The sequence below is a fragment of the Erithacus rubecula genome, assembly GCF_903797595.1.
Source record: "Erithacus rubecula genome assembly, chromosome: 5".
Taxonomy (NCBI): Eukaryota; Metazoa; Chordata; class Aves; order Passeriformes; family Muscicapidae; genus Erithacus; species Erithacus rubecula.
Window position 1 is genome coordinate 40,906,863 of NC_136687.1, and position 121,896 is coordinate 41,028,758.

The following is a 121,896-nucleotide window of genomic DNA, read 5'->3' on the forward strand; positions in this document are numbered from 1 at the left end:
CAATTGTTAAAAAAAAAAAAAAAAAAAAAAAAGGTAAGACATCTCAGAAAGGACCAGTCTAAAAAAGCAATTTGTGAGTTTTAAGGGAATGTTAAACAAATAATGGGGATTACATAGGTAATGAACACAGGCAGAATTGTATGAGCACAAGCAGCTTCTTTGTTTTTCTATCTTCATTACTGGTAAGTGTCCTAAGCCATCTGTAGATTGAAATCCAGTTTTTGGTAACTGATCTTCCTGTACTGTGATATCAGTAACTTACATGACCAGTACTTTATTTCTTGACAAATGTTCCTCAGATTCTGAAGCATAAAGCAGTGATGTGACAGGACTGCTCAACTCCAAAGCATGAAACCTTGATACAATTAACAGAAATTGTTTCAGTACAAGGTATAGAACTATCCTGATCTATGACAGCCTAACTACTAGGGGATTACCACCGTGACATAAAATTGCAATGCAGAGATTGTGAAACAGGCTTGCTAACTATACATAGCTAGGAAAAATGATGAAGTGTTTGTCATGCCATCATATACACAGATCAAATGAAGTTTAAGATAGTGCAGCCCATTCAGGGTTTTAGCCATGCCACTAACTCTCTACCTTTACAAACACAAGCTTCTAACCCTGAGTGCTCACAATATCTGAGAGCACATAGTGTAATCATACACAATACTACTTTATCATTATGTTTTCTTTAATTCTCTGCTAGACCAGTTTGCTGTATGATTTAATCATTTTATGTTCATGTTAGCATCTCAGATTTTGAAGTTGGGCTTTTTTGCTAGAATGTTTGCCTTATGATTTTAACAGACATTTAGAATAAAGAGCACAACACTGAAGTGACTAAGGTTACTCATGCCATCCAGGTATGTTTTCCATTGAAAAGATTAGTATTGAATCAGTGGTGGAACACCTGAATTCTAAGTGCACATATTGGAAAAGTTTCTGTCTGCCTGGGGAAGCCTGGGGGGTTCTAAAAACATGTACTCAGTGTTGCTTTGGCATTATCCCTCAGAGTTAAGTAAAGTATCCCTCAAAGTTAAGTAAAGTATGAGTACTACAGAGAATCAACCACTGCAAAGAAAATGCCTATAGCCTACAGTTCTTACAGTTCTATTACTTCTATAACTCAGTTTTTGCAAATGAAGCTTCATTCCCAGCCATTAGTTTACGGGAGTCAGTCACACAAACAAGATGACACAAGTGATACAGGAAATATTACATTTTTAAATATGTTTAATCTAATTTAGGGAGGATCCCATACAACTACAACCATACAACACTTTAATAAGATTTTGTGATGGTTTTTGTATTGCATTTAAAACTAAACAAACTATTTGCACCAGAAACATTCTGGGGCCTCAGTTTCCAGTGTGTAGCTGCACAACAGCATTAAAGGCTCCTTCTCCAGTAGAAGAGGAACTGAAGCAGAGCCTCTTTCAGTAAAAATAGCATCACCAGAAGCTGAAGTTCACTTTGCACTGAGTTTTCACAGTTCTGCTTCATGCTCTGTTTAGCAGGGAGAGTGTCTTCTCATACCTACCGTCTATCTGTGTATGAAGTTACTTTATAATACTGAAAACTGTAGAGGTAGAGGGCTTATTGCATTTTTTCCATGTTATATAATTTAAGAGCCACCAAAACTACTTCCAAATTTGTATGTTAAGTAGCAACTGCCCTAATGTTTTATATCCAGATACTTTTGTACAGTCTTCTAACACACTGTTGATCTCTTTGCATGAGCTTACTTTCTTTAAAAGCATGTCATAAAGCAATGCTAAAGTTAAAAATTTCTACCTGTAAAGTAACTGCCAAAATCTGATCCCTATATTTCAAAGACTAGCAAATAGGACAAAGAGTAAAAAACAAAGCTGGATGATTAGTGAGATAAATGAAAAATAACTAGCATACATTCTGTATCAGATAAGAAAGCCTGATTCAGGAACAGAAAATGTAATGATGGTCATATTTAGGATTTAAACAGCTTGGTTAATGCATACAGGATATTTTCCATCTGAGATTAAAACAAACAAAAAAATCTACTGCTCCTCTAAGTACAGGCAGGTCTAGACTTCTGTATGGCTGTTCTTGCAGGTGGCAATTTTTTTTTTTTGCATCCATGTGCATATAGTTTTAGTTTGATTTGGTGTGAAACATTGAAATGAGTCAAAATTTGAAAAACAACCACATACTCATTAGAAACAGCCCTCTACTTCTGCTTGCTTACAGAATTTTTTTACTTGCCACACAGGCTTTACCTGCTTGGTTTATGCCTGTGTGGTTCACATACAGGTTACACAGCAGAGTGTCTAACACTGGAAGACACCAAACACTTTCCTCTGCCCATAGTAACATTTGCATCTTCAGGAGAAAAACAGAAGGCAAATCAGATGAAGAAGTAGAACATGCTATTTTTAGTGGGAGGAGTAAACCTAGGGCTCCTTTTATCTGATATAAAACTGCTTTCTTTTCTACCTTATGTTCCATGAGCTGAAACACAGCAAGTAGCCAGCCCTCCATTGCATACAATGGCTTGGTACACAGCATCAGCTGGCAAAACTTTTTGTGTGAGTATGAGGTCATGGTGGGTCTTTGCACATACGCATGTCCCTACTCTGGATAGTCATACCATTCTCAGACATAGTAAGAACAAGGAGAGAATTCCACAGTCCTGTTAGTAGAAATAAAGCAAAGGATTGCAATGATTGACTCCCACTCTTTCCTTTAAAGTGCTTTGTAAATATGTGAAAAAAGCTTGGTTTCTTTTTGAAAGAAAAAGGAAATGAAGGTCAAAGGAAGCATAAAATCAGCCCTAAATGGAAAGGGCACTCATTAGCTTTCTCAAAAAGAACAAAAAATATAAAGCAGCAGCTACTTACTAGATGCAAGAGACACAGCAACAGCCTGTACCTTCCAAAAGAGCCTTATCCAGGCTTATCAAGAATGTAAAACATCCCTTGAAAAAAAAAAAAAAAAAAAAAAAAAAAGGCATGCTGGGGAAGGCTCCTATTTCAAAGAGGCCAGAGGAAAAAAAAAAAGTTGCAGCAAAGCAACCAAGGTGCAGCTGTAGATAATTTTGAGCAAGAGGGAAGAGATTGTACTTTACCTGGTGGCCACATATAAAGTAGTACAAAGAAATGGGTAGGAAAAGTGAAAAAGAGAAGAAGAAGAAGAGGAAGAAGAGGAAAAAAGAGAGAAGAAAAGGAAAGAAGAGAAAAGAAGAAGAGGAGGAGAAAAGAAAGAAGAAGAGGTAAAAAGGTAAAAAGAAAGAATAAAAAGAGGAAAGAAGAAAAAAGAAAGAGGAAGAAGAGGAAAGAAGAAAGAAAAAGAGGAAAGAAGAAGAGAAGAACGAGGAATTTTACTTGGATTTGTTTTTTGTTATTTTTCTACTTAAGTCTTGGTCTGAAATAAAATGTAGGCCATTCTGATACCTGTATTTTTTCCCTCCAGATGGTAGCTAACAGTTTGGGGTTAATTTCCATATGAAAAGGAAGCAAATTAGATAAAATTAATGTTTCCCAGCTTCTTCTGTGATTTTTGGTATTTCGGATTTTGAAAAACAAACATGGTGCCTGTGTTCTACTAATTCACCTTGTAAAAACCTGATTTCCAGTGGGTTTGCATATGTGTTCAAATAACACTCTTGTTTCTCCATTTTACTTAACAGTTTTGCACTTAGTCAGGTGCTGGCAACTGCTTGCCAATTGTTTTATATACTCAGGGATGTGGAGTGGCAACCAAGAATGTTAGTCAGAGAATTACCATCCTTTAAAAAAATATTCTACCCTGTCCAAGCCTAGCCTATCCATTTTTCTCAACATTATGGCAGAAATCTAATATAGCTAATGGAGAAGGAAGGAAAAAGTTTGTTAGTATTCTGACTCAGTCAGAATTTCCTTTGGGAAAATACAATCAGGCACTCAACTGATTCTTATAATGCAATTTGCTTACCATTGGAAGCTATCCATTGATGAAAATTAAATGAATATGATATATAGAAAAAAAGCTGTTCTCCCCTGGCATAATACTTATCTTAAACATCTCAGACAGAGAGGTAGATCAAACATAAAAGCCTTGCATCTGGTACCATAGGTGGCTGCCCATTTTACTGATAATATCATGTGGCAGTCATGGAATAAGAACTTACTTGGGAATATAGCTGAAAAATGAAACAGCATAGTCATGACAACATTGATTCCTATACCTAAGTAATGAGGCAAATTTTGAAAAAATAAGGTTGGTAAATTTACTTAGCATAGAAATTCCTTTCAATTTTCAATGTGCTGTCAAATATAATCATATTAACTAAACCTTAAAAACCCCAAACAGCCTGATTCATTATTTATTCAATGCATATGTTTTTGGGTATTTGAATATGCCTACATCAAAAGAAACCATATTTTTAGGGAGCCAGTTAGCTTGTCTTGCCAAGTTAAGAAGTTCTGGTAAGGTCAACTTCTTACAAGAAATCTAAAAATTACACAGTTACTTTCTTTATATATACAGTTTTTTCCTTATGCTATAAGACAGAAAGGATAGTAGGATAATGTTGAATTTCCTGGTGATAGTCCTTCTTCGGAGCATCGTGAAGGAAGCAGAGGAGGATGGAGGTTTTTCAGTTGGTACTTGTATGACCTATTTAATCTGCATAATTAGGAAATGGAAAGTTGTCTATGACGCTGATGCTGACTTCACTTCTAGGTCTTTTTGAGCTCCTTTAAAGTATTGTAATGAGAAAAACATTTTACCTTTGGGCAGCAGTCTAATTTGTCAGGAAATTCCTCTTGCTATGATGAGTGGATGAGGAAAATTTGGAATAATATGATCCAGATGTTAAAGCTCCTATTTAACAGCAATGCAGATGTATTATTTCATGGAATGGTCCAGATGGTGACCTTCCAGTATTAATAATAAATCAATACTGGGTTTGAATCTGTGTGACTCTATTCTATCTTTGTTCTCATTCACATGATGAAATACTCATGCATTTCATGTAGAAGCTAATAGCATCCAAAATAACAATTTGGAAGACATAAAAATCAGTAAGAAAAATTAAAACAATTACTCCAAGTAATATATATACCAATTGAAATATAACAACACCATCACCCAAAATAAGGTTATGCTACCATTTTTTAATTGATTAGCATTTGATTTTGCAGCTAACATGATAACAAAATTCTATTACAATTTTTTATTACACAGTAGGAAATTTACTGAATAAGTATACTCCTGCAGTTTTGGCTTTGTCACTTAAATTCAAACTTTACTGTACTAGAAAACAAAACAAGCAACCCACAGTGTAGAAGATGTTACACTCCCTAAAGCATACCCCTGGGACACTATCCCATAAAACAAAGAAATTCCTTCAAACGAAACCCCCCCTCCCTTATCGAAAACCCCGTTATCTCTTAGGATTTCTATGGGCTCTTAAAGTCACAAGTTAATTGGTTCTTTTTTCACTTAGAGTTTTAAGATAATTGGTTAGTTTGTAAGTTGTAGTTTTTATTGGTTAGAAACTCAATCCTCTGGAAACCTATATAAAGTGTTTTGTTACCTGATATAATTAGACCGTTGCTAGCATCTCCCTTCAAGGACAATAAAGTTATCCTTGGAACTTTTGCAGCATGATCTCAAGCCTTTGTTCTTCGCTAGTGAGTATCTGGGGGCTCTGCATCCGGGGTTCAGAAGTACCTGGACTCAGGGCTGCAGACCCCGGGGTTGGAAAACACCCAACCCAAAAAACAGCTACACCACAGTACATAAGAACAGCAGAGAGAGTTCCCATTGGAAGTAGCCAGTCCAGCAGGCAGGCAGGCAACAGAAAACCAGAAAACCTCCACTGGCCTCTGGTGAGGGCTGGGAAACCTCAGAATCAGCAGTCAGGGATCAGTAGAGGCCACTGACACATGGCATGTCAGATGGGCAGCAGGGTATGGAGAGAGCTCTGTCACTTTTATGACAGCAGACTGAGCTCACCTACAGTCAGGGCTGCAGGGTTGAGAAAGACCTAACACTGATGTGATCTAATGATGTTCTGTTGTCATCTTCTACAGGCATTTCTAAAATCTGTGGCAAAACTGTTTTAAGTTTCACATGGAATAACAGACATTCCTTCAGAATTCTACTTTTTGGATTAAGGAAAGAGATTCATCTTCCTTAGAAGTATCCTTTTACTCTAGGTGAATTGTGCTTTTTGTTTGCTTTTAAAGAATCCTCTGCACCAAACCAAACATACATTTTAAAACAGTCTCTCCTCAAAGTTTTCTGGGATTTTATTTTTACTAACATTTCTGTAACTGTATACGAGTTAACTCTACAAACACACACTAAAGTCAGTCTTGCTTTATCTTTGCCATCATCAGGCTTCCATAATCCCAAATCCATGCTTTATTAACACGACTACAGAGAGAACTTATATTAAGGGCTTTTAGCTCTTCTGTGGGTATCAAACATGTGCCTTGGAAAAGAAATAGAATATTTCATCACTGTGGGCAGCTCAAGCTAATATAGGTATTGAGTTTGATGAAATTTAATTTAGGAAAAAGCATTTAAAACTTTAAGCCACAGCACTTCGTGCTCAAGAAAGAGGTTTTAAGAAAATCCTTTATTAGTGTGGTTTTGTACCCAAGCACCCCCCAGCAGTAGTGCAGCCCAATGTGCCTCTGAAAATTCCTAAGAACAGCTTTAAGGTTTGAAGGGCAAAGTTCCTCCACTGATTTCAGAAAACTTGCTCCCAAGTCTTTAACCTTGTGGTCACAATGCCTAATTTGAGCTCTAAAACAAACTTTAATGTTTCTTCCAGTAAAAACAATTCTATCAATAGACAATTTAGATTCTAAGCATATGATGTGAGGGGTCTGAGGAGTTGTATCTCATTGTTATTACCAATTGCTACATTTGATTTACTGATTATTTACAGAGTGCAAGGCAGGCTAACATTCTAGAGTCAAAGGCACTCCTGAGTCAGATGCTGTACAAATAACATTTTATGTTCAAGTTTTACAGTTGGACATTCTGTTAATCAAATCCGACCACGTGCAAAGAAAACATGGAATGTCATTAATTTGAAATTACTGTCTCAATTTTGCCAACAGTGCCACTGCTACTTATATGGGTGCTTTCTCTTTATTTCACCATTTTGCTGGTGAAAAAACATGTCTATGTCCATGTGAGGAATGTTCAGAGTTACTACCATTACATAACTTTCAGAGCAACCTCTCTTGTGAAGAGCATCACAGGATGTCCCAGTTTTGTTGTTTTTTAAGTAAGTGGTTTAGATAAATTTCATAATGTACAGTGATATATCTTACTTACCTCTGTTATTTTCTACATCTTCTAATCATGTTCTGTCCTTTGTTTCCCTCCTTCACATTCTGAACTGTTAGTCTTAATTACGTTATGCAATCTGTTCACAATTACCATTTTTTGTGAAGACTGAAGTAAAATAAACTGGGTTTGATAAGCGTTGCTTCCTGTATTTTTTTTCCATAATATGCATTTTTATTCACCTTTAAGTAAAAGCGAAATACAGAAGAGTAAAACTTGTTGAATATATATAGAATAGTTCAATAGAGGCTACACATGCAGCATTCTGTGCCATTCTGCAGAATACACATAATCTTGAGCAGTCTTTCTTTTTTTTCTATCCATATGTTAGTGTACAAATTGTTCCTTATGATCTATAAATGCAATTGGGATTGAGGGTTAATGTTTAACGTGTTTGGATTTAATTAATTCTTTAGGTAGGTAACTTCAGGTAAAATTTGGATTGGAAACAATTAGGATTTTCTATTTGATAGATTTTTCTATCATGTGGTGAAATTGGTCTAGGCTGCTGCCCTCACCAGCCACTTCTGCATATGAAACCCCTTTTGCATTGTGGAGCTGTAGGTCCTCCTGCTTTTGGGGGCTTTTTAATTGCATAGCTGATCTGAAGTTTGACATTCTACAGTTTGTGTTGTGGTGTGAAGAGAGAAGGGGAAAACCTTTCAACATTGTACAGCCACTGTGTCCACTCATTTAATCCCCTAATTTATGAGTAACCCTCAATTCTCCATTTATGCACCTGAAGGTGATGAGACATAAAAAGGCTTGACATAATGGATAAAAATAAATAAGCACATTCATATCAAAACTACATTATGATTCTTTCTGATGATCGTGATTTCCTACTCCTACTCCTACCACACTTGAATGTTGCTTGGAGATCTCTACTTTGACCACTGACAAAGATTTTAACTCCAGTGAGTTACTGCTTCCTTCAAACTGTGGGCTAATTTTCATTTTGTTTTGCAGCAGCAAACACCTTAGCACTTAAAGGATGAATATGCTTGACAGCCAGCAATGTTGAGAGCAAGTAATGAATTTCTTTTGTAGCTACTCAGTTTTGCTACAAGGTAGGCCAAGCTGATACATTTTCTTATAGAAAGGGGCTTTAGTTAGAGTCTTATTATAAAGAACAATTAGAATAATTTAATTGTTTTGCAGAAGCAACAAGATCAGCCAAATCGCAATAATGTGTAGCATGCCAGTCAAAGAAATGTTAAATTCCCGTAGGTAAAAGAGCCCACCGAATATAAATTCCTCAGAGTGAAATTTTTGCTAAAACTCAAGTGATTCTCCCAAATGTCCCAACCCAATAGAGTCTGCAAAAATATTACTGTCTCCTGTCAACTCTCAGGGACTGTGTTATATGTAACAGGTCTTGGGAGACTGAAACTTGGCTACAAGATATCATTAAATTGGAGCTTCTCAACATTAAAAAGGACTTGCCATTTCTGCCACTGCAGGACACAAAAAAAGTCTTTAAATAAGAGCTGACAAATTTTGTACCTGCGTCTTAAAATACACTGGTGGGGAAATTTAGCTAAGGTTAAAGAAGGTACTTGAACAGAATAAAGCTGAACAGTATTGGCAACACAAGACTGCTAAGTTTCTGCCAAGAATTTTCCATCAGAGCTACATACTTTTAGATTAATCAAGTATACAATGTAAGAGCAATAGTTCTGAGACTTAAAGGAAGAACTGATTAAAGGAACAGGGGCTGCAATATCTGCAACCCTTCAAGAAGTATTGAACCTATATCAGATGCATTATGAAATTGATTTACTTGTTCTTGAGGACTCCCTGGAGTTTCTGGTCAGATAGCAGCTCAGACTCCAGCACAGTAGCGGAATGCAGAAATCCTGGACAAACATAAAGAAAATCCAAATTCTACCCAGGTAAAATTTCTAGGTGCATTAAGAAGTTCTGGCGTTTTGGTGAAGAATAGACTGACATGAGTAATCTTTCATGGTCTTAGGACAGAGAAGTCTGATGACTGTGGATTTTGCCACATTGCTTTTTTATGTATTCTACTATGGGAGTGATGGGACGAGACTTTGTGGAGATTTGTCCTGCCTACATGGCTTCCACTACTGCTTTATCTGCCAGGGTACATCACCTCCTATATACCTACAATACCACTGGCAAGGACTCAAAAGCAAGTTCTTGAATCTCATTTGCCCCTGGGTTCAGGAGAATAAGGTCTACTGGATACTGCTGCAGTAAACTATCTTCTCATTTCCTTGAGAAGAGCTCTTCTTGTGCCACAGAAAAATGATTTAACTCCCTCCTCAATCTTGTGTTTAGGAAAATACTCTTAATGCAGTAGCCACTGACATATGCCAGGCCTTTGGGGATTTGGGGTTTTTAACAGGCAAATCCCTATGTGCAAGAAACTGCACCATTTTCTTAACGGCCATAGGAAGGCAAGTTCCTTCCAAAATCTGTGAAAGACACTTCTTGTTCTTTCCTTTTTATAGCTCCCATCTTCCCCTTTCAAGAAAGAGAATTATGCTGACATAATCACCTTATGTCCAGTTACTTAACATCAAGCAGATGGTCGCTAAAGTTCTTGCATCAGCAATAAGATTTCAATTACTCTATGGTAACTGCACATCCTGGCACTAGTAAACCTAGACAACAGTAGCCATTTTCATACTACCCTTATCATTGATGGCAGCTGAAATGTGTTTATGCATCTTTGACACTAAGTAAATATTTGTTGTTCTTTGACTTATTCATTTCCTGTAATTTTGATCTTGAAAGTTTTACAATATCAGTGACATACAAACAAGAAATTTGTCCAATGACATTTGTGCAGCCCATGGACAGAAAACCTTTGTGGATATATCAAAAAGAAGGGATCATTGAAAATACCTAACCACTGTCCTATAATCATGGATATCCTTTCCATGTAATTATGTAACTATTGTTTTGTCCTCTTTTATGCTGTATTAAAAAATAATGACGACAATAAAATCCAAGAGAAAAAAACAAGAAACAAAAAAACAACATTGTGCAACAAATTATTTTCCAGTTCTGTAACACAAGTTGAGGCCATGCAGATTTCTGGCCAACAAACGATACAAGGGTGACCATAATCCTATAGATACAGGCTTAAATCCACCTTCCAGGTACTTGGTGCACAGTCTTTGTGGGTGTGCCTGGCAGGATTAGAGCAGGCGTGCTCACCCACCAGCCAGGTCTGCTAATTAAGGCTCCACTCCTGTGTATTGCAGAGCATTTCCTACAGCTGTGCCTGGAGCTGTTTGCCAGGTAGTTTTACGGCAGATGTGGAACCCTTCTCAACCAATGTCCTGTACCTTAGAGCTTGACAGAAAAGCCAGAGACCCAGGGATACCAAGCAACTCCACACCTCGCATTCCAGAAACTCAAAACAAAAACTATTGAATATGTGCTAGAACAACATTACTAATCACCCACTTCTGCACTTCATAAAAGTACTCTGGCTTCTTGCAAGCTGGAAAATATGAATAGCAGTCTGAACATTGGATTCAGCTTTACAATAACTTCAAATAGTCCAAGTATTATAAGGAATTTGAAACTACTTATAAAACCAGGCAGTGTCCACATTCAGTCATTTAAATTTTCTGCTGATGGTTTGACCAGGTTTTCAGATGTAAACATGGAATGTTTCTTGCATTCGAAAGATTGTTCAAAAATACACCTAATACTGGGTTTTATGGATCCTGTATCCACAGCTGGTAGATTGTTGGCAAGAACCAAACTTGCCCAGATGAGAAAGATGATTTGAAAGGGTTGTTAAGCAACACATACCCTCTCTGTAACAAGTGTGCTTTTCATTTGGATTTTCTAAACCATAACCTGATTACTTACTAAATCTTGTTTTTATCTGCAGTGAAGGGATCAGATGGCCACATTAAATGAATGGAAAACCTCTTATTATTAAGGAAAAATTATATTTAGGGAAGATGATTGTTCTGTTTGCCTTTACCTTCTCTGAGATGCCAAGCAAGCTAGGAAAAGTACATATATATTTTTTCCTTCTCATTAACAACTGAGAGAGATGGGGACTACTGACTGGTGATCAGAATCTAAATTTACTGTGAGCTTATATAAGCTCACAGTGAATTCATGTATATAAGCATATGCTTATATACCATTATAGGAAAGCTAGTATTTTTTTACTACATTGATTGTGTCAAACATCACAAAGACAAGCTTACACATTTTGCAAAATTTCTACTTGATTCAATCTTCTCCCCTGTCGCCAGTCTTGATCCAATTTTCTTGTTCTGTTTGTTCTTGCCAAGCCATCTTGATTATCAAACTGCTTATGCTAATTAAATCCACAGTACTCTCTGTCTTTGTTCCCACACTTCTTGATTTCAAGACATCCAGAATTAATTTTTATAATGAGAGGAACACTTTAAAGAATATAAATTACTATTTTATAAAGATCAGGCAGTGGATTTTGTTCTCTGACAAAATTTAAAAAAAATAGTAATGCACTTTCAGAACAAGTGGTGTTTTCCCTTTCAGTAGTTAGTAAACAAGATTTTTCCTTTACCAAGTAAAAAAATAGTTGAAGATCTGCTGATGTGTCTGTAGAAAACTACTTGAGTGAAAGCAAAGTTTAGCTTACCTTCTTGGAGCCTATTTCAACCATAGGATACTTAATTTTAACCTTACCTCTATTAAAAAAATAAAGTAAATTATGGCCATAAAGGAAGTAAATAATGAGCACTAATATATATATATATTTCAAAAATTTAACCAAATACCGTTTCTTTTATTCTGACTAAGAAAAATACCAAGATTTACCTATTGTTGCATTTTCTTTCCTGTTTCCTTATTAACAGATTGTGTGGGAACACCCAAATATTTTATGGACAACTCCTAGACTGCCTCTGCTGCCTGGTGGTTTAGCAGTCAGTTGTTACAGGCATCATCCAAGGCACTACTTGTTCACTGGTTCTAGAATAGGACACAGATTATTGGTGAGAATTCAAAGTGTTGGACATTTACGTGACTACAATAACATGCATATTCTGTATTTAATTTTAAAATACTAGAGAAAATAGCAATTAGTGGAATTCTGGTATGCTAGAAACAATTTTGCCTCTTTTTACAAACCTGTGAAAACATATTTTATTTTCTTAAAGTAAACATTAAAATAAATTGATGGTTTTAATGGGAAGCTAGTGCTAGAAACAAAATATATTGCCTAGAATGAAGAAACAGATTGCAGAAGTAGCTTCTGAATTCAAATTAAACATGACCACTATTTTAAAAATCCCTACATTGTCATTAGAAATCAGAGATACACTTACTTAACTTATGCTTTAATATATATAAGAATAAAGTAGATATTGTATGAAGCCATCTATGGGTAAAAATAAGGTTATATGCTAAAAATAGGAAATTATGTGCTTAAAAACCAAAGTAAATAAAAGAAAACGGATCTTGAATACACAGAAAGAAGGTGGCTTTTTTAGTGTAGATGAAGCAACAAAGATAACAATTCTTAATATGTGTTATCCTTGCATTCATAAATGCAAAAATGCACGTAAATAAGCTGTTAATTTTCATTGGACTGTCACAGTTTCCTGCTTGTAGGTGTAATGGAAGCTGGTGTGTCCTCAGCCTTCTCAATGGCTACCAAAGAACAGGGATACTTAGCTCTCACTGACACTTTGGTTGTGCAGAGGACTTGCTGAAACCAGTAGCACAAACTGTGAGAGGAAACTTCCAATGCAATCAACTCAGTCACACTGAGGTGTTTGAGCAGTTTTTTGTATCACATTAGATGCCCAAGATCAACACAGCAACAAAAACACTGACTTGGACATGGTCTCATCACAGTTATAGCCAAACGTTGTAGGTGTTTCCATTTGAAAGCTTTTAAGACCTGCTTGTCATAAATTACTCACCAAAATCGGATAGGTCAATCAGTAAGGCAATTTATTAGTTTGTTGATAAGGAACAGGCAAGCAGCACTGGGGATGTGGGGAGTCTGCTCCACCAACATGTCCATCTTACTCTGGGTCACTGCCCCTTTTATAGGCAGTTTCTTGCTGGGCTGTGACATGCCCCTGTACTGGGATACAAGTCCGAGGAAGCCCAAATATTTTGGCTAGCACTCAATCAGCAATGGCTACAAGCCCCCACCAGGTCTGGACAAGGCTCGAACATGTTTTCAGGTTACACTCCTAGCAAGCATATAACAGCAGGGGCAAGCCTGATCATGTCCAAACAAGCTTGCATTTTCCTTATACATAAAAGTGGACACAATTCATGAGTGTAATGACAAAATAATAAAAATAAATAAACAAAAAAATCAACAATTTACAACAAAGTGATTTAAACAAATATAATGAAATCATTCGACTTTTCCTGTGTCTCATGTCCATGCTTTACTTTGGTTTCAGTATTTTTGTTTATATTGATCCCTCGGTGCATTTTCATAATGACATGAATCACTATATAGCATCTCACATGCTTCTGTATGCGCCTGTGTTATAGATAAGAAAGAGCCAAATTAAGTATAATCAAAATAAGAGATAATTTATTTCATGACCAGGATACGGTCCAGGAAAGCCACAATCGCAAAGGACAAGGCCGAGCCCGGGACTGGCACCGGGTGAGCACGCTCTGATCTGAACTCTACCACTTTGGATCCCCCAATGTTCACAAAACCGCCTTGGTCAGTCCGGTTTTTATATAGTTTTTCCTAGCCCGGGGTAGAGGTCTTTGTTCCTTTTCGTTCTGACTATTCATGTGGTTTTCTTTCTCTGGCTGGGCTGGACAAAACTATATTCTGGGAGACGATGAATTCTGATGAGGGCAGGTCTGGGTTTACGGAAAGCCGGTATTGAGATGTATCTTTCCCGATCGTCGGTACCTGTGGGGTGCTCATTGCTTGGGTGTTCCCTGGACAGTTTCCAGACAGTCATCTCTGTTGAGGCTATTTACTTGTTAATGTGGGCTGTCCTGCTTTTGTTGGCTGTTAGAATACTGTGATAAAGTAATCTGTAATTTGTTCCATTTTTCCACCAATCAGGACCCTTGTCCCAGTGTTGGTGGTTAGGTTCTTTTTCTTTCGTTCCTTCTTACCTGTAGAATTTTTCCCGTGAGTTGCTGGGAAACACTGACTGCTGGTACTTACGGGTACTTGACAAAGGGTTGGCTGAACCCGGGACCTTATTAACACTTGCCTCCCTAAAAGAGGGACCCGTCACCATCTGCTGGGGCTCCCGGTAATCCTGAGCCCCCTCTCCCGGCCCGGCTCGGCTCGGCCATCGCTGCCCCAGCCCCGCCGCTCCTTCGGCGCCGCTCTGGGTTTCTCTGCGCTGCAGCCCCGCACTGCCCTGCCCTGCTGGGACACCCAGCACTTCCAGCTATTGCCACAAAGTTTCTGACACACCTCAGACACCAGCCCGGGATCTTTGGCTCATTTCTGCAGTTCCAGCTTAGTGCTCCTCAGAGTCCTGCAGGGGCACTGGGATCAGCTGCCCTAGGGCTTTGTGAGGCAAAGCCTCTCCTCCCTCCTTTCTTGGCCAAAAAAGCTGTCATGGGATTCATGGTTCTGTTTGACATTAATGCCATAGCCGTTGTTTTTGTTTGCCTTGTTATACATACTAGTAAAGAATTGTTGTTCCTATCCTCATATCTTTGCCTGAGAGCTCCTTAATTTCAAAATGAAGATAATTTGAAAGGAGGGAGTTTGCATTCTCCAATCCAAGGGAGGATCCTGCCTTCCCTAGCAGACACTTGGCTTTCAAACAAAGACACCCAGCAACCTTCTCAGGAAAACATGACCCAACCTGACAGCAAACACGATGTCCTATGTGGGATGTTCTCCACCCACTCTGGTTTTGAGGGCTATATTTACAGAGAGCGCAAAAGGTAGGAAACACTCTTTTCAGGCCTGTGTTTACGTTGCTGGAAAAAAGAGGCATGTGGCATTGGATTCAACGACTATATATATATGTGTTTCCCACACTGTAGCTGAAAGCAGCTTAAACTCCTGTTACGCAAGCCAGAAGAGTATTTGAACTCTCCTCTGAAGCATCTATTGCCACAATGAAAAGACAGAAATCATCCTCCATAGATGTGTTTCATAAAAAGAAATTATAGAACCTAAAAGCTACAACAGACAGAGCTTCAGAGAGAAAGCACATTTGTACATTAAGTCTTGCAGCCACGATTTTCAGGAGATCTGGGCGTTTAACTTTCTGACAATGAAATACAGAGAATCAGTCCTTAAATTCACTGAAAAGGAGAGCTAGTACAAAATTATTTTCTGCATAAACTGACTTTTATAGTACTCGATGAGAAATGGCTTATACAAAGAATGCAGAAAAACCCTTGGCTAGGCAAGTTCTCTCCTGAAACTTTTGCAAACATGAAGACATATAAACTACATAGTTGTATATCTAAATAACTTTTCATCATTAAATAATAAAATGAAACAGCTTTTGCTCATCCTGATGATTAACATGTGTAGATAACTATTGTTGTTTAGCCTCAGAAAGCAGCTCAGCACCACACATCCACTCTCTCACTGCCCCGTAGAGGAACATGGGGAGAAAATCTGAAGGATAAAAGTGAGAAAACTTGGGAGTTCAGATTAAGACAGTTGAACAGATAAAGTAAAAGATATAATCACAAGAAAAGCAGAAGAAGGAATTAATTCACTGCTTCCCACCAACAGGAAAGTGTTTAGCCATTGCCATGAAAGCCAGACTTCATGACGCAGAAATTTTACTTGGGAAAGCAAATATGGTAAAATCTTCCTTTGCTCTTTCTTTCCCTTTAGCGCACTTTTAGTGCTGATTATGTTTTCATGGTTCATGACATTATGTGTGAGACATCTTTTCGGCTAGCTGCAATCAGCTGTCCTAGCTGTGTCCCCTCCCATATTATGATGCAACTCCTGCCTGCTCGCTGGAAGGACATGATGAACAGAAAATACCTTGATGCTGTGCTAGCACTGTTGACCAATAACAAAAAAGCCCCTGTGTTATAGAGACTGTTTTGGGCACAAATAAAAACCACAGTGCCAAAGAAGAATCTATGAAGAAAATTACTCTATTGCAGCCCAGAGCCGTACAACTATTCAGAGCAATAGCACAAAAAGCAATTATCTCATACCAAGTGTTAAAATTTGTAGTAGCCCAGCTCTTTGTTATTGAGATGCAGGTAAGTGATGGGAAAAATAGGCAAGTGAAAAAAATACAGAGTAGTTTCGCTACATATTTATTCCTTAATTTCCCTGTCTAGGATCTTAGCACTATTTTCAAGTTTTCCCAAAACATCTGCTGCTGCTCTTCTCCAGCAGGCCACTCCAGGTAGGTCTTTGTGTTCATGATCTTGCGCAGCTTGCAGAACCTCTTGGGAATGGCATTGCTCTGGATGGGCTCCAGGAGGACCAGAATTGCTGCATCGTTGTTCTCATCAAAGAGGCGGAAATGGGAGAAGTCCAGCTCATATTTGCACCACTCGCTCCGCACAAAGTGCTCGGACAGCACGAAGAGCGTTTTGTGGCTCTTCTCAATGGAATCAATGATGTTGTCCACAATCCACTTCCCAGGCACAAAGTCCCGCTTGTGCAGGCAGAGTCGGAAGGGAGGGCAGGCCTGCTCCAGCTCCCGCACCATAGTGTTCTCCACCCAGTCAGAGTCGTTCTCACTGTAGGAGACAAAAGCGTCGTAGCAGACATCCTTTGGTGGGGCTCGCTTGGGCTTCCGCTTGGCTTGCAGCCATGCCCACGTCATCCGCAGGTACCAGACCATGTGGTACTTGTAGCCGGCGGCCACCAGCAGCAGGATGAGCAGGAACACCAGGACACAGATCAACGACACCACCAGGGACCTGTGGCACTCCGTCACAGAGAGGTGCACAGTGCCAACCTGAGCCCCTCTCACTGCCAGTGGAGAGTCACACACGTACTTGTCCGGCCAGCCCACCAGCACCTGGGCTAGCCCGGCCTCATGATGGATGAAGGAGAGGAACTCACAGGAGCAGATGAAGTTGTTTTCACTAGCATCCAGAAGCTCCATTCTCCTGAAGGACTCAAACGCCTCCTTGGAGAAACTGTTCAGCTTGTTTCTTCGGACAGACAAGGCCACTAAGTTTGGAATGGGTGCGGCACCTGGCAGCGTCTTCAGCTGGTTTCTTGTGAGGTACAGCTCTTTCAGAAGTGGCAGTTGCAGTCCAAACTCCTTCAGGTTGTTTGCACTAACATCCAAAACCTCCAGCATTTGAGGAATGCAGGTGGTTACTTCAGGAATTTGAGTGCTGGACAGGTTTAAATATTTCAGATTTTTTGGCCATTCACACACATCGGGAATCTCACCAAAATTATTTTGGCTAATGTCTAAAACAAATAGGTTTCCTAGATGAGACAAACTTCTACTTGTCATTCCTAAGTCAGTCAGTGAATTCTGACTTAAGTTTAGAGTTTGTAGTGATGGCCAAGCACCCTGGCAGGCTGAATGTTCTAAACTCAGGTCTCCGAGCAAATTTGCTGTAAGGTCAAGATATTCTAATGACTGAAGATTTTGGGAAATTCTGCATGGTACCAAAAAAACCTTGGTGTTTTGAACTGTGACTCTCGTAAAAAGAGATAGTAGACCTTCCACAGCCTGAAGGTCTGTAAACAAGTAAAATTCTTCTATAGATAATTTCTTTATTGTGAAAACTCTAAGCGTCTTTGATTGCTTTGCTTGAATTTGCATTTTCCATTGTCCAGTTCCCAAGAGTCTACAGTCTACCAGCTCTAGCTCCACTAATTTTGGCATGTCTTCTAAGATGCTGACAATCTCAGGCACGGTAGCATCTGTTAGTAAGGTCTTTCTAAAAGAAATTTTCTTTGCAAAAGATGAAGACATGACTCTCAATACTTGCATTTCTGCAGTGGTACTGAATGCTATTCTTCTCACTTCCAGCCAAGAGACAGAGTGCAGAAGATCCCTAACAATTTTTGAGAATACATTAATATTTCTTATGTTTATGATCATGTGATTTATCTCCTTAATTGATTTCAAGCTTCCCTGCTCATACTGACTGAGATTACTGCCATCAATCCACAACTTGTGCAGGTGCTCAACGCCCTCAAAGTTCCCTTGCCTTATCACAGAGAACCACGGGTTGCCCAGGTGGAGAGAGCTCAGGTTCCTCAGGCTAGAAAAGGGGGAACTCTGCCCCAGGTCTCTGTAGGAATTGCCTTGAAGATGGAGGTGCTGGAGTGAAAAAAGGTGCCCAAACCACAGAGGGGACAAGTGAGCCAAGCTGTTATTTGATAAGTCCAAGAGTTCCAGTTTTGCCAGGGACTGAAATGAGTCCTCATCTATGGAGCTGATTTTGTTGGACTGCAGCAGCAGAACTCTCAGGTTCACAGCCTGCTGCAGGTCCTGGGATTGGATGTGCTTTATCCTGTTGTGGGCCAGGTTTAACACTGTGATCTTGGCCGTGAGCCCAGGGGGAATGAAATCAAAGCCCATGGAGGAACAGTTGCAAAGCTGACTGGCATAGCATGAAGGACAAGCCTGCTTCAGTGCTTGCTGTTCAGAGAGGTTTGCAGCTAAGATCATGTAGATGGCCAACATTTGCCAGGCGTGTGTAGTTCTTGATTTGTGTTTTGTTTGGATGCTCATTTTGCTATAGGAAACAGGAAGAAGAGAAGATTGGATGAAATTTTAATTTTGAACAGCAGCTCAAAATTCTTGAAGACCTGTACCAATTTATCATTAATGGCAGATTAATTTTTTTTAGAAGTGTTATCCTGTGATCTCAGTCTTCTCCTACTTGAGCTTCTCAGCCCTGCAACCACAGTGTGTTGCTCATCCCTGGTGTACAGCCATATCATTTGTCAAGAGCCATAAAGGACCATTCTTTGCATCACATTTTTTTGTATGCACATTAACTTTGGCTCTCACCTCTTTCATCTATCACATTATGCCTTCTTTCAGCAAAGCTACAGCTAGATATTTTGGCCTCAAGTAGGGGAAGATGGTTAGATCATATATAATGTGAATGAGGGGATCGAGTGCACACTCAGTTTGCAGACAACACCAAGTTGGGTGGGAGTGTTGATCTGATGCAGGGTAAGGAGGCTCTACAGAGGGATCTGGATTGGATAGATCCATGACCTGAGGCCAGTTATATGATACTCAACAAAATGAAGCACCATGTACTGCACTTGGGTACAACAATCCCATGTAGCACTAAATGCTGGGGTCAGAGTGGCTGGAAACCTTCCCAGCAGAAAAGCATCTGGAGGTGCTGGTCAACAGCTAAATATGATCCAGCATATGCTCAGGTGGCCAAGAAGGCCAATGGCATCCTGGCCTGTATCAGGAATAATGTGACCAGCAGAACTAGAGCAGTGATTGTCCCCATGTACTCAGCATTGGTGAAGTCACACCTCAAGTTCTGTGTTCAGTTTTGGGCCTTTCACTTCAAGAAGGACATTGAGGTGCTGGAGCATGTGCAGAGCAGAGCAACGGAGCTGGGGAAGGCTCTAGAATGCAAGTCTTACAAGAACCAGCTGAGGAAGCTCAAGTTGTTTAGCCTGGAGAAAAAGGAGGTTCAGAGGGGTCTATCACTCTCTACAATTGCCAGGATTCAGGCTGTAGTTAGGTGGGGGTCAGTCTCTTTTCCCAGGTAACAAGTGATAGGAATGAGAAGATGGCCTCAAGTTGCATCAAGGGAAGTTTAGATTGGATATTAGGAAAAAAACTTTCACAGAAAGGGTGGTCAAGCACTGACAGAGACTGCCCAGGGATGTGGTAGAGTCACCATGCCTGGAGGTTTCTAAAAGACATGCAGACATGGTGCTTAGGGACATAGTTTAGAGTTAAGCTTGGCAGTATCTGGTTAATGGTTTGACTCAATTGTCTTAAGGGTCTTTTTAAACCAAAGTGATTCTGTGATTACAAATGTTCACAGCCCTTGTAATGTTAGCCTGCCCATTCTGTACAGCTACATGGCAGGCAGAAGCCCAAAGGGAGCCTGCTCCCCCTTCCAGCCCTTTCACAAACTTTCCCAGAAGAGATCTGGGGGGGCCCTGCATAGAGTCTCACCAGCCTCAAGGCTTCTAAAAGCAGAGCTCCTGCCACACCCTTTTGCACACTGTGTAAGCAATTCACATTCTTTACTGGAAAGGCAGAACAAGCTGATATGCAATGAAGTCTATCAGATTTCTCTATAAAACAACACCAGTAATAGATGAGAATTGGATGTTACTGTCACCCTATAAACAGTAGATGTAATTAGAACAACATCAATTTTAATGTAAAGAAGGGCTGTGTTTCCTGCCACAAGTGCCAAGGATCACTTCATCAAGTTTGAACTGTAAACGGTTCCAGTACTGCAGATGAACAGCACCCATAAACCCTGAATAAGCAGAGATTAAGTGCTTACCTTGTGTACTGCATGCCGTGTTTCAGTCCTTGTGTGCTGCTCATGGCATCTGAATGGCACCTCATACATGCAAAAACAACAAAAGGAAATTTTTGGCAGGTCTGTTGAGGTTGCACTCTCAAAGTGAGAAAATATTTCAACCTCAATATATTGTTCTCTTCAAGCAAAACTTCCTGGTTTACCAGTGTCCTTTAATTACACAGCCAGTGAATCATACTGGTTTGTACCTCTCCTCTCCAGTGGTGGCTCCCCTGAGAAAAACCATGGCTTCTGAAGAGTCCAGGATTGTCCGGCACGTATGGCTCACTCTTCAAACTCACATTTCAATCAATTCTGCCATTGCTGCTGACTGGGGACACAAAAATGAGAACAGACTGTGGTTGAACTTTCTTCTTTGAAAGAAAAAAATTAGTGTCAGTCTCTTCTTTTTCTCAGTCAACTTCCATTGCCAGAAAGGCTGATGCAACCATTTTGTGCAAGTCTTTCTTTCATAATCACTTCCTCCACTATTAAGTGCAGAAATAGCTCCCAGGCAGAACTGCATTCACCTCCCTGTATCTCTACTTTTGATACTTTTTGTCTGGTAGGCACTGTTCACCATGCTGAGAAATAGAACGTCTCAGCACAACCAAGTTATGTAAGTTCTGTAAAATATTATCAATATATTGAGTGATACATTTATTACATTAAGTGTTGGAATCAGATTGTTTAGTCAAGGACAGTACTATAGAAACACTTGGCGTCCTTTGATTTCCTAGGACACTACAGTCCTATGTTGTCAACAGGAAATTAATAAGAGCAGGAATGATATTCTGCCTGAAGCACAAGACACAGTCCTGAAGCAAAGTATCTCCCTGTAAACATCAAAGGCAATTTTGAGAAGGGAGGTTTGATAGTGTTCATTTTAACCTGACTGAAGTAATACATGTTTGGTCAAAGAGCCAAGTATGCTGTTTGCATAAAGGGGCAGGGAGTAGTCCTACCTGCCCTGAAAGGGAAGTCTGTTAAATTCAAATATTAACATTCCTATTGTCAGAAATTGTCCCATTTTGCTGTCCTCTTGCATCAAGAACTGCCTGCCTGAGAGCAGACTAATTCCTGCCACATCAGAGGGCCCACAGCAGCATCGGTGTGATCAAGGGTGGCAAAGCCCACAGAGAGCCCAAATGCAGTCCCACTGCATTGACATTAGCATTAGGTTAAGAGAAAAAGAAATTGAAAAACTGAGATACCCTTGTATTTTCTGTCTACTACAGAGGATAGCTGCTAAGCACAACATGGTAAAAAGAGGCAAAGTAGGTGTGGGGCAGAGAGAAGGGAAATATTCTTTAATGAAAGGAGTCATCAACTTCCCCAAAGCCACCTCTACCCTCTAGCACCTCAGCTGAAATGGTTCTTGTTCTTCAATAGGCAAGATTTTAGTTTTCAAAATATTAACTCTGGGTTCAATGAGACTTGTTACTTTATATTTTTGTCTTCAAAGTTGCATCTCCCTGATGTAAAAACTTTTAGTTAATTTGCAAAGAGTTTTGGAGAAGACCATGTACATAATTCAGTATGAAATAGGCTCACTCTTCTATCTGTTACAGCTTCATCACCATGCATTTGTGGAGAACTGAGGTAGGCACCAGATGTTTTTTCAGAAGAAACCACTTTGTCCTAACGTCCAGGCTCATCAAGCTCTCATCATGGATGGATCTACACTGAGCCAGGTTTCTGGTTTCTCTCAGAAAGAGAAGATTGGTGTGACCATGACACAGTTCACAAAACAAACAGTACATTTCAGCAAGCTGCTTAAAATGCCAAGAAATGGGGGTGATTGTCAGGGTTTATCACATTATCCAGACACAGGAAGGTTTGAGGATGTACAAAAATGCTCTCCACAAGCTGCTCCATACACAGACAAGGTACCAGCCGCCTGCCTCCCAGAGCATTAGCTTTCAAACTGAGCTACAGCACAGATCAAAACAACTTCTTTTGAAGTCAGAGACTCTAAAGTAGGAGAAAGCTGCTCTCTTTTAAGATGAGAATAATATTCAATAGCTTTTTCTCCAGAGTAACTGCATGTTTAGCATTGAACAAAGGTGCACCTTGTTGGTGCTTTCTCTCCTCTTCCAAATTTAAACTATGATTAATCTTCCTCTTTTATGCTGTTTAAAACAAGTTATGTGCCTTCAACTACACTACATTTTCTTAAGAGAAACACAAGGATCTTTAGCAAGCTTGTGCTTTTGCAACTGCAGACGTTGCAAGCAGAGACACCACATGAGCCTTTATCAGCAGGTAGATGGGGATAAGATAGAGACGTGGTCATTATTTTTGAAGAGGTCTTGCTTTAAATGTTCCTCTTATCCAGCAGCAGCACGAGCAGTACCCAAACTGGGCATGATGCACTCTTTAAGCACTTCCCATTCCCAGTCCCATACAGAAGGATCCTACAGCCATCCCCACACCCCTCCTCCTCTACGTCAGTGTTACTGAGAGCTGATGGTTGCTTTTCTGCTGAGAAAGGACAAGTGAGCAGTGCAGATAGGACCTAACTTGGGCAACTCTCTGCCCTAGATCCCTACCTCAGAGAAAAAGAAGAAGCAGTAGAAAAGGGAGGGAGACATGAATACATTGACCCAGCCTGTGATACAAGCAGAAAGCATACTTTCCAAATCTTTGTAAACTGCACAAAACTGCTTCCTCATACTTACCATTGGTAACCAGGATGTGCCAGCATGTCAGCTTGGCTGCAGCAAGTGTCAGGAAGGCTGAACCCGGGATGCTCTTACCCTAAATGCCCCCAGAAAAGGATGGCAAGGAAAAATCAAAAGTCAAATCTGTCCTTGCAACCTTTGGAACAGGAGGTATAATACTCTTGTAATTGAAAGCAGAATGGCTTGGCATCCTTTCATGGTCCTGGAAACAGATTCTTTGCTTGCACTGCTGGTGCCTGTGCTTTAATGTGTCTTGCAGGGCTTCTGGTATTCATCTTCAAGATACAAAAAAAAGTACATGATAACAAAAAGTAAACAATTTTAACTTTGTTGTGTCCATATCAGGCTGAACCTGCCAGTTTTTCAATCCCTTGGTTAGATCTTCAGACTGGAAGTTTAAATGCAAAGGACCCGATAACCTTTTGTTTTCCTTCTGGGCAATCCTCAACCTGCAGTTGTGGCAGAGCATGATAATGATTTATAACTGGTTAGTCATTCAGCAGCCAGCCTACAGCACTCCCTCTGCCAAGGAAGCAGAGTTGTGTATTTATTTTTGTCATATCCTTTCTGAAAACATTCAGTCAGAAAAACACAACACTGATTTGCTACCTTAACTGAGGAGCATCCTGCAGGAAAGTTCACAGGCAAAGACACCAAAGCTTATCTTAATGACATAGAAAGTTTCATTTTTCTAAAATAGTTGTAAGAGCATGACTTAAAAAGAGAAACCATGTAATTTCTGCCAAAGTATTGAGTTCTTCACTCCCAAGGAAATTGCATCAACAGGAAACAGCCTACATGCAAGGCAAAGCTGGACAACAGAGTTCCTTTCTTACTTTGCCTTTTAGGTACAGTGAAAAAACTTGTATCTTACAAGAATACTAGGATACACAGTAAATATGTATTTTCCAGTAGTACACAGTTTTGACACCCTATTTTGAAGACCACTGAGACAAACACACAAAATCCTGTTACCACCACACAGATTTGTTACTCCAAAATGAGAACTCTGAGACAAATCACATGGTACTGGGAGCTCAGGGTTCAGCCCAAATGTACTTGGGCAGATAGGCTCCCAGCTTCCTTCTGCTGGATCCATCCCTTAAAAACAGACATAATCTGGAAATCTTATTTTCTTTTAAAATATTTTCTACAATTTTCGTACTGATGATTGGTACAACATTATTAATGTACAAAGCTGATTCTTAAGTTTTTCTAGAGTTCTTCAGGAAATACTTCTGTGTAGCTTTCTCAAGTACCACTCACACAGTATTTTGAACTACTTTTTTTCTTTGCTCTATGTCTATTTCACTCTTTTGTGTTGTTCAGTTTGCTTTGCTGAATCCTAGATTGTACGATAGAGGTCATCTAATATGGGCTGCCCAGAATGGCATTTGGATACCTAAGCCATATTTCCATTTTTTTTTAAAAAAAGAGATGCTATTCCTATTTCCAAACAAAGATTTTGTAGGATTTTAAAGAGAGCCACAAACACTTATGGCTATGGGCTCCCATGACAGACTGCACTACCAGGGAGAAGGGGTGGGAAGAGAGAGGAATGGGATCTCTTATGCTTGCCATTTTGACAGCTTCTGCTTCATTTCATCTCATCAGGAGAGAAAATACCCTGTCGCAGCCCACAGGGTGCAAGTCATCACTGGCAGGCTGTTTTGAGGAAGTTAGGGTTTCACATCCCGGCACCAGAATTTTCCATAAAGAAGAAAAAATCTTCACTCAGCTCCAAGTAAAAGCTCCTTCAAGAGACACTGTGCAAAGGGACATGAATGTTGCTGCACTCCAGTATGGGAAGGTCCAGCAAACCTTGTCTTGCCTCATTCAGAGGAATGCATGGACATACTTTGTGCTTAAGCAAATCTATTGCTAATAGGCTGAAAAAAGTGTTTTCTTCTTCTTGTTTTGTTTTGGGTTTTTGTTTCATGGGTTTTTTTTTTTTTAATTGGAAGGAAAACATTCCTGGGAATAGGACCAAGTCATTGCAGAACCAGCTAGAGTTCGTTTCCTGTACAGAGGTAGAAAGCACTTTGCTGGGATGCAGAGACATGTATTTAACTGTTTGTTATACAATAGAAAAACAATTGTGCTTAACAGTTGCACAAGAATCTGAGCAGAAGATGAAGCAGATCATTATTATGTATCATAAAAATATAAAGATTTTTGTATTTTTTCAAAAAAATACAATGTATTTCGGACAGGTAGTTCAGGTATGACAGTGCATTTCAGAAAGAGAAAATGAGGCAATTCCAAATCCTTTTTTCTCAGCTATTCAAGACCTCAGAAGTTCTGTCTTCAGTGTAGCTACTTTTATAGATTTATAGCCTATCAATATGCCACATTTTTTAAAAATACAAAAACATCTAAGGTACTATTTCCTAGGATTTTTTCACTCAATGGAAAAACAACGTTTTTTGTGAGTGTCTTGCAGAGATTGTTTCCATTGCCTTCTTTTGCAATTGTATAATTAAAAAAAAACTTTTTAGAAGCTTGACTTCAACCGAGTTGTAAACATGCATGAAAACATAATTTTTACTGAAAATTAAAAGCGTGATAATAAAAAAATGTCAGTAAGTATTTTAAATGTGTGTGTGGTTTCTTAAAGGGCCACCAAACTGATGCCTGGAAAGGTTGACCTGGAACAGAGACTAGACAGAGTAAAAGGAATAAAATAGGTATTTATTGAAAGGATACACTTAGGGCAGTGAAAGAGCCTGGCTGGGGCTGCACCTAAGTCAAATCCAAGATGGAACCTGGTCACAAGTTTTCACTTACAAAACTTTTATAAGTTTTGGTTCATCATTGGAGTCAATTGTTCAACCACAGCCTCAACCCCCTGGCTTTCCCCTTTCCCTTGGCTGTTGTTCATGCTTTTTGGGTACCAGTTGCCCTTGATTCTCTGGCTAGAAAGGGATTGTTTTGTCTAACTACCCTGTGAAGAGAACTTACTAACACCTAATAAGTTTCAGAGTTACACACCAAGCAGCAGAGATTCTGGAAAATATAAAAGCTAAAACCCAAGACATCAAAACCATCTTCAAATAATAAATTATTTCCAATATTGGACCATTCTCTGACTTTCTGAATTTGAACATGATTGAAAACAGACAGCCCAAGCTGATTTTCAAACACATACTCAGCTATTTTAATAATTCCCTCTAAATTTTCCTCAGATTGCATTTCTTGCTCTTCTTGAGGTAGGTTTTCATGACTGTAACAGTTCCAGCTTAGTAATGACAGAGTCAGAAAAGATCATGTAACTTGTCCCTGTGCTGCCAGATGCATTTTGGTCTTTATCACAGTAGGTACAGAAAGAAACACACAATACCAGACGATCAACCTCAAAACCAAGGCATTTTCTACTGCTGTGAAATACCTATATTTACAAACTTTGAGCTGAATGCCTCTAACATCTAAAGGAAGTTACATGGACATGCCAGGAAGAGCAGGGCAGTGCCTTGGCAATGCAAAAGAGGGTTGTAGCCATGCCAAAAAGACTTGTGTATATCTCAGTAAGTACAGAAAGCATGGTAACTCACGCTTTCAAGTAATTTGCTCTGCATTTCACAGCTTTTGGACAGAAGACTTGTCAAAGGAAGAGGAATCAAAGAAAATAAAAAACTAGGTAAAAAACCAGCAAACAACAACCAAATCCCATCTCCATAGCTGAAACTACATGACTCCATAGCTAGATCTCCACAGCTCCAAACTACAGGGCCAGAGTAAGCTGGTTGAGAGATATCCATAAGGTAATATAATTTGTTTATCTTACATCTGCTCTACCATGGGAAAGAACATCAAATTAGATGCACTCTCCTACCTTGTATCAATTCCAGTGATAGTCCTTCAATGCTTAACTCACTGTGGAGTTCACAAGATGTTTTTCCTTTGGGTCTTATTATTCAATGTCTACCCAAGAGACTGGCCACCTGGTTTGTTTTCAGCTTATAACTTACACTAGCATAAATATTCTTTTTTATTTATAGAAATTATGTTACATTTACACTTCTTTCTTATGCTATTTTTTGAAGTAATTTAAAATTAATCTCCTGAATGTTCCATGATTAATAGTGTTAACAAATTTCTCTAAAATCTGTTCTTTGGAGTACTTTATTTCTCTGGGGTTCATTCCTTGAACTCTGTGTTCCAAGCTCACATCTGGAACCGAAAGGCCAGGCATAACATACTGACATGTCCAACCCTCTGCTGACAAGCATCTTTCTTGGTGATCTCTCTGGTGTCTCCATGCTTGTCTCTGACTGTGTCCTGTCTGATATTTGTAAAGCCTACCAGCTGAACAGATTTTTTCAAGTCACTGACAAAAATGCAATGAGTAATGGCAGTAGGGATGCATCAAGTACAGGTTGTCTGGACACTTCTACCCTACTGTTCAGTTGTCTAAACTTTTCTGTAAAACAAGTATTTCTCACACTTCTCATGATGAAGTAGAGCCTGTGAATGAGTTTGGCTTGTTCCTTGTTTCTGCAGGTGGAGAAATCCTACCTCCAGGCTGGGCAGCCCTTTTCTTTTCAGGGGGAACTCAGCAAGGAGCTGGCAAGCAGGTTTGCTGGACAAGAAACCCATGAGCTCATAACTTCTCACTGAGTAATAGGACAACACTGATACCAGTAACTCCGTCAGGGTAAATCAGGTCTGCAACTGGATTAAGGGAGAAGGGAATGTTTCCATCTGCTTTGGCTCCTCATGACGAAACAGCCTGCCATCTGTGAAGAAATGGCTTTGTGCTCCCTTCTGCTTTTTACTCCTTGCAGGAAGGCTCTAAAAATATAAAAGCCCCATCCCCCAGGAATGCCACCAATCATAAAATAATCTCTCTCCAATTGCTCTCCCTAACTCTGCTGGCATGATGACTGCACACTCAGCCAGAGTTAACAAGCAGGCATGTTAATCCTCCCTCCTGCTAGAAAGTCTTTCCAGATCTGCCTCAGCTTTCTGTCAGTCGCTGTGCATGGAGGCAGGTTTGTTCCAGGACGATTCCTTGCAAGCATAGTTGCAGGAGATTGCCAAATGTGCACCTAATCTGAAATGACTGAAGCCCTTGGAGGCATGGGACTAGCTGTGCCGTGTGGCTGGCTCTTTCATTTGCAATTTTTCATTTGTGTGGTTTACTTTGGCTGCTTGTCTTTGGTAAACATAGTACAACACTGAAACCAGGAAATAGCCAAAATAAAAAAAGAAATGGACGATGATTAATAGATGTTGCTTTGTCTTACCAAGGAGCTGCCTGAGCCAGGTTCTTGCCATCCAAAGAGGAGTAAAACCTCCCTGGGAACCTATCAGGAGTGAAGGACACCTCTAACAGGGAAGGAAGGGATCGGGAAGCTGCTGGTCTCTTGTAACCATGCTAGGACTGGCTCAGCAAGCCTTTGGAAATCACAGGCAGAACAAGAGTCTGACCCAGCTGCCCTGGAGGCTGGGGAAGTGGGAAGCCCACCATGGTGCCTGGTTTGGTCTACAAAGCTTGTACTTCCCACTCCAGAGTTCAGCCAGGGGTTTTCCTTCCCCTCCAACCTTTGCATTTCTCTAGGACTTCTGCTGTGCAAGAAAACAACTTTGCAGATAAAGCCATACCTTTAGCAGTGCAGGTACTCTGCAATTAGATTAATCTCCAATGCATTTTAAAGCGAAAATCAGATAATGAATGTACTGAGGCACTGCAGGGCCTCCTGTCTGGGAGCAGGTTTTGCTTGCTCCCTCTCTTTCAGGGTAGAGAGTCAGAAGAGCAACAAGATCTTCTAATTCCCAGTTCCCACCAGTGGGGAAGCAGCTGAGAGCTGGGTCCCTATAATTGCATACATCCAATCTACCCTATACATTTGCATGCAGCAGGACAAGACTGCTCCTGCACACAGAGGGACTGGCTTTGCCTGTCTCTGGGAAGCCATAACCTTCTGTTCAAGAGGCCTGTGGCAGGAGGAAATCACTGAGACAAGCTGTCACCACTGCTCCTTTTTCTGCAATAAGCAAGACAATAAGGAAATTCAGAGAAGATACACCATGAATGCTCCAATTTCAGAGCAGCAAGAGGGAATTTTATTTCATGGGCTCCCTAAACCTCTGGAAATGTTGCCATAGCTGAAACACAGAACAAAAGGAGGTGCTTCTTCTGGACAAGCTTTGTGAAGAAGCCAGGTGATTAGGAACTGGATTAAGCCTTGCAGAAAATGTGGGCAAAGAAGATATGAATGAGCGCTTTGCCATAGGATACTGTCAGAGATGGATGATACTGTCAGAGCACAAGCTCTGCTGAGACATCCTGAGCATGCTCAGAAGCAGACACAGAAATCCAACGGGAATTATGGCATCCAAACTCCAGGGTGTCCAGATACCAGTGTAAGTTGAGTACGGGGCATCCAAGAACTAAATGCTAAACACTGATGTGTCTAGAGAGGCCCAAATTTTGCCCAAGTCTCTCTCTTGAGAGACACTGTGGTAGGACTGTTTTCTAATTCTAAAAGCTCTGCACAAATGTCACTAACTGTGACTTGCTGATATCTACTCTACCTACCACAAGAGAGCTGACATTCTTCCCTTCTCTCTTTGTTTCAGGAGTTAAAGTCTAATGGTAAGATGAAATTCAAGGGAAAAAATCCTTTCTACAGGCTTTTTGCATAATTTTTCAGGTGACACTGACATTTAGCTTCATTCAGAGCTTCTAGAAACTCAACTCCAGGCTGTTTTGATGTGGAATGCAGGGGAAGGGTACCATTACCAGATCCAGCGGTTTCTCAAGTGTGCTTATATTTCCATCTCCACTGCCAAAAACATGCTTTTCAATCATGCTAAGTAAAAGGTTAGGCTTTGTAAAAACATGCATTTATGTAACACACAAACCAGGGCAACAAAAGAGAAGTCCATGTCCAGGGAAGGCAAGTTTCAGTAAAGAAAAAGGGGCAAAAGTCCCAGCACACATAGCAGCCTTTCCCTTCCCTGGCATGGGGTTTGGCTCTCAGAGCACAGCAGCAAGGCACCTGAGAGAGACAGACTGTAAAGCAGCATGCAGTGTGTGTAGAAAGCAGAAGCAGCTGTTGTGCAGATAAACTATTCAAAGTCAGCATCTTGCACAAGGGCGAGAATTAGCTCAAGTGCAACTGTATGGGCTCCAAAAGGTTTATTCCAGCTTGTGACAAAGGGCCTACTCTGCCATCAAAATAAATTGTAAAACTGAAAAACAGTTTTCAGAATAAATTGTACTGCTGAACCCAATTTTTGGAGTTTGCAGCGGCTGGCACACTGCATTTCCACCTGCTGCTAGGCAGTGCTGCAGTTCCAGTGGATTCAGTCATCTTAGATATCATGCATACAACCTGTCTGAGAGACTGTGCTGCAGCCTGCTTGTGCAAATCTATGTTGGGCATGCTATGGTCTGTCTTCTCCCTGTATTTTTCTAGGAATTATTACAGATACTCATAAGTAAGCAGACTGATCTAGACAGCGGTAGATGCTGACAGACACTTAAGGGGGCCTGGGAGGCTCTAGAGGATTTCTACTTCTTCCTCTCAGGAAATGCTTCCTTACCAGGCTCTCTCAAACCCCAGACTTGCAGACTTCTCCTAATACCTGCAGCATGTTTGAGGCAACACTGGGTCCACAGTAGTAGTAATAAAAAACCTCAACCAGAGCAGTCATTAGGCATTATTCACTGCAGAAGTACAGGGGGGAATTTGAAATTGGCAAGTCAGTCCCATTACATTTGGTCTGTCATCTATTAGAATACATGGCTGTGTATACCTGGCAAGTGTTATTTGAGTTGTTATTTTGATCTTTGCTAAGTTAAAACTAATATTTTGTAGGCATTTGAGAACATTAGTTACTGGACTAGTCAAAAAACACTTAACCACTTGGAATTTATACCATTTGTTTCCTATTTTTGTTTATAGAAATCAATACTAACTTTTTTGACTACTTCTCTAACAAACTCTCTATATGAAATATGACTGATGCTCTGGCCAAGACAACTGAACTTCTGCTTGACAGGTGATATCTCTCCTTAATGCTATTGTGAATTGAGTGCAATCACAAGTTGCACATTGCTGTAGGGTATCACACTGGGTCATGAAGTTCAGCGACTACTGGAGAAACTCATAATCATGCCTGTGAACTTCACTGGGAAGGCAGATAGGAAAAGTTTGTGTCACTGTGAGCTCAGTGGGCAGTCCAGCTCTGGGCATTTCCATCAGGCCTTTTTGTCTGGGTTTCTGCTTACCATCAGGAGCATCCCACCCTGCAAGCCACAGATGGCTCAGGCCAGACAATGCTAAGATGTGATGTTCCAGACTGCAAGCAAAAGCAAAAGCAAACCCTGCAAGCAGGAGGAGGGAGACCAGCTGCACTTACTGTGATTTGTGAGTGGTAAAAGTGACAGCAAAGTCTCAGGAGAAAATTGCTCAGCCAAATCTGTGCTCACCAGAGGGCCAGTGTGGGAAAATTAGACAAGCCTTGATTAAGCAAAAGATACCTATGGTCTGATTTCAAGCAGCCATGGAAAGTGCAGTGCATGCCAAGGATATACAGATGGGAAAAACTGAAATTTGGTGTGCTAAGTCATTTGGCAAATGCACAAAACATACACAGTGCTGACAGGGAGAGCCTGAAACCAAACAGTGAATGCCCCATGTCCTTAGCCAACACAAGGGACTGGAAGATGCCTAATTGAAGGCTAATAATCGGAGGAGGAAGACAATCTGGGATTAAGCAGAGGCTTTTACCAACAGAACTAGGGCTGGCATCTCCTCTGGTTAACAGCTGCTTGCTTGCCTGCAGAGGGACTGATCAACCTGCAGGCAGCTCTGGAAAGAGCTGATCAATATGAAACTGCCAGTGAGCTCCAGAAGCCATTCACACCACAGACTGTGGGTTGTATGGCTGAGAAGTGTGGGGGCAGTCGAGGAGGAGCAAGGGCTTCCCACTCTGGTTTGGAAACAGGGCAGCAATGAGGTAATTTTCCATTCCCTCACAAGTGCCATGCACCCTGTCCAGGACATACATGTGCCATTGTGAGATGGGCTGGAGGCAGAATGAGCCAGCCTGCCTACAAGTAGCTGGAGGAACACTGCTGGTATGCTGCATTTCTCATACAAATGCAGCTGAGGGAGCAATAAGCTCCACTGTCTCACTGATCTGAGGAGAGTGATGGGAATGGTACAGCATTAACTGACATTTCTGCAAGCTTACCATATCATCTTCAATATCTGGTTTGCATTGTTCAGTATTTCCTATACCACACTGCAAATCACTTTTCATCTAACAAGGCTGTGTTCAGCAAAGGAAGTGAAACATTTTTCTCACTAAATCAGAACCAGCCATGGTAGCAGGTTCTTGTAAGGAACTGATGGACAAGTACACTGCTGCAGCACCCCTGCATTGCATGAGAAGGAGGTAATTTCCAATTTTGAAACAGCCCTGCACTGTTATTGAATATTATTTCTAATACTGAAGTAGCACCTACTAATGTCCAGCCCAGGGAAGGCAGCCCACCTTCTACATTGCTCTCGCTGAGAGCTGGAGGGTCCAAGCATAGGCTCTCCACACATCTGTGCTAACAAAGATGTGTGAAAGCATTAGCTTCCCTTCAAATGATGATGACTGATATCCAGTCAAAATTAAAACCAAATGGCTCCTAGCAAATGGAGCATTTTTCCAGAGTTGTTAAAGAAGAGGTCTAGCACAGCCTGTCAGTCCATAGCTACAGCAGTCATAACCCAGAGTATGGCAGGGACAGTCATGGGTATCATCTGTTGCCTTCTCTAACTCCCTGCACTCTTGTGATTTTGTGATCAGCTCTTGCTGATTTTATTGAAGAGGATGGAGCCTCTTTGGTCACTCATGAGGGTGACCCTGTCTTTTCAAGAGATGTGTACACTTGCACTCAGTTGCAAGCCAATCCTGGCTGTTGGCAATTTAGCTGACAGTGACTAAATCACCATCTCATGCTAAATGAGAAGCTAGTCCACAACAGCCAGAGAAGTTTATCTGGCAGGAGTTTGCACACTGGGCAGCTCCTTCATTCCAAGTCAGCATGGTCCCTGTGTATGCAGGTTGCTAGGAGCCTCCAAGCAATAAAATCTGCAGAGAGGTGCAGGGGGTCATGTGGAATCACCCAGACCTCCATCACCTCTAAACAAGGCTGCTAAACAGCCCAGGGAGTAACTCCCCCGTAGAACCAGGGGAAAAATCCTTCAGAGCAACCCCAGGGGTAGAAGAGGTTTGAGGGATTACGCTGCTGTTGCCGGTGAGGAACGCAGTAGGAAATGAAATCTAGCAGAGCAGAAAAACTGAGCTGCACAGTGTGTGGCCCACAGCTACAAAGGAGGTGTTTTTTTCAAGCTGGCATAGACAGATGGATTTTGTAGGGAAACCCACTCTAGAGATGGAGGAACAGCAATATTCAGCTTGCAGCAGGCTGGAGGTGCCTATGTTGACACATTAGTAATGAGCTGCAGAGGTGGATGCAAGCCTCTAGGATCTCAGTAGCAATACCACCTTGTAGGACTGGGACAACAAATCCTTTCACTTGCTTACAAAGGGGCAGAGCAGAGCTCACCCACTGTCTTCCACTCCTTCATATCCCTCAGCTTGCAGAGACAGGAAGCATCGCTGGAACTTGCCCAGCAAAGTGTCTTCCAGTGCAGGACAAGGCAACTGCCCCAAGCAACACCAGGGACCCCCTTCTCCCAACCTCTGACAGAAGGGCAGGGTGAGTGTCGCATTGCCATGGGGACAGAGCAGGGCCAGACAGCACAGCAGTCATGAGAAGACAGTGAACCTTCACTCCACCCAAGCGTGTTGCAGAAGAGGATGTGATAAGCCCTGCCCTGAACCTTTTTCTCTATAGAAGTGGTCAGAGACACTAAACAGGACGGGGCAGTCAAAGGCAGAAGTAAAACACGCCCATGGTGACAGGAAGTGCCACTTTGCACTTTTTCCAGTAATTGCTGAAAGCAAAACAAGTATGTGAAAAGGGCATAAGCATATGGACATGACTCAGTGACTCAGAAAAATAAACAATGGGTGTTTCACAAGGATGAAAGGAAAGAAAACAAATGCCATAAAGCAAGACCTACCACTGCAAATACCAGCCAGGAGCTCACCTGGTACTGCGAAGTCCATGACTTCCCAGGAATCACCGAGGCTTCTCCAGAGGCAGAAAGAAGTAAAGTGCTGGAGTTGCAGGAGTGGTGGAATTGCAGGGCTGCTTCCTCCCCTTCCGCTCTCTTCAGAAGATTAAGTTAATTCTCCAATGAATACATCTGCCCCCTGGGCAATCAGATCTCTCACCTGCCCTCAGAGCTTTCAGGCTTTCTGCCAGCATTGTTGCTTGCTGATCATTGCTTCTTAGAGCAGCTGGAACAGTCCCAGATCTAGCTGCAGGAGAGATCTGCCAATGACCGCCATGCTTGTGACAAACACAGGTGAGCAAGCAATGACAGTGCTCCCCATCTGAGACTGCCTTGGGGACAGCACAGTCCTCACAGCTCTGAACCCTGCAGGTGTACTTGCAGCTTGGCCTAGCCCATCTGCTGCTCCCATGGAGTTCAAACAGGCTTCCCAGGCCAGACTGGTGGCACCCAGGCTGCTGGGCTCTCCAAATCCCTCCCTGCAGCAGCAAGCTCAACACTGTACCAGCCCCACCTACCAACAAACAGGGTCCCAGCACAGCACTGCTGCTCTCCTACAGGGAAGTTGTGTTGGATGCTCCCCTTCACACAGCTCTACAGTATAATGTTATGAGGGGCTTGCTGCAGCACAGCTAGGCTAGGGTAGGCAAACACCCTGCCATAGATTCTGGCTTTGTCCAAGTGCTGTGTCTCAGTACCAACAAACCTCCAGGGAATGTGCTAGGAATATTCTCTGGCTCTATAATGGAAATTGTGGCCCAACCAGGCAGGCTTGGCCAATTATACCCTGTGAAAACCAAAGACAGTGATAATGTGGTATCCCTAGTTCGCAATACACATATAAGAAATCACAAACCTGCTGGGAGCAGAAAGCAGTTCTCTTCTTTGGAAAACAAGTCAATGCTTGGAGACTAGTGCTTACACAGTGACAGAAGCTAATGCTGAATGCTTGGAACTGCACCCACAGGGCTGCCCCCTCCTCCGGTCCCACTCTGTCATTAGCCCTACTAGTGAATTGTGCAAGCTACCGCTCTTTTATGCTCATATTTTTGGTCTTCCCTTTCAAATTTTAAGCATTTCTTTGGTTAACCAAGAACAACTTCTGTTGAAGTCTCTTAAAATGGTACCAGTTTCAGAGAGATCAATGAAGCTCCCAATGCTGCTGCAGGCACAAGGCAAGAAGTTAGAAATTACTTTGCTCATAACAATGAGGTATCTTTAGAGCAGCCTCTCCAGCTCACTCCAGCAGAACTGTAATCACTTTGGTACAAAGCAATTATTTATTTCCTCTTTCCCTTCACTGTAGGAGGCATGATTTTTGACTGAGCCCAAACCCACTTGAATTCAAGTGGATTGCTAATTAAGCTACAGATGTCTCCTGATGTAACCTTAATGAGCTTGTTACATTATTTCATTATTGTTATGAAAACTTATATGAAAAACTTTGCCTAATACTATACAACCCCTGGGAAAATAACTTCTTGATCTGTTCTGGTTTGATTAAAGGGAATGATTGTTTCCTCTCTTAGCAGTATTTCTCAAGGTCTTTGTAGCTCATTCCCCTTGTCTTTTGTTGGCACTTTTAACAGGTCTGACCGAATTCTTCACACAGGTCTTCTTTTCCAAACATTGCTATCTGGTTTTGCTCTCTCTGAATTCTCCAGTGCCTTTGCTTGGTTTATTGCATACTTTTCTCTCTCTTTTCCAGTGACTGACTGTTTAGAACATACACTTTACTTACAACAGGGACTCAGTCCCTATCAGAACTCCGCAGGGTTTTGAGGTTGTTATTACAGTTTGTTGCATATATAAGAAATTCATGTCCTTACACTGAAATTTGAGGAAAAGCCTCCCTTCAGTGAACAGAAAATAAGGATCTCCTTGCTTACAAATGAAATTAACAGAACAAACTGAGTAGATTGACAACTAAGCCTAGCTTTCCATGCCCTCTCCTCTCTCCTGTGCCTTTTTATCAAAAATCCATGCATGCTATATTATCCAGGGAATAAAGAACTTCATTCCATTTCAAAACAAAGGATCACTTTTTTTTATAATCTGTATTTATTGTATTTATACTCCCATTCTATTCCTCCTGAAGTCTCCTACCATAGGCAAGAGGTGCACAGAAAGCATGTCAGCAGTTATGACTACTTCTCATGGCTTAGTACCATTTTCAGGAGCAGCAAAGTTCATAGGAATATGTGAACTTTGCTTCAGAATCACAAGCACTTACGATGAAACTCGAGTCAAACAGATTCCTGCCCAGCCTCAACACATCATGGAAAGTAGCCATAGACTCCAGGTGCCCATTCCTGGTCAAGCAATTAAAACACCACAGTTCAGAGAAGCATTCAGGGGCGATCCCATTTTTCTGACATTGAAACCAAAGGAACGCTTTGGAGCATCTTCTGCATGAGCAATTAGAGAAGGTAAATTCAGCAGCTTTTGAGTTTCCCAACCAGTCCCTGATCACCTTCTGTGCTAACCCAAACATATGTGGAACCATAGCTGGCAGGGTAACTTTCAACAAAGCTTATTTTGCAGGAACTGCTGATCTACTGAAACAAAACTTTTGCGAAAATGCGCTGTTCCTAAAATATTTCAAGCCCTGGGATGGCATTTCTGGATGAAATCAGCAAGATAAAGGAGCTGGCCTGATAGCTCAGCAATGGGCCAGAATTTAGGTCTGAGAGCTCAAATTACCAAGTAGCCTTGCATGCAGGCTGTGAACTAGCTTGCCTTTTCTGCTCTGCCTTTAAATAAAAACAAATAAAGTCTTGATTTCTTAATGTCGAACAGAGCTCTTGTCTTCCCTTCACTCTGTGAGCAAAGGGCAAGAGGAAATTAAACAGCAAAAAGTAAGGAATTTGCTCAAGTTCACAGAATCCTCAAAATAGTGTCTGGTCCCTGGTGATCTCCAGTCTGACCTCTCATGAGGAGAAGGACTGCTACCTCCACTACAGCAGGTCACGTGTGACTTCATTCAGCCATGCCGTCAACATGAAGTAGAGATCTGTTCACTGTTGAGGTACCTGTTCTCCTGCAGCATCACCCTCCAAGGGATTCATTCTTCCTCATGTTCAACCTCCCATGTGGCAATCCATGACCACTGCCACTTTTGCCATAATATCTGTGGCCACCACCACACAGAATTTGGTTCTGCCATCTCTATGGCTTTTCTTGAAGCACAAATATTGTACAAGACTGCTACAAGATCTGCCTTCACTCTCTTCAGGCCTGACAAGTGCTCTTGCGCCAGAGACATCTCCGAACATAAGGGATGCCTCCCCCTTCTTTTGATGTCCAGACATACTGCCATGAAGAAGAAAAGGCTCTACCAGGAAGGGTAAGCAGAGACACCTTGCATGATGGACTGAGTCCTGGCATGGGTGGCAGCATTTCCTCAGCTACCTTTCCCACTACAGAGTTTTAGACTCCTAACAGGAGCCAGCACAATATCATTCTGTTTTGGAGAGTGGTGTGAACTCTGCTCTTAACATTTCTTTCAGTTCAAGCTTTGGCATTTTAAACAAGTGTAATTAAATGCACTAAAAATGCTACTGCAACATAAAGGCTAAAAATAAAAACACAGAATTCCAGGAGTCACTCAGGAAGAAAAGTTACTGGAAGAACTGCCCAATCACCCACACTGCACAAGCATAAGATTGTCCTAGTGACAACTTGCATTTTGAAGCCAGATAAGCAAGTGTCAATTCCGCTTTTTTCCTACTGCCAGAAGTCTGCACTCATGAACAACTATACTAGAAGTAGCACCATTTGGAAACTCCTATCTGCATCCACAAGCAGGTGTCCAGTGACCATTTGGTACAGATGCAATTACTTATGGGTGCAAGTTTGTACCTACAACTTCTAAACCAGTCCTAGTTTATACCACAGAATGTAAACTTCAGAAGAAACATGTAGTACAAGTTCATGGATGCTCCTAAGAACTGTCTTTACTCATGATAAAAAATTTGAATTTTAAATGTATAGCCTTCACCTGACAATACCAGCATCCTGAATATGCTGTGCTTTTTAAAACGCACCGAATGCTCAGACTTCAGTAGGAAAAAAATTTATTTTCAATATAAAAGTGCCAAAATATTCACCAACGTTGCAATCTATTCAGCAACCAGCTTACTCTAGTAATCAAAATTGCAAGCATCTTTATTCACATTTTTAAAACAAATTCCTTTCACACATTTCCACAATAACCCGAGTCCCTCGAAAGTGGGAAATTTGCATTTCGATTGGCTGCTGTAGTCCATATGTCCAAGTTCATGTAGGCACGGAAAGGGTTAAACCTCGGATAGTATTCCTGCTTACACATAACTGCCTGGCTCTCCACATGGGTTGAATGTTGAGTTGCAGCACTGACGGGGCAGCAGCTTTCATAAACATCACTCTGAGGTGCCCAGATGGAACCAAAAAGTCCAGACATTGGAGACAAGCTTCGGGTGCTTGAGAGGTAGGGCTGCAGAGCAAGATAAACCCAGCATGGGAAACTGCAACATGGACCATTTGCCAAAGAAAATCTGGAAATGCTAAGTACTAAATGGGAAGGAGGAAGCAGCATTTATGAAGAAATCCACAAGTAGAAAATTACACAGTTTACAAAGAAATATGTCTGCCAAAAATATTACAGGAGCATTAATTCATGTGTGTGTGTGTGTGTGTGTGTGTTTAAAGGCCTTTCACTGAATGAAGCCACATAAACTCCTCCCTGCACAGCACAGATAATATTCTAACAACAGTACACTACTCAGTTCTGGTTGGACTGTTGAGGAAAATAGAGGATAAACAGAAGACACACAAAGATCACCATGCATACTTTGAGAGTTAAAATTACAAGAGAAGGACACCTAGAAATGACAAGAAAAGGGCTGAAGTATGTGTCAGTCCAGAAAGACTGTGCATGCTGGAATCAGAAAGGGATATTCAGTGTGAAATATAAGACTATAAATGGGAACTAGGGAATTTAGTTAGAAAATTTTGAAAGCTTATAAAGAACCTCCTGGAGGGCAAGATGTGTTAGTCTACAAGGAATTCTCTCAGCAAAGGTCATGGAAGTCTTGGGACTTATAAAACTGAATGAAACATTGAAATCTATTGTGGAGAAAAGCTCGCCAGGGAAATGAACTGAATTATCTAATGCATTTTCCAATCTCTACCTTCTGTGTTTCCTGGCATTCCTGAATAAAATATAAAATAAAGCCATGTTTATTTTAGGAAAAAGTCTACCAGTTTTGCCACTTTTTAACACAGAAGAATTTTCATTTTTACAGATGAAAATATTTCTTGCTTTATTTGTTTAGTTTTATTCAAAATATACCTACAGTAAATGGAAAAAAATCAAAATTCTAAAGTAGAGGATTTTGAAATATGAGCATAAGAGAAGATGGTTACAATCAAAGACCACCTTGAACTGAAGTTACTACACTGCACTATGGGATGACATAAACACGGCTAGTCTGAAGTATAACAGGTAAAAGTCAGGATTCTGAAATCTGCATAAATCCAGCTTAAATCATTTGGATTTCCTACCCAAAAAAACCTCTGTCAAAGTCACTGACAGCAGCTGACCATTCAGCTCTTCAATTTTCAAATCTCTCTGGGTTTTGCTGTTAGCACTTTTTGGGGTTTATCCTCAACTGGACACATTGATTTTGATAGAAATAAGCCCAAAATGTTTTCCCATATATAAGATGATTTAAGTCAATTTTCAGTCAAAAGGATCATCTTAAAACTTTGCAGACAAAGTCAGTAACATTCTTGACAAACAGCTGGGAAAAACCTGGGCTACTAATGCCAGCATTAAACACATACATCAGGCTACTTAGATTCATGAAGAACATGCAAGCAGCAGGTAGGGAAAAGACAGGAAAACACTAGGAAGGCTTTCAAGGAGCACGCAAAGGCAGTGCCTCACAATGACAATACTCACTGTGGAGCTGACATAACTGGCAGGTTCCCAGGCAGGTGGCATGTTGGGAGGAGCATTCCAGGTGGAGGGACAGTTCTGGTCAATGAAGGCTGTATTTTGCACTGCTGCAGTACCTGGGAAGCCACTGGGGTAGTTCATGTTTTCTGCAATTTATAAAATCAGGAAGACAAACTAAGCCTTTTGCAACATAAAACACTACAATAACATTTCAGTGGAGGCATGCTGAATCTTCTTGAGAGTGAGCCAGGCTGAGATTGACCTAATCCTTCAGTGACTTCATGCAGTGTCAGGATAGCACAGCAGCGAAGTGTATCCGTTTCTGTCAGCAGGACTACCACTCTGTATTAGAGACCCTCCAACAAACTGTTATCAGGACAGAATAAAAACTTGGCAATATTCCTCTACTGGAGAGCAGAGTCTTTATTAGACAGAATGTGCATGGTAGAACCTCCCCAGGCCTCACCGCCAACATGTCTCAGCTCTAAGCACCCAAGGGATCAGCCTGGGATCTGCAGTCTGACCTTCCATTATTACTTAGGTAGGTAACGCTAAAGAATTCTAGAATGCTGCCAGTGTGCTTCCTAAGCAAAGAAACTCCAGCCCGGAAAGATTGGTCACAAGAGGCCTTGTATTTCACACACTGGAAGGCAGAAGCCTGCCAGAGGGGAAACAAAGAAGATTGTGCAAAAAAGATATGTGTAATACTGTAGGAACAAGCATTTCTCTCTATTCCCTCTGAAAGTCCTGCATACTGCATACTACTTTTTCAGGCTTAATAGCTCTTTACAAAGGCCAATCTTCTCATCCACCACATGCAGTCATTGTTTATTACTACAGAGCACTCAGCTGGAAAACATAAAGTCCACTTAAGCAATGAACACCCATGTGTGCATAGACCAGTGCAGCCTTTTGTTCCATAAAAGGTGAGAAGAAAATAACCATACTCTGTGATAATTAAGCTTTATTTCATCTTACCTTCTGGGAAAGCACCATATTCATTCATCTCTAGAGGACAATACATGTTGGAAAACTGGCTGTCACAAGCTGTGTTCCAGTCAATGAAGCTGTCTCAAGAAAAAGAAAAATATGCAGTCAAGAACCATTTGCAGAACTTCTGAAATTATCTAGAAATACTTACTTGATGTAAAGCTGTTAGATGCAAAATGCCTGTAACTGATCATGAGGCTTTTCACATTTCACTTGTCAATTTTACCAGTATCTACTCTGTGCCACTATATAATCACAGCAATTTCTCTCACAGAGCTCTTTTTCCTCTGAGAAAATTAATTTGTAATGACACTACCAGAGTCCTGCAATGCCTAACACCGTTCAACTTTCCTCCCCATAACAAGAAAATAACTGCATTTCTTCCCCACAATCATGGATAATGTGCTTTGAGGTGGCAAAAGACATAATACATTTGAATGCTTGAGAATAGCAATTAAAATGGAGATTTCTATTTTCCCAACCAAATGTGCTAAAGTCCTGTGAAACAGTGCATTTTCTAAGCTACATGTAGATTTCTAGGGGTTACACTTCCTTAATTGAAATAACTTCAGAATTTCAAGATGATTTTTTCAAAATTAATTCCTGAAGACATGTCAGTAGTAAAACAGGCCCTGCTATGCAGCAAGTTACAAGCAGTCCAACTCAGGATCCAGTCTGCACAACGTAGGCACATAAAAGGATTTTATATGAAGCTACCCTACTTCAATTTTACTATTCAGACAGGCAGCTATCTTAGCTTATCAGTACTAAATATCAATAAATAATTGTATGGATGTGCATGCATTTTTGCATGTGAAGTCCAAATCAAGATAGGTGTATCAAAGCAGCCACAGAACGGGTAAGGCTGGAAGGGACCACAGTGGGTCATCTGGTCCAATCTCCCTGCTCAAGCAGGACCACCCCAGAGCACATGGCACAAGACTGAGTCCAGACAGTTCTTGAATATCTTCAGTGAGGGAGACTCCACAACCTCTCTGGACCATCTGTTCTGGTGTTCAGTCACCTGCACAGTAAAGAAGTTCTTCTTCATATTCAGAACTTCCTGTGCATCAGTTTCTGCCCACTGCCTCTAGGCACCACTGAGCAGAGCCTGGCTCCATCCCCTTGACAACCTCCCTGCAGATACTGACAGACATTGATGAGTCTTCTCAAGGCTGAACAGGCCCAGTTCCCTCAGCCTTTCCTTGTAAGAGATGCTCCAGACTGTTAAACAACTTTGTAGTTCTGCTGGACATGCTCCAGGAGCTTCCTATCTCTGCTGCAGTGACTGAACTGGACCCCCAGGTCCTTCTCCTGTTATTTTGGATGACAGGATATAACTTCAAGAACTGGCCATATTTCACTGCTATGTGCTGGCAGAGTATTTCTGCTCAGTACTTTGTGCACATCTTTCATTACTAAAATTTGCTGCGTGAGCAGTGTAAAATACAAGAATTAATAAAGTTCATTACTACAGGAACATAAACCCAAATATACACAGAACTTGAAACATACCAACTTGTATCCCTAAACCACCTTCATACTGGAATATATGTCTTTGTAACAATGTCTGTTCTTGTTATTTAACACAAGTACAGACTGCATAACACACCCTGTGGCATACACAAGCTATGCATTTAGCAAGAGGGCAACAGATTTCAAAGCCAGGCCCTCTGCCTGCAAAAGAAGTGAAAGGAATGAATAGCTTTCCAAGAAGTATTTAATTAAACTTGAAAAAAGTTCTAGAATATCAATACATGAACAGGGACAGCAGTGAATTTGTCTTAGCAAAATAAATCATGATGTACTCATGGAAGAGCAGTAACAGCGAGAACTAAGACTAAAATGGCAGAAAGAGTTTTATTTTAACTATCATCTGCCTTTACAAATATTCTGAGTAAAGTACAGTCCTCTGCATTATAGAAGCCCAAACAAAGCATTGTCTGTGCTTTTTACACAAAGCATAACTTGCCTGTTGTGGACAGAGGGGGTTTCTTGGATCATGCATGCTATATTATTCTCAAGGTTGTAGTTCAAACTGTTTGTCATGCAAACTGGCTGGGCAGGCCACAAGTCTCCAGTTGGGTAAAGAGCTAAAAAAAAGAAAGAGGAATGAAATGCAGAATAACAGGAAGGAGACTTTGCAGATTCTGTCATATTAAGATTTTATTCTCAGATCCCAAATAAGGAGTATCTGATAGAGGAAAAAATCCAAAGTTACTCAGCAATTTTTTTTTGTGATGAAGGCCTGTCTTTAAATGTATCTCAAAATTTCTATTTATATAAGACTTGAACTGAGAAACTGGAATTCAACGAAAAAAAAGGCAAGAAATTCCTGCTGAGGGTCCTTAAGTGTTCAGCTGCCAATGCCAAGGTGGCACACTTCCACACGGCAGGACAGACAGCATGGATGCAATCACCACTGGCCTCCTTGTTCCCACACCTCAGTCAGTAATCATCTCTGAAGTCCAACTATACAAATACAGCAGGAACAGGGTCAGGTTTCTAACAGACTGGAGCCATTCCCAACCAGACAATTTGAGAACTCATTAAATGCTGGATTTAGTCCCTAGGGCAGATATTCATTGTTCTGCTCTTCATGGATTGTGTCCTGACATTCCACAGATACTTGGTTCCTATCAACTATATGAGAAATGGCAGCTGGAGAAAAGAAAAAGTCCAAATTATCAATGTCCAAGAGACAATGGTTGCAAAGTTGGCTCTATTTCATTATTTCACATGATACATATTAATACCATGGAAGAAGGTTAATCAGCATTTGTATCCTACCAGCAGAAGGGCAGGGGATGTGTTCTGACCAGCTTTCAAACTCCACCTCACCATGCAGCATGATGGCTTTTGTGAATCCCACTCAAAAACCTAATATTACTTCCCTCTGAGATACAAACAACGAAAACTCAAGAATTTTAACAGCACTACTTGTTGGGTTCCTGGAGTATTTTTTTCTCTTATGTTATATTTACATATATATCAATAGGACAGGACTGCTGGAGCAGCTGTCTCGAAGTTTTATACCGTCACAATCATCAGCCTCATTTTACAGAACCAAGCAAGGGAGATGAAAACAGCTTCAGCTGCTTACAATAGCAGAGGAAGTTCTCTTTGTTACAAAGTCTTTTAACAACTTTCTAGTCAAGAGCATAATATTAAAAGCTGACAAGCATTTTCTTAGGCCAATTAATAAAGCTGCAAGTACATCTTGCTTTGGACAAAGCTTGCTTGTAATAGCTTAAAACAATGGATAAAGCTTCATTATTAAGCTTACATATTTGTACTATCTTACTTAATATATTTTCCCAAGGTCTATTTCTACACAGCTGATGGCCCTATTATTTCTTGTCCTTGCATCTTCAGCATTCTTGCCTTTCTCCATCCTGAGATTGCTTTCACACAGCTTTCTGAGAGTCTAGTACCTCTTCTATTTCCCACAGCTACACAACCTCACTTATTATTGCTTTCAAAGAGAGCAAGTTCCAACCGCAGAAATTTAGAGAGAAAAACAGTCATGTTTGATTTGATGTCAAGCTTCACTTGAAAACAGCAAGCAGTGCTCTTGATGTCCAGCTGCATTGCTTCTGGACATTAATTTGTGCAAAGCAAGAAGAAGAAAACAAGAAAGTATACCTAGAACATGAGTTTAAAGCTAAATGTTACTTTCACACAGAGAAGATGCAGCAAAAGTCATCAAGGTTGCAAGCAAAAACTGTCAAGGTTTTAAGCCTTCATTTGCTATCTTTGCACCTAACTTGCTTAGAAGCACGTCAAGTTCTAGTAAAGATGTGTCTATCAAGTTGGTGCATGCGTTATTAGCAACATCACTAAAACTGCTTGACAAAGTGTGAAAAAATCAGTTTCAGTTATTAATACTGACCTTTATTTTTATCAGGATCTGCAGCTATGTCAGTGTAATTGGGACATAAGGTTTCAGGATATTGGGGGATGCTGTTCACGTCTCTGCTGAATGAAAAGAAAATTTAATTTCTTAAGTCTCATAATTCAAACTACTTCAAAGGAAATATATAGAGATGTAAAAAATATTCTAATGATTGCTATTGCTTTCCCATTGTCTTGACTTTTCCTATTTCTGAATTCCCACTGTGCAATTTTTAAAGTTTTTTAACCAATTAAAAGCCATCTACTTATCACACATGCAAAATGAATAAAATTAATACCCCTTAATTACCCCATTTTTATTATCCAAGTATCAACCTACTGCTAATTAATTCAACGGCTCATCTCTAAAACTGGAAAACAAGCTATAGTTCATGAATATCAGTAGGACCTCTTACAATGTTTAAACAACTTTCAGGTGAGTTTACTTTTATGTCCATGAAGACACATAGACACACAAGAATATGAATCTGATACTCATCAAAACCCATTAAAGAAACTAGTCAAAATTTATAAAAGGAAACATTTTCAAGCACCAGAATCCCAAAGGAAAGGATTGGATTATTTCTCCTAGTGAAACAGAGAGTGGTGAATGAGAAGTGAAATGAGGATTCACAGTAATCAAAATTGATGCTATAGATGCTATCTCTACTATAGTGAAGAGGGAGAAAAGAATGTGGGGGAGGGAGGAATTAATTTTCATGCTCCATATGCTAGGAGAACATTATTCCTATTAAAAGAATAACATCAACCTGAAGGTCTTATTCCCACCTTTAAAAAAAGAAAAAACACAGTACAACTCTAATACAACTAAGCAGTAACGGAAATGTAGTAAGTTGCTAGGATGTGGAAGAAGTGAAAAGTGGAAAACCAATCTCCCTTTCTTTTTTCCATTTGGAAGCTTTTGTTGTACTTCTGCAGCACAATCAATTTTGCTTATATCATTTTATGTACTGAAGAAGATTCTTCTTCCAACTAGTAAGTACAATCAGATGATCATAAAAAATGCAAGATAACAGGTAGGTATTATTTATCAAACTCAGACAAGACTTCAAGTTGGTGTTTTTTGTAATGACTTACAGCTGTAGATTCAAATTTTACCTGGTATTGCAGATGTTATGAGACAGATTTAGAGTGATAGGAGTTTCAGATGGAAAATCATTTTGTGAAATATTCTCTCCTAAAGGAAAGAATGACTGTGAAAATCAAAGATCCTTAAAAAAAAGAAGTATGCACAGAATATACATACAAACAAATAGAATCATCAATGGTGTTAAGTTTCCTCTCCCACTGGATTATCACTAACTGCAATTTCAAGGCATGCTACCTAGGCCCATAGACATAATATGTATTTTATGATTTAGAAGTGATTACCACAGTCTTAATGGAGAGGTTCCCTGTTACTATCAAATTAAGTCTGAATTTAGAATTACTTATTTTGTGTTTTTTAAGAGGCATTATAATTTGAACAAACAGGAAAGCCATATACACGATTTGTTATCTATTAGATCACAGGTTCAGACAGATCACACACTATCATTTAGCAATGTAAAGTTTTATACATGCAAAATACACATGAAAGTTTCTGCATATTTTTAAATAATTCAAGTAATCTTTTTGCAGATACCCGAAGTTGGATTTGCTGGTGTCACTTCAGCACTTTCAAATTTACTTCTCGTGCCACATCACTCTAGATAATTACAGAAGTGACTTTCAACTACTTTAGTGATATTCAGGTATTCAAGAACTGCAGTAATGATCCACAGCTCCCTTTTCTCATACTAGTCAAGTGGCTCAGGTGTTCTGGCTACTTATGCCTCATATACACCTATCCAAACCCAGAATCCCAAGATCTGAACTGCTTTTACACATTCCTTATTTGTGCCTTACTTAAATAGTTTTAGTGTTTAAGAACAAATAACGTGATGAAACAAATTCAAAGGCAGAAATTGCTTTGGCTAGTGACTCCAATTTTCCCATGCTTCCATGGCAACTAACTGTGCATATTGCACATTGAGAAGCCTGACAGTCATCTTCATTTCCATGAAACAAGCGATACTTCATGTCAAATACAAAGTTCTTTACATGTCTCCTTGTGTGTCTAAGAGGTGCTCTACAAAACACAAGTTATGTGCCCCATACCTTGGTAGGCCTTTCCATTCAACAGGAAGGCTAAAACTCTGCCCTAGTGAAGAGGTGCTGTTTGCAAAACTTACTGGATGGAAGAAAATGCCTGGTAGTTATCATTGGCTTTTTATCTCCATCCGAACTGCTGGTACTGCTCCAGCTACCCCAGCTCCCGCGACTTGCACGAACACTTCCAGACGAACTTCCACAATCTGAGCTTGAATCAGAACAAAACTTCTCCAAACACTTCTTTCTGGACCGCTGATAAAAGTTTTCTAAAGATGTTGGGAAAAACAAAAAATCAACACAACATTTAAGAAAGTTTTGTCAGGGAAAAGTAATCTGAATCACGAATTTACATGGATTCTCTGAATTTACTGATGAGAGAGAGAACAATATTTACTGATAGCTACAGTAACTAAAACAGCCCCTAACACAAGGACCTTCCAACCCACATGATATCCCAGTAAAATGAATGCAAGTGAAGATACAGTGTTGCTATAGGTAATAGGTTTAAAGAGGAAATGCACACTGTTGCTTGAAATACACACTTAATACTCCAAACTCCTGGCTGCAGGCCAAGATGGAACATGCATACCAAGAGCAAGGAGAAAATGTTGCAAGTAATTAATTAATAAGTAATAGATTCTCTTTTCTTATTATCTCATCAGAGATGCAAAGGACAATTCTATAGAAATTGATATCCTTCTTCAGATCTCCTCTTCCCTGAAGTCAGGGAGAAGAAATAATTAAAATCCTGATGGAAAGGCAGGAAGCAGGTACCCAAGCTGGTGGTGTTTTTTAAAAGTGATACTGCTGCTTAAGTTAATTCTGGCTTTCTTCTGAACACAAAAGCAGACTATGTCTGTCTTTCCTTCACCAAGAACTGATGGATCATTGCTTCAGACTGATTTATTTTCTGGTTTGTACCACCAACCAACCCCATGGAGAAGCATGCAGAGCCCTTCAGAAGTGAGCAGCTATTCTTTCAGGTACTACATCATATCAGTCCTGTCATCTTTGCGTCAGGGTTCAAAAGCAAGAAAAGTACAGGTCTCTCAAGTAAGGAATGCTCTACTGCCACAAAATCCAAATTGTGTTTCTTTCCCCATTTTAAGACAATCAAGACTGCATACCTGTTTCACCCTGCATGGACAAGCTCCCAGCTTTTTGGTCTGCTTTACAATTTTCCCCGTTACTCTGAGGACACCAGGCTCTCATTCCAATATTTGCTCTTAGATCCGGCCTTTCAAATTCACTGCACACGTGCTTCAACTCACTCTGCTCAGGGACCCTAATAAAACCACACCCCCAAAAACATGTTTACATTTTACATTTCATCTGCATTTTTCCTTTTCAGGCATTAAACACTTCAACTCATACAGCTGTCAAAGCAAATTGCAGGGGAAGCAAAAGGTTTGAGAACTTTATTCCTCAACTTTGCAGAAACCTAAAAAACCTTCCCCAAAATGCAATATCCTACCACACAGACTATTACTTCTTAGGGGAAGAAGCAAAATGACGTGCATATTTAACTCCATTCTCATTGCACTTGGCAGAAGGCAATCAGACCTGACAGTGATAAGCACAGTCTAGCAGTGTACAAAGATCTAAATACAAAGAAAAATGAGTCCTGTGTTCATTTCACTGGCATAACTATAACTAGGGCAAAATCACATCCAAAGCAATCTCAAATTTTTCTAGTAAAAGTGAAATGCACCGTCTGCATCCAATATCATAACCAGAGAGTATTAAGAAAAAATTATTAGAAGTCAGCTGTCAAATTTCTGTAGAAATGGAATGGTTCCATCTTAACTCAGAAACTAGCAACTGCTGAATTGGTTCAAGGAACAGACACTGAACTTAAGTTCTTCACTGCTTGTTTTTTATCCTTTCTATCTACAAAGGTGTGCATCCAGCAAAGATTTACAAGTGTACTGACTTCCCACAAAATGAATAGAAATTTGTGTACAATGAGTTATAACAACCCTTTCAGATTTACAATCTCCTTTTAAAATCCACTGACCTCAACAGAAGCACTCGCAATAAAAATTAAGTCTGTGAAGTCTTTGTAGGATTGTGACCTTAATTCAAAGGGCTGGGGGAGGGGAAAGAGTAGGATTTTCTCCTCAGAAGTGTTTCTATTCTAGTAGCAGTTTGTAACTAGTATTTTTTAATAATCCAAACAATTAAATTTAAAACATATCAAAAATATTTTAAAGTAATTTACAAGTGACTTTAAAATGCATTAAAATAATTCTCAGGGAGGGGAAGAAGTAACTTTCCACAGCGCTCTAGTGCTGCTCTAGTTTTTTAAATCATTACAGCAAAAATGCAAGCCGCTGTCTCATTTCTCCACATTTCTCTTCCAAAATTAGTAGAGCACAACATTCCCCCAGTTACTCAATATAGCAGATGACTCTCCTGAAGATGGAATAATTTCAGCAATTTTATTTTTCTTTTTTCATTGAAGAGAATACACCACTGGAACTTATCCACACAACACACAAGGGGACAGAAGCCAACCATCTGAACTTCAGAGACAGCACATTCCAGACTCTAACAGAGAGTTACCACTGCTATGCATAATGGGCTTCATCTATATACATGAAGATTTACAAATTGAATATTTTTAAATTTTTTGTTTTGTTGGTGATACTTAGTACTGCACATTCCTAAAAATAAATGCTTGGGCCAGAATTAAAGTGTGTTGATTTAAATAGATAGAGCAATCCTGCCTTATGCACTACGAAAAACCTGCAGAAATATTACACATACTCTGGGTTTCTTCATTATTTGGTGAGGTAATACATACCTTGTAGATATATTTACATTCTTCTTCTTATTTTTCCTAGATGTTCTATTTCTATTCCAATTCATATTTGGTACATTTCCTTCCTTTTTCTCCTGAGGTTTCTTCTTCCTATATGCATCTTCTTGCTAAAGGCAAAAATACAAGCTGAGACATACATTATAAAATGAACTTAACTTAGTCAATGAACTCCATTGGATTTTTCTAATTAAATTTCTCAGGACAAAATGACCCAACTCAAATGCATAGTTACTTCACGATTTAGTGGCTTTCCACAGCACATTCTCTTTCCAGCACCATCAATTAAACCAGCCTTTCCAAGACTGTCCACAATGACAGCAGGAGATGATGAGAGAGAAATTTTTGAATTCCCAAACTTAGCATTTTCCCTGTCACAGCATCTAGCTCTTGACTTCCAGGGAAATTAAAAAATGGAAGGAGAAAAAGTAAAGCAGTCAATTAAATTCCCAATGTGCTAAAAACAAAAAACATCTGCCAGATTTATGATCAGCTGGTGTGCAAGTTCAGCAGCAATAAATCCTCCCTGTCCTCAGCAGCTGGGAGGGGTAGGAGAAGGCATTCATTTGAATTACAGCTGAGGAAATCATGAAATAAGTAACGAACAAATACTAGTCATTTCAAAAAATGCAAGAAAAAAGCTCAGCACCATCAGCCACATATGGAAAGAAGTTTGTAACAGTTCCCAAAGCACAGACCATGTCTTTTTTGACATATTCCGCAAGCAATGTCAGCAATTCTTCTTTACACCGTTTTGTCATGGGATTTCCATCCAGTAGACAGAATACAAACATAATCCTGATTCTCAAGTTTACTAATTGCCTGATTACGTTCTTTTAGTGTTTTATGCTGCCTGCAACAAAGGTACAGTCTGATGTTTTTATCATACTCAGAAACCAGGGGTGAAGAATGATCGTTCTCAGCAACTTCACATTCTGCTAAAGGGTTTCTGCCTGCTATACTCTCAAATGCAAGTTTCGGATGCAAACGCCTGGGTTTGGAGATGAAGGCCATATGCCCACCACCCCTCCAGAGAATGTCCCCACATCATTAGTGTGGCTGATAGCTGGCATTAGATTACAGTATACTTGTGTCTGCTCTGACAGTAGCAATCTCAGGCTGTTTTGATTTTTACCCACACTGTCCACCATTCCAAAAAGTAGCATTAATACACAACAGATGTGGGACAGCACATCTGCATACCTCCTCATTCACTCATACTGTACAGATCTGTGACTCTACATAGTAGTCCCTACATATACATACATACCTACATGTGCATATATATATATACATAAACTATAAAAAGATAATTTTAAAATTGAAAAGCACAAAGATCACAATACAAACCTCAGAAGAAGTAATCTCCTCTTTTGCACAGCATGGAGTCTCTTCCTTAGGTCTCATATTAATCTTTTTCTCTGTTGAAGGCTTTAGGTTTATCTGCTTTTTTAAAGTCTCACAGTTTTCCGTTTCATTCCTGAGAGGCACTTGCTGGCTATTCCCTACAATTAAACAATAACAGCAGTTCATATAGGAAGAGGCTCCCAGTCTTAATCACATACTTTTCTTTCAAAACAGCCTTGTGTTGCTTTCCAAAACACTAGGAGACTTACATCTAGGCTCATGATACTGAAAATTTAAAAATCAAAAACTAACGCTGTGTAAAAATTCTCACGGAAGTTGCAAAAAGTAGCTTTGTGTTGGTTCATGGTCATGAACACACCATTCCCAGTGCATGCATAGATTACCCAAGTCCTGTTCATCTCATCTGAATTTGAGCTATTTGGGACTCAGCCATGGGTCTGTAAGGTAGAGTCTGAAGCTAGAGAACTCAGGTCTGAAAAACAGAGAAAAAACCCTGCAAGCTGACTGGGGAGAAAAAACAGCCTCTACTTGGTGCTTGACACCTCTGAACTGTTCTCTCCATTCATTGTGAAGACAAAGTGAAGTCATCCATTTTTAAGCATGGGTTCCACATTAAAAATTCTTTTACTTGAGAGGCTTTGAGGAAGAATAATTTTGATCTAAGAGTCCAAAAGATGAAAGCTTCAAGAGGAAGCCTACTTCAACAACTAGCTGAGTTGCTCAGCTGAGTCACATTCCTCTGCCTGGGCCAGGACAAGACATGACAGAATTAATCTTGCCCCTCATTAGTGATTCAAGCAAGTGATTCACCATATTGTCAGTGGACATGAAAATAGCAAACTGGGATCCTTCTGAATATCTGACAAGGGCAATTTGTGTCCTATAAGCAGATCTATGACATCAATTATTTTAACAGTTAGAATGCTACAGCAACAAGCTTGAAATCTGTAAACCAAGCAAATTTGCTTCAAATGTAAGCTGCTTCCTCAGGAAAGTAAACAGACAAATCACAGTGAATACATAAGAAATACCACAATCCTTTGTCCCACACAAAAAACAAAATCCCGATCACAGTGAACTCATCAGAACGTTTCACTTAGTAATTTAGACTGATAGAATTTGAGAAAAAATTACCGCTAATTTTCCTAGAAATTTCTTGCAGTTCTGGCTGTTGTTGGAGTGAATTTCTGGACAAGTGATTTTCAGGTAGCTTCTTGGACATCTTCACAGAACAGAACTCCTGTTCTTTGAGCTCAGCTAGGTTTTCTGAAGCTTTAAAGTTAGTTTCCTTAGGAAACATACATGTTTGAAGATCTTCCTTCAGATCACATTCTGAAGAAGTATTTTTAATGAGAACTTTATTTTTCAGTGTACTTTCTTCTTTACCCAGAAAGTCTTCTGGAAGAGTTAAATTATTGTTAACATTTATGCCATTTGCATATTTCAGAGTTACCCAGTTCTCACTGACATCATCAGTGCAAATGTCCTCTTTTGATGCAGAGATCTGGTTCTCTGCAATCTGATTCTGCTTCTCATCAGCAGCTGCAGTGGCATTGCCCGCTGCTGTGTTTGGCTTCTGCTTACTGTAGTAAACCAAACATTTGTGTTTCTTCTGAGAGTGGCTGTAGGTCGCAGGACTTCTCTTTGCCGCACTCTGACTTCGGCTGGAAGAAGTGCCTACAGACAGGAAGCCCTTCCCTTTACCTTTATCTGAGGAACTACAGGAATCTGTAAATGTCTTGCAGCTTCCCCTGGAGAAAAAAAAAAAAAAAAAGGGATTTTTTTCTTTACAAAGCCATCGTGAATTGTTTTATTAGATATTGTTGTAAGAAAAGAAAGAGGGGCATATTGACAAGCCACGAAATAGCTTTAAGTCTTCAATTTACCATACCAGCTTAAGCACATTCTGATTTCAGTGAGAACTGAGCAAGACTCAAAGTATTTGCTCAGCCTACTAACACACTTACATGCTTCAGTGAGTAAGTGCCTAACTGACCACTCAAGAAGGTCAGATTGAGAACCATCAGCGTATTTTCCATTCTTTCCATGGCTGCCATACATCGTGCATCCTTTATTTTCATCAAACAATTTTTATCTTATGTATTACTGGCAATATTTAAGATTAATAAACCCCTGAGTTCCTCCATTCCTCCTGGACTGAGATGGAAGTTTTCTAAAAGAGCCTGCTTGGAACAGTCTCCTTTAAACCAGCCCACAGCAATATCAGAATACAGACAGAAAGCATAATTCCACAACAAACAGGGTAGAAAAAAAGAAAAAAAAGTATTTTTACTTGTAAGAATCAGAGCTGATTACATCAACGGAGTTGCTGTTCTGCTGTGGTGAAGCACTAGGATTTGGCCTCTGTCTTGATTTCACAAACTCTGCTAGAATATACTGGGCTTGCTGGAAGGCTATAAGAATCACTCCAAGCAGGGACAAACTGCCAAAGAAAACAATAGATACCAGTCACTACAACTTTCAGGAATATTGAGTGAGTTAAAAAGCTTCTAACAAGATACACTTTTTGTTAGTAAATTCTAAGCAAAAAGACAGACACAAAACTAAAATACAGCTTTAAAAGTGATAGTTGCAATAGTATTTTTCTTCTTTTTTCCTTATAGCCCTTACTAGTTTTTAGCTCTACAAAATAACTCAATCATGAACTTTACAAAGAAAAAAAACAGAACGAAGAAAAAGTTCATTCTAAAAGAGATAATCCTCGATTTGAAGACAATTTAGAAGTAACTGTGTTGCAATGAGTCTTACATCATATTATGATATGATACTTACCAGACTGCTGCTGTTCATTCATGACAGTAATTGTCATTATTTTGGTATTTATTAAATACTGTCTCTTTCCTTTCCTAGAGAAAACGATGGCATAAAATGGGCTACAAATGCCATCACACGTCTGAACTAAAAATGTAGATGCAAAATAACCTTTCTTTCCATAGTGTATTAATTGCATCAAACATATATGGATCAAAGCAAAAATCTTTCTAATTCATCAAACTACCTTCTCAATCACATGGTATAAATTTTGTTAGAGGGAAAGTAGAAGGCAAAATTCTTGGTTTTTCAGATACCTGTAGTCTTCTTCTGTTGCATCTAGAACCAGGTAAAGTGGTCACTGCTGTTTCATTTGTGCTCTGACTGTTTTCAATGTCCAAACCATGCAAGCAGCAGCACAGTGTGCACGGGAATCTCAGTGATCAGCACATGTGTGCTATTACCATGACAGTTACATACACTGCATCTTATAGGAACTCTGGGGCGCTGTGAGGAAAGCCTTACCTTACAAAGAGGACAGTGAGCCTCCAGAAAGACTCTTCCCAGCTGGGTCCTGGCACCACATCTGCACACAGCGGTAACAGATGGTGAGGGAGAGTCACGTTGAGTGTGAAGTGGAACTCCAAATCAGCAGCAGTCACCAGTGTGAGCTCACGAATTACCCATGAAGATGTAAAATCAGGAGTGAATCTGTCAAGAAAAACATAGGTGGTGTCACTTTTTCATTGTTGGGCTGAATTTTATTTTCTGAAGTCACACTGATACCAAAAATACAAATACTATGACGACAACAACAACAATATTAAGTATGAAAACTAATTTAATAATATTTACCAGTAATTTAATAGTGTTCTTAAAATTACTAAACTATAACCTCATTATTAATATGAATTATTAATTTATTCATCTAATATTAATATTTTAGTTATATGAAATAATACGATTTATTAATATTTTTTTAAACCACAGTTACATAAAGTGACCACTATCTGCTTAAAGTGTGCAGGTGGCATAGTTAGATCATCTTAAATTAGCCAAATATGTGGGTTTATTGTGACTTTTCATAATAATCTTATTACTCTGACGTTTTCCTTTTATCAAGGAAATGAACATGATCATCGAAGGTTAATCAACAAAAGCACAGCTGTCCAGCATACAGCCAGCAAGATTTCAGAAAGTGCCAGGTACTAGGGGACAAAGCTGGAAAGATACAGAAAGCAGAAGAAACACCTGCTTTGTCTCCTCTTCCATTTCCCAGACCCATCTCACTATTCTACTTGATTGCTAGAAGATATAACTTGCCTTTCCAATCAGTAGAGGTGAAAATTGTTGCATAAGAAACCACAGTTACTTTAATACAGTAACATTACTTTTGCTTAAGTCACAGTATCTTTCACTCAAGGATAGTGTAAAAAGAACCAGTTTTAGACTATGTGCAATGTTGGAAAAATAAGACTAGATTGGAACAAGCTTAGAGAATAACAAGCAAATAAAAAATTGTGGTAAGCCTTCTGTTTTAATTTATTACTTCATTATGCACTGATAAAAGCATGTATGCTGCTTTTGAAAATACTGGGTAATATAAAGAACCAATTTTATATTATCTGTTTGTTAGTGTCATCCTGAGGCAAATGCTTACAAAATTTCTATTCAAAATTTTGTGTGTAGTATACTATTGGAGTGTCTGTTTCTGAAAATAATTATTTCAAATTTCCACTTCATTTATTTTGTCAACAATTTGTCAGTGCTTACACAATGCTGATTTCTCGTGATGAGTTCTGAGCCAGGAAAAATTCATGACAGTCTAACACTTCAAATCCATATCCTTGGCAACTGTAACCATTGATTTTCATTGATGAAATTGTTATAGGAAGAGGTCCAATATTCTCTACTTTGAAGTTCTTCGTAATGGATAGAATTTGCTTGCTGTCCTTAAGTTCTTAAAGGAAAAAAAAGAGAGCAATTATTCTACAGTGCATAAAATTATCTTCTTACATTCATAAATAAATTGCTATTTTGACTTACAATTAAATTAAAAAAAAAAAAAAACAAAAGTGGCCAAGATTTAATACAGACTGTTCTGCAGTAGTGTACTTCTGAAACTTTTAACGATTTTCAGTTAGTTTTGACAAAACAGAAATTACACTTCTCATGGCCAAGCTCTTCAGCTTCTACTATTCTGTTTATGTAACATTAATGTTCTGTACCAGTACCAGTGCAGAGCAAAGCAGCTGAACAACAAGAGACCTATGTCTCCTTACTCACGTCGTCTGCAGTCCATTAGTGTAGCTTCTGGCACCTTAAATCGAAGGGATCCTCCTGCACCAGGGAGTCTTCCCCCTACTTTAAGCAATTCTTTGGCTCCGAAGCCTTCTACATTGACCACATCCAGGATGGTTAAGTTGTTTCTGCCATAAAATATAAATCAAGCAATCAGACACTAAAGCACAAATTAAGCTTGCAAAATCATGGCTTTGCTGCCAAACCAAGACAACAGTGTTTCAGAAACACAATTAGTGGTGAAACCTGGACAGGTTTCCCTTAAACAGAAACAGGGTAACTCCAGAACCAGCCACTAGTGAATTTCACACTGTGAAGGAAGAAGTTTAGCGACTAGTTCCACCAGGTAACAACAGTGCCACCTATTAAAAATGGTTGCTGCTTCCATAAACTCCCTTTTCCTACACAGGTAACTAATGTTTGGCTGAATAAAAGACTCACTGGATCCTTAACTTCTATCATGATGAAGTCAGGTTGAAAATAGCAAAGCCACGCCATGTGTTTCTCTCTTAACTCAATACTGACTCAGTAAACTCACATACATTTTATAACACTCTGACCATGTATCAAGAAAATTAATGACTGAGACATAGACACAAACACACTTTAAGCAATTTTTGTTAAACCAGAGGTATTCTGACTTTCAAATTTTGACCATTTGCCTATGTTCCAGGACTTCGCAAATTCATTTTTACATTGAGCTGCTTGATTCTCACTTACAACTAAAACTTGGCTTACCTGATTAAAATAAGGGAAGCAACTCTTTTGTAGTCAAGAGGTGTAAAAACGACACCAATTTTTCTGGTTTCCAGTGGCTGTAAACTTAACCAAAGCATCTCAGAACTGCATTTCTTGCTCATGATGTCCTCTTGATGTGCATTCTGTTAAACAAAAAATGCACATCTTCTTAATCACAGAAAATATGCGTTTAAAGATGTCAATAAAAAATGCACTGTATTACTACTTAGCACCACTTGGAATATTTTTGGCAAGGTGCAGAATCTGCTAACTTGTTATACCAAAGTCTTTCCTTCTGACAACATAAAACACCAGATAAAATTGCTTATTTGAACAAAAGTTCATAGTATTGCATTTATTATGTGGAATGTATTACTTCATTATTTAAAACAGCTTTTATTTGCTCAGATGGGAAATAGTTTCTTCCATATTCAAGGAATCCTGAATCACTTCACAACAAGAACTGACAATATACTCATTGCACAGGGAAATGCAGCAATCATTATACCCTCAGCATATGACTTACAACTTGATTGAAGTAAGAAAGGGACTGCTGAAAAATATGCTGATCATTTGAGTCATTGCAAAGAAGCCAAAGAGAATTCTCTACTACATTAATTGAAAAGCAGAATTACCAAAAGTTCACTTAGTCTGGAAATAATGCAAATTTTTTTTAATACTGTTGTTTATTCTTTCTGTGTTTGAAAAATGAAAACAGCCAAATAACTTGCTCTTCCAGACTTGGGGGTCCCCTCTTAGAAAGGGGTGATCAGATACCTATAGCAGTCAAAAACCTCATAAACATTCCAAAACAAGCTCTCACTTGGTTGTTTCCGAGTGTTGTACTAACAGCTTTTCTCATCTTTTTCAGTACATAATGTTTTTATTCTTAGTCTATTTTATGAAAAATAATACAGAAATACTATCAGAACTTGTACAGAACTTGCCTTTAATAGTCAGTATTTATTAAAAGCAAGCCATGAATGGCATTTGCAAACTTCCCCACGTCATTCCCTACAAAGATGAACCTAACAATTCACTACACATAAACTGACTAGAGAAATTACGACAAATGCAAAACTTTACATGTTAACAACTACTATTATTAGCAATTTTTGTTAAGAACAAATATTAACAACTATTGATTTGGTTAACAAGGCAAGATCTCTCTCATATGTGCTGAAAATCTAACCAACCATTCATATTCCCCACAGCTCTTCAGATCTAATGAAAAACATGTATTGCACACACTGATATAAAGATCTACATCTATTTTTCCATTTGGCCAAGAGTATGGTGTGTGGGACTGTAGAAGCTCACTCCTACCCCTATACTACCTTCCCTATTTTCAAAGTGCCTGCAGGCTAGGATTTATGAACTGCTGTCTCCTCTCTTTTACAACTCTTACAACTGTTGCCAGAAAGGAAAGGTCAGCTTTGATTAGCATAGCAAACATACTCTTTTCTTTTTAAAAGGTACAAATATTTCATTAAGATCTAAAAGTATATGTGCAGAAACACGTATCTACACAGGACATGTAGATTTAAGATGAAGCTGCATCGTGCTCAAACAGCAAGGAAAATACATTAACTCTGGGCATTTCCACAAACAAGAAGTCTTAAGAAGAAATTCTGTGGCTATTCTGGACAGTACTCTGGACACCAGAATATGCCATCATCGGTGTGCCACAGAAAACTGTTACCACATTCATGCAAAAATTAGGCAATGGGAACCAGAGAGAATCATGACATTCCAAACCTGAATCCAGAAGTTGCAATGGCATGAAGCTGAGATGTAGAAATCCTGGCTTGTCCTCCCTTGAACTACCCAACACTACTTCCCTCTACTGAGAAGATAACCCAGCTCCTGACATAACCAACTCCACAGCCTGACACTTTATGGTCAACCTGGAGCCAAGGGTGAAGTCACAACACATTCACACACTTGCAGGCAGGCATGCATGCACTTCCTCCCTACAGCTGTATTCAAAACTGACCCAAAGCCTAAAAATAATTAACTGCAAAGATACAAACCTGATGAAGAATCAAGAAAACACTGAAACTGCTTTAAAATGTACTTGGGAGGAACCCAGAAGTAGCACAGCTAGAAAAACCTTTCTCTAGTGTGTCAGACCACTTCCACCAAAATTAGCCATCTTACCCTGTGAGAACATTCATCCATTAGCCTGAATTCGGTGGTTGTGAAATTGATCGCTTGCACATTTATGCCAAACCTAAATAAACCAAAACAAAAAGTTAAGCACTCAAAACCCAGCCTTGTCAGAACTGCACTGTCTTATTTTTATGTGCAGGTGAATCTATTCTTAAATAAAGATTACTTTTACATATTTGGCAATGTGAAATATGGTGGAAATGTTTGTCTGCATTTCAACAGAATACACTGCAAATCAGTGTTATGTGGATTCCACACATATGGAAAACAGACAAATGGCTGGGCATTTTAGGTCTGTCAGTGTAGACTATTGTAAAATATCACAGTCAAGAAACAGAATTCCTAAGCTACGTAAACACAAATTCCCCAAAGTCACATAAATACAAATTCCCCAAAGCTCTTTCTGCTTGCATAACTGTTAATAAATAATCATTATTAAATCGCCAAATTTATTCAAATATCCGTCTTTCTGCTCATGACTTGTTTGGGATAAATTCCTGTTTTCCATCACATAATTTGCAAATCAAATTCACTTAAAGTAATTGATTTTTTTGGCTCAAATATGAATTATAAGCATTTGACATTAGATATTAAAAACTGACATAAGAAAAACAATATGTAAAACGTAGACTAAAGAGGACAAACGGACCTCCAGCCACTGAACTGAAAATTCACTTGTCACAACTGTCTATGACATTAGCTTAAAAAGAACCAGTTAATGGATGTGATTTCTGGTGAACTTAGATCTGCAGAAATCAAAGCGTGCAAATACAGAGAAAATGTAATTACAAACCACTAGAAAGAGTCTATGTGGAAATCATATTTAGTATGCAAACAGATGCAGTTATTAATGTGCATATATATACACAGACATATATATGCATATGCATGTACCTATGTAAAGAAATGAGGTTAAGGAGCAATTACACAGAGATCAGGATCCCAAATAAGCAAATTACACCTAAGAACCTAAGGACTAATCCCACTGTCTCTAACCACATAGTCCTACTAACTGCAATATTTTTTCAAAGGTATGTGTAGTAAGCATAAGTTATTTTGGTGAACTTCAGCTCATTCACCAGGTCTCTCTGTTCATCTAACTCTTCCCTAGACTTCTCATTAGATCATCTCAATTCTAAAACTGAAAGTCTAAAACAACACAGAAACATTCCTAAACATTTATGTTGAGGTTGTTCCCTATGGACCTGCATTTTTCTTCCTGGTTCCTGTTTCCTCTTCTTTCTTATTACTTAAGAAAAGGCTAAGAAGAAAACTTTTCCTGGTGGGACGGTCCATATACCTTCTTTTCACTGACCCGTCTACAGACTCCACAGATACCAACTAGCACTGTGAGGAGATGCACAACCCCAACTCTGTAAGCTGTTCACCTCACTTGGTCAGCTTGCACTAAGCCTAAAGTCCTAGAAGATGACCAACTATAATTTATATCTGGCAGACACAAACTTGCTTAAAACATATTCAATTTGTGTTTTATCAACAATGAGGTACATTACAAAGGCATGCACCATACACGGAGCTGCCCTGAACATGGCTGTATCTTCCAAAATGGGTCAGAATATAATCCCCACCAAAATTACACTTTGAAAAACTAAATGAAACCCAGTAAGTACAATCACAAGGCATAGCAAATCAGATCTTTTAAAAGGGAAAAGAGTATCCTGAGGTAGTTATTACCATTTGTTCAGCAGACTCAGTGAAGCTTGAGGATCAGGGTAGTAAGAAAGAGGCAGAAGCTGCAACGTAACTGGGAAGGATGAAGGGTTTCTTAGTACGAAATATTTTACCTAAATAGTTTGGAGGGGAAAAGAAAGAGTTAAAAACTACATATTTAAGAACTGATTGGTAAAATATTCAGCACTAGCAATACAATCTATATTTTCAAGGGACTTCAATCCAGCTTCTGTCTCAATGCAGTATAATCATACATGCATGACTGCATGTAACAGCAGGACATATCACCACAATGTCATAATTTTCAAAATCAGCTAAGAGTGCATTTTTAACCATGTGTACAAAAACACTGCCCCTGCTCCCCAGATAACCTTTTCATTTGGATTTTGATTTATGCAAGCAGATGTAAGCGAAGTTCTTGCACAGAAGAAAGTGAAGTTAGTGAGGTGCTACCTTTTCTTAGAGAAGTCTGAATGCAAGCAGGTTATAAAAATTTCTGTAATGACTAGCAATTAAATTGGGCAAATGGAATATTAAGGTAATTCACAATATGTGCATATGAAAACAATTTCCATATGACTGGTTCTGGCCTAGGCTATGTTAGTAGAAACCTAGTGACAAACAAGAAAGAAATAATTGTCAGTGTGCCTGGAAGATACATTGTTCTGCAAGTGCTGTATCTCTCATAAATGTTTTACACACTTCTGTTACAAAATGCAGTGGCATGAGGAAGGCCATCCTGTATGGCTTTAATGACACACCCTATCCCTAGTCCCATGTTCAATTATTTTACCACAAGCATGTAACTTACATAATGAATACAAGCAAAGTTTTAAGAACTACAGAAAAAAACTCGGTAAAAACCTACACTGCTTTACTCCTCTCCTTGAACTAAAGTATTACAACTAAGAAGCTAGAAAACTTACTGAAGAGCCAAAGTGATACAAATTTAGGGTCTTAACTGAGATCAAAACACCAGCTCATCAAGTAGTATGAAAATGATAAGCATCAAATATTAACCACAGACTTTATTTAAACAAGATAAACATATATCAACTCAGAAAAAATTATAGTAACAACTGTCCTCACCATACTACTTTTAACAGCTGTGGCACTGAAGTTGAGTGCAAGGCCAGGCTCTGTAGTCAACCGCGGCAAGAAAAAGGCAAAGGATTCCTCTTCAGAATGCTTCTGCTGAGTAAAGCGAGCCAGTCCTAAAATACGTCTCCTGCTTTATCCACAAAGGCAGAAAACTGAAGTTAGTTTCTTTTTTTCCTTTCAAACAACAACAACAACAACAACAACATGATTTGCCAGGATCTATAATTGCATCAACTTATCTTTCCTTGAAAATGGTCTCTACAAAATAAAATCCACAAAGCTGTAGCCTAGAAGCAGAAAATCAGCATAATTTCTGTGTATATAGGCCAGCGACTAAAAACCTTGAAAGCCATCCAAAGACCCTGAGAAGACTGCTAGGCAACCTGTTGATGAAGAACTCATGCAACTCCACAGATGAGCTGGTAAAACCTGCTTGGACTGCTGGACATGCCACGTAGCCCTGGTGAGATAACTATAGTCAGAATATTATTTACATTCCAGGCTGAAAAGCTTACTTGTGGCTGGCAGTGCCTTGAAATGAAAGCTGGGGTGTCTGGGGTGTTCTGAAGTTCCTCCACATGCTTCAAGAGAACTAACTTAAGTGCAGAAAAATGGTCCAAAATTGTCCTAATTAAAAATACTTCAGAATACAAATATTCTTTCTTACAACACTGCACTGGCTTGAATTAAGAACTTCAACAGATTCTGTACAGACCTGCATGCTTCCCCACGTCTTATTTTTTGCCACCTTTCATAAAGGTCCCTTGCAAGCTCGGAATCCACATCCCAGGCAGAATGGTCCAGAGAGAGACTCTTCTGCCAAAGCAGATTTGCTAAAATGATAACAGATTTTTCAGATTTTACAGAGATAATATTTGCTCCTTTCATCAATCTACTTCTGAACACGAGCAATCATTATCTGAAAAACATACAGACCTAAAACAAAAAAGGCAACCCACTTTTCCCCTTCAAAATGAGAATATGTGAGGGTATATATATTATTTTCCATATCAGATTTGCACAATGAAATACATCTGCAAAATCAAAGTAACTGTACATGCAAACAAGAGGATGAGTATTGCATAGGTTGTGTATATAAGCAAGCCCTTTTTACTGCTGATATTTCCAGTGGGTGCCATTGAAGAGTAACCATGTTATCAGTAGTCAACACAGTACTCTCTACTGATGGCAGCAAAGTATCAAGGTAATATACTACATAGTGGTACAAAAATATAGTAGCATAGCACAACAAAGAACAAAACAGTTCCCATAGTTTTGTAACAGTCTTTTAATTTTAGCTTCTTTTTTAGATTCTGATAATTTTCTCAAATTCTTCTTAAGATGAATTGCAAAGCTTTACACCAGTCTGAAGATTAATGCACTTTTGAAAGTTACACTCATATTGCTTCAAGCATTTTAACACAGTAGAAAGTAGTTAGAAAAGCAAACTTCTTTCGAAAGAAAACAAAAATTACTTATTTTTAAAGTGTAAGTACTTCATTTTACAATCCTTAATGTTTAAAGAAATTAATTGAGATCGGTGAGTATTGGAACAATCCAATCACAATTTCTTTAGGTCAGTATTTTCAGGGTCATGCATTAACCATTTCTGTTTAACAAATTCTATTATCATACAGCAGAAGGCAGAATACCTGTAAGTACAGATCTCGTGTGTATTATTAGAATGAAAATAAAGTAAGCAACATGGATTCAGTTGTATCAGCCATATTCCTTCATTGAGATTTAAAAAAACACAAAAAATAAAAAAGCAAACATTTGCTTCTAAGATATGTGCCTTGGCATGTAAATATCTCAGTAATTGTTCAAGTCACATGTTTCTGTATGACACCTCAATTCTCCTTTTCTCATCTGACTGACTACTACTGACTTCCTTGTATCCTCACACAAAAATACATGTTAGGAAACGTTGTCTTGAAAACATCTTCAGGAGAGCACTCAAACATTTAAAGCCTGTGATACAGGTCATTTCCTGAAACTCCTTACTGCACAGAGAGTAAAAACTACTATTCTGAATTAGCTTTTAATAGGTTCAACATTCTTTAGGCAGTTATCATGCCATCTAATACCTATTCCTGTATTTTGGTAAATGCCAGCCAGGTACTTAAAACAGCTCTCAGCATTACAGTATCTGGAGATAGATTCCTCAGTTCCAGAAAAATGAGACCTCTTCTTTCTGTTTCATATGATATAGTGATAAGGATGCTGTTTTATAAGCCTGATAAACCATCTTTTGCTGAGATCTATGGCATTATTGCTGTGGAAAAGAGAGAAAGAAAAGGCCTTCAAATTTATCTCTGGATACAGGCAAATATTGACCAACTTTTTTTTGTTGTTTTTCATCACAGAATTCCCAGGATCTGGGCCCAGGTTATGCACATTTTCTAATAACTTTGAGTTAGTGGACAATTTTACCATTCTATCTCAACATCTCTCAAGAAAATGTGTATGAAGAAAGAAAAGGGCAATATACCACCAATGGGAACTTACAGGAGTCTTAAATATTAAAATTTTTAAAAAAGGTTTCAAGACAAAACAATAGCTTAGCAAGTGCTATCAATTAGATGTCTGAAAAACTGCACTATGTAGTCAGAACCCTCAGCCATTTACATACTCCCAGAAAAGTAGATGTTTTTTAAAAAAATGTAAAACTAAGTACTTGCATGAACAATCTCATTATTCTCATTACAAGTCCTGCTATATAAAATGAATTATCTACAATTAAACTACTGTCAGATGCCAAAAGAAGCCTTAGATGAGCCTACCTGAATCAGACTTTCCCAAGTAGCACTGAATATCACAGTGGGCAGCTGCTTCAAAATTAAGATCTCCCTGCTGGAAAAACAAAACAAAAATATGGCAAAACAAGAGAATGAAATTCAATTTCTCAGTGCATAATTTTGTAGAGTCAAATAAGAGAATTAAGGCCTTGACAATTATGTGCCAATAGAACTATAATTCCATCACTGTTCAATTCTGGGGACTTAACTTTTCAAGCTACAGAATGGATTAAGAGTGGTCTGGTACTGAGCTTTTCTTTCAGGACTAAGAATAAATTTCTGTCCCGACAGAGACACTGCTGTAGTTGGGTTTGCAATGCCTAACAATAATTCAATACATACAATTGAACACAATACCTTGGATACAGTCGAATATATCTGCAGAGGTATTTCAAACATCACTCCCACATTTGTGGACAAACAAATACTAGAGAGCACATTTGTAACAGTGTCTTTCACATTGAGTTTCAAAGAAAATACATTCCAGCAGCCTGGAGGTAGAGTCAGAGGTTCAGCGAAGTTCAGAATCTGAAAAGAATCAAATGACAGCTGAATTAAAATTGGTACAGCATTTTTTGATGCAGGTGGTATCTTGAAAAATGCAAACTTTCCTGTCCTTTGCGGTTTTGCTGTTACTACATGGTCATATGTACTCATACCTGATCCATACACTGCACTTATACAAAACTCAATATCAAAACACAAAAAGAGCCATTTAGATGCCCACATCACGTGCTTATTCATAAACTAGATCTGCCTCAGTTGAACCAAGCAGTTGTGCCAGTAAATGATCACCTTTTCATCTCATCTATGCACTAAAGGTTTCCACTAAGAAGAAATGCTAAATCCTAGAGAGCACAAACACACACATTCAACAGTTCTGACAACAGAGCAGTGGTCTGTAATTTGATGCATATGTAGCTGCAACTGAAATGAAAGAACAGTTGTCAATAAAACAATATAAAAGACACCTGAACAGAGAATAATGCCTCTTGAGACAGTAACCTAATAGTTCCAGATGTATATAAACCTTTATTTTCAACTGATTCCAACCAGCTCTAAGAACACCAAGTTCTTCAAAGAGCTTATTTTGTATGTCAAAGGTCCATATATTTAAATCAACGACAAAACATTGTATAACAAAGAAATAAAGCTTACCTTTACTATGTTCTTTGTTTCTCTGGCTATGAAGACCTCATTCAATTCAATGCTGAAGTAAAAATTGTTTGTAAACCACACAGACCAATACCCTGAAGTATTATGATGTGGTTCTATATGAAACAATGTTGCAGAAGGATCTACATCAAAATACCTGTAAGATACAGAAAATATATAAATACAGAAAAAATATAAATACACTTACTACTGTCCTTGAGTACACAATGCGTGGTCTATACAAGAGTAGATACCATAGCATTCTTGTATGATGAGACTCATTCTAAGTTTTCCCAGAGAAGAACAAAATCATTTATTTGGGAATAATTACACATGAGAGTAAAAATTCACAAGAACCATGTAAAAGAGACAGGGCAAATTCCCTACCCTCTTGTTATGTTATAGTACAGCATTGCCTATTACTTTGTGATACAGCAGGGTGGATGAAATTGGCAAAAGATGACTGAAGTAAGAAAAGACTTCACATTTTTCCTAAGACTATCCAGCTTCTGTGTTGCATCAACAAGAGTGATGGAAATTTTATCATAGACCAAGGAACAATTATATGATATGAGCTGCTAAGATGCATCTTTTAATGGCTCCTAAAACTCTTCTTGGGATAAATACAGAATTATTGCTTTAAATGTGACAAGTCCATTTTGGCAAATGACACAGCAACAATAGGAAGAAGCTTCTTCACTGACCTTGGAATTACAGAGTGACAAAAGAAGTTAACTTCATCTTTTAAGAGTAAGGTACAGTATTTTCATTATAGTATCAGTGAACATTAACAAACGAATAAAAATTCACTGTCAACCTACCCTTCCATCACAGGACAAAAAAGACAGGCTTTGAGTGTTGTAGTGCCTTTCAAAAGATTTTTCTTATTGTTGTCAGCATAAAGACTTTCACTGCCACAGGATTCAGCTGGGAAAGAACAGACACACAAAATACATCAGCCAGAAGTATATCCAAAATGATTTTCATGTGAAGATTTGCAAGAACACTAAAAAGGGGTATCTTTGCTAGTGCAATCCTCATACGGGTGAGTAAAGCATCTAACTGTTTGAGTCCTAAGACTCAATCTTTTCAAAGATTTCCAACCTTGCCTTAGGAAGCATTCACAAATGCTAAACACCTTCAAAAAATACAGAGCAACCCAACCAATTTTAACCACATGTCATTGGCACAGCATTTTTACACTGCCTCCTTTTATCAAATGAAAAACTGCTCTGAAAAAGAGAATCACCTAACATATCAGTCCCTTCTTTCTTCTTATCCATCCATGCTTTCACTAAGAAAAACAGGTCTCAATGTAATTATGAAAGCAGCCTGTTTTCATTAATGCTTAAAGTCTGTATGCTGCAGTCTAGTGGTCAGAATAGGAAATGGGCTGGACTCAGGAATGCTTAAATGTCAGTCTCTGCTCTTCTAAAAACATGGCTGGTTTCAGGCAAACCTCTTCAATGGTCTTGCCAAGAAATGTCATAGAAAATGACCACCCAAGCACAACAGCCTTTTAGAAAACATTCAAAACAGAAAAAACCCACAAACTATAAAAGGATGTTGAAAAAGTATATTCAATAATTATGCTTACTGTAAAATCATCTAACATTTTAGCAACTGTTTTTCCCCCTTTTTCAAACATGTATAGCTTAGAGCCTTCAACCAGCATAAGAGGAACCATATATGCACAAAAGGGTGGAACTATTAGCAAAAATAGTTCATCCTCCTTCTCAATAAAGTCTAGACAAGTTGATTTTAAGATTTTTCAGGGTCTCTGCTGAAAAAACCTACCCTTTTATCAGCAGTCTAATCCTATTTAATCATATTATTTCTAAATGTGTTTAACCTGTACCTTTACAAGAAATAGAAGCAACTTTTGTGAAGTTAGTAGATGATGAGGATAGCAGTACTGGCTCAAACTCCACAGTTGATGTGTCTTTTTGTGGCAACTGCTGTATTTCCTGCATGAAGACAAGACAAATTATTTTTATAGCAGTACTATCATTATTAGTTTGCATCTCTTGCCAAATTTGCATGCCACCATCTGTCATTTTCTCATATTTTCTAAATCAACACATGAATTTTTATTTAAATTAACAGCTCTTATGTCTTAAAAAAAAATTCCATTACTGAACTACAACATGTCATCTCAAATTTCTATTAGACATTTGGACACACTTTAAAAACTTAGAAGTGTGACATTTGTCACCAGCAAAATCAATCTGCTATTAGAGAAAACTAATTCCCTAATCAAATTCACCACTCTAAAATACGACTTCCTGAAGCCCACAATTACCTGTATATGCACAAGGCTGTTTCCAGAATTCATGATATACACATCTGCTGATGAATGACCTGTTCAAAAGAATAAACACCAGAGTAAGTTCACCAAAGACAGAAACACTTGTTTTGTCATACACTCACAGGACAAGCAATCCCAATTTAAATTTTAAAATCTTTGTGTGGCAGATACTCTTGTAAAAAGGAGGAACTTTTAGCATCTTGAGTTGTGAAACATTTGAGAAAGGAGTAAAAATCCACTCAACAAGATTTTAGCCACAAACATGCAGGCAAGCTTCAATAGGGAATCCTCATCATTCCCTAAATCTTAGATCAAACACAACTCCCCCCACATAGGGGCAGGGAGACAGGAGTTAACAGCTAAAGCAAAAAAGAACAGCTGATGATGAAGTTACTTTCTAAGGTCCAGTCTACCAATAGCATGAGAGAGTCCAGTAAAAATCAGGAATGGTCCTATCACCTGGCAGGTAGCAAACGACTGCCTAAAGCAACAGCAGACATGGGTAACACAGCTTTCACCTGCTGGTAAGATGGTACAGCTATGTTGGGGAACCACCCTTGGTCCCTGGCAAAGCTATGTTCCCATCCACAGGATGGTAGGAAAATGTAGAGGATCAAAAGAAGGGCAGCAGGACAGCAGAAGAGACGATCATACTACAGTCCTTTCACAAGGAAAGATAATTTGAGTTTTTGCCCTTAAATCATGTTCTCCCACCCGACCAGCCACAATTTCTAATAATGTATGTGCTTTGCTCAGCTACTTGAAAGCAAGACTGCAAGTGCCAGCCTGCAAAAAGAGGGTTCAAGATGTTGATTATGAACTCCACATACCCCACAGCTATTTACAGCACATACTCCTCTTCAGCCTTTCCAGCTGGTTAGTTTCCCTGTGCAGACACTGCCAACTTGCTGTCCCACTCCAGGTGCTAACTTCCCACCAACAGCAAATTCAAAAGGCTTATAGAACCAACCTCTAGCACAGGCAGGACTTATATAATTGCACTATATTTAACAGAGAACAGCCCTAAAAGATACTTCTAGTACTTCAACCATCAAAAGTGTTAACAGTGAGCACCCTTGACAGAACAGATGGGAACAATTTTCTACCAGCATCAGAATAAATGTACATTCACAACTCAGCATAAAAAAGCCCTGGCATCTCACTGGCAGGGAAATTACGTTTACAGTGGGTATTTCAGTTTCAGGTCTGTGAAATACCACAACACAAAACAGGCACAAGGGAAACAGTACATATTGTAGATTTTGTGTGTGCATATTATATCTATTGTATTGTGAAATGCAATTCTCAAAAGATAAAAAGAGCATGTTCCTTTTCAACAAGTATGTTAAAAAATATTATTTTAATCTGGATTCTTAAGCAGTTTCTTGTTCAAACAGAAAGGAAAATTGGCAGAAACGTCTAAAAAAACTGTTTTAATAGACCATAAGACTCTATAAATAATTTTAAATCCCCTGGATTTGGAGGATTTGCAGCATAAAGAAACTGCAAGGAATTGATTGTTTTGCCTGTGAAACTCTAGCTTACAAGCGTGCACGTCTGTATTACCTTATTACCTGACTTTTCATAATGGCCACTACCCCAAGTACTGTATAAACCACTCTGCCTTCACAATCCTATTATGGTCAATTTAATTAATGGGAAACCAGAAATGCAGTTGGGGAATTCAAAGGACTATGTCATCTTTCCATAGTATTTAAGAGGATGCATAAGCATGGGGGACTAAAGAATGAAAGAGATGTCGTTTACAACTTAACAATTGTTACTTTTATGAAGAAAACTCTTTATGATAACTCTGCCTGACACAAATTCTCTGCAAGTTGTGTTTAACTGAACTTACTTTGTTTCCCTAACTTGTGAATTTAAGATGTCACTGAATTGAATTCAATTCAGTTTAGGATGTCAAATTACAAATTATGCATAAAACCAAACTGAATTACACTTAACAGGTAGATTTAGGACTTACCTGAGGTCTTTGTTCTTTCCATTGCTACATAAACTATAAAAAGATTCTCCAGTAAGTATTGTCTGTGCTCCACAAAATCCTGCTGGGCATTTTCCACTCTTACTGTCAAGCTTATTTCTAGCAGCATTGGGTCATCGGACACAAAACAGCAACTCTGGAGCAAGACAAAGGGATATGGTGTGTATGTGTGATGGGGGACAGAACAGAAGAAATTCATTACACTAAAGAACTTGGAGACATTAATCAAAGGTATTATCTGAGAGACGAGGTTTCCAGCACCAAAGTGCTGGAAAAAAAGAAGTAATTAGGACCTTTGCTAAAATCTCAGCAGAAACCAAACATGGTGCAGGTACAGAGAGCAGAGCAAAAGCAAAAACAAAAACAACAAAAAAAGACACTGAAGCTTGAGAGAATGCAAATTTACAAACTGTCTTAGTCAGTCTCACCTCACAGACTGTAAAACAGTTTCCTTTGTTAAATCCTCTGCCTTCAATAAAATGTGCCATAAACAGACTGATGCATGTGTCTTAATGGTAGGAATGTTCACTGGTCTGTTTATAACCAATTTTTCCAAATCCTGTGTTTTTGTCTCCATTTTTCACTGAAGTAATTTTAAAAAAACAAACAAACATGCACAATCCTTAATAGAAAACACTACTGTCTGGCTAGAATATTTCAGAAAAATACAAACAGAATCTTATTTCCATCTGAAAGTAGTGGCTGCTGTTAACACAGCTAAGTCATAGCAACTACAAAGACACAAACACCATTTTGCTAAAAAAAAATTGAAGCCAACAAAGCAAAACAGATCTATACAACCAACAGCAAATAACATAAATGAGATCTGCATTAAACCACAAAGGTCACCAAATTCAGGCTCCAATGCCCTAATTTGCTCAGGATGAAGGATGAGAAGACTGGCACATGAAGTGCTTTCAGAAGCACAGTGAAACACTTCCAGCTAATCTTAAGTGGCACAAGCAAGTACAGCAGGAGTGGGGAAGTGCCTGAGGATGGAATGCCATCTCATAGCTCACACAACATCAAAAAGATCCTTAACACTTGAAATGTTGTGTGGTCTTAAAATAAGAATTTGTTAGCCCTTATTCATGTAATTTAAGAGAGGAGGCTGCCATGGAGACTGGAGCACAGGCAAGGCATGCCCTTGGGAAGATCAGACCAAAGGGCAGACAGCTGCACTCCTTGCAGCCTCCAACGCTCAGGTGGATCTCAGGCACCTCAATGCACTGTGCACTGCAAGAACCAAACAGGGAAGTGAAGCAGCACAGGAATGCTGCCATGTGCAACGTGTTCTTGTACAGGAATACAGCTATGGAGCCTGGGCCTCATAAATCCTGGGGAAAGACGTGCTGCCACCATAGCACAGGTCTGCATCTGACCCAGCACCACACCCACGGCTGATCAGTGAGTGTGATCACTGAGTGATCAGAGCAGCATCCACTCGCTGTGTGAGGACACTCGAGAACAATGGGAAGAGGACTCAGAAGGCACCACCCAGGACAAGGGGATAACCTGAAGGCTCAGTGCTTTTGGAGGGACATCTCTCAGCTAACACACTTGCCTCTCTTCAGCTCTGTCCAGAACCATGGCCACCCTCATGCCCCTGAGAAACAGCCCAAGCAACCCAGGCTTCAGTGTCTCAGCTCACTGATCACTTCTCACTACAAACCAGACACTTGTGAAAAGTATCTGGAGAGAAGAAATTGAGAAATCTAATAATTTTTGTGCCCCACATCAGTAGTACACCTACATATCAGAATGCTTAGCCTGTTGGAACGGTTTTGGTTTTTTTTGGGAGGGTTATGGGTTGGTATCTATTTTCATCTCCTTCTCTCATAAAGATTTTAGTGTGCTATGTCTGACATTTAATATATGTCAGAGCACACAGTTTTATAAAAGCACAATTCCCCTTTAAACTGAGACACTGAAAACTGCATTTTTGCTAAAACTTCAAGAGCTGTGGAAAATGTCCCTCTGAGCTTGGCTTAAAATAAGAAGACTTACACAGATATAAAATAATAATAAAACTTACCTTAACTAGCTGATATGTGTCATTAGGTAAACAGCATTCAAGGTGAACTTGTAATACACTGGCATTCATAGTTTCTGCCTGTAAGAAAGAAAAGCAAAGAAAACAGCAAACATGTTGCTCCAAATGTTGCATAAATCCAATTTACATACCCTAATTTATAAAGATAACAGGACTGCTTCCTCATATACATAACACAGTAATGTAAGGAATTTTTAAAACTAGTACTATTACTCTGTACAGTAGTCCAGTAATCAATCTCCAAATTTCAGGACTCCACCAATATCTACCTACTTATCAAACTATTATTATGTATGATTATTAAATATTTATACAGCATCAGCATGAGAACTCTTACAAATTTTCTTATGCCAGAAAAACTATATTCAACAAAGTATTCGTGTGCAATTAAAAAAATAAAGCTTATTTCCTTGTTTTCTGTGTATTTTGTTTGCTGATTGGATATTGAAATACAGTATCTAGGCCAAGAACATAATGCTTCTTGGACATGATCTGATAAATACTTGTTTTGCCTTTTTATGGGAAGGGAAGGGAAGGGAAGAAGGGAAGGAAGGGAAGGGAAGGGAAGGGAAGGGAAGGGAAGGGAAGGGAAGGGAAGGGAAGGGAAGGAAGGGAAGGGAAGGGAAGGGAAGGGAAGGGAAGGGAAGGGAAGGGAAGGGAAGGGAAGGGAAGGGAAGGGAAGGGAAGGGAAGGGAAGGGAAGGGAAGGGAAGGGAAGGGAAGGGAAGGGAAGGGAAGGGAAGGGAAGGGAAGGGAAGGGAAGGGAAGGGGAAAGAGGAAAAAGATGACATTGACTGTGCCAGCTTGTAAAGCACTCATAAATCTGACAAGCCAAGTATTGTTCCTGACAGCTATGTGGAAATCTGCACTGCCAAATTACTGGCACAAACTGCACAGCCAATATATCTCAATTCTGAATTAAATTTTAAAAACAAAAGTAAGCAAACAAACAAACATAAACAAACCAACATAAAAGCCAGAATCAGAATGGCAGACCTATCACTTTGTCAGCGGTTTTCTTACAGCCAAATTTTATGCTAATTTTGAGGCTGATCTGGAACCCCCACTCTTGCAATACTGAAACACCTGTAGGATATCTGCAGGTTCAGGTTTTTGAAGGTATTGATGAAACTGACTTTAAACAATTTCAATAATTTGAAGCCGAAAAGCAAAACTGAAGAAACTTTTTAAGGTATCTACCACCCTATTTCATACCTTTTTAGGACAATAAAAAGGGGCTAGGCAGGAGCATGTGAGAAGAAAGATTTAGCGCATGTGCTAAATGGTATTAGTACATATGTGTTTCATGGGGTCCAGTTTTATAAAAGCACTGCCAAAAGGAAGCCAATATTTGCATTCCCAATTCAACAGGATTTCATACCAAAATGACTGAGGCTTCACACAAGAGGGCGATGTAGCCTCTGCAAAGGTGGCTGGTTAGTGGCACTCAAACACTGACCCCCAACACAGCTTTCCAGGGGACTCAAACCTCTGCAAGCCATTCTTTTTTACAGATGTTTTTCTCATATCAAATTTGAGAGCAGAAACAAAACCAACCCCACATGGCTGCTACTGGAGTTTTAACAAGCCAGTAATATTACAACTTCAGAGGTCATTTTTTGATCAGATAAAACTTGATGATTAGAATTTCTCTTCTCAGTGCTCCTTGAAAGAACACCGCTGCCTTCATGGTCCTAAATAAGGATTTCTTAGCCCTTACTCAATGCCATTGTCATTTAAAGTAATTTAAGACTCCACACTCCTATTAAAAAAATTCAGCTACATCATAATTTTCCAGCCTTTGTTTTTCTTGACCTGGCACAGATCCAATATGGGAACTGCTGTCACCTTAAAACTGAAGCTTACCCCTTACAGAGGGGTAAAAAATGCTACTGGAGTGTATTTGCTGTTGATCTGTTTTCAAGGGGAAATTTGTGTTTCTTTGTGAAACCATCTTCAGAACAGGAAATGGGTTTGCATTTCTCTAAGGCAGACAATAATGCATAACTGTCATGCCCTATGTCTTACAGCACCGGCAGGATGGCTCTGAGTTAACCCAAAAGAGAAGATCATGAATCTGAGAAGAAAACACTGTCAGAGGCAGAGTTTCCAACCAGTAAAATCCAGGACCATCTCCCAGCAGTGCAAGTACTCCGTTTATACTGTAAATATCATTGCTAATGAATGAGAGCAGACAGCTGAGTTATGCAGCCAATGTTTGTACCAGAGACAAATTGAAAAGGAGAGGCACACCAGGGAAATCTCAGAAAGAGCTCTGCAAAGCACTGCCACTTAATTACCTGGTGTCTCTATTTTGTATTAGGTACTCAGGCATACATACTTGAACGTACACACACACACTCAGCACCCACAAATACTATATGAACTGAAAAAAGTCAACTGATAGAAATCACAAAAATTAAATTCTTGACAGCTTTGGTAAGTTTAAATTTTAGAGAAATAGAGGTGTCTTTCAATAAAACCCTAAAAACCTGAACCATCATCCCGTTTCCAAGGAGTCCCACTCCTGACAAAGAAATAGGATTCTTGCTGGGGACAGTAGAGTAGGCAATTATTTAGAAAACAATTCATCCATCAATGAGGTCTTAATCACACGTGGCTCTCTAAAAGATTTTCAGATATATTATTGCAACACCACCAGGACTGTAGAAATCAAATCACTTCCTGGAGTTGGGCTATTAAAAAATAACTGTATTTAAAAAGAACAACACTCAACAAGCCCTCTTTTCTTCCTGTAGGCTGATTCTTCAAAGTTTCTGTCCTGGACGTCCCTTGCCCTAAGGTGTTATTTCCACTCTGAATAGTGTTAGTAAGCTGCCCCTGTAATAATGATTCTGCAGAGTTTCATCAGTTTTTTGAAGGCAGTTATCAGGATAGTACACCAAGAAAGCACTATTGTCTTCATTCCTTCCCTTCTTCTCTATACCCAACCTGTTTGCTTCCCTGAACCTTTTCCCACCAGTAGAAAACATAGCTTAAGGAGTGTTACATTCTGGCCAGTACTTGTAGTATTTCCTAAGTCACTGATTCATAAACTTGAACTCCTCTGGGAAGTCAGCAAAGCAATATCTGTGTCTCCTGCAATAAGACTCTCCACTCTGCATGCCACTTCTCCATCACTTCTCCACTGACATTTCCACCATCCTGAACAGAGTGAGGCAGTGATGCAGCTGCCCTCTTAGTGCTGTCCAAATACTAAACAATGCCAAAAACCAGGCAACTGTAGCAAAGACTACACCCAGAAGCTGCGTAAACAAAGATGGGCGACACCACCTGTTACATCTTAGTGGTAACTAGCCACTGCTGAGTGGCCATGCAGACATAACACAAATTCACTGTGTGAGACACAGCTCTCCTTTCCTCCCAATGAGTGAGCCGTGAGCCCAGAAATCCTGGGATCCAGGACCACAGGCAGAACTTGCCAATCTCAACCCTTCAAAAGGTGAAATGGGTAACAAAGATCGAGACATTCAACAGTAAGAAAGGCAAGTTTGCCTTTCTCTTTTCCAATTAAGCACAAAAGTTTCTGCTTAAAAACATGGAGGAATGAAGGAGAAAAAAGAAAGGCCTTTGTGCTTTGCCCATTAAAAGATAAAAACAAGAAGCAAAATCCACAGGAGTTAATTTTCCTCAAAAAATTCAAACACACACCTGTTGCACATTGTACTTCCAATGGAAACTACTGCAAGCTTCCATCTATAATCCCCGGGTATGTGCTGTATTTCCAACACAAATAGTCTACAGTGTCACAATTTCACCCATACCCCTATTTACAATTCTGGCCTTGACCTTCAAAATAAATTTTTGCAAACTGAAGAAGCTACAAAAGGGGTGGTCAATTTGGTGAAGAAATAGACAGCCAGATACTACAGAGCATGGACTTTTCAGCTTGGCAAAGTGAAAATTCCGATGCCACTTACAAGTGCTTCTGGAGTATAAGCATCAGAAGCAGGAAGAGTTATATAAATTAAATGCAAGTTTCAATACATAAAATTGCCACAAAGCAATTTAAATTGGAAGTCATGTGTGAGTTTTCAACTATGAAAGAAGTAAGAGTAAGTATTTGGGGTAACAAGGCCTCCAGCAATTCTGAAAAGTCACTTTACCTAGCACATGATGGGACTAAATAAAGTCAAAGCCGTTTTGGCCTTGTTGACCAATTATGTCAGTATTACTGAACAATTTAAACACAACACCTTTAAAACAGGAGGCAAAAAATAGACACACATCATGCAGCTCTCTGTCTGAGGTTTCCAAGCAGTTTCAATGGACTTCAGAGGTAAGTAAGGACACCTTTTGTGTTTCTAACTAAACGCTGTCACCCAAGGTTAGAACTCAATCATCCCAAGGTGAAAAGGGATGTGCAAACAAGGCTTATGCTATCCTGAATTTATTAAAACAGGTATTTTGTGTCAGTTAAAAATAAACAGGGGAAAAGAAATGTGCACAGCTAAGTGAGTATGATTGGTTTGTTTTAAATGTTTTTTTCACTACAAGACTCCATTCTATATGTAATAGTTATGTATCCTTCAGTTTGCCCATGTGTAGTCACTCAAACCTCATAAACTTATTTTCCTTCTACATCTTCTGAGCTTAAAATAGAAACTGGACAAAATAGAATAGTACATTTTTTTTAAATGAGATCTGGATCACAACATAAGGAAGATTAATTGAAGAAAGCACTTCTAGAGAGGACAGCTAGCTGGAGAGAAACATTTTTCTGAGAGGAACCCAACCTCAAATCAAAAACTCCTCTCCAGTATTTAAATCTTGTCTATCATCTTCAACAGCTGAGGAGCCCATCCCACTGCTGCAGCATCTTTGCTCAAATTGATAACATGCTGTGAAGAGCGTTTCCTCAATTACAGCACAGCACAGCAAAATTACACCCAGAGCTTGGAAAATTAAGTCAACACTCACTCCCACCTCATGTCCTACAAGATTAGTGCCAGGTGGTACCATGCTGCACTGCTAAACACAACCTCAGACTTGTACTCCATACAAGTAAAGCATAGGATAACAGTTGTCACTCTACAGTGAGGAAAATGTCAAATGTTCTCCGAAGTTTCTCCACTCAGGAATTCAGACTGAGCTGTAAAAAAGCATGTATGCAACTTTCAGGTACTACCCTGACAACTCATTCAGCTAGACGTGAAGATGCAGAAATAAACAGCATCAAAAAAACTCTGCTCAGTTCTACCTCTAGCACCCCAAACTACAAAACCTGAAGATTTTTGCTTCCTTTCCAAGAGTCAGTCTTTCTATGTCTACAAGCAAGTGAAACCATGACTACAGTGAAGAAACTAGTATGGAGGAAAAAGAAAGGGAGAGAAGGAAATTGTGCATTAATGTTGGACAAAGGTAAGATTGACCAAACATATGCATAGCAGACTGAAAAATACAATCCATTTGTATTGCTGATAATTTTTCTCAGGTAGAACAGAAGGCATCAGAAGTGCAATTAACATAGCTTACTTTTAGATCAAGTATTACATTTTGTTACGTGCTAAGGTATTTCAAGTATGTTTTTGGGAAAACAACGTCTGTGTATAATACAACAGGAAATCTGAAAGTTCAAATTTTCAAATTAGTTATTTACTTGAGAGGTTCTATATGGACTGGAAGACTGTGAAATTATCTGCAACTGCAACTAAATGACAGAAATCATTAAACTTCTTTCAACTCAAATATTTACGCCTTAAAAATTCAGCTTGCTGTGTTCTCCAGTGCTCTTTGTGAGGTAAGCAAAGCTGGTATCTTCAGAACTGACAGGTGCAGGAGGGAGTGCTGAAACCTGACTCGCAATTCCCATTCTCATCCATGCAGCATGCCATGCTTTTTAACTTGGCTAACTGGTGGTGCAGCTTTGCTGTTAACTTGCACGGGGAACTGGCCAGAAGTACAAAACAGAACAAACCAATACAGCTTCCTGCTCTTCTCAGTTTTATGGTATAAAGTTTTTGGTTTTTTTTTTTTTTGTTTAGGCCAGACCAATTCTCCAGTTCAGTCAGAGCAGAGCCTCACAAATGGTTTTGCCAGCACAATTTAGAAGGCACCCCACCACAGGGGCATGAAGAAGAACAAGTGTGAATAGTTTATATGGCAATGTCTCATAAAAGGAACTGATCATAGTAATAATCCTGTATCTTGCAATCTCTCTCCTGGTACTCAGATTTTTTGCTAATGTTTCTTGCATCCAAACAAAGTCAAAAATTTTTTGTGGTTAAATGGACTTAGGTTTCTCCCCTTGAAATGTATACTGTACCAGTGTGTGTGATGCCTGGATATTCCGGATATGTGGAAGCAGTAAGTAGGCATTTGCTAGCTGTGTTTTAGGTTCTTCTGCAGAGGACATCAGAGTTCCTGCTCCAAAAACCTGGTATTAAAAAAAAATCATTACATCAACATCTAGAATTTCAGTTACAACAGGCAACTTCCAAACCTATATTGATAATAACAACAATCTTCCCCAAAACAGATCAATTTTTCCCATTAAATTCTTCTAAAAGACAATAAGGAGAAAGTTCCAATGCAGAAACTTATCATAGACATAAATAACATTTAAGAATCACCCCTCATTCAGGCACTATTACAAAGACAAAACAAAGCACTCACCAGCAGAGCATTAGGTTATCTCAAAAATAATCTACATTCTCCTATTATTCTCCAGGCGATTACAATACACATATCACCATTTGGCAGTAATTGGTAATTTCTGAGAAAACTTTATTACTAGTCCCACTGAATACTGAATTCAATGGCTCTGCCTTAAAAATTGAATGAAATATTTTCTCATTATTTTGGTTTTTAAAAACTAGTTTTCAGAACACTATAAAATTTGTAATTTGGATGGCTCTACTGTTTTTATATTTTGCTCCATCAAGACTGGTTTATGACAATGAGATGCACAAGAAATGGGGGCTGCGGAGCCAAGATGGATCAAGGAGGCAGGGGATCATTAGAGGCTAACTAAAATTAATTTGGGCTTTACACCTGTATGCAAAGATTTATTGTTTTTTAATAGGAAAAATCCACATATTTTTGATTAAGAGGATAACAAAATGCATTCTGTCTTTGCTGAAGATCTCTGACTACAGATAGAAAAAACCAGAAGAAAGGGAATACACCTTTTTTTAATGCAGGTATTTATAAAGTACTTTTTAATACAGTAGTACCTTGTCTCCATTTGGGTGATTCTTCTGTAAATACTCTTCCACAAATGCATTAGAAATATTAGATGTTTCAAGGCTTTGGGGCTTTCAAGAGCACTGCAACTGTGCACCAAACACACAAGTAATGCCTCCTTTTGAAACTCTTAAACCTAAAACACGGACTGCTACTTTCTCTGTCTCAGGTGGCTGGTGAAAACGCCCATGAAACCCAGCCTGCTACTGATTCTTGCAGCAGGACTTTTGAGGCGGCACTGACAACTGCTTCCCTGAAACTTGCTGATAAAAGGCTGAGCTGACTGGGTAATGAATAAAGGGAACAGGGAGGGGTGAAATGTCAAAAAGAAAAGGTCAATCACTCTATAATGCACTTTTTCCTCATCCTTGATGAAATGCTCTGCCAAATGTGGCTTTATCTCTAATAAATAAATGCAACTAGATGAATGCAACATTTGTACTAAAATCCCATGTATTTAAATTGTTACCTAAGCTTTTATTTAAGAAGCCTTTGTTTTTCAGCACAAGATCAAAGTATAGGAATAAAATAGTTTGATGATCGATTACAGATGTCACTCTTTTTAAATCACTTCTTAAATTCAGAGTTAAGATTTTTCTTCATCAAAATAATAAAAGCCAAGAATTTGGAGTATATAGTGTCCCTTATAAAATTTTTTCAAAGCTAGAGACCTGCTTAAATTCACCAGTTACTCAGAAAACAGGCAGCTTTAAGGCACAACAATTATTTTAACTTCTATGTTTAAGGGCCTAAACCTCTCACCCTGTGCTACATCTGTAATGTGTTTACATAAAATCCTGCAGAGCAGCTGAAAACCACCTAAAAATATTTTCTAGTGGGTTTTTCCCAACAAATGCATGCCAGCACAGTGCAGTTTAGATTACACTAATACACTAATATATGAAACTGATTAGATCATGATCATTTAAGTACACACATACAAATACACTTGGTTTTACTACTACAACTAGCCCCACTAACAGCAGTAATTTTAACCATAGACATATATGTGATCATGACACAAGCACAATCTGGTAAAAGTGATGAATTGGTAACATTACCCCACCTCATCTGTATCAGGAATTTAGTGAACTTTTGAAGTTCCTAAAATTTATGAAAATCAATTCTTATAACATAAGTAAATCCAAACCCCAAACTAAAAATAAGAGTAGTTCCCTGATATGAAAAGTAAGAGCAGTTACCTGATATGAAAGTATTCCATGAGATGAGGTATTTATAAACAATGAGCTTTCAATACTGCCCTCTTCTGTGGGCAGGAAGAGTACTCTGAAACACATCTTTCCCATTGCTGGAATCACCTGCAGAGACCACAAAGAAACTTGCTTGCTTGGTGCCAGTAATCTCACACTCAGAACTCAGTCACAGAGCCCAGAGGACACTTCCACATGTACATCGCTATCTGTATATCCCACTAAGCAGGACCTCAATGCTGAGAAGTCTCATCTGTGCACAACTCTCAAGTCTTAGTACAAAGAGCAGAGATCACATATCAACTTGCCAAGTTATGGCTGGAGTTTCTCAGCCAGCATGGGGCCCCACCAGTCAAGGCTTCTTTTTGCATAAGATCTTAACCATGCAGCACCAACAGCCTGTAACTGCACAGAAACACTTCCCCACACAGAGAGAGATGGCTATTGCAAAGTGAATCAGTGCCCCTGTGATACATAGGCAAATAAGCCAAGCTGAACTTAGGCAATGTTCTTAGTAACTAGATAGTCTGGCTGAACAATGGCATTTATGTCTGCACAGTAATACCCATTCAGCTATAGTAAAAGCAAAAATCAGATGAAAACATAATAACAGCCATTTGCACACCAGCGGAGGAAAAAACCTGGGCTTCATCCAACTGAGATCACAGCAATTCATTCTTAACATATATTATACTGTTATACATTGTTAAAAAAATCAGAGTTAAAATAATGGTGTTAGATCATAAAGGCAATACAAATAATAATTGCAATACAAAACACATAAAACATTTCACTGCAGGTTTTTCTGACAAATATGGAAGACCATTCAAAAGACTTAAAATTCATGGCTGTAGAACATTCACATGACTGTGGACTACTGCATAATGCTGCTTAAAGCAGAATGAGATTTAAACAGCCTCTCTAACACTGAAAAATTCTTCTCTTCCTCTGTTACTGTCAAACACATTTCCTACTGTAGGTTTTGGATTGCATCTCCAAAACTAGTCTAAGTAGAAGTGAACCAAAAAACCACTAGTAAAACAGAAAAAGAGTTGGAGGTCCTACAAAAAAGCACAAAAACACAGAATGAAAAGTTTATGCCAAAGGAAGCAAGAAAGCTTGGCACTTGACCATTACATAGTTTCCAAAAGTACATCAACACTCACCCGGCTACAAGCAGGAGACACATGAAACTGTCTAGTAGCTGTAAAAACTGAATTGACTACAACATCTCTATCTCTACTAGGGTTGTAGACATGCAGCATTTTAGCTCTGGGTAACCCCAGTAACCTAAAGCAGGGAAAAAGAAAGATAAATAAATTACTCACTTTATAAGCATAGGCAATGCACAAATCACCCTAAAATCTGTTGATCTGCAACAATTACATGGCTGTAATTACTCTTTGGAAATACACACAAAAATTTTGCCTTTAGTATACAAAGGCAAATACATAACACTGTCATGTGAGGCACACTTAGCCAAATCCTGTTGGAGTAACTAGGAGTTAAAACAAGAACATTTAGAAAGCACAAAATTTTGGATTAAAAGGCTTAAATAACTGAAGTCTTATTTTGTCAGCTAAAGCAATGACTTCCTTAAGGCTTTGCCAATATCTTAGACATTCCTCCAGTGCATTCTCTGAAATACTTCTTTAACTCACAAGGGGACTGTGTTTCTTTCTGGTTACTGATAGATCAAAGGCTGATTATCACTTAAGAACACTTTTTAAAGTTTTCTTAAAAGAGAACTAAGAAAAATCTCATTTATTCTACCAGTATGTTTTGCTTGGGACCCTCTGGATTTTCTTATCAGAATTTAAAGGAAACAACAAGCTCTTCCTCCAATAGAAAGGTGATCTTTCAAAAAATGAACAACCAGCCTGCAGACATCCATGCAGAATCACCTGAAATGTACAGCCAGAATGCATTATATTCCCTATTACCTTTTCCTATTTCTCAGAACAATGTTGATTTTAACTTACAAAATATTGCAAGGCAAGAAATGCACTTCCAGCTCAATGGCAGTTACTACTTCTCTCTTCTTCAGATGATGGCATGATCCCAGGTAATGCTTTCTACCCAAATGGAGCCCAGTATAGCTGTTCCTCCACACTTCATTACTAATCAAAACAACAATAATCTAAGATACTCACTGCATTCCAAAACGCAGAACTGATGGGTGAAAATGTAAGGCTTTCCCATTTGGAGCCATCTTTGCTGAGAAGCTGAAAAGAAGAGAAAAAAAGCCACAAATAATATTTAGTGGGCATGATACAGGGAAGGAAGATACATTACAGACCCTTAATTTCTATTCTGAGCCTCCCTTCCTTGCACAGGTTTCCACAGTCATGCTGGCCCACCTGTTTATGGGGCTGTTCAACAAGCTACAGAGGGAAAACAACTGGGAAGAGCCATGAGGAAAGAAAACAACGTTAGCAAGGAACAGATCTCCAGTCTTCACAATTAGACATCTATGCAAGCACTGGTATGAGCACACCTGAGAGACGCAGAGATAGAGGAGTAAATAGCAGCTTGGGCAAAAGCAGAGAACAAAAGAAGTGCTTGTATAGCTGTGGATTTAATGCAAAAGCCAGTTCATTTCTTTTATGCATAAGAGAGTAAATACTGTGAAGCACATGCATCATCTTTCCCTTGCCCTACAAAAAGTCAAATAAAGTTCCTAACAGTTCTAGCATATTTTTAGCTTATTCCAACAATACTCAATACCCTGTAACACAGAAATTCCACGATATCTTCACCATTCTCTCAATTAAAACTTGTCCTCCACAGCTCCCAAAAACCACAGTGGTAAAAAACAAGCCCAGCATTTATTTTACCTTAATACCCAGTGCTACTCTGGTAAAAACTTCCCCATAAGCAGTCTGCATGTCGAATAGCCAGAATGATTTTAATCTTTACTGGATGATGCTAATAAGCATCCTAGAAAGGATGAGTCTGAAAAGGGAGGGATGAACTGTGGTCTCATTAGTTATCCAGCTGCTTTACATAATTTGTGGTAGTACAGTCAATTGGTTTCCAATTTTAAAATACAGTCCTATGACATTACACCTTTAATATCTCTCAGCATGTACATAATCCTCCTGTTATATTCCAAAGCAACAGGCATCATAATTTATTAAATCAGTCAGGAAAAATAATGCTTATTATTATGAAAACTCACAAATTTCATGAAAACAGAATCATAAAAGGGAGAGAACTCTCTCACTACTGTAACAGGTGGAATGCAATATATCCAGGTATCATTCTTGACAAGCTGCTAGTGACAGTCTCCTTCCAACCACCTTATCTCTTCAGTAGACAGCTCTTACTCTACTCCTAGAAACATTGCACCAGTATCTTCCTCCCCTTCCAAAAGTCAGTCTCAGGTACATAACCAGAAGCTAAGTCAAAGTACTGTTGTAATCACATACAAATTAAAATTATTACTATAGTAAAAGCCACAGATATTTGAAGAAGACATGTTTCTTAAAGCCCTCAGATCCTTCTATAGTATGCATACACATAAACAGCAGAATAAAAGTTAAGTCATTGGTTAATGCACTACAGTATGACCTTGAACCTCACCTCTGCTTTAGTTTCTAGCATCTTACAGGTACTGCTTAAATACACTTCTCATCAGACATTGCTGACAACAGCAATAAGCTGAGTGTCTCTCTCTGCCAATTCATGTAATAGGCAGTAGTTCTCCAAGACTTACTCACCTTTCAAGGAATTCTAGCAGCATCAGCTCTTTTTCTTTCAATTCTCATTCTTTGCAATAGGTGCCAAATGCACCAGCTGGGTGCAAATCCCGCAGTGGGTGTAGGAGACTGCATTTAATTTTTTCTTGGTGAAAATGGCCATGCTGCAGCACTGGTTCTTAAAAATGCACTGTATTGCTGTTCAGCCAACACACTATCAGTCAAAAAAAGGGAAAAGCCTTAGGTCTTGGGTGCAATGCAGGATGTAACCAAAAGTATGTATTCTATTACCGTCTGTTGAAACCAGATGGGACAGTGATCTTTACCTTTTCCACAACCCATCCTTCCTCCAAGGAGGTATCTTCTGTTAATGGGCCATTGAGTTTCACTTCATGACTGATAAAATTACATCATCCCATTGGGAGATGCCCCACCCAGGGGGAGGAACCAAGCATTTCCTACCTAGATAAAAATCTGATATTTGGAACATCAGAGCAGCCTTTTTCCACTGGATTCCCAGAGGAAAAACAGACCTTTCCACATCATCACTGGACCTTCAGAGGAAAACTGTACCCTTCTACAGGACCACTGCTTCAACTGAACCACATCTGTCCAGGAGAACTAGAGCCACCATTTAACTGGACTGCTACCAACACCCTGACTGACAGGGTGTCAGACAGTATTCGGACTCTAGTGTTAGGGTTTTTTGGTTTTGGTGGGTTTTTGTTTCTTTTTATTACTGTATTTTTATTTTATTTTTTCCTAGTAAATAGCTATTATTCCTATTCCCATATCTTTGCCTCAGAGCTCCTTAATTCCAAATTTACAATAATTTGGAGGGAGGGGGTTACATTGTCCATTTCAAGAGAGGATCCTGCCCTTCTTAACAAATACCTGTCTCTCAAACCAAGGCATCTTATGAGAGTAGCAGCAGGAGGATCACAGGGGTGCTGTTTATTACTTCTGGAAAGGGCAGCCTGAACTTTGCATGTCTGAAGCCAACATTTAGGTAATGACCCATGCAGGCTCCAAGCTGTCTTCTGAGCATGGAGATAACTTTGGAGCATCCCTGCACACCACTCGACCAGCAATGGTCCCATGATTACAAGGTAACCTGTTTCTGCAGTGCACCCCACAAAAGCTGCCAAATCGCTTTAACCTCCAGCCTGGTCCTGAAAGCAGAACAGCCACATTCGTATGGCACCATGCCCATCACCCAGCCCACGTCCAGCTCCAGGGCATCTGCACCGCTTATCAGTGGTGCTAAAGCAGTACCAAAACATAACCTGAGAGTTGAGTTCCTTCAACAACAGAACTGCTGGAAAGAGAAGTACCACTGCTTTGGGTTGTTTTTTTTCTCTCAAGGGAAAAGATGACAGGTTGGAATAATGGGAACAGGCAGGAGAACATTCTGCTCATGACACTGAAACAAATAGAATGCACTCTGAAGTGCATCACTATACAGAGGGATAGGCTCATCTACATTAGAAGTCTACTTCTCCAGTTACTGTCTCTGAAAGGCAGCTGGAAGCTGTCAGAACACCATTCTGCAACCCCACACTCCAAACACAATTCAGACCTCTGTGAGGAATCTGAAATAAACACCAGTGCAATTTACTGGGATATATAAAATTTAAAGTCACTTTTAACACAAAAACCCTATTTTTTTTTTCTCTAAGAACATAATCTCATCAATACATTCACCTCAAATTATGCCAAGAATTGCTCTTCTAGCTGCAGATGAAATGCCCAAAAAAGTGTATGGATCCTTTCATGAGCATGTCACAGGCTTGGAAAACATACAAATATCTGCTTAAGAATGGAAATCTTGAAACAACAAATGTGGAGAAACAGGCCTCTTCACAACAGAAAAAGCCTGATTTCCAACTACTCTTTCATTGCTTTTAAAATCTGTTAACATCCCATTAAGCATGTCATCTAACAAAGACGGACTCCCTGCTCCACGGCATCTCTTTTTTTGGCAGACCAGTTGAACAACGTCTTCTTCAAATTTTGATAGAGCATTTCAATTCCAACACTTTAGAGGACACTTCTAAGAACAGTGAACTGGAGGAGGAAGAAATAGAAGAGGGGAAGGAAATTCTTGGCAATCACTTTGAACACTCAGTATGCATCCAAAACGTAGCTTAACTGGTGTTACTATCACGTTCCAGCCCAACAATTCAATGTCCTTCCTCCTCTCCATCCACACAACATATTTAAAACCCTGACACTCTGAACCACCCATTTCCAGGAAAAAAAGAGTAAGAAAAACTGAAATACTGAGGAGGTTGCAGAGGACACCACATGGTGACCCAGAGCACCAGGAAGATCTGGAGACAGGTTCTGTCAGGAAAGGTGAGAGTGAGCCCATGGAAACTTCAGCTCATCACCACCACATGCAGAAAACACCCAGTAGAAAGAAACAAATCCCAAATGTGCACACACCATCAGGAATGCCTACTGGGGAGAAAGGGGATGTGGCACTTAAAAAATGGACTGGAGCGAGGTTGGTTAAGGAACAGTGGTGACACCAGGGGAGAAGAGTGGGATGGAGGAATGCACCACTAATCACTTGTGCAAGCAGATGAATGTGTAACTCTAGGGCAGCATTTTTACGGGATTGTCTTGTTTTTAAAAGGTGCATGAGCTGTAAAATCTTAAGCTACCATATTCCCTCCACTAAGAAGCCTCAGATATGCTTGAACATGGAGAAATTCCAGCCTTTCACAATGTTTCCTGCTTCAGGAAAGAACATTTTGTTGTCCTGTGGGTGTAGGACTAATAAAAAGAGATGCTAATACAGGGATGCTGAGAGCACTGTTAAATATAGCATTGAAATTGCTCTTGCTTCTTTCAGTTCTCTTAGTCTGTGATGTATTAAGTAAATACAGGTAAACAAGCAGGTCAGTATTTACTGTGCCAAACCCTAATATTTTAATGCAATGTATATTTGCCTAGGGTTGCAATTGAAGGATGTAACCAAAAGTATGTATTCTATTACCATCTGTTAAAAAACAGGTGGGGCAATGTTCTTTATCTTTTCCACAACCCATCCTTCCTCCAGGGAGGTATCTTCTGTTAATGGGCCATTGAGTTTCACTTCATGACTGATAAAATTACATCATCCCATTGGGAGATGCCCCAATTGACTCTGTCAGTAGCTTTTGTTTGATTTTGTGGGGGTTTTTTTAATATATTTTATTTTAATTTTCCTAGTGAAGAACTGTTATTCCTATACCCATATTTTTGCCAGAGAGCTCCTTAATTTCAAATTCATAATAATTTAGGGAGAAGGGATTTACATTGTCCATTTGAAGAGAGACTGCTGCCTTCATTAGCAGATACCTGTCTTTCAAACCAAGACAATATTACAAATATTTGTCTGGGGGAAGCATAAGGTTTTTGTTTATTTCAAAGTCCAACAAAACCAGATCTTTTTACACAGGAGATTTATTTCTACTTCACTGACCAAAATCACAAGAGAAATATTTCTCCTAAAAATCCAAACAAAAGAGCAGATCCATTCTGAATAAATTCCTGGAGACTGCATTGTTTGTTTGTTTGTTTTTTTGTTTAATGAAATTTTAAAACTGAGTTAATTCATCTGATTCTACACATAAAACACTCTAACTGCAAAATAAGCTGCATTTGACCAGAAGCGAAGGACATTTTCTGGAAGGAAGTTTATCCCAATGTTGATTTTTCTTCCATTAGCTCCTTTAAGTCTTCCTTGTATCTTTATTTCTTCATTTGAATTTATTACTTCATACTGCCTTAACATGCATATTATGTGGTCTGTATTTGAAAATAATCACAAAAGGTACTTGGTTGCCTTTCCTCTTCCTTCCTTTTTGTATGCTTTGTTCACAGCACATGCTGAAAAAAGCAAGTTGGGGAAAGGCAGTTTATTGGCAAGTTTTCTTGGAAGCAGCAGGCAAAAAAGACTCAAGTTTTGAACATATAAGAGGCCCTTGTTGAGTGTATCTGTTTAGGCAATATTGTTTTATTTCTCAGTATATTGATAGAAGTAAAATTTTGCTTATGTTGAGCATTTTGGCACTTTGCAGCACCAGGACAACAATGTTAATGCACCCACAAGATGAGGTTTTGAGATATGAAAGCATGCATTTATTGTACAGGAAAGTACATATTTTATGGAAATTGGAGAAAAGGAAATAAAACCCCTCATTTACTGACTAATTTTAGATTCATTCCTCTAGACTACACCTGATAACGAAAACGCAAAATGGAGCACAAAAGGAACCAGTCTGCAGGAAACCCAGATCCATTTAATCATTCTGATTGCAGCTGATGCAAAGAAATTATTTTGACAAATGAAAACAGGTAATAGGGAGGTAATAAACATAGAAATAGAAAAAGCAGCTAATTCAAAGCCTTATGCAGAACTAATACAAAGCTTCAGTTTGTCACATCCCTAGTCCCTCTCTTCTCTTAACTTCCCCTTTATCAAGGGCAGTAAAAGCAGCAACCAGTATTAGGAACATTGAAGTGCAGCTCCTGAACGACAAAGTGCCTTTGAAAGAGATTATGAAATTGTTTGGAAATAAATTTGAAAATTTGAAAATTTTCAAATTTTAAAATTTGAGTTTACTATCAAGGAAACTCCGCCAAAACCAGAAACAGGAACAGTTTTAAATTATGATTTTTTCCTTTGTAACCTTAACTTGCTTCATAGAGACAGAAAGAGTCCGCAGAAACCAGGAAACTGTCCAGCTTTCAATATCCCTGCACCTCTCATGAGCGAGCTCTACATGGAGTGTCTACTGTGGGCCTTTGGCACTTGGAGAACAGTCATGCCACCTCAGCTTCAGAGACTTCCAGGACTTCTTCTGAAGCTCTGTACCAACCTGTGGCAACACACAAACCCTTCAGTCTTTCTAGATTTTTTTTCGCTTTTTAAAGAAAAAGCATGACCAACATGTAAGAGAACACAAATGCAAATTTTGAACACTGGAAATCTGAAAGTCCCAAAGACTCCCTTATTTTCAGCACTCAATTTTTTAGGGAAGAGAGGGAGGACTGGCTCACTGCTCCTAAATGCTTCAGATTTGTAACCCATCATTAGGAATTATCTACATGCTTTTTGCAGAGAGCTGTGCTGCTTCTGGAAGAAATATTTTTTTAAACTCTGAGGGTAATGGGGCACTGCAACATCTTGCCCAGGGGGAAGCTATGAGTGCCCAATTCCTGGAAGTGTTCCAAGGCCAGGTTGGACAAGGGCTCTGAGCAATCCAGTCAAGTGGAAATGTCCCTGCCATGGCAAGGATATTTGAACTAGACTGAGGTCCCTTCTGATCCATTCTATAATTCTGTAAGAAGGATGCTTGCCTTTATTTCCTCTGTAGCAAACTTACGTACATCAGGGACTGAATCCCAGACTGTGGAAAGCAGTAAAGGCTAAAACAATGTTACCTATCAACTAACATGTGCATGCATACCTGCTATTGTGCATATTTGGGCTGCAGGAAAAGCTAAATCAGAAGAAACCAGTTAAATGGATGAAGCAAGCTCTCTAAAAACAAATCCCATAATTTATAGGGTTAATGATGAAAGCAGGTCTATCAATCTTTTCTTTCTTTTTTATTTCTTAAACTACTGAGGCTGGAAAATCAATATATACCTAAGACCTGCAAACAAAAGGTTCAATGAGCTGATGACTTATTTACAAAGACAGTGAAATAAAGTGGTTGTCTTGGGTTGCAATGCAGGATGTATTCTATCACCACCTGTTGAAACCAGGTGGGGCAGTGATCTTTATCTTGGGGGGTGGCACATGCAATATCTTCTGTTAATGGGCCATTTGTTAATACCAGAGGAAAACCAGACCTTTCCACATCATCACTGGACCTTCAGAGGAAAACTGCACCCTACTACAAGACCACTGCTTCAACTAAACAACACCTGTCACTCCAGGAGAACTAGAGCCACCATTTAACTGGACTGCTACCAACAACCTGACTGAGGGTGTGGTAGGTTCTATACTGACTCTGTCAGTAGTTTCTGGGGTGTTTGTTTTTTTTTTTTTTTTTTTGTTTTTGTTTTTGTTTTTTGTTTTTTTTTTTGTCTTTGTTTTGTTTTGTTTTTTAAATTACTGTATTTTTATTTTAATTTTCCTGGTAAAGAACTCTTATTCCTATTCCCATATTTTTGCCTGAGAGCTCCTTAATTTCAAAATTATAATAATTTATGGGGGAGGGGTTTACACTGTCCATTTGAAGAGAGGCTCCTGCCTTCCTTAGCAGACACCTGTCTTTCAAACCAAAACAGCGGTAGGTAAGTCTAGCCTGTGTAAAGCAGAAACCATTCTGTTAGTTCCACTTGGTCCCTCATGCATTGCTGTCCTCCAGCAACCTCCTTCCTCCATGCTCCAGCCCTGGTCTTTCCATAGCCCCTTCCTGGGCAACCTTCTCTCACTGCCTGTGGTCATCCCTTTTCCTACCAAGTTCTGCAACAGTATTTACACAAACCATTTGCACAGCGTCTACCTAAGACAGCAGTGCTTCAGTTTTATTCATTACAAAACAACAACTAAATTGCAATGATCAAACTTAAAAGTATCTCACCCTATAGGCTTTAAAGCCACATTTCTCAATAGGGCTTAAATGAAAGGACACATCAGAAAAATCAGGCTTTTCTCTCTACGTTCACAACCAACTCTAAAGAAGTTAAATGCAGGTGACAAGAAAAATGAGATTAAGACTTGTAAAGAAATCTAGGGGAGATGATGATCAGTGAGGTAAACATCCTGGTGAAAAAGAAAAGGCATTCTTCCCCAGCTGTGCCTGTGGTTTGCATTTTAGTAGCAGGAGCAACACAATAAAGCATGTTTAAAAGGAAAATGGAATTACTCTCTCACATAAATGCTTCCTCAACTTTTGAAATAACTGAAGTCTGTAGTAAATTTAGATATTAATTCACTACTTGAATTCATTTGAAATTTATTTTCTGAAACTTCTTCTTTGATATCCTTTAGTAACCTGAATTTCAAGCAACAACCAACACACTCTACAGATGTTCCAGGGGGACCATGTATATTTTAGGCATCTTGGGAAGACAGTAACTAAATTACTTGTTTTGGATGACTGTACAGGGCCCACTAGTTCAAAATGCACATCAAACAAATTTTCCCAAATGTCCTGCCATACAGAACATCCACCTTCATTTTCCTTTTGGCTTCATATAATAACAACAACTGTCTTTACATTCTGCAATATTTCATGAAGTAAACTCTGATAACTGCTCCCCCAAAAAAGCCTTTAGCTTGCTTTTCTCTTTTTTAACCTTCTTTACAATTTATCTTTTTCCAAGAAATGAGCAATTTTCCATCAAAATTAAAAGTGCAGAAACAATACAATTTACTCTCTTCTTTTTTTGAGTTCTTCCCAAGACAAATTAAAAGTGCCACTTGCCCAGTACAAACACACAGTTTTGGCTTCCTCAGGAACCTTGGTATTCTTCATGCTTTGTCTTTACTAGGTCCTGGATTTGCGGGATTTTAAGAAAACACTGCATTTCATGTCTCTTTGAAGACTGCTTCTAGCCCATGAGTTTGCAAAATAAAAACAAAAATCATGCAGGCAGCTCATGCTATTTTTCTTTCGTTTTTAAACCTCAAAACTTCTTAATCAAATTTACTTTTTTTGCGTAATTTGCTTAACCTCTAGTTGCCAATCCCTCAAAAAACCACCTCAGAACATTTAAACTGCCCTACATAACACAGGTTTGTTCCTCAAAAACTGCCACTAAGATCACAAATAATGGCTGAGATGTTAATTTTTGCCTTACTCAATTAACTAGAATGAATAAAGGCAGTCAAACCTGAAGCACTCTGGCCTATTTAATACATGTATAGAAATGGCTGCTTTTTGAAGAACGCTGCTCAACTCTCACAACTTGAAACCCTTACAAGAGAAGCTTTGAGTCTCCACCCCTCTGAAAGATTGGGTCCTCCAGCCACACTCCTGCCCAGCACCTCTGAACCAAAAATAAAACATCTTCAAGTGAGATACGCTGCTCACAGCCTTTTTCAGGCACTTTGAGAATATGAACCCTAGAGAAAGGGTACATGGAGAAATACTTAGAGAAAAGGCTTTCACGGTGTCACCATGCTGCCTTCTCTGGCTAAAAACAAAGCACTCATGCAAGCCTTGAGCTGAAAGACCATGAAATTTAAATGATTGTTCCCTACCCACAGTTTTCAAAGCCTTTTACTGAAAGCAATCAAAATTCACAGCATAGCCTCATAAGAGTCAGGATAAAAGAACTTCTAAAAAGCCAGAAGATAGGGCTAAAGCCCACCTGCCTTTTACCTAAGAACACAAATATTTTTATTTACTAGGTAGCAAAGCCTTTATTTCTGTCTTTGTAATGGCAAAACGACAGTAGAAAATTTCAGTGGAAAAGGCAGTTTTTAAGCACAGTCCTAACATAATTACAAGCTGAACAAAACAAGAGAAAAAACAAATTCTATCACACCTGCCTCAATTAAATTAATTCCCACATAAGTAACAATGAATGTATTTACTTTTCCTGCAGCATGTGTACAGAACAATTACCAGTAAAGAAGGAAGAGATCTAAGTGACCTCATCAAGACTTCACATTTTTAAATGCATCTACTGCAATTCTGTTCTTAAAAGTAAAAATAAAAATTCATTTCATCAAGCACACCCAATTTTACTCAAAAATTCTCCCCAAGCTGAAGAGCAAAGGGCCAACTTCTGTCAAGTAGCAACCCTTCCTCCTTCAAGTGTTTCACATGCCAGGGAAACAAGTTTTCCTCCAGCTCTGAGAATCTGGCTCCCACCTCAAGAAAAGCAGGACGCATTGACAGGAAGCACTGTGGGGCTGCAAAGCTCACAGCAATAGGAAGTTACACTCTTGTTAAATTTCATTGCACCCAACCATTTCCTTTTTCTACAGACACAGACAAAAACTTCTATCTTGACAGAAACCATTTTAAGTTACAGCAGTTCGGCAAAATGCCTGAAAGAGCTCTGTGGTCACTGATAAACTTGACCTGTGTGATAATCTTCCTACAGTAATTTAAGAGTGATAATCTTCCTGCGGGAGCTGCCTTTTGCTGTTTCTACATTAATCTAAGCCTTTTAATTTATTTTTATAATGAAAGAGTACAGGCCTGTAGGACAGCCTGATTTTGCCTGCTGGAGCTCAACAGTCCACAGGACACCTTTACACTGAAACCATTAAGTGCCTAAAATCCCACTATCCTTCCCTGTGCCTTGCCTGCCCAGAAAAGAAAAAAAGAATGCTAACTAAAAAGGAAACTAAGCAAATACAAGAAAACTCAGACCTAGGACTTTAAAAAGTAGCAACTTCTGCTTTAAATGTATTCCCTTTATCTGGACAGTGCACCTGATACCCGTTTCCCTGAAGTTAGGGAAAAGTCACGAAGATCACGTCTCAAAGCTACAAAAAATACCCAGTAGTGGAAAACAATCATCTGAACTTTGCATTTTTCCTCTTTTGTAAATTTCAAGCCTAATTTTTTAAAGCAAGTATAATCTTTGAGCATCAACCTTTAAAAACAGTAATTTGCCCATGAGCATTCAATACCATGCCTTGTTTAAGCCAATGTATGAAGACAAACAATGAAAATGAGCTCAGTATGGAAAACTGTCCAAGTCATCTCCACAGCACTTGAACAGGCAGCCTCAAATGCTACAAATGCAAAAAAAGCAAACACTCCGATATCGTTTCACTGCATTGGCAGTAATTTATCTTACAAACTGTAAGAAGCTGGAAAAGTCCCTCAAAAACTTAAAACCATGCATGACTTGCAAAATCCTTTTACCAAACATTTGCTTGAGTAATAGACAAAGACCAGCTTTCTCAGGACTATGTTTCAGTTTTGTAAAGGCAAAAGTTATCACCACTTTTGTTTGTCAAATTTATTAAAAACTTAATTATCCCCTCTAGCAGATCAAACTTCATATAAGACTTTCTGAATTATCTCCAAATGCTTCAAATTTGTTACCACAAATTTAAACTACATAAGTTTTTTAAAAAATACACAGTTTTTCATGCAATCGAAAAGCATTTTCACAAACTGTACCATATGAATGTGAATATATGATGCAAATAAAAATATAAGGAGAAGCAGTAAGGCTACACTTTTCTTAAAGGTACTGTAAGCATGGTGCTGCATGGGGAAGCTGCAGTCACTGAGTCATCCTACACACAGCAGGGAAACTAAACTGCTCCCCCACACCCCAGGGGCTACTACCAATCTTCAAGATGAAAGGTTAAAGTCACTAGCTAAATACCAACAGTGAAAAACCAGCTTCAGCTCCAAACCACCACCACTATATCTCATAGGAGCATCATTCTCTTGTTCTTGTTTTCACTCCTCCCAGCTGGGATATATTATATCGTCTTTAAGCCCCCTCCAAATGTTTCAGCATCACTTGACAAAGCTTTCTGTTGTGGTGCACTGATTCACTAAATCTATGCCATATGTGATGTGTGGGGGTTTTTTTTCAGACAGGATACAAAATGCAGAACATTATGAAGATCCTCTTAAAAATATAAATTAAAAAATGCCAGACTATTTTTATTGTTCACTGGTATTTTATTAACTGACAGCACTGTGCATTTTCATCATTATCTATATGCTTCAATAGCACAGTCATATAAACCTACTCTCAAAAGAAAATCTTTTCTCTCTTAGCTTCCCATACAAAACTCTGGTTATACTTACTTCAAAGTACATCCCCTCCTGCAGTCAGAAAAAGAAAGGGGAATCATCCACAGCATCACATCATTTCCACTTTTTCACCTAAAGCCAGTAAACCCCCATGGTGACAGCACATCACTGCAGACAGTCTGCAAAATTTCCCTGGCTGCCCCTTTTGAACAGTGCAGCTTGTTGAGCTCTCCTGTTTTGTGTCACTCGTCACTCTGGATTGTGATGTGCAAAATGGTAAAACAGCTCCATGACTTAGTGCTATTAATAAAAACAAGCATGCTCACTGTGTGTTTGTGACCTACTCCTAAGTACTACTGTGTATTTATAGGTCACTAGATTACCTTGTTAAAGGAAACATGCAGATATGAAAAAATTCATACAGGAAAATTCAAACTGGCAAAAACCAAAAAATAAAATTGGCATTACCAGGATTAGTAGTTGCAACACTTATCACAAAAACCACCAGCCCCTTACAAAACACCTGGGATCTGTTGAAGCCAATGAAGCATATGCTCTCAGCCAATTTCCTCTGATGTATAAATGCTGCAGTGTTCTGCTATTATACAACACAGAACCATATGAAACACACCCTGTTTCACAGGTTTATTGACAAAATGTCTACCACCAAATAAATCTCAGGTATGTTATGGCTCTGAATTCCAATAAGGGGCACCTAAAGTCCACAAGTTAGCATTTACTTCCTTCAACAGGATAACTGTGAGGAAAGAAAAAGCAGGAAAATTAGCTGAAAAAAACAGCAGGAAGTCAGCTTTTGATTATTATATATCCACTAAAAAAGTACATGCAATCAAGTAAAATATTAAAACTCCACCTCCTCTAGATTCATGCATTTCCTCCTTTATTTCAAAGCTAGGAAGCTAATCAGAGTTTCTTGACAAGCCTCTAACCAGACATCTGCTTCCACTGCAATAAAGGATGCACTTTGATTCTGCATGGGATTTCTCAAGCTGCCCATGAGAGTAAAAGCTCATCCAGACACAGTAAAGATACCTCTGCAGCCCAAAGGTGTATTTAACTAGTCTTGGCCATATATCTCTCAACACTTCTTGCTCTTTAAAACAAGCAAATTAATGCCATGGTCCCATGAGAACTCACACAATAGTCCCACTGAAGCCAGAGGCGCTTCTCATAGGCAGAGGGGCAGCTGAGGTGAACTGAGGAGCAGGACTGACACACACCACTTTGCCTCTCCTTATGGGAGCATTTGGGTACATGGATGGACATGCATCTGAACCAAGAGCAAGACATAAAGCTTTGCAAAATGCATCCAGCCTCTGAAGAGGCTTCTTCTGTCACTCCATGGCAATAATTTACAAAAAAAAAAAAGGAAGTTATGCAAGGAAGCTTTGTAAGGAAGATCTTCAATCACATCAAAATGGAAGACATGGCTTTTGGCAGGAATACAGCAAAAACACAATGGGAATAAAGAAACTTAAGGTGCTGCCCCAAACCATGGCCAGCAGTAGACAATGTGGATTTGCAGTTACCACAGAGCCACATTTTTGGCACCTGATCTTACCTTTCCACAGCTTGCAAGCTTCCAGTAGGAAAAGGGAAAATAAAGAAGATCTGAGTGTTCAAACCAAGTGTCATTGTCCCCAACCTAGTACATGCACCCAGAATGACATAACCACCAAGGCAGGCACATGGGAAAGTCACAGATGACATGGGACAACCCAAAGTTTTCCAAGTCCCAAACAAGCTTTCTCAGCTTGGGGACAAAGGTAAAGGTTCTCATCTTAAAGTTTGGAAGCATATAGTCTATATACTTCTCTGCACAGTAAATGTTTCAGAAACAACAAAACACAGCCCACTGCTTCAATGACCAGAATGCATGAATAATTGTTTTTAATTACAAGGAGAGAAGAAAAAATCCAAGCAAGAATGGAACACCAGGCCAGGGGTGTGTGTTTGTTTTAAAGTGACTACCCGCATCTGCAGGATCAACCACATCATCCCAGCAACACCGAGAATGCTCACAAAGATCAGAAATGTCCCCTTTTCAAATGGCAGTTTAAACTGCTGCAGAAACTGGGTCATCGACAGGCCACAGAAATACCTAAGCAGGCAGCAAGCACCTCACAAGCTGCAGGCAACAGGCTTGCAGCAAAGGCCTCAAATAAAAGAGGAAACACACTAAGACAAAAAATCAGACAATAGCTATTGAAGAAAGGCAGTTAATAACAACGAAGCATGTAAAGCATGGGTCAAGGAGTCGGTCAAGTACAGGCCCTTCAGCTCTCTACCCTCCTTCAGCTGCCAGGAATCAGGATTTAGACACAAACCAGAGATGCACATGGCCCACAGCACCAGCAGGCAGGCACAAAAACTGAGCAAGACTGTTAAATCCACAACACAATAAAGAACTGCAAAACTTATTGTACAATATTATTGGCTGCTCTCTTGCTGAGAGCAGCACAGTGTTTATTTTTAAAAAACACAAAAAAACAGGAATTATGCATTTTTTGCTTATATATGGTTCATATTTACCATCTCTGTGTTCAGGTCTTTACTGTTCTACATTTATTGACATGCAAACAACCTTAATTTCAAAATACTAACCCACAACTGCAGTCAACAGGACAATGGAATTCAACACAAAATATATTTATGTAGGCAATATCTAAGAGATGACCTACAATGTCACGAGTGAGGTCTGACTTTGCTGAATGCATAATAGCTAACACCAAATGAGTGTGCAGCAGGACTGTTGCACACATCTGCCATCCACAGTCAAGAGACTCGATTCTGTTTTGCACAGACCCTTAAAAATTTGAAATGAACCTAGGTGGTGGTTACCCAAGGTGCAAGCAGTTATGAATCAGACACTCCCCTCCCTTCTCTCATTTCACTTCCCTTTTGTTATTGTGTATCTTTCCCTTCACGGTTAAGATTGAAATCTGCTGCTGTCCCTTATCAGTTTTGCCAATCACTTGAAATGAGCAAGCTCTCATTTGTTCCCTACCTACCAGTATCTTTGTTCACTTGATGTTTTTATCAGGGCACAGCTTTCTTTGTTCTGTTCAGAGTCTTCCAAGTTTTTTTCACTTGTTATCATACTCTTCCCCCTGCCTTTGCCTTTCTGGCAACTACATGCTGTCCTTTCCCCACTGTTAAATTCTAGTCCAGACATTCAGCATCATGTCCAAGCAGTTTCCAGTGCCATGTGCAATTTACCGGCTGCCCATCCTCTCTCCCCAGCCAGTCAACCATGCATGGATGGTGGCATCCTGTTTCAGCTGAGTTTTGCCTTACCCAACACACTGCTCTAAGGTTTGGTAAGAGGCATCAGTCTGAAGAGGAGAGCCCTGTGCACCAGAGCAGACATGATCTGTAAGCAGCACTCCCAGAGAAAGATCTGGTGGTTGCCGAGCACCTTTTGTTTCTGCAGCAGTCCAATGGGACCCAAGGTGCAGCCACAGCCTCTGCCCCCAAAGAACACAAACTGATGAGCCCAGAGTGGATGAAAAGGGAGCAAACTGTACTCAGTGCAACCTCACAGTGAAGACTGAGACAAACACTGACGGGCATCTAGTCAGACAGTGGGAACTTAATGAAGGGAAACAAAACCACCTCTCTCCTCTTGCCACATCCCACAGCAAAACCCCACTGCCCCTCCACCCAGAGATTTAATATCAAGACACCAGTGCAACCATCACACTGGGCAACACTCATGTACAGTGACAGCATCACTACTTCAAAATGCTCAGGATTTGTGGTTATTGCGTGGGGCAGGAGTTGACCTGCTATGGCATTACTTCAGCCAGGATCTGGGGCTCGATGCCCAGACTGCACCAAAACCATGACTGTCCAGCTCTGTGCATGATGACAGTCACTTGTCAATAACTTTGGTAGAGTTCTAAGGTAAAAAGACAAACATTTTATATTTCAATTTTGAACCCTTCTAATAATCCTTGTTAGACTGAGAGCAAACAACTTCACACGATAATTTCTGCATCAACTACTGCAAAGGCAAACAAAACTTTCATGATGACACCTAGTACCTACAACTGTGATATTTCATGCAGTCCACATCTTCATACTCTAAGCAGTAGTCAAGTAATTACTTTTAAATTTAAAATGACAGTTTTTATTTTCTACCAAATGCAACCAATTTATTAATGAATCACTGTGATTTATCCTCCAAGAAAATTTAAAAACTGTATTATCAGATAATTCAGTAGAATTCAACTAGTTTAGTTTTTTATCCTACAACTCTCTCAGGACTCAGCTATATTGTGCAATGAAAACAGCTAACACTAAACTGGAAGTGAAGATGATGGGTTTCAAAGGAGGGAAATGTACCCATGGACCACACCTGTTTATAAAACAGCCAGGCTGGAACAGAGGAGTAATTGACAGCTTTTACATATTCCCACCCAGAAAAGCCTTGAGAACATGGTGCACTTTGGCACTCTGACACAAGCAGAAAGGAAGTCTAAGAGCCTAAAAAACCCAGTGCACGTGCGATTTCAATTGCTTATATAAACTGCACCTCTTGTCCAAGTGCACTACAGCCAGTTAAAAGGCAGCATAACATGCAGGAACCTCAAGACCTTGGAAGCCATTCAAAGGATCCTCCTCACAAATAATAAAACAACAAGCATGCATCTGTTTTTTCTCTCACTGGTGCTAAACAAATCGTACTGAGACTGCTGGCTTGGAGTCAAAGAAGTGTCCAAAGTTCCACTTTGTTCCAAACGTATTCCTAACAGCAGCACAACACACTGCTCCAACAAATGCCAGGAGATAGCATTAAAGCGCATACACATATATGAGCCAAATTTTGGTGTTACACGTGGCTGCTGAACTTCTTTCTGCCTTCACTGATAAGAAATAAATACCTGCAGCTGAAGGACTGCAAAGAGTTGCCTCATGCCACCAACCCCACATGCTGCCCACGGAGGAACTCTTTGGAAACACTCAACACAAAAAGAATACCAGCAGGAAGCAGGATACCAGGTGATCTTTTCAATTTTATTTTTATAATAACCAGAAATTGCAGAAATAATTTAAGCAGCTTCACAAAAGGTCAGACCTCAGTGTACCAACAAACTTTTAAAAGTGTTAAGTATTAACATTTGGATACACTGTTTGACAGCCACTGTCAGCTCGGAAAGAAGTGTGCCAGGGTCAACAGCAGCACTCACAGTGACTCAAAGCCAGTCCCTAGAATACCTAGAAATCTGAGTCTCTATAGCAATTCCCTTTTGGATCCTTTCCTGGGACCCACAAAAGCTTTTCAATCAACCTCTTCCATTAATTCAGGAGGGGAAACAGGCTGCAAGAGCATGGCAGAATTAAGGGATCAAAAAGTGCAACAAAGAACAGTAAAAAAGAGAGATTATTAACTTTCTGTTAGATCAGATATTAGCATTCACATGATTTTAAAAAGCTGGGAAATTCTCCTGAGGAGAATGTAAATTCTCAAGTAAATGTGCTACCAACCAGGGAAATAGTCATCATTTATCTCTATCTACTTTGTAAAGCTGAGACTGCCTATTTTTCAGAAGGTCAGAAGGATTAGCCAGAGATTAACAGACATCTGAAATCCATTACTAGTGTATTAAAATGTAAAAGTAGAAGCATAAGAAGCGTAAGTTCTTATTCTGAACTACTTATATTACAGAAGCAGCAAGTACAGGCTAGGGGGACGCAAAGTTTACAAATGAAGACGGACAAACATGCCATTGCAGCTGTTTACTTTTACTTATCTTTGGGTTTTTTCCCTCTCTTCTCTAAACACACAAAATGTGGCCCAAAATCCTCTTTTTTTAAACAAGGCAGGTTAAGTTTAAATAGAAAAATGCCAGGTTCTTAAGCAGACTTGCACAGCCTTCGCAGCATGTGACTGGCCTGGCATTAAAAGCTGACCTTCCCCATGTGTTTGCTGAATGACTACACCAGCAGGCTGTGCCACAAGATCTGTCTCTGCTCTCACAGCTCTGCAGCCAGAACCAAACACAATGGGAAATAAGACATCACATGCCCTTGTCCCACCTGCTGAGACCAGGCTTGCCCTAACTCTAAAGGGCATGCATTCTGGGTGGGCTCTGTCCCAAAGCACAGGCTATGGGGAGATTACCAAGTGCCAAAAAAACCACAAAAAACCCACATAAAATTATGCACACGTGTGTGCACCAGCTTGCAACTGTCCACATAGTGCTGTCACTGTGTGATTTGCCACGCCATCTACCCAAAACCCATGAGCTGTCCCCCAGGCTATCCATCATCCCAGTGCAAATGCTTTAACCCACTCCTACCCCACAGCCACAGATTCGAGGACATTACTCCTAACACACAAGACACTGTCCGTTTCAGCCCCACACTTTTGAGGACTGACCTGCTCATCCATCTCACCAACAGTGAGAGGAATAGCAGATGTGGCTGGGCTCCTCTCCAGCTCCTCCTGTACTGCAGATAAGGAGCAGGATCAGCCCTGGCACAGTACCACCACACAACAACCCACTCCCACAGTAGGCCAAAAGTCGGGGGCAGGAAGAGGCCAGTCTGAAGGACTGAAGAAAGAGCAAAAAGATGCCACAAGGTCCAGACCAGCATGAGTGGGGTTCCCTGAGAGCAATTTGAGACAAGCAAAATCGAGATGACATCCTGCAGGTAACACAGGACGCCCGTCCCACACAACAGCCTGTAGACATTGAGTGAGAACTTCTGTGCACATTTTCAGCTGATGCTACCAGAGAGCAACAGGGAAACCAACCAGAGAATGATTACAAGTAAATGTTAACCTGGCAATAAAAAAAAAGTTCTTCAAATCCAGAGAACTTGTAGGGCTGCACAAGGCAGGGGACAGCACCTGGCAACAGAGTGTGAGACACCCTCTTTCCTCTGGCTGTACAGAAACTACAACCAGTTCAGGCATGGCCCAGACAAAAGCTAAAAAAAAATAGAGATGTCATAAGCCAGTATGCAAGAGATCTGCAGAAGATACAGAGATCAGAAAGCGGAGAAATTATTAACAGAGAAGGCAAAGAAAGAACTACATAGGGCACCAAAATATAAAACATAATTTATTTGTCCTTTTGAAACATCATTACACGTGAAAAGCTTCCTCCAGTAGCACATATCCACAAACACAGTTTCTCCATACACACTAATCCCTGCACAAACAATGACCTCACAGACTCAGCCTGTTATTTTTACCAATACAGAAACTGGTGTTTCCATAGAAGCCTGTGTGACTTTTCAAGGCACCATGAGCCATATGACTGCCAATCTGCAACTACCATACCAAGACTATCTTAATTTCTAAAAGTTGTCACCCACAGATGAGAAAGTCCATTTTAGGTAGCACACACAAGCTGACAGATCAAAGAATCTCTGATCCAGCCATGAACATCCTCCAGCCCAGTGGGTGCACAAAAGTGAAATATACACATTCCAGCAAAGTTTGCTCAATGCAAACAGACAAGATTTTGATGATGAGTGAGACTACAACAGCAAATCTAAGAGTAATTAAATATGGACACACATCACCTTTAAAGTATTTCCATCAAGGTCAACTAGGATCTACCCTGAGGACAGAAGTTTGACAACTCCTTGCTAACAAGTGCAAGATTGTCATTTGCCATTATTTCACAATCATAGAAAACCACAAGGTCACCTTGTCAGTTTTGTGTGAAACACTGTGCAGCTGGTCTGGGCAACTTCTCTCATTTATGAAATGTCTGAAGACAATTTAGAAATAAATAAACGAACAATAGTTGAAACCTTTGTTAACACACAGCACTGCCATGGAGTGTCCCAGGGAAAAAACAAAACACATTTTTTACTCCCTGTATCATCAGGCAAGCATTGTAATTTTGTAAAACTATTGGTATTTTGGAAGGAGCTATGCACACAAAGGAAGAGCTGTCCCTAGCAGCATCTAATACAAAGTTCAGCAAGGCAAAGTTCATCAGTGAATCAACTGCCACATAAAAAAAAGATAAACAACTAAAGCAGCAGGAGCTCAGCCTGCCACCCTAGCTGTGCCTGGCAGAAGCATAAGGAAGGAGAGGAAAGCAACACTGATTATTTTGGAAGAAACTATCTGTTTCTTCATCTACAAGAGAACTTCCAGTTTCATTGACCTCTTGCAATTCTTTTCTGCTTTTAGTCCAGATTCTCAATATCCTGTGCTCCCTACAGGTGTTTCTTTAGGGATTTTTCACTCAAGTGTTACTGGTGGGTGTGTTCATTTCAATTCTCCTCCTTTACTTCTAAGGACTATGTAAAGTAAATTTAATTTATTTAGGCATCCACTAAAACTTAAAATTAGTAGCCCCTTGGTGATCTAGACAAAGTGCAAATGGGGCACAATAGCCATGACTTATCAATTAAAAACAAAAGTTAGCCAATATTGAAGAAGGTTTTAGTGCTAACCACTAAAAACATGCATTCTGTGCATACTGTAGAAATTGCTACCTGATGCAAGTACAGTAACGGGATTAAAAAATTTTATTCCAAGAAACTCAGTTTTTCTTTTCTTTTTTCATACACACATGGATTTTAGCTTCTTTTGTAAAACAAAAATTTTAAAAACCACTAAAAACTTAATAAAAGTAGCTTTCACTATTACAAGTTAAGACCAAGCATATATTATAGGAAAAGTCTTCATGTAGTTAGACTTATTTTTGGGGTAAGTTTAATTACAATCTAAGTGGTCAGTGGTACTCCATAAAAGTTTAGGTTGAAAATATTAAGACGGTTCCTTTCAGACAGCTTAAGCACTCACTGACACTCTCAGAACTACTTTTCAGCTTTTCATTTTGAAACTCTAAATGGATACTCACTTTGATTTTAATTAAATATATTTTAAAAATAAATACAATATAAACATTTTTTTAAATATTCAGACATTTCTGCAGGCACAAAACCAATTTTTATTCATTTCAGTAAAAAAAAAAAAAAAAAAAAAAAAAGCAGAAGGTAAAAAAAAATCTGGTTGATCCTAACCTAATTTTCTATTTTTTTTTTCCTGCCTTAGCCACCACTCAAGCTAGTTTTCTGGTGCACAGGCATACAACAAGTTATCTGGTGCACAGGCATACAACAGCACTACTTTTCCATTGGACTGTCAAAAATTATAGCACTATGACCACAGGCTTTTTGGAAGGGTCAGTCACCTCTGAAGTGTTTTAATACTCCATCTACAGCCCCTGACCCCATTTGTGCCTCTTGACTAGAGCTGAAGTTGTGACCAGGGAGAAACTGCAATGTACAGCCTCGCAATGCGAAGCAGGCTCATTCTCCCACTGCCACTTGGGATTCTTCCTGAAGCTAAAGTCCTAACTACGTCTCTTAAATATTCCCTAAACCCTCTAGCAATTCTGCAGCCTGTGTACCTCAACTGTTTTGCTCTCTCTCAGGCAGCTAGCAAGCTACTCCCTGGCTACCTGTATCTTCAATTTCTCCTCCACAGCTGTAGCACTATTTCACAGACACAGAAAAAAACAACAGGATTAGAAGTAATTCCACCAAGTAATCAGGATATGTCCAAGTCCTGGGCATCAGCTATCACTCCCAGGCTGCATTGACACTCTAACAGGAGCCCACTAGGAGCCAATACTATCTACTGCCCCAAGAAGCTCCAGTCCACAGGGTGAAAAACTCCCCAGTGATCAAAGGTTCAACAGAAATGCCTGAGACAACTGCATCACATTTGGAATTTTCCTAGTAGTTGACACCTAGCTACTCACAGCAAAATATGCCCTACCATAGAAAAAGGCTGGAAAATGTCCTCTTCCTGGCTAATTTCATTCCATACTTCTAGTATTTTATGGATTTCCCTTCTCATAGGCAATCACTATGCATCACATATCAAGAATGCATGCTTCACATATTGAGTACAGCAATTTATTCTGGTGCAAATGTTCCTTAATGTGCCAGCTGCAAAACTGCATCCTCAAAGGCCTTTCTGCAGAAGTCCTCAAAACCCAAATACTAACAATGACATTGTCCTGGTTTAGGGCAAATTCGGGAGGAAACCTCCAAATGGGACTTTTCTAGGAAACAGATTCAAGTGGTCCCTCCCCAGCTGGTTTGGGAAAAATATTTCTTTGGAGAGAATTGGAAAAAAACTGTTTATTTAACAGGCAAAACATGCCCCAGCACAGAAATGAACAATACTAAATAACAGAACCTCTCGCCGCTCTGAAGAGATGACAAACTCAGAAGAGTCCCCTCCATGGGTTGCAGCCCAGCTCACTCAGTCTGTTATCAGTCCCTCCCAGTGCTGGGAGATGCACAGACCAGGTCAGGCCTAGTGGGTCACAGGCGTGAGCTCTGGGTGCTCTTCTGGGTTTTCAGTCCAGAGTACGTTCAAACAACTCCAAGAAAAAGGAAAAAGCCCACAGTCCAGGGAACTTCTCTGCCTCAGCTAGCCAAAAACTAAGTGCGTTCTCCTGCTATCCACTGCAGACAACACAGTCTGTGTGAAGGATGTGGCAGAGCAAGTGCAGTCTCTAACAACAAATTCTGCACCTCTTCTCTCTCCCTTCACTCCTGGAACCAGTCTTAAAGCTGCAAAACTCAATATCCAACACAAACAGAACAGACGATTGGGGATAGAAGCACCAAAGTCACCCCAGGACAGTCACACACATGATATTACATTTTTTTGTAGTTCCAATGACTACTTTCTTGAAGCAGAAAGTTAAAAATTTTGTTAGCATCATTTGTGTACATCACCTGACAGTACTGTCTCTTTATTTATGCCAGACTTCTGCATTTCACAGAATATACTGAGTTGGAAGGAACCCACAAGGATCACCAAGTCCAACTCCTGGCCCTGCACAAAACCATCCCCAAAAGTCACACCATGTGCCCTGAGAGTATTGTCCAAATGCTTCTTGAACTCTGTCAGGCTGATGCTGTGAGCACTTCCCTGGGCAGTTGTTTCAGTGCCCAACAAGGAAAGGTGAAAAACCTTTTTTCTAATACCCAACCTAAACCTCCGGACACAACTTCAGGCCATTCCCTTGGGTGCTGACTCATTATGCTGCTTCAGCAAACACCTAAAGCTTCAAAATTTGCTACTGCCAGCTGTGGCAACCAAAGTCACCGGAATGAATGGGTGGGAGTACAAACAACCACCCACCCCCCCCAAAAAAAACCAAAACAAAACAAAAATAAACAAAAAAAAAAAAAAAAAACCCAACCCAAACCAACCAAACAAAAAAACCCCAAAACCCCCCCAAAAAACAACAAAAAACCCCCAACCAAACAAAATCCAAAAAACCAAACAAAAAAAAAAACAACCTTCAAACACAACAACAAAATCTTTTCTTGTCAACACCTGTCATTGACTTATAAAATGCATCTTTTTACTCCTGACTTTCAAATGTAAGAAAAGCTGGAAAGAAGAACTGGAATAAAACTGGAGGCTTTTTAATAGGGTAATCTAAATACACGTTACTTTAATTCTGTCAAAGTCTGTGGCCTGAAGTAGTACTTAAGTGTCTACTGTGCTGCATTTCTTATTTCAGAATCTGATCCAGAGAGTCAAAAACCAGTATGAAGCAACCTGTGGAAGCACCCAAACAATTAAAATAGCAGGAGTCGTAGGGTGGAAATCAAGGAGTTGATAATGATCTTTTCCTCACTCTTGGGCAGCTGCAAATCATGGACCTACAAATCAACCTACAACCTACAATCAATCAACAATCAACCTACAAATCATTTCTCATTCACCTCTGAAATAGCTTTTCACAAAAAAATGCTATTTTGACAGTGTCTTTTACCTCATCCAAATTTCTCTATTTGTTAAAGCTAAATCTAAGACAGAAACTGTAAGACCACATCCATCTCCCTTGTACACTTGCCACAAGAACAGCAAACCAAGAAGACCACCCCAAAAGGAAGATCTTATGATGCACATGCACAGGAAGTCTGTTAAAAGACTGTTAATACTGTTCTGATTTTGTTGTGTTTGGTTTTTTTTCAAAGTAGGTTAGCAAGCTCCCAGGGAACCCACTAACCTAGAATTAAAAACTGAATAAAACAACGTTTTGGAAAGATACTTTCTCCTTCATGCCCCAAGATGATGAACTCTATATTTCCTTCATCTCTGGGGAAATTTCTGATTTCTTTGTCTCCTTTAACTTCTGCTAATACCCCTACATTAAGGTGCTCTGCTTCTAGGGGCTTCACATCAAATTACAGTAGCTTTAGCTGATTTCCCCAGGGCATGCAGTCAGACAATGAGATGAAGATGCTGCAAGCTTCAGGTTTTGCTGCTACAGGAAAAGGAAATCCCCATGATTTCACCATATAGTAATGTAAGCCAAGGGAATGAAAACTAATCTGGAAATAAACTAATAAATTCTAGTCTTTCCAATTTACCTTTGCTGGTTCTTCTTCAATAAGTCTACACTATAACATTTTTTCAGTATATACAGCACACACAGGACTATGTATGTGTTTACATAAGCAGCAAACCAAAACAAGTTAGAAGACGCACACAAGCCAGGATCTGTTTAGGGAAGCTTCCTGAAACATTTCAGTATGACAGTAGAAGGATGTTTCCACCATGCAAGTGAACCTCTACAAACTTTACTCCCAAAAAGCAACTCTGTTTTTGAAAGTGAGTAATTATTAGAAAAAATTTTAAGTACCTGAACAACCTAAAAAAACTCCAGTCAAATCACTTTTTCCTCTCTGAGTCTCAAGAACTAGTTATTTTCAATAATATTTTTATTATTGTCATAGTAGCCAATTACCCCATCCACCTCCACAGAAAAATAAGCAACCACCTAAATTACATCTCTATGCCTACTAAGGAAACAATCTTAAGCACAGCATTAGAGACTGCTGCCTTTTCACTACCTCTCAATAAAGAAAGCATGCAGGTAATAAAGTTATGCAGTAAAAATTCTGCGTCCAAAACATAATAGCTCCCAGATGACAAAAATCAGAAACTTCTGTATTTGTGCAGGGAAATGCAGCTTTCAGTAGTTTACCCCTCTCTTCACAAGAGCTGGCAGCAAAAAAAATCCCCTCTGCAGGTAGAAATAGGGGCTTTTCGGCAAGCACAAGCAATCAGCATCAGCTGTCAGCAGCCACAGTAATTCTCACATCCTGTTTCCAAACCATCTTTGTAATTCCCACAGTGTTATGGGCTGATGTTTAGACTGGCTCCTCTCCTTGCTTCCCCCGTGCAGCTGCTGGTCCCTCCCTCGAATGGTTTTATCTAGGCTGGTGTTTTCCGGCTCTCTCTCTCTTGCTGCGCTTCAGTTGTGGGCTGTGTCTTGCTCTCTGCCGTCTGCTCAGCTGTAACCCCCTCCCCTGGCTGCTTTGGCCGTTTTTTCCCTTTTCCCCCAGCTGTTTTGTCTGTGCCCCTGTGTTGGCTTGTCTTGGGTTTGCTTTTGCTTGTCTTGGGCTCGCTTTGGGCCTGCTCCCGGCTGCCCCTCCCCCTCTCTCCCTTCTCCCTGCTCCAGAGATTTGCACCGACTCCGGAGGACAAGGATCTGGACTTCGGGGGCCGCTGCTGGAGGTCGGCTTGGAAGGCTCTGCCGCTCTCCCCGGCGAGGACCGGCTGGGTTCGTCTCATCTGGGTTTGAGTTGGGGGAGTGTTTCTATTGTATTTTTGTTAATAAAAAAGTTTTTTCCATTTTCACCAGAAAAACAATTCTTTCTGAGCTCAGTAAAGGAAGGAATTGTGAAAAAGGGGGGGGGGGGGCCCTTTGGAGCTCTTTTTCCCCAAATTTGTCCTAAACTTGGACACACAGATATGAGGCATGGGAGCCTTAATGTGATTCTGGGTTCAAATGAGAATGCTCCCAATGGGGCAGAAAGAGGAAAAGCCATGCAAAGAAATGTTGCAGTGCAGGACAGACCCATCATAACCCATCCCGTTCCCACTCCTTCTGCCAGCTCCTAGCAAGATTTGTATTTTATCAGATCTCTTTGCTCTCAAACTTAAGTTAAGGGGAAATCTGGAGATAAATGAGAAAAGCATTTGTGGCTAACTGCTGCCATCAGAAAACAGTGCTGTTACACATTTACTTTTTACTTGTGATCTTTCTGGCTGGCATGGCACTGAAAGCTGTAACCATATTAACACATACCAAAGGAAGGAAGTGTTTCATTGGTAGACATCCAAGCATTTTAACCTGAACGCTCAGAGGAAACAAAATGTGTATTTAAAAAATAATCTATGATGCTATTTACCCAACCCTTCAAAATACAGAAGGCCTGACAGTAACATAAACAGAGTTGTGACTACCGTTTTGAAGAGCTTTATTATTTATCTGATTTCAAGACATAAGGTCAGAATATTTACTGTTCCACAACAATGCATTAAGAAACCTTTGGCTTTAAATCTCCTTCACTTCTTTCCTTGCATTGCTGCAAATTAATATTCCAATATTACTCACATTTACAAATTTTTAAGGGAAAACTGTCCCCTGCCTTAAAGAAATAAATTATAAAATATACAACAAAACAATTAATAAACATTTTTGTGTGTGTGAAAGCAATGAGAAGCAAATTCTTCTTAGAGACAGGATTAGGAGAAAGAGACGAAAGAAGGTATTTTGCACTTGCATACACTGAGGACGGGTTGTTTTAGTTTCACTAACAAATCAATATTAACATTAAGTTGAGAAAATTGTAAGCCGCAATAAAAAACTATTTAACATGAAGGAAAAAAAAGTAATTTTTTAGTAGTCTGCCCAATTACACTTTGATATTTCCTAAAGCAAAAATCAAAATTAACTTCAATACTCTTGCTTCCATTTGAGTTTAGCTTACCTTTGCTCTTGCGGATGCACTTCCACATCCTCTTCTGAATCAGCCTGACAAACAGAAAATACTGTGTAAGAATCTCAGAACTACAACATGCTACACTGGACATACATACTACTTTTAACTCCATCACAGGTGGATTCTCACGTGACTTGTTTGCAAAACAAATTCAGAAATCAAAAATTACTACAACTACTTTATGAGTCAAATAAGGTGGTTGCTGGACATCCCATTTGAGGTTTCAGCTCATCTCACGAAAGATAAATGGTGACTTAACTTGGCTACTCTGCTGCTTCTTTGCAAATGCTGACTATAGAGACTCATTTTCCATTTATGCAAATGCATCTACACAAAATCCACTCACGTACAGAATTTCAATCTAAAGCCATCAATTGCCCTCAAACTACAGGAAGACTATTTCCACTTTCAAATTTTCTGCCCCATCAGTAAATTTCAATAGTCAGTACCTGAGGAAATAGGATGCAGAATGCCTTGAAATGCAGACCACCTGTCTATGCCAAAAACAAAGACAAAGTACCACATTCCAACTGGCATGGTGAGGTCCCAAACCCAGATCTTACCACTGATTAGCAGCAGGTACAGAAAGCAGAGAGAGAAGAAGCTGTGAATACATCATCTTAGCTCAGTTGCTGCACTCAGGTAATTTTCAAGACATGCAGCTGAACTGTGTCAGCTTGCAGTTCACCACAAACCACTTTGAGCTGTCTACAATATGAACTCAAGTGTTGGTTCAATGAGCTCCCTGCAGGAAATCCATTTAAAACAAGGAGATAGCAAGTTTGAACTGGCCAAGTTCTCCAGGAAAGCTTTAGGTACAACTTAAAATGAAGTGTACTACAGCCACTCAACCCCTGCTGATGAAATCAGGGACAATTTTAGGGAGATTAGCATTTTTCAGGAGCAGGTCACAGTCATCCTGCCAAGAACAGCTGGTGAGATTTCCCAGCTTCTGCTTCCACAGGTAATGGTTCTACAAGACACAAACTACAGACCTTAGCAATTAAAAGGTTACAGGGGGAAAAAATATTTTAAAATGAAAAGACCGTACTTTCCACCACCCCTCCTACATGTTTCCCACGCAAACAGATCACAGAACAGGCCCCAAGCCACCAGCTTTGACTTTACCTTCTATTTTCACTACATACTGGAAAAAAAAATCACCTGTAAATACCAAACATCTTTCTACAGGCTTTAGATGCTTAAGCAGATCAGGCAGCGCTACCTGCCTACTGAATGGGACTGGCAGCAGGATTTCTAAAGACTTAAGTTTCAAGAAGTGAGGAAAAATTACAACTGCACTATGGCAAGAGATATAGTTAATGTTAACATTAATACTAATAATTAACATTATTGTGTCTAAAACTATGACCTTATGGCTAATATTAATACAGATCTTGCCAATAACTACGAGACGCATCGGAACTTCCATCTTTTGTCATAAGCACCTCATACAAGAGAAGCAGCACAGCCTCGACCATGACATAACCAAATCTGGAACGAGACTGACAAGGAAATACAAGTTAATTTGGGGACTTGACAATCTTTCTGTACGCCTGCCCAGAGGTTGGAGACACCATGCTAATCCAGAATCTGCAGTATACCACAATGCTCTTCAGCAAAGATCTACCTGGAGGTCACAGCACCTGGCCCCCATGATGACCCAGCCATCTTCTCTAGAGACCTTGCTAAGCCTTGCTGTTCGACTTCACCAAGATGGCCTGATACAAATCCATCATGTTTTCCAGCTTCTCCAACCTCCTTTTGTACTTCTACGACCTTAGTACAATACCAAGCAGAACTAGAGGACTTCTTATCCACTTTTTCCAGAAACAGCTCCTTTGCCATAGTCAGATAGCAAGCGATTCTCATTTTAAATGGCTTAGTGCCTCCTTTAAATGGCTTAGCATCTGCCTGGCATCAGAAACCCGGGTCTGTGTCATTACACTGTGCTCACCCTTAACACTAGCCACCTTACCATTTCTCCATTTTTCACCAAGCAACAATGAAGCAAACTTCCTAATCTACAGTGTAGCCACAGTACATCTGAACTGTGCAAGGAAAGAAAAAAATCATCCTTCACTCTGATCACACACAGACCCCAATGTCCAGGTTTCTCCTATCTGAACTCATCTGTGTGCTCCAGGCTACACATGCATGATGGTTTACACTGCAAATTAAAAAAAAATAAGCAAACAAAAAAACAACCAAAAAAAAAATACCAAAACCACACAAAAAAACCCCCACAAAAAACTAGCATACTCAAACTACAGGACCACAGGGGGGAAGAAAGTGAACACCACCTTAAAGTGAAAATGCAGTTCCCAGCAGTCTACCTATGAAAAGAAAAAAATCTCCCTCCTCAAAACCTTATCCTGAATATGGGGCAGGTGCTTATCTTGTGTTGGAAAGCCCTTGAAAGCACCCCTCTTGTGTCACACAAGTCTCAAGAGTCTGAGCTGACAGCTACTGCATAATCCGCATGGCCAACCAGCCCCAAGTCCTATCAGCACCATCCAGAAGCTCAGCTGGGAGTCTGAAGATGTCTTTTAAAAGCCCAGAGAGGAACACCCCAAGTCTGTCTCAGACTTTCACACAAATCATGTGTCTTCAGACAAACCCTACTTTGAAGTATGTGACTCTGTACATTTAATTTATGCACAGCTGATGGGATCGTTAATGACACACTGCAGTGCCACAAATCTCTGATGAATATATGTAAGGTCAAGCTTTTGAAGCCAGTAGAACAATTAACCTTATTAGCTCCTGAGCTGCACTGAAGAACAGAAACTGAAGACAAGCTGCTACTACCTGGGAGAAGAAAAAAATCTTTCAGATCCAGGGGCCTTGTAAATGAAAACTCATGCAGCAGCTCTGTATTTGTCCAGTGTCTATAAGGATCATGATACAGTAAACACTATGGTATCTTTCTCTAAAATTCAAGCACATGAAACACTGTCACAGTAAAGTGAAACAAGAAGTTATTGTAATTTCCTTAGTATCTGCAAGCAAACTGAAACATTCACAAGGTGTTCCTCTAAGGAAATATCTCACTCATCTCCTACCTGTGACACACAGGGACAGTAGAAAACCCATCACATCAAACACTGCAGTGACACCAAATAAAGTTTGGTATACACTGACTTTAATGACTTGCTGTCACTTTCAGTCATGATAACAAGAACTACAACTTAAACTTCATTATGTCATTTTAAGGTAGTTCCTCCCTCCAAACTGAAGGGGCTGAAGAGAAAGGGCTCTGGAGGTACCCAACCTGCCTGCCCCTGCCTTCAGATGCTCCAAGCAACCTGGGTGGTTTCTGACAGAAAGAAACACGCAACTGTGACTCTCTGACACCTGTTTTAAGTGGTATAGGCCATGAACAACAATTCTCATTTGTGCTTCTTTCAAACACTTGTGGAAAACAGCTGGCCTGATACCCTTACTGCGCTTTTCCTCATCATCTTTCCTCTCCTTTTCAGCAAACATAAAACATAACTAACTGCCTTTCAGCTTTGCACTGAAGTGCTACAACCTGGCTGTCAAAATCTGGAGCTTTTTCAGCCTTTACTGGTGAATGGCTTGAGTGTATATAGAGGCTTTTCTCAAAAGCATTTCACTTAAGTACAAATAAGTTGCAAACAAACATGCAAAACCACAAAATTATAAGGTGTCTATAAAAACCACAACTGCTCTAATCAAGTCTCTCACACTCAAGATTTTCCATGTTAAAATCCCACTGTTTTTTAATGAAAAATCCAGCTACCCATCCCAGGGACATCTGCTATAAAAGGAAGGTTACAGGTAAGGAGAAGGAGAGCAAAGCCAGTGGGTGCTCCGTGGTTACCCCACACCACACATCACTTTCAACAAGAAAGAAGAAACAGGCACAAGGGAATACAGCCACCACATCGGACTGGGAAAACCAGCTGGTCTCAGAGCTAAAAAGGGAATCCAGGAAGAAACACTGAAATGCTGGAGGAAGAGGCAGACCATTGGAAGACAGTCAGCAGATTAAATACAGCCAGCTCCCCCTCAGCCCCAGCACATGAGCCCAGACACACCCTCACCAACTGCAGTGCTCCAGACATCCTTCAGGCTCAGCTGCAGAGCAAAAGCAGTAGGTGAGCCATTCCCAAACAGCTCTGCAGGCTTCAGAGGAAGCTGGAATCAAAAGCTCACAAGTGCTAGGGGATGGGAAAAAAGGAAAAGCACAAATATATATGAGGGAAGCTGGGAAAGGGCACACAAGAAGCAAAGACAATGGAAGGGAAGCAAAAGGAACAGAAGATAGAACAACCAAGCATGGTGGAGGCATGGGGGCTCTGGGCAGCTGCACTCCACCATGCAAATTCATGCAGTTTACCTAGACAAGGCAATACTCTGAAAGGCCTAGAAAGCAACTACAAATATTAAAACATGTTCTGTCCCCTCCCTCACCACTTAAGGTGATGTCTTTATTCACTATATGCACCTGGAACAAAAGCATGTGCAGGCAACCGGATGGCTGAACACGTTACCAATCCATTCAACTTTCATCCTCAAATTCTGCAGGCAGCAAGGAATGCTCAAAACTGCTCTGCCACAGGCAGGCAGTTGATGATGCATGGAAAATAAGATAATAGTGTAAAGCCATGACAGAAAGAGAAAAGCATCCATCAGACAGCATTGGTAACCTGCCAGAAACAGGCTAAAGGGCTGGCAGACAGGGCAACCTAATCCATCTTCCTGCTGAGAGCAGTGGGAGGGAGGTGCTTTGGCAGAGGAATATGCAGTTCCTTCCCCAGATTTTCCACTTCTGCAGGTGAAATTCTCATTGGTGCCACAATCCCTCAAAAAAAAAAAAAAAAAAAAGCAGGAAAAACAAAATCAAAGGGTCAGAACAATCCTATTCCCAAAGTCTTAATCAAGAACCATCTTCAAACACAGCAATGAAACAACTCTTGGATATTCCATGCCAAAACAACATTTATTGTCCACTGAAAAGCAAGGTAGTTCTTCCTGTTACTACACCCTCACCATCACATCACCACTTCTGTGATACACGAACACTGGGCAGCAACCCTCATTGACGGTTTAACCAAGAAAGTCTATTCTCTCAAGAAAGAGAACATGGAAAACCTTCTTGTAGCAGCAGTAGGTCAGACGATTGTTTTAAGTGAAATGTGATCAACAAGGAATAAACGTCTTACAAGTTTAAGCATCTCTCTAACAAAGGGCAGTCAGATGCTAACAGGTGTAGTGATTTTCCAGAACTCAGGAACTGATGCTCATGTCTCCACTGACACCTCTCACCAACCCAGCAGCCACTGAGGAGGGCAATGATACTGACGTGCCTTCAGGACCTCATAAACATTGCAGGGGATCATGGCTCGACCCTTGACTCTTCAGGCATCCAGGGAAGAGCCACAACCAGCCACTGCAGACCAGTGTCACCACTCCATAAAAGAAGTGTTGAAAGGGTCCCTCACCATATCTGCAGGGACTTAGGGAAGCCTCTTTTCCTCCTCACCACAACAAATGGAAAAGGTGTTTCAAATGTGGTCACAGGGCCCAAGCCCAACAGGGGCTGGGTAAAGCCCAAGTACATATGGAAACAAAATAGAAAGCATCAGGGTTGGGCCTGTAACCAAATTTTGGTCTCAAAACCTGTTTGAGGAACTCAGGTCCTTCTGTTCAGCTTGAGTAGTCACTGATACATCAGATGCTGCTGCAGTCCTCAAGTTCAGAGGAGAAAACCATGCAAATCAGTCAATATGCCACTAGTACTCAGAGACCAGTTCATGACTTTTAACCTCTTAAATCAGTAAGCCTATTGTGATTTAGTTCTTATTCTGTCACAACTGAAGCCAGACCTCTTTCCTTCCTGCATACCTAACATGGTCTCTACAGAAACGATGGAGGAACAGCAGTCTCAGCTTTGTCTTCACTGTTGCAAGAACTGAGCAAGGCCATAGGCTCAACTATGCCAAATTCATGGGTCATTCATGCCGCCTGGTTTTTCTTTAGCCAACTAAAGCTTGTTTTTATGAGGATGCTCAAGAACAAAGCATTTTCCAAGAGGATCTAATCTCCTAAGAAAGTTAACATCACGTCATCATCACTCAATTGCAGCTTCGATATGAAAAGCAACTAAAACCGACTACATTACACAGTTCTGCATCTAATGCATCTTAATATCCTCAATTTAAAGAACTCAGACACAAGGCTGAGCTCCTCAAGCATCTCAGTACAGCAACTCTACACCTTCCCTTAGCTACTATCACATCTGCAACAGGCAAAATCTCAATAGCACAACAAATGTATACTACAAAATTATTTGGACATGCAACAGATAATACTTTAATAACACCACAGTACAAAATACTGGGTCCTGGTAAGCAGCATCAATTGTTAGCTAGCTAAGAAAAAACACTTCTGCTATTTTTCCTTATATTGATGTATGTCAATGGCTGAGCACTAAACAGAGAATGATATATGGACTTAAGACAAATAAATTACCCACTTTTGCCCCTCATATAAGATGATGTCCCTAAGGACTGCTTCTTTCCATTTATGAGCCTGGTGCCTTGAAGTCTAGGAGGCCAAGCTCAACATATGGCAGAGTCTGTCAGTGCGAGTTAAATGACTGTCTCAAATGCCATGAACTCCAGACCCTGCTTCCAGCTCCCCTCCTCACTCACCAGGACCGCTGGGCATTGTACTATACTGGCTCCTCTCGCCAGCATAGAATTTATCAAATCTTGTTACTGCCCAACGAAAGCAGCTAAACAAGAAAAAAAATTGTGCTAGAACGAGAGGAACGGCACCATAAATGATGTGTCATTTGAGGGGAGAAAAATGGCTGAAATACATATATCTCAGGCTTGCTCCCCACCTGAGCAGGCCTGAGATATAAATATACGCATATTCACGACAGACACGTCTAGTGCGTTCCGATCACAAATACATTCGTTAAAAAAAAAAAAAAAAAACCAAAAAAACCAAAAAAAACAAACTGGGCGGGGGGGGATACCCCAAAGAGAAAATAGAACCCGAACAACCACGCCGCTGACGCAGGTAGAGGGGGCCGCGGGGATGGGGCTGCGCCGTGACAGCAGCGGCGAGGCCGCCCCCGCCCCACCAGCCCCGCGCCTGCCCCCGGGCCCCAACACATCCGCACACTCCCGCAATGGCCCCGACCATTCCGTCGCCCCCATCCTCCCCGCCCCCTCACCTGGGCGGGCAGCAGGAGCTCTCCCTCCTCGGCTTGCCACAGCTCCACCACGCCGGGGATGGGCTCGATGGCTGCAGGGACAGAGAGAAGAAAGCGCGGATGGGGAGGAGGCGGGCGGCCGGAGCCCGCAGGCGGCGGCCTGGGGCTCCCCGCGCCGGGGCGGACCGGCAGAGATGCATGGTCCGGTGGGTACCGCGGGGCCGGGAGGAAAGGAACTGAAGTGGGGGAGCAGAGGTGAGCCGCGTCCCGTCTCCCTTTGTGTCCCCGGGCTGCCACCGCGGCAGCCGCCCGAGGGACGGCGACGGGGGCGCCGGCTAAGCTCTCAAGCCCGCGGCAAGCAGTGCCGCACTCCCGCCTCGTCCCCTCGGTGCTCTTACCTTGTCCCTGCGCCTCCCCGGGGCGAAAGAAGGGCAGGAGGACGTGGAAGACGCCGAGCAGGAGGTTCATAGCCGCGGCCGCGCGGCAGTAGCCGCCGTGATGCGGGAAGCGCAGCCCCGCCATGCCGAGCCGCGCCGCGCCGAGCTGCGGCTGGGGCGGGGCGGGGCGGGGCGGGGCGGGCGGCTGCGGGGGCGGATCCGCGGGCACCGGGCACCGCCCCCGTCCGCAGCGCGGCTGCGCCCGCCCCGCCCAGCAGCGCCGCGCACATGGCCGGGCAGCAGCGCTCCCGGCCCGCCGCTCCCGGAGGCGCCCGAGGCGAGTCCGCCGCAAAGCAAGAGGGAGGCGTGGGAGGCGTTGTGGAAAAGTCGAATCGGTTTTGTTACCTCGGCCGTGCCTTCGGACCGCGAGCTGCCCGATAGCCCACCTGTCCTTACGCCTGTGTGGGATGTCACCGCGCCGAGGCTCAGGGCTCCCCGGTGATTTTTAGAAAGAAAAAAGCATGGAAAGTGCGAAGGATGCCGCGCTAAGGGGAAGGGGAGAGCGCAGCGAGGAAGGTGGGGGCGCGTAATAGGGGGAAAGGCAATCAAAGTCCCCCGATCTGGTGGATGGGACTATTGCAAATCACACAGAATAGTTAGGGCTGGAAAGGATCTCTGGACCATCGAGTCCGACCTCCTGCCCAGGCAGGGTCATGTGGAAGAGGTGACACAGGAACTCCTCCAAATGGGGTTTGAAGGTATCTAGAGAGAGGGGGCTCTCCGATCTCCCTGGGCAGCCTGTTCCAGTGCCACCAATCTTGTTAATTTCCCTCAGTATTTCTTGACTGCTAGGCAGCGCTATATGTTGAGGGTCGCTGCTGCTGATTAGATCCGTTTCAGTCTTAAGCAACTCTTCAGGTGTCCGTTGGATCAATTGCACGTGGTTTGTAAAACGGAAGTCTAGAACAGAGCCCAGAAATAGTTGTGAGGGTCGCACAGTTTTAACATGTATCTCACATAGTCTTCTAATTGCATTTTAAAGTGCTTTTTTAGAAGTCCCTTCTGCTAAAGAAAAAACAAAACAAAACCCCCCCCAAAAAAACCCTCAAATATTTAATTAACAGGAAAAGACAGTTGTTAAATTTGCTCTGTAAACCTCAAGGAGAAAAATAAAGCAAATAATCTGCTAACAAAGTTTGCACAGCCCCCAAATTGCATCTGGTTCTCCCCTTACCAATTACACATAGAAATTCACAAAAGCAATAGCAGCATGGGACTTGGTCAGCAAAGGCTCATAAATAAAGCGAAAGAAATGGCAAAAAAACATTTTTACCCCTGAACTGAGACAACACACGAGGACATTTGAGACCTTGGTCTGCACTGGCAGTGGGTCACCTGCACAATGCCCATTCTGCTTGGAAAAAAAAAAAAAAGCTTGGAAAAGCTTTTCCCACCTAGAGACCATTCAGGTTTGACTGGAGATGCAGGTGGGTCTCCACAAAAGTGGTGACTCCCTTTCTAAAGGAGAAGACTTCGGCATTTGATGTTGCACAACCACCAAAGTATAGCTGGCAATGCAGCCTTGTCTCCTGCCCACATCCTCTTTCTGTCTTCGCTCTTTTCCTGCTCCCTAATGGTTAGATGGGTCTTTTGTTTTGCATGATGTTCCTCTGTGTCTTTAATCTCATTGCCTGGGGTTTCCACACATGGGCAGAGGAACAGTGGCACCCCTCCATCTGTGTTTCCTAGCACCCCAGGGCTTGCAGAGAAACACAGCCTTTCAAAATAGGAATGGCTGGATGATTCTCTGTTGACAAACATGTGCCTATGCTTGGACAGATGCTTAAATACCTGCTTTAGAGAAAAAGAGATTTACAATGGAGTAAATTTATATGACAACCCCATCCAGGTACTGCATGATGCACCATGAACATGTTGTGCATTGAGTACGGAACAGTTCCCATTACTTCTGCAACTGGTTCCACTTGGAGTACCAGTTAGAGCTATAGACTAATATTATGTTAATTTACTAGCTTTTTCTTGATGAGTTTTTAAAATGTCATGCCAGCATGAGCTGATGATCTTTTGCCTGTCTAGAAGTCAACTCCATTTTCAGTGCCTGTAGGAAGGGGTCTGACGGGTAGGGGTTTAGTGGGAAACTCCTAGACAGTCTTGGTTTAGCAAAGCAGGTTTAAAAATGTTAGGTGAGAGAGTTGGCCTGAGCTGCAGTCCAGGCTGGGGCCAGACTGACCTTGGAAATGCTTCCCCCTTCCTCTGTGTAAAGCGCAACTTTGAAAAGGGCTGGGGAGCAGGGGAAGTGAGGCTTTCTACAGTTATGGTAGAGCCATTTCTACCAAACAGCACAGCTAAACACTTCTCTTTCTGGAGGCTTTTTCAGATGCAATGAGCCGGACTGGGAGGAAATCAGGGCCACAATACAGATGTTGGGATCGCATGGGGAGATACATATTGTGTAATAGACATCAGATGGGAGCAGGCAGCACAGCTGCGCTTGTGCCTCTGTGTATCCCTTTACCAGCAAAATATGCCTGGGACTGTTCCTCATGTATGAGATGAGATGAGATGAGATGAGATGAGATGAGATGAGATGAGATGAGATGAGATGAGATATGAGATGAGATATGAGATATACCTGATGCCATGCACATGGAGACGCTCCTCAGGCAGCCCTGAGAATGTCACCAACCACTGAGAGCACAGGAGAGGGCAGGGTAGGGTAGGTGGGAAGAGTAGAAAGGAAGCAGAAGGGGAAGCTTTTCCTCCCAGTTAAGGCTTCAAGTGACTTCCATAGTCATGAGAAGGGATATTTGGGCTTAGGGATTTAGAGGACTAGGCTGAAAACATCAACTCTTGGCCTCAGTTGCTCAGGAGGATACTTGAGTGCCCCATGTCTCACAGCACCCATTGTCCATTCTTCAGCCAGCTTGGCAGGTGCTAGTCCCAACCCGCCCAGGGGAGGGTTTGCTTTGCTCTGCAGCCTGGCAGGGGCTGCTCTGCTCCTCTTCACCCATAGGGCTGCCTGCAGTGAGTGGGCATGTGACATGCAACCCTGTTCCCTAGGCAGCTTGGGCTTCCCTGACACCACATCCCTCACCGTCTGGTGAGGCTTTCCAACTGCATCTGACCTACATTTAACACCTTCTTGCTGCCAGCTCCATTTTATTTAGAGCAACCTCTCTCCCCTAGTCTGACTTCAGACCATCAGTGAGAAGGAGCTCTGTGCGAAAGCAGAAACAAAGTCCCTGCTGGCCCTCTTTGATGGGCTACCAGGGTACTTTCCTGTTCTCAGAAGTTACTGACTTATCTGGAGCAAATGGATCCACCCTACTCACCAGGGAAAGCAAACAACTACTAAAATATTTGGATGGAGAACTTGTTGAATGATGCACTGGGAGGGCATGGTCCAGTTTGTCAACCTGGTGTGGTGGTACAGCACCCCGTGCTATCTGCAAATGTGACAGTGCTCTTCAAAGCTCAATGATCTACTGATGATGCTGTTTTCCAGCTAGAGAAGATTTTTTTGAGGCTGTAGACATACTTAGTATTCATGCAAAACAAATCCCTACTCTGTTATACTTTAAAATCTTTGACTTGTTTTTTCAGTAGGATGTGCTGCTGAAATACTTATTTTTACTGTTTGCCTTGACCTTGAACTACAAGGAAGAGGAGCTGAGTTTTACCTACAGCAGTCTGGAAATACTGCTGTAAACTTCTGCAAATCATAAAGCACACAGAAATTAATCCAGCCCTAAATGCCATTACAAATCCCCATTACTTGCAGCATGAGAATAGCTACTTGCCTTTCAAAAAAAGATGTG

At 40.0% G+C, this 121,896-nt stretch overlaps 2 protein-coding genes and 1 long non-coding RNA gene across 9 annotated transcripts; all 3 read right to left on the bottom strand.

Moving 5' to 3' along the window:
- Nucleotides 1-15,819: 15,819 nt before the first annotated feature.
- Nucleotides 15,820-23,989, bottom strand: TLR2 (toll like receptor 2). Its single transcript, XM_079305404.1, has 3 exons — nt 23,439-23,989; nt 20,740-21,088; nt 15,820-18,975 (listed from the first exon to the last, which is right to left on the bottom strand). Exons 2-3 carry the CDS (start codon nt 20,802-20,804, stop codon nt 16,593-16,595), a joined length of 2,448 nt encoding a protein of 815 aa, XP_079161530.1. The 5' UTR covers nt 20,805-21,088; nt 23,439-23,989; the 3' UTR covers nt 15,820-16,592.
- A 14,661-nt stretch (nt 23,990-38,650) lies between these two features.
- On the bottom strand, nt 38,651-118,259 carry TMEM131L (transmembrane 131 like). 7 transcript variants are annotated; one of them, XM_079305359.1, is made up of 35 exons: nt 118,079-118,259; nt 117,702-117,772; nt 110,474-110,517; nt 83,421-83,492; nt 82,434-82,557; nt 81,259-81,375; nt 79,137-79,247; nt 72,834-72,911; nt 70,781-70,934; nt 68,791-68,849; nt 68,347-68,455; nt 67,310-67,415; nt 66,492-66,645; nt 65,691-65,861; nt 65,319-65,388; nt 63,251-63,368; nt 62,524-62,662; nt 61,438-61,547; nt 59,731-59,803; nt 57,571-57,713; nt 56,818-56,960; nt 56,305-56,491; nt 55,057-55,242; nt 54,053-54,202; nt 52,894-53,510; nt 51,742-51,896; nt 50,377-50,501; nt 48,698-48,855; nt 47,651-47,836; nt 46,536-46,614; nt 45,415-45,497; nt 43,495-43,615; nt 41,511-41,599; nt 40,536-40,678; nt 38,651-39,065 (listed from the first exon to the last, which is right to left on the bottom strand). In XM_079305359.1, the coding sequence occupies exons 1-35, from the start codon at nt 118,200-118,202 to the stop codon at nt 38,787-38,789; spliced, it is 4,848 nt and encodes a 1,615-aa protein (XP_079161485.1). In that variant the 5' UTR covers nt 118,203-118,259; the 3' UTR covers nt 38,651-38,786. The 7 variants fall into 7 exon arrangements, with proteins under 7 accessions (XP_079161485.1, XP_079161483.1, XP_079161484.1 ...); XM_079305357.1 differs by having other exon boundaries at nt 45,415-45,500; XM_079305358.1 differs by having other exon boundaries at nt 62,524-62,665.
- LOC306801927 lies at nt 95,496-109,824 on the bottom strand. The gene is made up of 2 exons (XR_013774226.1): nt 109,789-109,824; nt 95,496-96,413 (listed from the first exon to the last, which is right to left on the bottom strand). It is a non-coding gene; the product is annotated as an uncharacterized lncRNA (long non-coding RNA).
- Nucleotides 118,260-121,896: the final 3,637 nt, after the last annotated feature.

Bases quoted from the DNA above. Each gene is read 5' to 3' on its own strand.
- TLR2 (XM_079305404.1), bottom strand. From the start codon at position 20,804: ATGAGGTGCCATTCAGATGCCATGAGCAGCACACAAGGACTGAAACAC. The intron at 18,976-20,739 runs GTAAGCACTTAA...TGTTTCCTATAG, and splicing joins CACGGCATGCAGTACACAAG to CAAAATGAGCATCCAAACAA.
- TMEM131L (XM_079305356.1), bottom strand. From the start codon at position 118,202: ATGGCGGGGCTGCGCTTCCCGCATCACGGCGGCTACTGCCGCGCGGCC. The intron at 82,558-83,420 runs GTGAGTATCTTA...TCCCTGCTTTAG, and splicing joins GTTCTGCGTTTTGGAATGCA to GTTACTGGGGTTACCCAGAG. The intron at 54,203-55,056 runs GTAAGGCTTTCC...TTTCTTTGGCAG, and splicing joins CTCACTGTCCTCTTTGTAAG to TTTGTCCCTGCTTGGAGTGA.